This window comes from Clarias gariepinus, chromosome 13, assembly GCF_024256425.1.
Source record: "Clarias gariepinus isolate MV-2021 ecotype Netherlands chromosome 13, CGAR_prim_01v2, whole genome shotgun sequence".
In the NCBI taxonomy this organism is placed as follows: domain Eukaryota; kingdom Metazoa; phylum Chordata; class Actinopteri; order Siluriformes; family Clariidae; genus Clarias; species Clarias gariepinus.
In genome coordinates, this window is record NC_071112.1 from 22,109,790 (window position 1) to 22,225,488 (window position 115,699).

General features: G+C 37.5%; 2 protein-coding genes across 4 annotated transcripts; one reads left to right on the top strand and one right to left on the bottom strand.

Moving 5' to 3' along the window:
* The first annotated feature begins 9,315 nt into the window (after window positions 1-9,315).
* prlh2r (prolactin releasing hormone 2 receptor) lies at window positions 9,316-10,526 on the top strand. The gene has a single exon (XM_053510470.1). It carries the CDS (start codon window positions 9,319-9,321, stop codon window positions 10,435-10,437), a length of 1,119 nt encoding a protein of 372 aa, XP_053366445.1. The 5' UTR covers window positions 9,316-9,318; the 3' UTR covers window positions 10,438-10,526.
* A 36,674-nt stretch (window positions 10,527-47,200) lies between these two features.
* bahd1 (bromo adjacent homology domain containing 1) lies at window positions 47,201-108,321 on the bottom strand. Of its 3 annotated transcripts, none has more exons than XM_053510147.1 (7): window positions 108,071-108,321; window positions 65,327-66,940; window positions 59,900-60,273; window positions 56,484-56,643; window positions 51,004-51,083; window positions 50,628-50,719; window positions 47,201-50,531 (listed from the first exon to the last, which is right to left on the bottom strand). In XM_053510147.1, exons 2-7 carry the CDS (start codon window positions 66,918-66,920, stop codon window positions 50,345-50,347), a joined length of 2,487 nt encoding a protein of 828 aa, XP_053366122.1. In that variant the 5' UTR covers window positions 66,921-66,940; window positions 108,071-108,321; the 3' UTR covers window positions 47,201-50,344. The 3 variants fall into 3 exon arrangements, with proteins under 3 accessions (XP_053366122.1, XP_053366123.1, XP_053366124.1); XM_053510148.1 differs by lacking the exon at window positions 108,071-108,321 and adding an exon at window positions 70,150-70,316; XM_053510149.1 differs by lacking the exon at window positions 108,071-108,321 and adding an exon at window positions 69,839-69,934.
* Between the last annotated feature and the right edge of the window lie 7,378 nt (window positions 108,322-115,699).

Consider the following 115,699-nt stretch of genomic DNA (forward strand, 5'->3'; position numbering starts at 1 on the left):
GCTTAAAAATAAGCTTGGCTTAAAAGAGCTACAAGTTTTTGCTTTTTTTTTGTGTTTGAGCAATATAAACAAAAAAAAACTCAAATTCTGCAGAGGCATGGAAGCATAACACTAAATGCTTCAGAATTTAGGACACGCCTACTGTATATGAGTGTACTGTAAATGGCTGGGCATGTATTCCGTCAAATACAAAGGGGCCCAAAAAAAGGGCATGAAACATGAATAAACATGAAAAATATATGCACAAATAATCCAGGTCATATGATAGCATCAACGATGGTGCGTCTGCTGACATCTTTCGAAGAAACATAATACTACAAATTTCTGCACATAATTTAATTCGAGTTTTAAAAAAGGGCATAGATTACAACTGGTGAAGTGTGTATATATTTTGTGGGCTCCTCTGTATTTGCTTTGGCTCATGCTTAACTGAAATGCCATTCCCACTACTGCCAGTTTTATATTGCTCTTATATAAGTTCTATAAAAAAAAAAACAATGTTAAATACATTTCAGACACAGTACAGCCAAATATTTTATTTATTTTTGCCCCAAAATACTTCAGACACAAGCTTCAGCTGGATAGTGTTGAGTGTTGCCATGCCAACGTTCAGACTGAATGACAATGAAGAAAAGTGTAGCATCGGTTTGAATGTAATGAACTATTACTAGAAATTAACATGTAACGAAGTGATACAAACAATTACGCATTCAAGTAACGGTAGATACTAAATACTGTAGCTGCACTTTTACAAGGTGCACCGTGGACTCAGTGCCTATTCATCGCAGGGCACACACACAAGTATATTGTAGTTTGCCCATAGCACGCTGAATCACACACTACAAGCAATTTGAAACAGTCAGTTACCATGAAGATGGTCCTGGCCTCAGCTGATGCTGACAGCTGTTCTCTGAGGATTGGAATTGCCTACAGTCTTCCTGAACCTCCAATAATTAACTGAACTCCATATTAACTTAATGACATAAACTGTTATATTGAACTTCCAGCTGCCTAACACACGGTATGTCTGCAGATCAATCCCTGCTATCCCCCCAAATGAGGTTTCTTCCTATTGCCTTCCTGTTGGTAGTTTTTCCTTGCCATCGTCACTCTTGGCTTGCTCATCGGGGACAATGTAATCATTTTGATTCATACATATTCACATTTCATAAAAGCTTCCATAGTTTTCTTTTGACTGTGTAAAGCTGCTTTTTGCGACAATGACAATTGTTAAAAGTGCAATACAAATAAAATAAAAATTGAGTTAGCCTAATCTGCATGTCTTTGGACTGTGGAAACCTACGAAGGGGAGAACATGAAAACTTCATGCCACTGGGTCAAACTGTTGTATAAAATACTTTGCTTCATACAAATAGAAAACGTTACAATAAAAAAATGTGTAAACATTATGTATATTTGTGATTTTATGGTAATCATCATGTCCTCTGTCATTTTAGCTCAGCTTTAGCTTAAGACACCTGAAAAGTTTACACCCACACTTACTTATTATTCATTTCTTATTTCTTATTATACATGCCTCAGCGGTTAGTACCATCGCCTTGCACCCCCAGGGTCTGTGTTTATATCCCGCCCGGAGTCTGTGTGCATGGAGTGCCCCTTGCTGGGTGGGTTTCCTTCGGGTACTCCGGTTTCCTCCCACACTCCAATGACATACTGCCCGTAGTGTTTGAATGCATGTGTGACCAGAGGATTTACCGCAGTCGTAAAAGATGAGAATAAATACAATAGTCACCAGTGGCCTCTAAAACGCTTATTTTAAATCAGTGTCGTTAACGAGCATCTCAATTATGTAAGCTAAGGTACAATACAACAGACTACTGTAAAAGCTCTGTTGCTGTTCAAGACCAGAAAGTTTCTGACAGTTAATTGAAAGAAGAGATAAAAAAGAATCTCAGTTTTAATATTTTGCTGCATATGTACTGTATATTATGTTATAATCTATTTGTCTATCCATGTATGTAGGCCTGTGTATATTTGTGTGTATACATAGCGACGCTAAGAACGTTTTTTTTTTTACGACACCTCTAATACGTATAATTAGCGACTAATAGCTATAAATACGGTGGCGATGCCGAAGGCTGGTCCTCTCTCACATCCAGCGCAGTGACGTGGAGAATAGAGAAGGTGTGTGCTCGCGCGTGTGTGTGCTGGCGCGTGTGCGCGCGTGTGTGCTGGCGCGTGTGCGCGCGCTCTGGCCATCCTCCAGTCTGCTGTGGAGCGACGGGAAGGCGAGAGCAAGGTGAACGACAGCTGAGTGAATCTCCACTGACAAAAAACAAGCAATATTCTCTTGTAGAGCTTTAATCGTTTCTTTTTTTTTACTGAAATATAACAATTAACTAAACTAAGTCTTGTTTTATAGTTAACTTATTTTAAATAATTTAATTTTAATTTTATTGTGGATCATCCACTGTCTGCTTGAGATGTGATCAACTCGATAAAGGGAGGTAACTATTGTGTTCCCTAATTACCTATTAATGTAAATTGCAATACTAAGATATTTAAAGTAAAACAATGTTAATGCTCTTGATCTGACATCCCAGGTCTTTTAATGTATGGTAGCACATATTGTTGCATGTAATTAAATGTATTTAAATGATGTAAAAAATATATATTTTTTAAATGCCATATAAAATTCACTTGAGAAATACTGCCTTATCTCTAAATGTAATGACATCTGCATTTGGTCATTACATTTGATTATTTGACTCACCTGGAAAAACAAACAAATATAGTATGTTCATGTATAGTATGCTAATGTTTAATTATAGTCCTAAAAAATTCATGCTTATTAATGCATTATATTATTATTTATGCCCATGATTCCCAAACTGGAGTCCCTGAGGCATTGCAAAGTGTCTGTGATTTATTTCTTTATTTTAATGTTACAGCAGTGAAAATCACAGCTCAACATTATCAAGAATACCATATGTAGAATTGAATTAGTATTTAGTTATTCTATAATTTATGGTGGTTATTTCAATAATTGAAAGGATTTAATTTAAACCCACTCACCCAAATCCCAAATATAAACCCAATCCTCAATAACTGATAATCAGTTGCCGTTTAGACCTATGTTTGCTGTCAACTGAATCTTCAGGACTATGGCCCTTATTAAAACTTATTATATTAATGTACCACTGAGAACCTCGCTCTATGACAATGTGGAAATGTTTTCATTTCTGCAGCTGTAGATAGATATTCAGTGTTCATGCATACAATTCTACACAGTTAGACTGTAACAAATGAAGCATATTCACCAATTTCATGCTTTGAAAAACTCTTGATTATGCATCAACCCAATTTCATGAATGTCAAGTACCTCCTTTTTTATTAAGATGTTTTTCAAAGCCAGGGTACATCATTTGTTTTCATTAAACCTCTAGTTGTTTTCAAATATGACGAGCAATTTATGGGAGTGTTTGTTTATTTATTTATTTATTTATTTATTCATTCATTCATTCATTCATAATGGTGCTTGAGTTGGATTTTTATAAGAATGTCCATGCTTATGCCCAGGTCCTAAACATAAAAATACCTACCTTATGCCACAGTATGCACTTAGTATTAAAACACATCTTGAGTGAAGCAATAGTAATTAGATAGCGCTAAGTAGAGCCTGTCCTATACAGGTGCTTTTGGGGTCAATTGTGTCTTGGGGCCACATTGTGATCTGATTCACTTAATCCACTTTCAGAGGTGACCATGTAATATTTGAAGTGTGTGCTATTGTGTCCTGATCTGTCTCTAACAACACCACAAAAAAATTTCCTAAAGTTGAAATATCACCCAGAGTGTTGAATTAGTGTTTATACAGGTTCAGTCGGACCCGACTCATATGAACTATGAAAGTGTTAAATCAACACTGGGAACTTTACTTTGAAGGTTAGAGAAGGTAAAAGCCTTTCTAAAATATTGCTACTTCAAATATCGCTACTTCAAAAAATACTTGAGTAAATGTTATCATCAAAGTACCAAGTTCACTAAGAGCTGAAATATAAAGGAATTACATTGGCCAGTGGTTTAAAAATGATATTTGACAACCCACCAACTTTACTGGACACTCTTTGAGAAATATTTGCAGGAGGAGTCTGTTTATGCTGATTATCAAAAAAAATAAAAAATCAGCTTCTCTTGAAAAACAATGTACATGGATTATTGTGATAAAAAAAACTTGACACATACTATATAACTAATACAAGGGTGTAACACTGTGTTCAAGATTGGAGGTTCTCCAGCCATGTAAGGGTGTCTAAGTACAATGAGCGCCACCCCATCCAAGAGATTTTTTTTATGTTCATTAGAAATAGCCTGTTTTAAATAGGTTTTAAGAGCAAGAGATATACCAGAACAACCTGCATGGGAATGGTAATATTCCTCATGGCATGACCACTATGACCATTTGAATCAATCACAGGTGATGCTGCTACACTTAAAGCACAGCACATATATACAATTTTATTTGATAACACCATGATTTTCTTTCCTTTTTTATTTTATTATTTTTTTTCATGGCTGGCATTTCTATACAGAAGCAGATCAATAAAGTAATCAACTGGTTTCAGTTCTGGGTGGCTTGGTGGTCAATTCTCAGTCTCAATGAAAGCAGGACAGTGGCAGCTCCATGGTGCTGGAAGACAAATATTGGACTTCTTAATTTTAGCCAGCATGGGAGATAAAACCTCACCTCAGTATCTCTTTGCACTGATTTTAAAACCCTTAAGAAATAAAGATACCTGAAATTTTTCCTGACAAAGATGTGGCAATTGAAACTGTGACCTGTGGTGAAAAGTGCTTCCTATCATACAGAAGTCAAGCTGGTTTCGATGTTCTACTTTTTTCCCACCCTAGTGTGAACTCAATCATTCTAGGTCCTCCTTGGGGTCTTCACTGTAAAAGTCTCAAAAGAACCAGATTACATAGCTTTGTTTCTACATAACCACCGCAAGTTTTGTGCAACATTCGTAACACTTCTTCTTTACTGTCAACATGAGCAAAGGAGACAGAAACCTGACTAAAGACCTTAAATTTTGGGTCATTCTGTCATTCGGTCACATCTCTCACACTTGAGTTTGTTCTGCGATTTCTCTTTTGGCTTAGAATCAATAACATAATGTTTTCTATGTTATTAGCTGTTCTTCGAAAGCTGGATGAAGCTCACAGCTTGCTGTTTCTTTGAGTTTTACCAGGAAGTCTTGAACAATTGATTTCTGCCAGTAAGAAAATTTCTTCAAAATTATGTTCAAGCAAAGTTTTGTTTTTTATATTAAATGCAAATGAAGTATTATTTCTTCCCAAAAAAAGTATTTGGAGATGAGAGAGAGAGAGAGAGAGAGAGATAATGATGATGATGATGATGATGATGATGATAACGACGACGAGATGTCTGGGGAGCGTGGAAAATAAAAAATAGCCAACCATTGAAAATTGCTATGAATCATTCTCATTTGATTTCCTGTTTGGTGTCTCTATCTGATTAGGAGTGAAACATGTCTTTCCGCCCCAGTATCAACACCGTCCAACATTTTTGTGGAGCATGGTTAATTCAAATTGTCATTGTGGCCATGCCAGAGAGAGTATTACCATAATAATAAAGTCTATTTATATACTGAAGAATAAGGTTTGTGGCTTTAACAGTTTTTAAAGTTATGCCTGATAAAAAAAAAAAATTGATGCAGAATTTTTTAGGACAGGTACTGGAACAGTGACACAAGTGTCATAAATTTGCCTTTGTACACCAAGACAATGGACTTATTATTTACTAAATCATAATTTGCTTGAAAACATTCAAAGCTTCAACAGTTCTATAACAAGATTCTTTGGACAGATGAAAGTTATATGAACTACTACAGTACTAATACAATGGAAAGAGAAAGAAGAGGGAAAGAAAGTGTTCATGATTCAAAGCTTACAACTCAATCTGTCAAACATGATGGCGTGGCTGCCAGTGGAAATAGGTCACTGGTCTTTTTTAATGTTTTGATTGCTGACAGAAGTAGCAGGATGGGTTCTGAGGTGTATAGAACGATACTTTCTGCTCTGACTCAGTCAAATGCTGTGAAACTGAAAGGATAGTCCTTCAAAGTACAGACCACAACATACAGTGCAGGCAACTATCAGCTTCTGTGAAAATAAATTAAAGTTTCATAAAGGGCGGAGGTGTTCACTTGACCTCAACCCAACTGAGCATGCTGTTTACCAACTGGAGACTAAATTGAAAGCAGAAAGACCCACAACTGAAGCAGGAATGGCCTGGTAAAAATATCTGAAGGGAAAAACTTAGCATTAGGTGATGTCCTTGAGTTCCAGGTCATCGACTGCCAATGATTTGCATTCACGTGTTAAAATCAATGTCAATTTATGACTATTTTAATCTTTTAAAATAACTTTTAACTTGTGAAAATGAAACAGCCATGTAACAAAATGGCAGTAAAATATTTTTGGATGAAAAGTTAAAAGTCTTTACTTCGATCGCATATTGATTGCTATATACAGTATCAAATCCATTGTAGTGGTATATAAGAGGCAAATATATGATATTTGAAAATGGTAAAATAAATTTTATCTATTTAAATTTATTCTGTCTTTCCAGAATAACAGACAAAGTAATTTGAGACAAATTAATTATCCATCTTTGTACCTTTTATCCAATTACAATATTTTCAATACAGGCAGGGTTCTAATCTGGCCATAGCAGAATCACAGCAGCAACTTAATTGGTTAACGATATTATGTGTTCCCTTTTGTTTCTTCTCAGGGCTTCAATCGATGAGCTTATAATAGGTTCTATATTTACCCCACAGCACAGACTCTGTCTGAAACTGTGTATTAAGGGGGAAAAAAATAAGGTTCAAAAAGTTTACTAGTGGTGTCCCACCAGGGTCAGTGCTGAGTCTAAATTTACATAGACTGTATCTTCACAGCTTGCCATATTATTTACTGCAGTGGTTCTCCATCCTGCACATTTTAGTGTTTTTCTCAGCACCCAACACTGGTTTACCAAATCAGCTAATTAGCTAATTTTCCGAATGGAACTGTGTGTAATAGTGCAATGAAAAGACTAAAATGTGCAGGGCAAGATTTGAGAACCAAGTAATTTATATGTTGATGAAATCATGTTGTACTAGGCTATATCTCTAGGCTATAGAACGATCATGACATTATGACAAAAGGACCTGATTAAACAAACAAACAAATCTGATCCCCCAAACTATTACCTATTAAAGTAACAACTACTAAGGTTAAATAAGATTATTGATCTTGCTACAAACTTTTATTCACAGATGAAATAATCAATAATTAACATGCCATTTAATCTAGTTGAAATATTACTATAAACAAATATTTAAAAAGGTATATGTTTACATATTATTTTTGAAATGACCATGGCTTTAATTCTGAAACCTTTAGATTCAATATTTTACCTTCACCTGCATTTTATTAGACATGACAGAAGAGATGGATATCACTGGAATCTTTACTGGTCATATAAAGGTAATTGCAGGCTGGGAAAACTGCCAATACTTCATATCAGTAAATTACAGAAATAATGAATATGATCCACACATCATATTCATGTAGAACAAACATAGCGAATGCTTGTCCACTTTGAGTCCTCGTCAATGGAACGGATATAGCACAAACTTAAACTAGTCATTTATGACTAGTTTTTAAAAAAAGGGTTCTTATTTCCGGTGTGACTCTATACTGTTCATGGAATACATAGCATGAGGCAGGAATATATCAGTCCATCACAAGGCACCATGCACACACAGTCACAAATTCATCACAGTTCGGTGCATTAGCCAATCCATCTAGCAGCATGTCTTTGGGAGGTGAGAGGAAACTAATTTGGACACAGAAAACATGCACAGAAACAGTTCCAGACAAACAGTTCAAGATTAAACTGTGCACCAGAACTATTTTTTTAAGTTTGTATTAAGTATGAGATTTATTATGAGGAATTAAATCTTAAATCTTAATGGATGCAATGCCTGAGTATAGATTTTTTTCTTTTATATGAGATATCATATGTGCTATATAATCTTAGCTGATTTTGTTATTGATAATTATGCTGTATATCAAACAAATTACAGAAATGAGTTGACGAAAAATGTGGGCAAATATGTACTGTATGAATCATAATTAACAGATTGTACCTGATAAGCAAGCCAAGGGCAGAAAAAAACTCCCTGACAAACAGTTCAGTAGTAATCTCCGGGGAAATTTAAAAAAATAAATGAACCGAAATGTACATTAAAATACTGACCGTGTATTTAAATGTTGATTAAATATATTTAAGCAACCTCTTAAACCTCTGCTAAAAAACAACAAAAAAACCCACCAACAACAAACGACTGCTTTGTCACACAACCCAATTACAAGTGGTCAATAGAGACATGTTCAATACACATGAAATGCCAGCTGTAAACAGATTTCTGTCTCAAATGTCTCCTTGCTGAGAACAGGGCTCGTGTCTCTTGGGCTAGAACACCCCTGATTATTAAACATTAACCACACCTTCCACAAAATCCTTTTTAAATAAGACTTGGGAGTGTTTAAAGAAAAAATCAGAGAAGAAAAAAAAAACTAAAAAATAGTGATTGTGAGCTCTCATTGATTTAAGTTGTTAAATGCTTTAACGCAGCATGAGGTGATAATTGATTTTATAATTATTTATGAGAATTTGCACAAAAGAACAAAGCTAGCACAGCTCACCCGAGCATTTCTCATGTCCTTAGCTCTGACTCACCTAAGAACAGGATTGTGTTCTCTAAATGTACAGCTATTATGTGAACAAAGAAATGCGGGAATTGCCTCGAATCAAAGTTTTGAAGCATTTCAGCCGTTTTTTGTCGGACAAAGTGTGCTCAGTAGGTTCATTATTCTAAAACGTTCAGCGTCTTTAATTTAGGCAACAATTGATTTTTTTTTTATATACAGAAGCCTACAATTTCAGAAAATAGATCAGCATGTCTGTAATTGAGTTCTTTTGGTGTTTTGGGTTTCAGCATAGCACCATAATCTTCCTTATTTGGCTATATTCAATTAAACTTCAAAAAACACCACACAGAGGCAGGGTTTTTTCTTGTAAATAAAACTCTCAGCGTTTAAACACACAAATGCGAGCTCATCCATTTCTAAAGGTAATTAACAAGTAACAAAAATATGCTTGTCAAAACACACATATAGCAGTTGTTCTGTCCATTTCACAATTACTGGAATGATATACTGTACAGGATGTGTAACTTGCATGTGCATCCTATAATGCTTGTACAGGTGAAAGCTGTGGTGAACATGGACGCCCTCGAGAACGGAACCTGGCAGAACACCACTTTCAACGCATCTCCTGCATCTCTTTCATCTTTCAACGGACTGAACCTCCTGATGGAACTAAAGATGCTCTTTGTGCCTCTCTACGCCATGCTAGTCCTAGTAGCCTGCTTTGGAAACCTCTTCCTCCTCTTCCTCATTGGATTCAACAAGAAGCTTCACAGCACAACCAACTTTCTGATTGGAAACTTGGCCCTGGCTGATTTGGTAATGTGTCTTTTCTGTGTGCCCCTAACTGTCTTTTATGCCTTTGATGAACGTGGCTGGGTTTTTGGGCACTTCATGTGCCGCTTTGTCTCGCTTATGCAGACCGCAACTGTCTTTGCAGCAGTCCTGTCCCTGACAGCCATAGCAGTGGACCGCTACATCGTGGTCGCATATCCCATTCGGCGACGTATAGGGCGCCATTTTTGTGTTGCCCTGGTGCTAAGCATTTGGATCTGTGCACTGGTAATGTCCATCCCTGCCACTTTACACACTGTGTATTTGGATCTGAGAGCTGCCGGTCATCACATGGCCGTGTGTGAGGAGTTCTGGCAGGAACAGGAGCTTGGTCGGCTTATCTACTCGTGCTTCTTTCTGCTCCTCTCCTATTTCGTCCCTCTTGCAGCTGTGTCTATATCCTACTGTGCCATTTCATGCCACCTTCAGCACAGGGCCACACAGGGACTTATAGCTGCCATTCCGTCTAATCAGGAGAAATGGGGCCGCAAGAGGCGCAAGACCTTCCGTCTTCTGCTGATATCAGTGTTGTGTTTTGCATTCTCCTGGCTCCCCTTGCAAGTGGTCAATCTCATACGTGACCTGGACACCGACTTTGTTATTCTGAGCAAGAGTCATATCAATGTGATCCAGGTCTCATGCCATTTGTTAGCCATGAGCTCTGCATGCTTTAACCCTTTTATCTATGCTTCTCTGCATGACAAGTTTCTGTCCTATTTGTGCCACCACATGTTTCAGAGGCGTAGACAATCTCAGGCTCAAAACAGCTCCACCTCCAGCCGCCTACCCCAACACCACACCAGCTCCACCCTGGCTAGTATTCCCATGGCTGTAAGCAAGACACTACAAGATGGAATTTAATCCATGGCTTCAATTACTTCAGCCATCAGCATTATGCAGCTTAATAACAAGTCTTGTTTATTCAATTCAGTTTTATTTGCACAACAATTTTATCAATGGACGTTGTCAGAAAGAGGTTAAACATAATTGTTTTATTAAAAAATAAATAAATAAATAAATATATGTATATATATATATATATATATATATATATATGTGTGCTATAGAGTCAAAAGGTGCAATTCTGTAACCAGGAAATTGATTAAAGGATTAACCTTAAATTTTGTTGAAGTTGTGAACAGTTCAGACAACTGCAACAGTTGGAGGTGACTTGTGCAAAAAAAGACAAGCTATAAGCCATAGTAGCAAAGCTGCTTGCATTCATGTCAGTTGCACATCAAATCCATCTTTATGGGTTCTTCAGTAATGTATCTTTAGGCTGTCCGTACAGGCCCATCTGCAGCAAAGTAATGAGAACCAATTTTATGTACTGTAAATGTGTCCAGCATAAGGCACTGTATGTATATTTGGATGTTGTTCAATATTTGCAGAGCGTATTCTTAAAAACATTTGCACTTAACTAACTCTTTCTTTCTTTCTTTCTTTCTTTTTTTCTTTAACTGTTTATTTGTTAGTACATACATGCACTTATAGCCAAAAAGTCACACACTGTAAAATTTTGTTGAACTGCCTTTTGCTTTGATTATGGCATCATTTGGTAAGCTTATGCCATGTCACAACATTTATTTCCATTCAGATGTGTATTAATTTCTCCCCTAAATCTTGTTTTGATGATGGGAGAGTCAGACCACTACCTAAAGTCTTCTCCAGCACATCCCAAGATTCTCAATATCTGGACTCTGTGGTGGCCAATGCATGTGTGACAATGTCTCATGCACCCTGAACCCCTTTTTCACAATTTTAGCACAATGAATTCCGGCATTGTCATCTTGGAATAAGCCCATGTTATCACCAAAGAAAAAAATCATTGATGGGGAAAAAACTGGTCATTTAGTATATTCGGTTACTCAACTGACTTCATGTTTTAGACATATATAGTAACGTTGCTGAATGAAGACCTGACCAACAGAAGCAACCCCAGATCAAAACACTGCCACCAGAGGCTTGTGCGGTAGGCACTAGGGATGAAGGGTGCATCAGTTCATTCAATTCTCTTCTTTGACATCCTTAGTGATGAGTAATGTCCATCACATGACCCTTTTCCAATGCTCAAAATTCTAGTTTGATGCTGACTAGCAAATTAAAGCCTTTTTTTTTAATAGATTGGCCTCACTGGTTTCTAAAAGCTACACAGATGTTTAGTCCCAATCCTTTGAATTCTGCATTCAATCTGCATGCAAAAAATGTGTTATTTTATTAAACATAGAGTTTCGTTTTTTTAATTATTATTATTATTATTTGATTTAACAAAATGTATAAATGATTCCTGATTACAAACATTAAAACAAATTATCATGTTTTAATTATTAAAATGGTTGGAATAATGTGTTGGACAGTTCTTAAGCCAATTTAATAGTTGAAACAGTCTTCGTAGTTGTTATCCTTGTTTGATGTAGGCCAACTATTTGGTTTTTCATAAACAGAGAAACATCTTTGGCAGGAGCTACTCACTGCATCAGTTAGGGTTGAAAAAATTGTTGCCAGCTGAAACTAATTACTCACTGCAGTAAATATTCAATGGAGGGCTCTTACCTATTTGCTTTGTTAAATCCGAGTGGTGACTTTTTTTGGCCAGGCAGTGTATGTATATATTTGTAGTACTTTTGATACAACAATAAATTACAGGTTAAGTACTTTTGTACTTTTTATCAAGTACAAATGTACATGAGGAACTTATTTTACCTGGGAAATACTCAAAATTGTGTACTTTGCCCACCACTGCTCAGAAAACATTAGTTATAGTATGTAGTGTAGTTTAGATATTCTCTATATGTTATTACCGGATAAAGTATTGCAGACTGTTGACTGTACTTATTTGTTTGTGTGTTTTATTTGCTTGGTCAATGTGTATTGTTACAAACTGTAAAGCATGTATAGGTGGTGATTATATGGAGTTGTTTTACTGCATGAATTGTGAATTTATTGCACTTAATTTGTTACTTTCAGACTCAATCAGTTTATACAGTAATATATACAAATGCATAAATATGTATATAATTCTTCATTCAGATTTCTATCTTCCTTAACAGAAAAAAATGTGATAAATAAACACATTTGTTTTACACTGAAAGAAATTTACTCTATGATCTATCACCCAGGTTCACTTTATAACATTGTTGAGTAAAACATAAGAAGTGAAGTTTGGCTAGTCAAGCCATTCAATCCCAATATTGCCAAAGGAGTTTCAATAGCTACAAATGAGGCAAGAACCTTGGGGGTGGAAAGTATTTCTGACAGCAGTGGACAGACAACAAATGATCACAAGGAGAATTGTAAATACTGCATACTTGATGCAACAAAGGTAGTAAATATTGCTACATTATGTTTTGTGCCTGAATGAATAATCTTTGAATTAATTAAGTGTTAAGTTGAGTGAAACTGAAGGAATACACAAGTCACCAGAGCTCTAGCTCAAACCCTAGACCTGAAAAGCACCAGTGTTACCGGTTGGGTCTCACGATTGATTAAATAAGCTACAACATATTTGAAGTATACTAACACCACCGCCAGGTGAACTGAACAACACTGATTATCAGTTATATACCAGTAAACTGGTGACAGGATCATGTGCACCCAACGTTTATCTATGCCTGGGGTGACCAAAGGCCAGCTTGTCCAGGCCGATCCCACAGAAAAAAAAAAGCACAAATTCATTAAAAAAAAGTCAATGATGGAAAGGCACCAGAACACCCAGTGCATCATAGCCTGCCGTGGCAGGACATGCAAAGAGTTGATGTGCCCTTCAAACTCACCAGGTCTCAATCATGATCATCTTTGGATGTACTGGACAAAGCACTCTGATCCATGGAGGCCCAACCCCACAACTTATGCCACCCAAAGGATTCGCCACTAATGTGTGGCTGTTTGGTGCATATTTCACAAATAACAAATTGCCTAAACATAAAATCCTTTTGCAGTACAGCGCAATATGATTTAAAATGTATTTCATCTTATATATATTTTTGGAAAAAAAATTATTGCAAAAAAGATCTTTGTACATTTATCTTCAAGGGATCAGTCCAGATAAACACAAAATGTTAATGGACTAAAAAAATAAAACAACCCTTGGAGGTGTGAATAGAAGAGTGTGGACATGACTCATCTTTTTTGGACATTAACAGAGGTAAGAGGATGAGTAATGTTACAGTTAGTCATGATTCTGTTTATCACAAGTTACCACAATGATACCTTCAAACAAGGCACTTTCAATGGGGATGAAATAGCATGAAATCTGTCAGCTACAAAATTTGTGAATGTACACACTTTTCCTGGTTTATAGGGTCGCTTTAGGGGTATAAATTATACTTTACTAAAACTGAAATTCTGAATTATGTATAAATGAGAACCTTGCAGTTTATATTTGTAAAAAAAAAAAAAAAAGTAAACATAATTACATGTAATTTCATCTTTCAATACTAATCATAGCAAGAGGAAAGTAAGTAAATAATGAAGTGAATAATGATGTGACTACTAACAGGAGCAGGATTATTTGTACAGTACAGTGTACAGTAAGATTTTGACAATGCAAATCCAACCACATGCCACTGAATCTCGTTAATCTTTATATAAATAATCAAATGGACAGCACTTTATCTTACAGTGAGAGAATGATCTAAAGCACAATGCTGAAACTCTAAAGGAAAAAAAAAGTAATGTTATTGACTTGCTGAGTCAATAACTCCATTCGGACATTACCACTAAATTTTATTTAATGGACACAAGGCTAAAGGGCATTAAAATAAGCAGGAATGTTGTGCATTACAGCCAAGGTCCTATTACATTTGACATCCTTAGGTAATATATGCAGAATGCTGTGTAGTTATGGCTCAAGCTAAATAAATGGAAATAACTTTGACTTACAAAGACTTACTACGTTCACCTCATAGCCATACATTTATTACAAAACAATATTGAACAACTGTCAAGATTATTGTCTGATTAATTATAAAACATAACTATTTCTGATATTGAATTTTATACTGGGCCATCTGAGATTCAGACTTGTTTGTCCAGTGCAGTTTGGAGGCCGAAACGACGCTCTTGATCTCTTTGCCTGCCCGGCCCTATATGCAACATGCCCAAGTGGTGCACTGGGTCTTCTGGTGCCTTTCTATGGTATCCAGCCTTGACTTTTTTTTAACAATTTGTACTACATTGCATTTTTTAATCCCCACAGCCATAAATGAGCCTTGGATGCCCATATAGTTGATCATCAATGTACTGTATGTATATATCAATAATATACATGTATAAAATGCACAATATTTACAAACCCCACAGAAAATCAAACCCACATTTGAATTTTCACAGGTGAACGATATTTTTAAAACCACTAAGGGAAATGATGCAATCAGCCAGGGTACTCATACAATATTCATGACATTTAATGATTTATTCCATTAGAGTGTTCTTGATCATGTACATTTTAGTTTTTGCTTTACTATTTTAAGAAGTAAGGCTTTAGCGCTACACATTTCCATTTCTTTACTGTCTGGGAAAGTAATGCACATCTGTTTCCTTGCTTTTATTTTCACTTTAAGTTCGCCCAAGGCAGTATTTGATAGAAAATGCATTAAACCTCAGTTCTGAGTCCCCAGCCATGGTCTAAGAGCCCTCTCGTCTCATTACCTCAGTCCTTGAAGAACATAACCTAGAACAAACAATTTAGGCAAGAGATGGGGCCAATTAGAGGATTCTATACTTTGTGTAGCTAAAATAAAAGAAATAAATGGTCAATGTTTTTGACATATTTTGGAACTGCACAAACTGTTCTTTTCTGAACATAAAAAATTGTCCAGCATGCTATAAAACCTATGTCACTCTTTAAGTTGAACAAAACAAAATAGCAGAGATGTTCAAGTACTGTATATTATTAAATATTATAGTCAAGCTACTAAAATAAAGTGTAGCTTAAAAAAACTTAAAAATTTTAGCAAGAAGATATTACAGGTATTAAGGTTTGGGATTGTAACTGAGATATTCTTGTTCCAAAATTAGGAATTTGTACTTATTGACATTTGATGATTATTAATTTTAAGTAAAAGCTTTTCCTGAGTGTTGGGTGAATGTTTATTTTGAACCCAATTATTACCTAGATTTAAAAGCGTTGCAGAAATTGGAAGCAAACGGGAGGAAAAAAATAATTTCTCGGTAATTAGAAGCAAATGGAGGAGACGGTGTGTTGGCTTTTGCAGTTTCTGCGTACACTGAGATAAAAGGATGAAAAGTAAATTGGGATCAGAAAGTAAAGCTTTGAGCAGAGATAGACACTAGCCAGCTAAAGGGCATTTATTATAGCCCAGAATAAGTGCTGTCTTTCTTTCCACCCTGGCTTCCCGTGTGCTGAGCCACTTCAGAACACGCATGGAGTTCGTGCTTCACATCCTAATATCTCTCCTCTCAGACTGATAACCTTACATGGTGGAGAAGGACTGGACCGATCACCAGGACTGTTGCTGTACCGTGGGATTATTTAAATAGTCAAGTATTTGATTTAAATAACCAGCTTTAGGACTCCCGTGAACATGAATAAATAAAGCAAAAACATAAATACATTCTTTAAGTATTATTCATTGTTGAAGTAACAGTTTATCAAGGATCACCTTTTTCAGTACTGTGTAACTTGCTTAACCTTGTACTTGTCCAGTTATAAAAGTTCCAGTTATTGTGATTCCTGCACTAAACCCTGTGTCCTGTATTTCATGTGGAAATAAGATGACTAATGAAACAAGCAATTGAATGTGTTTTATTCTCTCAATTTTTTCTATTATTCTCTTCTGAAAATAGTTCCAGGCAATCCAATGATTTGATCAGAAATAATTGGGCTTAGTGTAGAAAAGCCAAGAAATTAACCAATAAAACAAAGTAGATCTTTTCTACTAACGTGATACTTTTTGTTAATTACACACGTTTTTTTTAACACACATTTGTCATTTTTCATTTACTCATTAGTTAAAACAACCGTCTACTGCCAAATACAAACGCGGAATGTAAAAGTAAATACAGTAGTGGATTTAGAAGTTACAACTACACTGCACAGTGAAACCTCGGATTGCGAGTAACACATTTTGCGAGTATTCCGCAAGATGAGCAAAGATTTTTTTTTAAATTTACTTGGAAAACAAACAAGTCTTGGTTTACAAGTACAGAGTATCATGTGTCACAGATTCGCCTTTTGTTTTGATGCCGAGCATCACGTGATCTCAACTGAGCCAACGGTTTTTCTCTTTCTTGTGCTGCGGAATTGTGGATAATCGTTGGGTCTTATAGCGCATCTTTTACTGGTATAATCAACATCCATGCATGAGTACTGTTTACTATAACACTGTGACCACGCGTGTGCGCGTAAAACACCTTTTATTTTGTGATTGTAAGTGCGTGTGTACAGCAGGCGTGTACTGTTTCTTATATTTTATTTTTACTTTGCAGCAGTGATTCCATTAGTGTGCGCTCATCACTTAGTGATGTTCTTGCTAATTTTTTCGATAAAACAGTCTTTCCGTTAATGTGTGTGTGAAACTCAAATAAGACAGGAGAAAGTGTTACTGTGTAAGACAAGAAGAGGAGAAGAGGGGAGAGGCTGATTCTTCTAGTTTTTTTTTTTACTTTATATGTTGTATTAATTATATTTATGTATTAATTTTGTCGGGTTGTAAAATATATAATTTAAGTTTCCATTATTTCTTATCGAGAAAATTCACTTTGATTTATGAGTGTTTTGAAAAAGGATCCCGCTTCTGGAATGAATTGTGCTCATAATCCAAAGTTCCACTGTATATGCAAATGTTAAATGTAAATGTAAACTAATGATAAACAAACGGTGTATCTAAAACTTTAATAATTTATGGCATTTTGAAATTACTAGTAAAAATTTGGAAGTTTAAATTCTGGGCACTGGAGGCTCAGTGGTAGGTTTCTGGGCTGCCATGCGGAAGGCCCGGCGTTAATTTCCAAAACCCCAGCCACTGGATGCAGTGCCGAACTTAAGCCTGGATAAAATGGGAGGGTTGCACGCTTAAAACCTGTGCCATGTTGTGTGCATATTGGATAGTCCACTGTCTCGACCCCTCATTGTGAGCAGCTAAAAGATTTACATTCATATTAAAGTTACCATGTACATTTAGATTGTGTGTTCCTTGTATATAAAATGGAATATAAAGAGAAATAAATAAACAACTGAAGTTTAGTTCACAAAATTGCAATTTAAATTACAGTACAACTGGGTGTATGTTAACAGTTTGTTAGCAAAATAAGATTTGTGCAGTGTTTCCCCTCACCCTCTAAAAAAGCAAGAAGTATTGCAAACCAGTTGTATATTTTGTGCATGTTTCCTTTGAGTCACAAATGCTAAAATATTTTTTTACAAATTGTTTGGGTTTTATTTCATGTAATTTTTAGAAAAAAGCTATAACTTTATCTCCTACGGTTTTGTCACAGTGGCTAAATCAGCCTGCAGCTGTTTTTGTAGTCGTTTAAGTGTGCTATTTAGTATAAATAATATGTTGGTTAAACTTATATTATATATATAATATAGCAAACTCGTGCTTTGATTGTGTTCTTTAGTGAGTCACTGAATGCAATTTGGAACAAGGAGAAAGGTGTTATAGAACAACTTGTGTGCCAGAGGAAAATAATATGCCAGAATAAATGAATGTCAGAAAATGGCATTTATAATTCATTCATGTCAAAGTGTTCAAGTGTAAAGGTTGTATTGGTACGGCTGTGTGGATAAAAGTTTAAATGACTTTGACTTACAAACTGTAAGATTACATGTGTAATCAAGGCTCTATGACTGAGTGGAGGACCAATATGTGACCAAGAGTGGAGTTTTTTCCCCCATGTGATTGTTTTCATGCTGTGGACCAATGACTTTACCTTGTGACTGTGATTATGACTAGTGAAAACCTATAAAAGTCTTAAAAAATCATGTCATCCGTTGCACATTCCTGTCAGCCCAAAGGTGTCTTGAAGGTATCCTTCACTTCATCGCAGAACAATGACTACAGTACATCCATCATCCTTTAGGACTTTGGGTAGCTTACCTTTATGTGAACAAGTTAAAGCCTAGTGTTATCTGTTTCTGCCATGCATGCTAAGGTGGGAGGCCTAATTTAAAGCTACAAGGCTGACGGAAAGGTTTGTTTTTTCAGCACAGCTTTAAGACACCTGGGGTGAAGTTGAACTCATGTCTTTTATGTGTGATAATTAGGATTGGGTGATGAGTTTTGGAGTTGCTGAGAAGGCATATTCTCAGACTTGGTGGATTATTGGATTTTTCCCTATGTGTGTATTCTTTTCATTAATTAAGTTTTAAGTTATGGTGCTTATATGGAAATAAATGTTAATTCATTAACATTAATTTAAGTCATTTTTACTGTATCAATAAGCATGAAGTTATTTTTCCACTTGTTACTAGTGATGGACTGTTCATGAACGATTCATTCTTTTTGAACGATTTTTTACTCAGAAGAATGAGTAGTCTCGGACAGTGATTCGTTCATTTTCTACTGGGTGCGCATCCGCAAAGCATAGCAAAACCTCCGTAGGTTATGTACAGGAAACAGAAATGAGTAGTTACCTTTAAGTCTTCTGTTCCAAATCGTTTGTTCTTTTGTCACGAGACTCCCATAGATGCTATGCACCACAGTAGATCCAAAAGAATGAATGACTCGGACTAGAAGATATGAGAGGTGAGCTGCTCATTCTGTTAATCATAATATGTCCTTAGCTGCATTGTAATATTTTCATTACTGGAACTAAAGCCAAAATGTGTGTATGTAGACATGTTGGGGGTCTGTTTATTGAAAATGTAACATTTTATTTTATTTTTGAACAAAAGAGCGTAATGAACTAAATGACTGAAAAAAAGATTTGTTCATTTGGAAGAACGAGATTCAAAAAACCTAGTTACTAAAATGATTCAGATTTCTCATCCCAAACATCAACTACATTTCCTGTCACAGGATGCGGGCTGTGTTTATGCTAATGAATCTAACAGTATGAAAAGATGATGTCAAAGCAGACATGTGTACTTTGTTCTGCCATGTGGAAATATGCATACGTTTTCTCTATGGTCACAAAACCATCATGTTCGTACAATATTTGCATTATATATGGCATGTATAGCATATGGACCTGTGCATTTTTCTTATTACTGGCAGTCCTTTCAAACCACTTAACACACTTTCTTTTATCAGGAAGACCCCTGTGTTTGATGATGTCAAAGAAGGACCCAAATACTGGCTGTTCTCTGCAGTCCCGTCACCACATTCTCCTTTCAGTATTCATTGATTTGGGAGCAGCTGGATACTTCATAGACTCCAATACTGCTCATCAGCTCAACATTCCCATGCAGCCCTTGAAAAATGCATCTGTGTCGTGTGTGCAAGCTCTGGGTGGTCAAACTGCTCAGCGAGGGAATCATCAATTACCAAATAAGATACTCTCTGCATATATAAAAGGACCATGCATAGTGAAGACACCCCCCACCCCTACCCCCACCCCATCACAGAAACTTCCATCATCTTTATTGTACTAGGGTTGCCATGGCTACAAACACACAATTCAAGAATCTTCTGGTCTGCTCATGAAATTACAGCCTGGTCCTGCTATAACACAACACATGCATTTCATCGTGTTATAACAATTTCAACATCTGTTGAAAGCCTTGAAATGGAGGTGTCAGTTAACATCAAAGCCTGTTATGAGGAGTTTTGAGAGGTATTCAGTAAGGCCAATGCATGAGCTCTGCTCTTCATAGATCTTATCACTGTGCCATTAAGTTACTCTCTCCCACCTTCCCTCTGTCAAACGTTTATCCCTTGATAGCAAAACTGTCGAAGAATACATGACCAAAGCACTGTAACAAGGATCAAGCTATAAATTTGGTACTGCCCATATACATGACAGCTTCATATATTCCAACTCTTACACAACTATATACATAATATAAAGTAAGCATTGCAAGGAAGTAACTGTTTATCAAAGGAGAAGGTGAGTCCATCTTAGGATCATATTAGAGAAGGGATTGGCTTGGATGCTGCACAAGTCTGTGCTATAACAAAATAGGCAGGACCGCAGAATATAAAGGATCTGTAATGCTTTTTAGGGTTTAGTGATATTATACAGGTACTGTACTGTATTCAGAAATGTTGGTCCAAAGCTCCACCCATTACATCTCTAATAAAATTGTGTATTTAAGAAAATAAAATTGGAATAAGCTAGCCTTTGCCACTAGGGGAAAAAAAGATCATAATTCTAAAATATCCTAGCCCAAACCCATTCTTTATAGGCAAAGCATGTACCTCATATGGTGTGGGGTCTTTTTGATTGCAACCAGTTTTGAGTTTGAAGATATACTTCCTTTGCTAATTCACATTACAAGCATAGCTATCATTCATGGAGAAGCTGAGAGTCTTAGTCATTTATAGGTCAGGAATCTAGTCAGGAAATTAGATGAAATCAAGAAATGAGAAGAATGTAGAAATGATCTGAGGCATGCTATGAAGCTTATGAACGCACCCTGTATGCCAGGCAGCTCATACCCTTTTAATGCGGACTAGGCTATCAACCAACCTTATTCTCCTGAAATGCCATTCCCACTGTTGCACTCGCAGGAGATGAGTCACTTTCATGTCAGCCTTGAAGGGAGTCTACATAAGCTTAGAACAATCAGTCCAAAGGCACAAGGAATTCACCAGATATTGCTGTGAGGCATACAGGGCATATGAACCAGTGGACCATTAATGCGTTAATGAGGGAACAGGCACATTTATGAAAAAACTTATGCAGATGGTCCATAACATAAGACTGTGGAACCACATGACTGAATGAAACAAAATAACAAAGAAACATAAAAAAAAAAGAATTTGAATAGCTTGCTAATTAGAATTTAATAACAATAATAATAATAATAATAATAATAATAGTTTTAATATATTTTAATTTTAAAATATAATAATAATAATAATAATAATAATAATGATAATAATAAAAAAACCCTTTTTTATTTTTAAATATTTTATAGTATATAATTTTTGAAATTTGAAACCCTGCTGATTAAACATTTAAGAATTTCCTCGAAATGTAAGACCTTGTTAATTAACAATTAATCACTGACACAATTTTTTTTAGAACATCACCCCACAGGATAGTAAAACTGTTTATTCTCACCTTGTAAAGGTTTTCTTCTGTAATTTTTGTGCCTTTGCTAAGGTGTTATCAGATCTCAAATTTTTAATTTCCTGACTGGCACAGATGAAATTGCAAATGCTGAAAAGCATTTCTGACCCATGGTTGTTTTTTTCGTATATAAAAATTTCTCTCTCTCTCTCTCTCTCTCTCTCTCTTTCTCTCTCTATGTCATTTCTCTTTGTAATGTGACACAGATAATTTCATAAAAACCCTTAGCGCAACAAACACATAGGGAAATTGGTATGCCGCTGGCTGTCTGAAGTCTGTAGCTTGAAAAATAAAAGATGTGCAGCATCTTGTCTTTTTCTTTTCTTCCAAAACCTCAAACTGAAGCAACTCATGTATGAAGAACTTGTTTAGATCCTATAGATATTAAGCTACGAACCCATCTGCTTGTTTGTTGATATCTAGTGTATCATTACGGTTTTTTACCAAAGCACATGAAAGAGCCCATTTACAGCTCTGCGTGCACCGAGGCATCTGTTCAGACCCAAGAGTAAGCCGTCAGTAATAACAGCTTACATCTCAACTGTGTCTGTGAGCACAAAATCTCAGCATCAGTCTTTTCCCTTTTGTGAGCACATCTCATTCCAGGCACTGCATAGCAAGGGCGGGTGGTTCAACCTGCTTAAAAATGACATTTCATGGAATTGCAGAAATTTCTTCCATAGCCCACAAACTGATCGATCCATGAGGCTGCTTCGTAGGATGCTCTCTTCAAAATTATGAAAGTTTTTAAAGTTTGAAACTAATTTCGACTGCTTCGCAACCGATTGTCCTTCATCTCACCACTTTCTAATGCCATCATCTCAAAAAGCTCATCATCTATCACTTCACAAAGATTATCACTAAGTACTGCTTGCATTGACCATCTAGTGGTTGAGAGGTTTGAGTCAGACTAATGGCACTGCTTTTGAATATCTTATTCAATTGGTGAGCGATGGACAAAGAGCAAAATGTGTCAAGTGTTTGCGATAAAAGAAAAAAAAAGCTTCCTCTGTACGGATGCTTTCAGTTGCATTTACACTCACCAGATTTAGTAAATGCAGGTGGATGTAGGAGGTAAATAAAAAGATTTTTGGCATTAAGCACTAGCCTAATTAATTAAGCACTCATTTCATGTTTACTACATCTCCATGCATCCAAGTCACAATTAAATTAATGCAGGAGGGAAGTGTTTCTGCCATCTTGCATAATGTGATTAAGATGCAGCTTTTTGTTTTTAGATTAAAAAAATTGCATGATATCATGACATACTGTATACAAACGTAAAGGTTCACAAGCCCTACCAAATAAACTGCTGATTTACTCCTTCATTTACTCATCATTCTTTTTTTTCCAAAATGAAAATTTGCAACGATACAAGTGCTAGATAACTATAGTGAGTAGTCAAAAAAATTTTTTTTTGTTCAATGCAAAAGGACAGACTGGTCTGTAATTTTCTCAAGAAAAGGCAGATAAATGCAGACCTGCCCTATCCAGAAAAAAATAAATGAAAAAAAGAGCATGTCCAAATGATGAAAATACTCCAGGTCCACATGGAAATTTAATCCTGTCTGAACAGAGCTATAGAGTGATCGCAGCCTTTTAATCATGCTTTATATATTTGATGCATTGTCGCAAAACTGTTTATGACAATCATTGATCTCATAGTCAGAAGCACTGAACATTTTCAGTACAGCAGTGCCAGATTCGATCCTATCTGTTTAGTGTATGTAGATTCTCTTTCACAAGTTAGAAAAATGAAGCAACTGATCTGATGCAACATGTCATGGGTAAATAACAGATACTCCGCAAGCTGTAGTTTAGATTACTTTTTAATTCCTGATTCAGTACATCAATTAATTTTTCATAAAGAGTCAAGTCGAACATGAAGCATTTCCATATGCATGCTCATTTGTTTAATAATAATAAAAAAAATATGATTAATTCTTTAATGACTACTCATTATGGATTTATGTGGACACTAAATGTCATTGTCTTTATAGGAAAGGTAAAAACAATAAGCGTCGGTGCTTATTTTCAGCACTGGTGTTTAGACAGCATCTGCCTGATTTGGAATGCATGTAAATGCCTAGCTAATGCTGCAGTGTATTTGTAGTGCTTACAACACTCATGCTTCTCTCAAGGTTCTTTGTATTGATTATGTAGATTTAGTAAGAATTCTAAATCCTTTATTCAAATCCTGTAGAGCTTTGTGCATTAAGTTGATGTTCACTTTAAACATTGGTAAGTTTATAATAAATCAAGCTGAACGTCACTGCGTGTGCAAGTAACAGGTACAGCCACATTGTATTTAGACAAACAAATGGAACCATGCACACAATTCTGAAAACTGTCCCTGTATGTAGGCTTTTTATATTTTATACAGTATCTTAATTATTGGGAGAGGTTCAACCCTCAAAAGACCAGGCGGCAAAGGGAGAACATCACTGGCAACTGTGCTGTTGTCATTGTCCCTTGATAGCATGGTCAGAATGTCACTGTGTGTACTGCTACTGGTCAGCGTGGGGTCATACATCATGTATTATACATGCTACATCTTGGTCCCTATAACACTCTTAGTTTATTAACATTACCTGGACAAACTCGTACAAATATCCTCATCTCCCACAGGAAGAGAACGCAATGCAGCCCACCTACTATGTCATTTGGGATGATGTAAGTTTCCACCACTGCTTTGCCAACAACCCACATTTTGTATTCTTGTACCTTCCAGCATATACTGTACCCATTCCCAAATCCAACAAACTCCTTTCAGCATGGTGGTGGAAGGTTAACGAATGCAGACCTCATGAGCGTGTGGCATTAATCCAGGCAATGCACGCAGATAAATGCCACTTGATGGAGTCGCCATGCCAGGTGTGGTGTTATTTCCCATGCTGCTTGGCCAAGGGGATTAGAGGCGGGATGCAAAGTGATCTTTCGCCCATTCGACTGAACACTTTGTATTGCTGTAATGAATAAATGTTTGTTTTGTACCTTTTTGCATTTATGCATTGATTTTCTTCCACAGTGTTTCTCACTACACTTACACTATCAGTCAAAAGTTTGGAAACACCAGCTAATTCCATAGTCTTTCCTGATTTTTATGTCTTTCTACATTGTAAAGCAATGCTGAAGGCGTCCAAATCATCCAGTAATCTCCTTAGAACAGTTGATGTTGAGATATTTGTGCTACTTATACTCTATAACGCCTTCATAACGGCTCTAATCTGAGGTGCTGTTCGTAACTGATGGTTTTTGAGGCTGGTAACTCTAAATGAACTTTTCCTTTGGAGCAGAGCTTAGTTTTGGGCTTGCTTTTTTGGTGAAGCTCTTCATGAGAGCCAGTTTCATCATGGTGATTGATGGGTTTTACAAATGCACTTGACAATACTGTTATTGCAAGAACTATTCCAGAACAGCTGACTGTTGTGTCCTAAAATAACAACTGACTGTTGTTACTTTATTACCCAATTCCATATTCGTTATTTCAAAGTTAAAATAAAAAAAAATCCAACGTAGAAAATAAATCCATACTTGCATTTGATTGCGTAATATAACTTCATGAAGCCATTGAGGATTTTTGAGTGTTCTGAATTTATCACACCAGTGTTTATTTGATGTTCTGTAATAGATATGCATATGATAGGTGTGTATATAGTTTTGGTGGAAGGATTCAGTTTTGAGAAGAGCGAGTGTGGTTTTAAGTGCTGTGTTTCATTTGTGGTTAGATGTTTGAGGACTTGAGACAATTCCTGAAAATAATGTTAGAATAATTAATGAATGCTTTAACTTTTAGGGAAAACTGTAAGTTAGAAAAGTCGTAAGTAAACCAAGCTAGCTACTGGTTTAGCTAGACTTTTACTAATCATATTTGTTTGACATATTCAATTTATCTGATTGACTTATATTATGCAAGGTAAGGAGCTTGACTAAATTGCAGAAAAGCCAGTTTTGTAGTAAAATATATTGCTAAAAATCAGTGCATTAGGCAACACAATGAAATAAAACAGCAGGAAATCCAGAGTATACTAGATTTGCCATGTTTATACAAGGGCTTTTAACAGAGAAACTCTATCAGAAACTGAAAACTCTGCAGAACCTCCATCTTCTGGTAAAGCCTCGGTGCCACAGCATCCCAACATTTATTTTGGCTTAATTATTCTTATAAGTATACTGTATGCACAAAGAAATACACTCAGCTCCGACTTTATGAGTAACACATGTACACCTGCTCATTCATGCTATTATCCAATCAGCTAATTATGTAGCAGCAGTGCAGTGAATACAATTATGCAGATACAGGTCAAAAGCCCCAGCTAATGTTCACATCTAATATCAGAAATTAGGAAATAATGCAATCTCAGTGACTTTGACTGTGGCACAGTTAGCATATTTCAGAAACTGCTGATCTCATGTATGATCTAGAGTGGAGACAGAATGGTGCATGGAAAAAACATGCAGTGAGCAGCACTTCTAGTTAGAAATTCATTTTTGATGAGAGAGAGAGAGAGAGAGAGAGCAGGGGGAATGGCCAGACTGGTCACGTTGTCTGGTGTAGGATTTTCCAACTCAAGTAACTACTCTTGATGGCACGGTGGCTTAGTGGCCAACACTGGTGCCTTGCAACACCAGGGTCTGGGTTCGATTCCTGCCTCAGGGTCTGTGAGTTTTTATATTTTCTCCATGCTTAATTCAGTAGCTTTCCTACCACAGTTCAAAAACATGAAGATTAGGCTAATTGATGTTGCCAAATTAACCGTAGTGTGTGAATATTGTAAAAAAAAAAAAAATATATATATATATATATATATATATATATATATATATATATATTACAATCGTCATCATTGGCCTCCATGATAGGTATTGGGACTATAGGTTCCTACAGTAGATGGATGGATGGATGGATGGATAGTTAAAATAACCACTCTTAACAAGCATGGTGGACAAAAATACATCTCAAAAAGGTAACGCCATAACTTAGGAGGGTAATCTACAACTGCAGAAAAATCCATCAGGGTCTACTCCTGTCAGGCAAGAACAAAATTATGAGGCTAAAGTGGACAGAGGCTCACCCAACCTACTGTAGGCAGTTCAAGGAAAAAAAGACTGGGCAGCTGTCCAATAAAAATTATAGCCACCGAGAACACATTTTCCCCATTCTAATACCTGATGTGAACATTATTAGAAATTCTCGTGCTGCACTTGTATGATTCCAGGCATTGCAATTAAACATGAACTTTATCATTACAGTCCACCTGGACACACTGAAAAAAAAAAATAGGACAATTCTAAATTCCCCAGAGGAAAAATATACCTGCACTCTCCTCAATCTTACTTTAATCACACGAGCACCTAATTGAGTTTAAATAAGCATGTTGGTTTTATTCGTGCTTGCATGATCTTTTGTTTTGTTGTTTCTTAGCTTTTTTTTCCTGCAATAGCTAAATGAAACAGGAACATAAGTCTGGTAAGCTTTCTAAAAGAAACAACAGTGTACTTTATATTCATATCTGCTAGGAACACATTATCTCCTCATTTTGCATAATGTATTCATATTGAGTCATATACCCCTAGCGTGTGTGTCACCTTCAAAGAAATTGGTTCATAACAATTCTGATTTGTTTTTATCCCCACCAATGGGTGGCTGATCTTCAATTAAGGATTCACTGTCCAAAGTGAGTGAGTCCCTAAAGAGTGGAGGCACCTACTTTGCCACTTTCTACTGTAAAAATGCACAAACTATCTTAGAAGCTAATGCTTGCATTTCAGATTAATGATTTAAAAAATAATAAGCAGGGTCAGTTTTTTACCTCGATGGTCAATAAGTAATGGCTTAGTGATGGCCCACATTTTACATCATCCACATACTGCCATGACAGCAATAGCTAGCGATTAACACATTCAAGTCTTTCTGAAAGAACATAGACATAACTCAACCTTGATAATGTAATATTACAGGGACGATGGGAGGCAAAGTGTACAGTGAACGGCCACTTCTGAGCCAAAAGATTGCACATAAAAGATTGCACTTCTCATCACCTATGGTATCTCATCACCCATATCATTGCAATGTCATTTAAATCAATTTGTATTTATTCTCAGAAACCATTTTTTGTTGTTGTTGTTGTTGTTTTGGTTCTTTAACACATTGATTCACTCGATTCACTCTTTGTCTGGTCTCTATTTGAGCACACAGAGGACTGAATCGATCATGCCATATTGCCACTCTCCCTGGTTGCACACTCATCCTGTAACAGCCCAAGCATTTCACTAACCTAATTCACAGTTATCTGTAATCACACTGAGCATGAACCCTGGCAAAACCAGTGCACGCTTTGATTAATATTTGATTCTGTAACACTGCTGCTTTAATGAGTCACCTGCCAAGCTTAGAACATTTTCTTATATATTAATCCCTCAACACATTTTAGAAAATACCCTCCAATCATTTCTGATTTTACCAGCATTCTGCCAAACTCAAAACTGTGTTATATGTTGATTCTTCTATGTTTAACGTAGGCACGTTTCAATGCGCCAATTACACTACTACAATTCACTGCAAATTAAATTAAGAGTGTTACTTTTCTATGTCTACATAAACGTAATATCTCCATACATTCACCCTCAGTGACCACTTTAGCTTGGTTAGGGTCATATGCAACATGCTAAACTTCATACAAAAAGTAATTAAACATAAATGTTGTGAATGCCGAGAGGTGGCGAAATTAAAAAAAAAAATTTAGACTAAGTAATCTGATTGAATGAGAGACATTGCATGAATGGTGATATTAAAGTATAACAGCACTGGGATGTTTAAATTCTATAGATCACTCCGCGTCGCAGGTGTTTAACAATCATGGTGGTTCCCATTTGTGTAAGTAGGTCAGTATAGTCCACAGTACTAAAGAGAGGGCAGCTACTTAAAAAAAAAAAACACCCAGCTATCTGCCAAAACGTACATTTGCACAAACACTTTCATCAAGACAACACATCTGATAATGTTATGTCATCTTAAACAACACTTTGTCTCTTTTGTAAATGCTTCTATATCATTCTGAACATAATCTGCAGATTTTTCTGTTCATGGTTAACGTGAGCTCCAAAGCTACATACAAAGGCTGAACCCCAAATGTGTGTTTGTGTGCACTAGTATACTTTCCATAAACGGAAATATGAAGTAATTCTTGTAAATTTCTCAGGACCATCCATGGTTCATTGTCCTCAACTTTCCTCTGTTGCAGAGGTAAAAATTTTAAACTACTTTCACCACATCAGTTACACCAACTGTCGCCAGCTGTGCCGGTCGGAGTTCCGTCAGTCGTGGAAGGATAAATGTTAGCGGAGCAATATATAACAAATTATAATCAGATGATAATACTGTAAATGGTGTTTGCGGAACTGTTGTATAAAAACAACATTGCACTCAATGTCATACGCCATCTCGTGTAACAATGCTCAAATAAAATATAAAAATTCTTGACAGCGCCATCTGTTAAATTTTAAGATGAACTAATGATTTTTTCAAGTTCAATTTTTTTATTGATATATGGGCGTTTTCCATTTAAATTTCAAGGTAGCATATATTCTCTTCCCGTGGGACGATTGCGATAAAATAAAGCCTGGCCAATACTGTACACCTGTAAAAAATCCATTAAAATCAATTCAGTAGTATTTATGTGCACAAACAATTAGAGACAAAAATTCCCAAAATCTTGATGCGTTCTATTACCCATCTTACGTCCCCCAAATTCTTTGTTTTTGCAAATAGTTTCAATGTACAGACATGCCAACTTTACAGTTTTATTATATGTATAGAAGATATAAAATTTGAGGTTTATGACAGAAATAAAATAAAATTGTCTGTGATTTCAATTTTGGGTTATATCAAGTTCTGGTCCATAATCATGCTTGTAATTATGGTCTCATAATGGGTTAGGTGTCAGATGAGCTAATCAGTTTTATCTTTCTGTGCTATGTAGGACTTACCAATCACACACATTAGTACAAAATATTGCATAACACATAAATAACTCATAACACAAGCAGTAGAAACACAGATTCAGTAGGGAGGTATGATTAAAGCAATGGCTGTTATAACAGTATAGTGATACTCTTCTGAACATATTGTCCTTTCTGGGGTGAAAGCAGTGTTTGTGTCTCTTTGAAACAGAAAAGCATTATATAGATATGATGACCTTTAGCTGAAGCCCACTTTCAAGGCAGATTGATTCTTGGGTGTGAATTGCTTTCTGATTCCACATGGATAGGCCAAGACCTATTCTTCGGTATTGTGTAATTTTCCATTCTAGCTTTCACAAAACAAGATGAAGTGAAGTTTAAAATCGATTTATTTTACTATATGTCAATATGAATACAATATAAACACTGGCAGTGATGTATTTATACCTAATGGCTTAGCTCAAGAGAGCAATAGCAAATGATACTATAATAAACAGATACTAAATGACTCCTACTGTATCTACAGGAAATATATAATTTTAACACCTGAAAATATTTTACAGCAATGTTTTTTTTTTTTTTTCTTAATCAAATGCCTATAAGAATTTGGGGTAAATACTGAAGATTGTATATATAACAGGGAATAATGCATTTAAAATAATATTTAAAAAAACATTAATAAATAGCTTATATTAATAGCAAATTAATATCAGGCATTAAAAAAGACTTTTTTTTGCATTTTAAAAATAGTAATATTGATGACGCAAAACTACAACAAGCCAAGAATGACATTTAATTGTTTTCACAGTGTATTTGTGATTTGTCCTTTTCATAAAAAAAAAAGGTCATATTCTTGTTATGTCAGAAGCTTGCATGAGATATTTTTAATGCCAAGAACCGTGGGTTTCGTCCCAACCGCCTGAACAATTTGTTCACTCACCACTTCCTCTGTGCCACAAACACTATATCCAATCACTTCAAAGAGTGTGAACTAATTACCATAATTCTTTTTTTTCCCCCCATGAAACAGCCACAAGACAGACTCTGGAGTAAAGAAGTAAGGTTGCTGCATGGAGGTCTTTCAGTCAGTTTTGTACAGTATTGTAGTGTAAATAAGTATGTAACTAATATTTCTAAAGCACATTTATAACAACAACTGTAACTGTCAAGGCACTCCTGGCATCTAGGGAGAGACAGTCGCTCACTATTCCCCTTGTTACTGACTTGTTACCTGTACACGTGATAATTTATACAGTACAAACACCCTTATAATAGCCTCCGACTCCTGATCTTGACTGACAAGACTGGAATCTGATGAGGCCGTGCTGTGGTAGCCGATATACCTCAGGGTTTAATGTTTGCGCATGCTGAGATGCTTTTCTGCCAACCGCAGTTGCAAAAGATCATTACCAGTCAATAATTTGGACCTCCCTCAAATTCAATGTTTTTTCTTTACTGATTTTTTTTACATTGTAGAACAATACTGGAGATTTCAAAACTATGAAATGATGCATATAGAGTTAGGTAATTAAGTAGCAACAACAACAACAACAATGACACTTTGTTATTTTAGTTGTTATTTTAAGACACAGAGGTCAGCCTTTTTGGAATAGTTCTTGCAAGAACAGTATTGTCAAGTGCATTTGCAAAATCCATCAAGCACCATAATGAAACTGGCTCTCATGAAGACCATCACAGGAAAGAAAGAACTTTAACTGTTCAAAGGAGATTATTGCATATTTTGGACGCCTTTAGTATTGTTTAAAAGAAATAATAATCAGGAAAGACCATGAACTTAGAAGGCATGTCCAAACTTTTGACCGGTATTATGTGTTTATATGACCATATATTAATATCATAGAAAAGTCTTTGTAATTTTTTTTCGCAATTTAATTTATGATTTCTGCACATTTCTGCATTGTAAATCCTTTTTTGATTGAGCTGCAATTTTCCTTGAAATATTCTATTTTGCATATTCTTTTGCCAAACCTTTTTCTGTTTAAATTAAATTATACTGTTTAAATACTTTTAATTAAGTTCAGATATCAGGTTCAGGTTCTATAAACAGGAAGATAATACCTTGTCAACTTATAAAAGCTGTACACATTTTTCCTTGAATTTAAAGATATCGATTAAAGCAACCTTGTTAACTTGTGATTTGTTAGCACAACTATCTAGTTATGCCTGTGTTTCTTTTTCCTAATATACAGTACGGCTAAAACACAGTATTGGTGTTGATTTTATTTTTTTTATGTTACAGTATACATATAATCCAGAAAATGTGTGTGCCATAGAAGCTACTTCAGAACTTTATGCAACATGGAGGTGACCAATATTACTTTCCTAAAAATCTCAAGTAACTTTAGCCGTTTTGTAGAGATGATTTTATATGTGCCCCAAAGTGGCCATTTTTTAGCCATGTCTCGCTTCAAACATGCAATCATTCATATTTCTTTGAGTATTTAAAATTGATGTAAGCTTTAAGCCTAGAAGCATATGACCTGTAAAAATTGTTGCTTGAATTAAAGCCTTTCATGCAAAATTAAGAATTTTTCCACCCAAAAATCTGTAGTGTCCGTAACCACTTCAAATTCATGTTGCAATATCTTAACAATTTAGCATTTTAGAACAATACACCTTAGGTTTTCATCTTAGGTGAAATCTAATTTGGCCAAGTGTCATCTTATTGACAATTAAGATCATTAAAGCTTTAAATTTAAAAAAAGTTACGGACACTACACCTACAGTAGGTGAGACTTTTTAGCACCAATACTATGTTTTGGTCGACAGCAAGTGTTCGAGAACAAAAATCTTATTTACTTGTAGAAAAAGCTCTGCTATTGTGTTTAAATTTTAGAAATGTATCCTGCTGGGAACTAGAAACAGTATCCACCAGAAAGCATTACACTCTTCTATTCTGTTCCCTTTAATGTAGCCAATTTGATTCCAACAAGCAACAAGCAACAAGCCAAGAATGGCACATAATTGTTTTCTCAGTGTACTTGTGATTTGTTCATTAGGAAAAAAAAAAAAAGCAACAACATTAGTCAGATTCTTGTTATGTTGCAGGCTAAGATATTTTAATGTTGAGGACAGTGTGATTCGTCCCAAACAGCCAAAGAGATTTATTCCTTCACCACTTTCTCTGTGCCACCAACACCATGCCCAATCACTTCAAAAAGAGTGCGAACTAATTACCATAATTTACAAGAAACAAGCCTTTTGATTGCTCCACTAGGCTTATGTAACAGCCTCCACTCCATAATCTAATATGAACTCATTCATTTTTTCCTGTTAAGAATGGTATCTTTGGTTATTGCAGGATGTATCTTTCATTTATTGTAGCAATATCTTTCATATCTTTCAGGACTGAAGTAGATGCTATTATCTCGTAATGAAAATTATGATGGAAAAGGAATAATTTAAAGCCTTTGAGGCCATGATTAACCGGTCCCATTGACATTTCATTTTGGACTTCATCATCCTGGATATTTTGCTCTACCTGAAATCTCATCCGTTCAAGGAAGCCCGCTGTTCAACAATCTGAAATGCAGTTATGGAGAAGTGGAATTTTAAACGAGACTGATTTTAAACAAGGTCTCTAAAATTCCCCTCTCCGAAATCCACAGGTGTTACGCTAAAACTGCACCCAACCACTGGCTCAGCGTTTCTAACGCACAAAGAGAAACCAGCTAAATGAATTAAGCAATTCTATCATGTTTCTTAAATTATACTGTACAAATAAAGAGTATTTGGTGTGGTGTGGTGATTTAGGAAATAAGGAAATACACTGTGAATGTTAAGCACAAGGACTTTTTCACCAACATGCAACATGAATGTTAGTACAACCTGGTTGATTTTTGTATTTTATTTTTTTACGTGCCCTTTTTATAGAATAAATATACCAGGTAAAATGAAAAGGGCTGTGGAAAGAGCTTAGGCACAAGTAAAGACATGCTGTGAAGCAAAGATAATGGAATGCAACATTTTCTACACACACACAAAAAGACTACAAAGTGCAGTAAAAAGCCATAAAATAAAGTCAATAAATGGTATAAAAACACATGGCTTTAGCATAACTTTTAAGTATACAATTTGCCGCAGTCTTCTAAAACACTCACAGTACTTCTTTTCTTTTTGCAAGTTTCGACACTTCTGGTAAACCACTAAAGGCTAATAGAGATATATGCAACTTAATATTTTTATTATTATTAGATCACATGATGTATTAATACAGCACTGAGCGAAGGTTTTGAGCCACCCGTCATTCCTTCATATTTTGCCTACAAAGAGCCAGACCTTGTTGTTTTTTTAATATACAGCCATGGCCAAAAGGTGTGAGAATTAAACAAATATTTATTTAGATAAAGCATTTTACTAACAATTGCATCAAGTTTATGCAAAGAGTCAATATTTGCAGTGTTCACCCTTCTCTTTCAAGACCCCTGCATTTTGCCTTGGCATGCTGTCAATCACCCTCTGGGCCACATCCTGACTGTTGGCAGCCCATTCTTGCATAATCAATACTTTGTGTTTCTCAAAATTTCTGATTTTTTTGTTTGTTCACCCGCCTCTTGAAAGATGACCACAAGTTCTTGATAGGATTAAGGTCTGGAGAGTTTCCAGCCATAGAGCCAAAATATCGATGTTTTGTTCTCCAAACCACACTCAAAAAAATGAACATGGCTACCTGTTTCATGTACTAAAATGTAATATGTGTTTTGTACATAATAATTTCATGTTTCCAAGATAAACATGAATAAATTATGTTGTATTTACATGAAATTCAACAACTTAACATGTATTAGATTTAATCATGTTGAGATAAACCAAAGAGATCTTGTCACTATGAAAACCGGAAATAGCAAAACCGGAAATATCGCGAGAAGACATCGCGAGAAGAGAACACAGCGTGTTGAGAAGACAAACGTTTGGCGGGCGTGTGGAAAAGGTAAGCAGGAATTAATTCCCATCTTTCTAAATAGAAACGAAATACTGAACATAAATGTCACCTGCTGTTTACCGATGTTTAGTCACGTTATTTTGGTTTAAGCTATTCATTGTATTTTTAATCACACTTAAAATACCGACGGTTATATGCGCGTGCTTAATCTGCGGTTCGGTTCTGGTTTCGGTCTGTTCTCATGAGTTGTGAAGCGAGAGGAAGAAAGTATAAATATTGTTCATTTGATAAATTAAGTATCATGAATTTTAATTGAATCTATCTCTGTATTTTTTCACAGGAGTTTGTGAGTGAAAGTGTCCTGTCTGCATCTGACTTCAGGAGTTTCCTGACCAACCGTCTCTAACGGTCATATTTAAAAGTCATAACGGACAGTTATAAAGTACAAAACTTTCTGTTGGTGTTAATTTTTTTTCTTTGATTAATACTTATTTGTGGTGTTTTATGTTTTTTGTACATCTTTTTAAATTAAGACTTCATTTGTAAGTTGCTGCTGGTGTAAAATAAAAATCTCTGTTTTATCCCGTTTGTCTTATGCTTCCTTCCTTCACAGAATTCTGTTGACCAGGGCTTGAAATTTAAATTTACTTGAGTTAGATCAACTTAATTTACAACTGAGAAATGTGTTGTACCAACGCTATTCATTTATGTTAACAGTATTAAATTATGTTGGACGCAGCTGTAGTAAATAAGTTAAATGAACCTAATAAAATTAATTTGACTGAACCTAAGAACATTAAGTTGGGCCAACAAAATTGCTTAACGCTGAAAGAAAGCCATTAAATCAGGTGGAAATTCTTTCCATAATTTAATTACGTTCATTCAACAAGTTATTTTTTTGAGTGCACTTAGTTATCACTTTTGCCTTATGGCAAGGTGCTCCATCATGCTGCAAAAGGCATTGTTCATCAACAAACTGTTCTTGGATGGTTAAGAGAAGTTGCTCTCTGAGGATGTTTTTGTACTGTTCTTTATTCATGGCTGTGTTCCCACTCCCTTGGCTTAAAAGCAATCCCACACACGACTGGCCCCAGGATGCTTTACTGTTGGCATGGCACAGGACTGATTGTACTGTACTGTAGCACTCATCTTTTCTTCTCCGGACAAGCTTTTTTCCGGATGCCCCAAACAATCAGAAAGGGGATTCATCAGAGAAAATGACTTTACCCCCAGTCCTCAGCAGTCCAATCTCTGTACCTGTTGCAAAATATCAGTCTGTTCCTTATGTTTTTCCTGGCTTCTATGCTGCCCTTCTTGACACTAGGACATCCTCTAAAAGTCTTCAACCCATTGCACATGTTGCCATTCCTGAGCAAGACTCAACTTTTGGAGATGGTCCTGAAGCTGGCTGAACTTTCTTGGGCACCCTGAAGCCTTCTGGACAACAACTGAAACTTTTTCCTGAAGTTCTTGATGATCTGATAAATGGTTAATTTAGGTAAAATCTTACTAGCAGCAATATCTTTGTCCCTTTTTGTACAAAGCAATGCACATTTTTTTCTTTGCAGGTAACCAGAGTGTTCTCCACCCTTGTCCTTGTCAACACTCTCACCTGTATTAATGAGAGAATCACTGACATGATGTCAGCTGGTCCTTTAATGGCAGGGATGAAATGCATATGAAAATTTTTTTTTTTTTTTAGGGTGTTAAGGCCATTTTCATGACAAAGAGGGACTTTGCAATTAATTGCAATTCATCTGATCACTCTTCATAACATTCTGTAGCATATGCAAATTGCCCTCATAAAAACTAAGGCAGCAGCCTTATCCAAAGCCTTATCCAGCCTTAGCCAAATTTATATTTGTGTAATTCCCAGAACTTTTGGCCTTGGCTGTAATTGTGAGCAATAGTTCTCCAGTCTTTTTAAAGGATTTTTTTGTTTCTCATTTTTCACAAATTTTGCTCTCATTTTCAGTTCAGTTCCGTACCTGAACACTTTCAGAGGAATGTTTTTTGTTTGTTAAGCTACACAGTGTCCTATGAATCATTTAAGCATAAAGAAACGTTTAATTTAAGGCATGAGCATTAATGAGTTCATGAAACGAGTTACATTTACTTAAGTAACTTTTTGCAAAAAAATTACTTCTATGAGTAGTTTTACTGCACCATACTTTTTTTACTTTAACTTGAGTAGATTTGTAAAGAAAAAAAATTACTCTTACTCCGCTACATTCAGCTACTCTCAACTCATTACTTTTCTAACTTGTTCTATAGATTAGATATTCTTTGTTTTCGCCAGGGAAATGAAGCCTGTGGATCTACCACATGGCTGTGTTTCGCCCATCAGACGTAGCAACAATATCCACATGTGGTCGAATGACCAAAACAGAAACGCTGCATATAGCAGTCAGGAATAAAATCAGCTATGGAAACATGTTATGGTTACTTTAGCCGTTTTATTTAATGTTGCAATGTTAAAATATATATACTCAGCAAAAAAAGAAACGTCCCTGTGAATATCAACAATAATGTTATACAAATCCAAATAACTTTACAGATCTTCATTGTAAAGGGTTTAGACAATGTTTTCTATGCATGTTCAATTAACCATAATCAATTCATTAACATGCACCTGTGGAATGGTCGTTAAAACCTTAACAGCTTACAGAAAGTAGGCATTTAAGGTCACAGTTCTGAAAACGCAGGACACTAAAGAGACTTGTCTACCGACTGTGAAAAACACCCAAAGAAAGATGCCCAAGGTGCCTGCTCATCTGCGTGAACGTGCATTAGGCATGCTGCAGGGAGGCATGAGGACTGCTGATGTGGCTAGGGCAATAAATCGCCATGTCCGCACTGTGAGACGCCTAAGACAGCGCTACAGGGAGACAGGAAGGACAGCTGATCATCCTCGCAGTGGAAGACCACGTGTAACAACACCTGCACAGGATCGGTACATCCGAATATCACACCTGCGTGACAGGTACAGGATGGCCACAACAACTGCCCGAGTCACACCAGGAACACACAATCCCTCCATCAGTGCTCAGACTGTCCGCAATAGGCAGTCCATGAGGAGGAGATGCACTGCAGTACTTCAAGCAGCTGGTGGTCACACCAGATACTGACTGGTACTTTTGATTTTGAGCCTCCCTTCATTCAGGGACACATTGGGAAACATTTTTAGTTTATGTCTTATGGTGTTGATTTTTTTAGTGCTCATACAAATATTTACACATTAAGTTTACTGAAAGTAAAAACAGTTCAAAGTCAGAGGACGTTTCTTTTTTTGCTGAGTATATAATTAGCAAATAAGCTAGAGGCTAAAAATATATATTTTTTCCACATTATTGTACTTATTCAAATGTTATTTTCTGTCTGCTGAGCCATTTGGAGGGCTACTATATATACATTATAACTTACACTGGAAATCGTTTACACTGTTCAAACATTCATATGTTACCTACAGTGGGTATTTGTTTCAAAACTTTATGTTGTCAAAAAAATGAGATTAGGAAATTTGTGCTTCTTATTCTTTAATTTGCTTTTATGTAAAGATATAAATCTTATTTGTTTATTTTATTGATTTATTTCATTATTTGGAAATGTCAGAATTATTTTAAAATTTCATCTGGCTGCTTACATAATAAAAAAAATTGGACATTATGACTGAAACAGTTACTCAGTACAGTGGAACCTTGGATTACGAGCATAATTCGTTCCTGAAGTGGGCTCGTATTTTAAAACAAGCAAAATTTGGGAGTAATGGCGAGAGTGTGTGTGTAAAGGGTCAAATTACGCATGTGCACAAATAACAGAGAGGAAGAAAATGGATATTTAATCTCTCTAATGAGACATTCTTTTGCTTTACATGCGTACACACGCGAGTTTTATATGAAACAGGAAACGCGCGCTGTACACACGTGTTTACACACACAAAATAAAATGTGTTTTAAATCCACACACGTGGTCACAGTGTTATAGTAAACAGTACACACGTGCACGAATGTTAATTATACCAGTGAGAGACGAGCACTAAGTTAGTCTACATAATTTTATTTTATTTAATATAAAGGAATATGGGTTGGTTTAAGACCTTCGCACAGTACTATACATTAAAATATTATGACCATATTATGACTACTAGATGTGCTCACAACTTTGTTCATGTGGAATTTAATTGCACTCTCATAAGAGAAAGTTTTCATGTGTTGCTGTAAAGTGCGCGGAATGAAGGTGTGAGATTGTGTTTATTAAGTAGATTATAATTATACATTACGAAATGTACAGCGCTATTTTGAGATAAAATAAGAATTTTTTCATGGTCAATTTTTTAATCATATACAGGTAAGGACAATTTCTAATAAAATTTCAAAGTAGCATATCTTCTCTTTGCGTGGGCCAATTACGATGGAAAAAAGCTTATATGTTACTTTAAGCTCAGCCAAATACACCTGTGTGTGGAAAACCCATAAAAATTTGTTCTATACTTTTTACGTGATGCGTGCACAAACAAACAGATAGACAAAAATTTCTAAAACCATCTTGATATGATTTATTACTCATTTTACATCCTCCTAAATTATATATATATATATTTTTTTTACAAATATCCACAATGTACAGACACGCCAGCTTCACAATTTTATAACTGTACATGCCTTAATCCATAATGTTTTTTATGCTATTACATGATTTCAGTTCATTTGCAGAATGCAGAAACTGGAGAATATCCACCAAATCCGGATGTGCCAAATTAGATGGAAAGCTACAACAACGTTTATTTGCCCACATCATATCACAAAATGAAAAATAACCGAGCTTGAGAGATTACTCTCTGAATGTACTGTAGGTTAAAGAAATACAGTATTACAGGAATGTTGATTGAGTTTTATAAGGAGATAAAATCCAGTTGTCTGCAGTGGATTACTGACACGGATGACTCCATGTCCGACTTGCTGAGCAATAATCAAATAAAAGACGATAAACCCTAATGAAGCGAGAAACAAAAACAGAAACACACTGTGTATTTCTTATCATCAACAAGCACACCGTAGTGTACTCAAACTGTTTCCATGGCATTTAAATCCCTTTTAGGTGATTGAGTGGGGAAAAAAAAGCTTCATTAATATTCATAAGTTATCTGATTAATCAGGATGCCTGTTGCGGCCTTGAGAGTAGAGTTTTGGCTCAGCTAAAACCTTGAAATTACACCAATTTATGTGAAAATTAATGAGAAAAAGAAGCGAAATGCGAATTGCACCATCAGTCAGGTCTTGAAATGCATTGAAAGAGCAAAGGAAGTTTATTTTAGAGTAGTTTCTCTCATAATTCATTCTGCCCTCAGACTACTAAATGCAATTCAAACTTATCTCTGGTGTAATGGTGTAACAGTGGGACCTCCAGGTTGCATTTTTTTTCTACATCTTTATATATACAAAAAGCTTTGATGATGTCTCTCAGAAGATCGTGTTAAGAAACATGTCCTAGTGAAAGTTCAGCATCTTAAAAAATATCGAGAAAAGCTTGCAAAGTGTTCCACTGAAATCCATTCACACATTATTACAGTCATGTGTAAGCACCGTATTCACCAAGCTAGGAAATAGATGTTTATACAAGCAATTTGGGGTTTGCTTTGGAGTGTGTGTCTCCCATTTGGGTTTTTTAAAATAATAAGCAAAAAGACAGAAATGTGTCCTTCACCTGGTTGTTTCGTGCATCTTCTGTATCAGGATTAGATCTGAATGCAAGATCATAAACATCAAAGCCGAGCTGCATTTATAACAGATGTAAATCTGACAGCGCAACACACTTAAAGAGGTGGTCTAAGAGACACTTAAGCCAAGCATAAATGCATCTGTTTATTTTTCTCCCAAAGACTAAATGAAATGATCAGATATAAACAACTATTTAGGGCATCTTTGATCTCCATGACCTCTAACTACATTTAATGCATTTCCAGACGTACCTGACTGATGGTGCAATTCACATTTTTCTTCATTTTCTCATTTATTTAAATCCTATAACAGCATGGCAGTATAGCATAATGACATCTAAAATTATTTTATTTTTGATGTTATCATCATCATCATGCATGAGTTATGATGATGCAATTATTGGATGCTTTCCAATAATGCACAGACTGAAATTTTGTCTCGTTTGTGACAACCTAAAAGCCACTGAGTACACGAGGACTAGCTGAGACACATCCGGCACATACCCCGTAAGGGACACTATAAAAGCACAAGGCATTTGTAGAAAAACATTTGTAATGATCAGTTTCCACGAGGCACGTTCAAGTCAAACCGGCACATGTGATAAAATTTCTCGTGACTGAAAGTGTAAAATAAATTGACATTTATAGAAGACCTTAAGCACAGTATGCGAATAAGTCTCTCTACTGTAACCACAGTAAAACATAAATGGTGCAAAAGACGACAATCCTGGTTTAGGTGGCTCGGAGATGTCTGCAGTTGTTCCCGTGAACATTCAGCGAGTAAAACCCCTTGAGCCTTGAAAATCAATGGACAACTTGTTGCAGAAAAGATGTATCTGTCTGTGGGAACTGTACAAACAATCATTCACAAACACCACTTACGCATTATTGGAACTCAGCTGGGAGTTATTGCCACATCCCTCATACAGTCCTGATCCCGCTCCAAGCCATTTCCACATGTTTGGGCCATTAAAGGAGTTCCTGGGAGGCCGGCGTTTCAGAAGTGAAGCAGAGTACTGAGAAAACTTTTTACCTTGATGGTACCCAACACTAGTGAAACACTGCGATAAGTGAATCAGTGTATTAGGAAATTATAAAGAGAAATAAAGGCTGTTTTGCGAAAAGATGGAAACCTAATCACAGCGTCAAAACCCGCGGTGAATCATGATGAACTGTACTTACGGACAGCGCACTAAACCGTGTAGGGGTATTAGTAATTAACAGATTATGGGCCAAACTTCGCTGAACAGAATAATTATAAAAGGTCTTGACTAAAACAACATGCATGAGAAATCACAATGGAGTTTTCATTTTCTGCAATGGATAAGTACTCTAACTAGTTACTTTTATCAGAAAGTAACGCTGTAATGTAACTGATGTACTTTTAAAAAGACAGTAATTTTGCAATATAATTAGTTACTTTAAAACATTACGTCCCTCAACTCTGCTAAGGAAGCTTCTCTACTTATTACTTTGTACTGTCTGTGCTCTGATTATCCTAAAGTATATAAACATACATCGTAAAAGGCATTTTGGCATTCCTGTATGAAAACACTACATGTATGTCTTGCAAAAAACTGCAGATGTTGGTGTTTTGTAAAAGTCATTTATACAGTATATGATAAAAGTCACATAATTAAAAGAAAAAGAAAAAAATTAAATATTCAATGTCAATGCCAGCCATAACAACTTTTCTATCACTATTAGCATGTACCATATCAGGAATAAATAAGGAGCATGTATCAATCATCTTTATTTAATATCTACATGATGGCATGTCCAGAACTCTGCAAGAGTTTTATGCGACCTGTATTTTTTTTTTTAAATAAAACTTTGTTATAGATTCTGTTCTTATTCTATTTTATTTTTTTACTTTATTATTTAATCAGTACACAGACATTTATGATTTGCAAACATCTGTATTTTATCACAAAATAAAAAAGGTCATTATATAAGTAGCCACTTTTAAGACAAAAAAACTAAAAGCAGTAAGAGGCAGAAGAACTATAAGTGGTTTTGTGGAATGCTCAGTTAAACTTAAGAGCTAATTTTTCAGAAAACTGCACAAATTGTACCTGAGACTAAAAGGTTTTTCAAAGCATTTTCACAACAAATACTGACTTTAATACAGGTTCATTAATTACTGTTTACTGAGCTTTGTAGTTTTTTTCTTTGAAGACTTTTGCACAGTACTGTATAATTACTCAAAGGAGGTCCGATGGCAATGCATTTTTTCTGCTTATAGAAATCACCGTTTTGTTAGAAAAAAAAAAACAGCTCTCCACATGGCTGCTGCAATGTCTGGTATTAGAACGTTTGCAACGGATTCTTCAGGTGCTGTGGGTTGTGGGGTATGGCCTCCATGAATCAGACTTGTTTGTCCGGCGCATCCCATCTCTGAAATCTGGATCAACAACATTAAACTTTTTGCTTACTAAGCCCCATTACAACATGTGTGATGTTCTGGGGCCTTTCTATCACGGCCAGCATTGATATTTTTTTCAGCAATTTGTGCTACATTGGATTTTCTGTGGGATTGGACAGGATTGGCTGTCCTTTAGTCCCCACAGGCATAAATGAACCTTGGGTGCCCATGACCCTGTCACCTGTTTATTGGCATATAATTGATAATCAATGTTATGGCGGTGGTGTTTGTGTTCAGGCTGATCCGTGCATGCACTCACGCACACACACACACACACACACACACACACACACACACAGACTGAAAGAGACAATGTTAAAAGCTGCAGGTCATTTTGGCAAATCCACTTAGCAATATGATTAAGGCACTGACATAATGAGTCAATGGCACCAAAGAAATCAGGGGAATGATCCAAGTTCATCAGAATATCATTTGGAAATCTGTGGCAGGATCTTCCACAATCTTTTAAAATCTGGAAAGGGAATGCAATCGAATAAAAGTGTTTCAAGAACCAAACAGTGTGTAATACAACAAAATATAGACTTCGAAGTTACCCCCAGGCTGCGAGGATTTTAAGATAAATAATGTCAAAGGCCAGACTGATATTACAATAGTAGCAGAACACAATCTGCATCTAAACAGATTTATTTATTTATTTATTTGTTTTAGTAGAGCAGTCCTAGTGCTAATATCATTTTATATTGAATAAAATGATTAAAGCAGCTATTTAAGGACAGGGAAGCAGTCAGTTAATTAAAGACTACAGGTAAAAAGGGACTGTAATTATTCAGCAGTTACATCCCCCGGTTGCAGGAAGGGGTTCCATAGCTGAAGTTTTCTATGATCTGGGCAAAATGTCCAACATGAGCGAGACATTTACTGGTTGTAGACGACATGTTATAGAATTAACAACCCATTTTAAAAAGTTAGTTGTAGGTTGTTATGCAGTTTATTTAAATTTCCAAGCACTAAACTGAGACATTCCCACCACCCCATGTCTATGAAGAGATAAAGACACAGATTTAATACTCAACCTGGAATTACTAAAGGACCAGGCTTACATTGACCAATTCAAGTCATCTACAGCTTTTATCACTAGACAAAGCTACTTTAAAATGTAATGTAGAAGTTTGGCATTCACAACAATCAGCCATAAAATGAACACCAGGTGAACTGAATAACATTGATTATCAATTATATACTGTATCCGTGAACTGTTGACCCAAGGCTCATTTATAGTCACATGTACAATTTATTACCCTTTTTTATTCTGTAAAAGCATAATAAAAATCAAGTATAACCTTTTTGTCAAAAATGAATCCAAAAAACAAAAAGTCTAAAATGTAGCTCTTGTTTTTTTGTATTTTTCTAAGCATTGCATGATCTGACGTTGAAGTAAATGTGGTGAAAAGTCCACTCCTGGGAAGACTGACAACTGTCTTGAACGCTTTTCACTTGTGGATAATCATTCTCATTGTAAAATGTTGAACTCCAAACTTGTTTAGAAGTTTTTTTTAAAACCTTTCCAGAATGATGTTCAGCAACAATTGCTTCTCTAAGACCATTGCTAATGTCTTTCCCTCTTGGCATCATGTTAACAAACATGAGTGCTCCAAACCAGGAACATGCCAAAACTTTAGCTTTTATAGATGTGTGCACACCTGCACACCTCATCAATTAATCAAGGGCTGATGATTAGCAGCACCTGGCCGTAAGGGGGTACTTAGCATTGGCTACATGGTTTTCACCCTTTTTGGCTATATTTTGTTAAATAAATAATAGCACAATAAAAACAAGTTCTATGCTGTTGTTTGTCTGATGTTGTATATGCCTAATACTAAGATCCTCTACAATCAGATGAATTTTATTACGTTTTTACCCAAAAAAATATTGAATTAAGAGGAGACAAGGCCAGTGTGTCTGGTCTGATCCCACAGAAAAGCTAATGTAGCACAAATTGCAGAACAAAGTTAAATAGTTAATGCTGACTTTAATAGAAAGGTATCAGAACACCCAGTGCACCACAGGTTGCTGTATATGGGACTTGGCAGGCAAAGATTTCATTTTCTTGATCTGGGGTCCAAATACCTGTAATAATTATCCACAAAATTGTGCTGGACGAACAAGTCTAACCCAAGGAGGCCTCACCTTACAACTTACAGCACTGCTGCTAATGTCCTGGTGGCAGACACCACAGCATATCTTCAGCGCTCTTGTGGAGTCGTGGCTCGAGGGATCAGAGCTGTTTTTTAAGATATTAATGTTAAAGCTTCCAATGCAATGGCTGATTAAACTTTAAACTTTATAAATGCTTTCCTAATGAGCAAGCCAGAGATGGATGTGGCATGGAAAACCTCCCCGAGAAGACATGAGGAAGAAGCACTGAGAAGAACCAAATGCAAAAAAAGGACATTCTCCTCTGAGTAACCCCAGATGGTGCGATTGTACTGTACAGTATGTAACGTCCTTTCTATAACTGTGAGCGTTTTTTTTTTCCTAGAAATGTATTATAGTTTCAACATGAAGCCAAATCTGTTGAAGTTATGGACTGTTCACTGATGGAGACTTGAGAGCAAAAGTGTTTCATGGCAACTGCAGTCCTGAAGCTATTATGGCAATCGTAGTTCTAAACCATCATGGCAAAACCCATTTGTATCAATTTGCGGTGTATCTTTAGGCTCTCTATATTGAGCCATCCGCAACTGCGGCGACAGGTTGCCAAGTGAGTTTAATTTGTACTTTTTTTTTAAGGATGCAGACTATTAGCTTCAAAAAAGGATTAATTATGGGTGTTTGGAATTAGCCTAACAAATTACATAACGCAACCTCAAAAAGCCTATTTTATAAATGGACAGACTATGCCTTTTTTTGCTGCCGACATGGATTGTAAGTTTAACTGGTCCAAATATATTAAATACCTAACACTGATCGCCTTTTAAACTGTCCAGGACAGTTTCAATATTTCATATTCCGATGAATTTGCATAGTAAAGCAGACATTTGTTCAACATGAGTACTTTAGCTCTTGGTCAGTGTGAACGTCAGTAATTAATTTAATTCTGGACCAGTCTAGTTCATTTAAATTATAACATTACCACTAAGACAGTCATTTAATAAATGAAGTATGTGAGCAACAATACAATCTGAAGCAGACGACTTTAAGCTTGGCTCAAACAACTGTGATTGACATTTCAGATCTAGTAGACTGCTAATAAACAAATTGACCTCACGAGTGCAGGGTTAAAACTTCAAGCTACAGCCTCTATAAAAAGCAGCTTGCATATTGGAGCATGCATGAGTATTATAACTACATTCTGGTGAAAGTGATATGAAAGTGTGCATAAAGCTTTTCAGCAAACAGCGCTCTCTTCATTACAGATTAATACACTGTACAGGATGTGAGTCTTGGTCAGTGTGGTGTGGTGTGGTGGTTCAGCATGACACCATGTGGCAACTTCGCACCAGTGCAGCTTTTCGTTAAACTTAATGTTGTTCCAGCGTTGAAGGAAACCATAGCACTAGGATATAAAGAGGTAGTTATAGCCACAATAACAGCACAGATGTACTTATTAATAATGTTAAATATGGGAATTTCTGCAGGCGGAAATGATTCCCAACATACCTGAACACTTAACTATAGAGGTTTTACATCAACTTACCTAACCATTCCTGTAAGATGAGTCAACTCAAATGATTGCTTATTAAATACACTTCTTGCATAAAAGCATTAGTCTACTGTACATTTACTCATTTAGATATTCAGGCACATTTTAATTTGAACATTTACTTGCACACATGGTCTGCAAAAATAGGATTATCTTTTTATTAAGTAAATAATCGTTAAACGTTTTAGCAGAAATGTTGTTTGCTCAATAACAGCATACTAAATCCTGACCCAGTGCTTGAATTAATTCCTCGTTGTGAACACAAGTCGTCTTTGTTGGTTTGGGAAAGTAGTACAAACTGTAAAGGCTTTTTTTTTTTGCTCTCTCTTTTTTTTTTTTTTTAACAAAGAACACAGCGTTAATTCTGTCAAGAAAGACTTTGTTCATTATGTAAACTATCAGTGTGAATCCCGGAGCAACAGACTGGCAATGAGTCGCTCTAAAGACACCACAGAGTGGACAAATGGCTCGCGGCACTAATCATCGCTCTAACTCCGGCCTGAAATCTGTTACTGACTTAATGGAATTTTTATGAAAATAAGGCACAATGGACGACATTAGCATGACATGAGTCAGTAACAGAGTAAGCTCTAAACTCCCTAAAGAGCTCCAATTTGTGCAGAATTTTTACATTTGTTCCAGAGAGCTTACGCATTATCTGTTTTAACAAACAATACAAACATTTAAACACAAGTCACAAGGTTCAACCAAATGAAGTGCTTCTTTTGGAATGAAACGAAAAACACAAGGATGTGAAACTCATATATTATTTATTCCATTTAAATAGTTTCCTCTTATACATTTTTTTTATCTTAAATAATACAAATGCGCTGTGCTAGGACTATTTTCCAAGAATGCCCAGTACTTCCATGCTGCATTGAAATATATACGTATCTGTATACACACACATACACACACATACACCCACACACTCACATCACCAAAGGAGCAAAGCGCTTGGTGAGTTTGTACATCTTAGAATTAACCTCCCACTTCCTCTAGGCCCTTTTTGAAACACGACAGTTTCTACTTTTTTATCCAGAATTTTTTTTTTTTTTTTTTTTAATAAAGCAAGGACAATTCACAATGCTGAAGGAAGAGCAAAGAATACTCAGTACTTGCTATGTAAGACTTTTAAATAATGTTAACAATGCTGCAATATTATAATGAAAAACAATGATCAGTTTCTATTCAAAACTAAACAAAACAATGCTTTCGTGTACCAATATAGAGGGTAAAAAACTGGAATGCTTTAATGACACGACTGCTGTCAAACCATTATCAATATAACAGTGCTTTGATGTACTTTAAGCCAAATGATTCTTGCATTGACATTATGTCATGACTGTATTGATTCATGGTCATTACATGAACGGCGAAAAGCAAAATGTCAAGAGTGTACAACAGCACCATGTGTACATCATTCATCTCTAGTGTTCCCACATTGAGTAATTTTCTGCCATCATTCCAAGCTATTATATTCGCCATATATAGATATGTTAACCTTATTTAACCTTATTAAAGTCATTTGTTCTATTCATAAATGTTTAAAGGAACACCAGCACTTTCTTAGCTAACGGTAAAAGAAGGAAAAAAATTGCATTTAAAAAAAAACACTGTGTATCATGAAAATAGATTTGTAATGCATATGAAAACAAGACACCAGAACCAATATTTTGGGTTGTATCGACTGTGGGGATTGTACACACACACACACACACACACACACACAACAAAGACTTCATTCAATGACCCACTCATCTCTAACTCTTAGCACTATAAACTTACAACCCAAACCGAAAGTATGTGTCGGTTGTGCTACCTACAACAAGACCTTCTGTTGTCCAGTTTCTGTTTCCCACTATAAAGAAAATGGTAGATGAAAAAAAAAAAAACTGAAAGAAAGTGATATGCTGTACATTTTGGCCAATACTGTCAAACATGGGTATCTTATGCACTGCCTGGAGTCATCTGTATACTAAACTAGTACAGAAATCACATTTCTAGCTATCACAACAATACACGTGTGACTGATATACACTCAGGTTTGTTTCTTTTTTAATAGTAAGAGGAATGGAAGAGGAGGTAATGAGAAACCTGGTGAACGTTAGCACTGAAGCGCATTTGTTTTATGAATGAAAGCGTAACGAGTATAAGCATGTTCACTGCATCAAGGCCGAAGGTAAAAGAAAAAAGGATGTCTTTTGGAAAACTGGTAAACTTTCAGTTCCAGCTGCCATGTACTCTGCAACGGTTTGTGTCACCTACAATGAGCAAAGTGAACGGATTACAAAGTCTTAGCAGCCTTTTCCTAACAGCAGGAAATCACGCTTTGTCAAATTTTTGTAACTTACTTGATTCAGTAGAAGAAAATGACAGTCTCACAACATGCTTTCCTCTTCATATAAAAGAGGAAGAAAAAAAAAGAAAAAAGAAAGTAAGGATTCATTCCAGTTCAGTGGTCCAACGCACCCAGGTGATAGTGCTGCCTGGATAATGGTGCAGCTTGTATTTTTCTGGCCTTTCTATTCATCCTGAATTGACCTGAAGGTCATATATTTTTTCCCCCTTTTTATCTTTTCTATCTCAGCAGGCGAGAGTGAGGGTCACTATAGTGCAATGAGACTCGTAAGGAATGGCGGTTTTAGCACAAACTGCTGCATGATACAAACCAAGCCGGGTAAAGGAAGCAAAAGAGCCAGGAATGGGAGGACGCAAACCTCCTGTTGATTCTTTTCAGAGCAGACGATCTATTACTATTAAAAGGCACGAAAAACAGACCATATGAAATAGCTTTTTCATATCGATCTTGTATACGGAACAAGCGTATCTAAAAGTAACGCTGGGGAAAACCGATGGCACGTACTGAAAGCAGAAATGTGTGTGCAAGGCAATAACTTTTTCTATTCACACGCTTGGAAATGGAACAGATTACCTCCCTCGTTTTTTTGTAGAATCGGAGACATTAATTCTCTCTGTCCTGTATTTACACGTACAACAAATACACAGTATTTTTCCTCCATTTAAAGTCAGTAGCAGGTGAAAGTTTCAGACTGAATCAAACTCTGATTCACTAAATGGTAGATTAGTGCAAACGTATTATGGCCGGAGGGAGGGTGGGGGGTGTTGAGGGGGTTTGGGGGGGGCAGTCGTATGTTGCGGCGCCGAGTGAAAGCTTTGGTTTGCTGGGAAGGCAGGATGTGAAAAGGGGAGGCGGAAACACGCTCTTTCTAATGTGTAAGGCAAGTCCTCACGCGCGATAATAGGATGAGAGTTCATTCAAGAAATCTCGGTCTAGATGAGAAGCTCTGGGGGTATTTTGTCCACCAGAATACATCTATGGTCCTGTATGGTATGGCAAATTGGTATATGTTTGGTTAAGATTCGATTTGGGGAAGTACTCTACTCATTTTTTTAATTGCTCTAAAAAATAAATATTTTCCACCATATATCTATAAATAAATAAATCTACAGCCAATATGGGCACATTTACAGTCTAATTTATAATTTGGGGTAGCCCCTAATGTACCCACAAATTGGATAGCTTTTCTTCCGCACACAAATCCAGCAAGTATAAAATAGAACTATTGACAAGCCAAATATATATATATATATATATATATATATATATATATATAAAACCAGTTTCATGGAGTTACAGATCACACATTGGCCATCAGATCCGTCCCAGCTTGTGCTCAAAATAGCATCATGCGAAATCAAACTAAATTCATTTCAACTTGGACAATTATAAAGTCTGGAAAGAGCAGCCTAACTTTCGACAGTCCAGTGGCCGTTTAGGAATTCCTTTGATCAGGATACTGATTGTGTCTTCACTTTATGGACTCTAGTTTTCAGTGTATGGCTCCACGATAGCAAACGTTCCTACTACTAGCGCTACTGCAGATTCTTCAGAAGGCGGCCGTAGCGGAAGTCGTAAACATGGCGGCAGACAAACACCAGGTCGGGGTCGACGTCAGTGGGGATGCTGCGATGAGCTGGAATGGTGCAGTTACGAGCTGGAGGGACCACAGGGGCACTTTTGGGACGGCCCTCCTCGCGACGCTTTACCAAGGCACAGAATCTAAGGCAACACATTAAACAGTGTCAAAAAAAAAAAAAAAAAAACATTGAATCTGCTTTAATGCTGTAAAGCAAAAGTTACAGACACAGGACATACCTGCAATATTGTGCTAATGTCAAGACGTAGCACTTATCCTCGATGCACGCGACACTGTTCTCGTCCTGATGCCGGGATGCAAAGATCTCGTTCTGAAATCACCACAGCACGGACACAAAGCTTTGATACTCAAATATTCACTACATCAACGAGAGCAGACAATCGGCGCAGCGCGCACAGGTGTCCAATTTCAAAAGCACTCAAATAGCAACGCTGCTTCTTTCATTTTTTTCCCCTTAGCCGCTGCCTCCAGGGATTACAGAGTGCAGCGAGCTAGCGCTGCCTACTGCCTCTTTGAAACACATAATCAAGGCAGGTCAAATGTTTACTCTGCTTTCTCATGAAGAACCTCACCGAAGACATAAATTCAGCTCACCTCACAGTGCATGCTGGGATTGCGGCCCCCCTGAGTGTGCTCTGGACGGTAGTACCAAAACAGGCTCATCATCAGCTCCCCTGTGGAGAGTGATATCACTTTTTAGTTTATCAGCCTGGTGCAGCAGTCACTATAAATGACCCAAAACACAGTTAATGTAAGTTTTGTAAAACAGTGCTGCTTCAACGATATATCATTTTATTTATTTATTTTTTGCTGCACTGGCTATCAAAATGGGTTCCACAAATAACATGCACAAAAAAAAAATCTTGTCATTTTGATGTAATTGAAAACGTGTTGAAAATATACATGAATTATTTATACACATTTTTTTCTTATTAGCGATGTGTGGGCAAGAAGAAGCATCATCAGGCAGACTCAACTTTCATTAAACTCTGTCTTTTTGGTTTGCTTTTTTTCCTTCTTTTTCATGTGCATGACCAAGATATATTGGAAAATATATGCAGAAAATAGTTTTTACCATGCATTAAAAACGCTAAAATAGACTAGGGTCTAATAGAGTAACATCAGTCTTAAATTTCTGAAACAATTGAGCATCGTTACAGCTTTCCCATGATCTCATTCTTCTCCTTCTCTAAATCTTACCAACGCAGCATCTTACCACACAATACCTTGTCAGAGCAACGCAGATCATTTCTCTGCTACGCTGTAATTACCAGAAACAGCTCCCCTAATTTTATATCCTTTCACCTGTTAGGCTTCCAGACACAGGGGTGTAATCATCCCATTGAGATGAGGTGAGGCGCTACTCAGCTGCTGTGATGGATTATTGCAGTAGTTTGTAGCATCCGTAGGGGTGCTTGTCTTAAGTTTCTATTACAGCTCAGGCACTTACGATCTGATTATAAATACATTTTCAATGCTTCTCAGTTATCATTTTAAACTGTGGTCCATCAGGTGATTTACAGTAACTTGTATTTTATCTGTAGCATTCATGAATAGCAGGTTACTGCTACTAGACCTGCATTTTTCTTCAACTTTTACTTGATATTTTATCTCCAAAGTGTGTATGTAGGGTGCAGATCCTTAGCCCTTACACTATTCTTTTTACCCCGACAACTTTAAGCGACAACTTTGATACGAGCGCCTGTTCGAGTGGTCTTTGGTTAGACGCGACAGTTTCGTCTGTTAACGTTTCTCCGGGGGGAAACACCTGATTTTATTCCTCACGTGGGGTGTGTTTTTATATTCAGTAACAGATCTTGCCAGAGTCTTGTCAAGGCCTGCTTCACCAAATCCAGTGTGTCCCAAATGTCAGCTTTTAAAAAAAAAAAAGAAGGTGCTGTTCCAGTTGCCTTAAACGTTCCTGACTACTCCCCTCCCCCGTGACATCTCCTCCTCCTCCTGCCTGAATGTAAATATGACTTTGAGTAGCTGTGTAGAACTAGAAATACACTTTGCAGCTACATAGCTTCTAGAACTTTCTAGATTGAAAAAAAGTTTTTAAAAAGACATGTTTTTTAGATTTAGATTAACAATCAATCCTTAAAGGAAATCTGTCAAGAAAGCCCCATCCCCAAGCATTTTTGCATTGAGTTATTTGTGCTACAGTACCTCGTTTAAACCTAATGGAGTTTTCCCCTTTTCCTGGCTATTTCCTTAAAGACTAATAGCAACATTATCACCTCATGACTGTTATATCAAGAGCGCAGTTTGTTCTGCCAGGACCCAATGGAGTTAAATGGCAGACAGGCTCAATGGCCAAATTGTTTGGGACGTGAACATCTGTGACAGGCTCTTACAGAGCCTTGTATAATGCCAGAGACATGACCCTCGCAAGCTTGGAAAATACTGCTGTCTATTCATCACCTTCCTCTGGTGCTGCACAGCTGAGGTGAGGATTGAAGCAAACTGCAGTTATGGCTGCACAGCCTGCTAGCAAGCAAAGTGATAAGCATCGACGGCATGTTTCAGTGGAGGCAGAAAACGGTAAAGGATCTGGGTTACTGATAGGGGTTCAGGCCCCAGCATCGCAAAGGTGTCGCCACTGATGCAACCCTAACTGCTCCAGGGGCAGTATCCTGCACTCTGATTGTGTAAGGTACATGCTTTAATGTTAAAATTGGGATACTGTAAATACCCAAGAAAGAAAAAAAAAGTCTCCTCTTACTGTACTGGAATAAAGATTTAGAAAACTGACCCCAGACATAGGTCAAATCCAAGATATATTGGCCGAGACAATTCCTCTGATTCCACTTAAGCAGAGTGACCCATCAGTTCAGGGTCCTTTCCTTTGGTTAAGCCTTGGCAACCAGGCTGTGAAATGTGAGATTTGCCCTTGAGCCCCTGCAATGTCAGTTTCTCTGAGTGCCCCCTATATGGAAAACTAGCAGCTGCGCAGATAATCCGGAGAACAAGCAACAAATCAGAAAGAGCTCCTGATCTTCGTGTGGATGCTCTGGAATGAAAGTTATTTTCAAAAGCTATTTGACACATACAAACTTTACATTTCCCAGACATGAAGCCTGATTTGCTGGCTACATTATTATTAGATTTTTTAAGAAAGACCATTTTCTTCCTTATTAATGGGATTCGGGAAATTATCAGTGATCGCCCGTTAGTAGTGTGAAAGTCTGGTAGAGATCGCGACAGCAGCAAGCCTTGGGGCAAACCGGGAATACTAAACCACAGACTAATTCCATGTTGGCAACTCTGAACCGTATCGCAGTATTGGTGACAAGAGAAAGTGTCCAGGCCCCGAGGTAATGCCCTGAGCACGGAATCTCCATTGAGGTATTCCCTTTGATGTTCAACCTTGCAAAGAGAAAAATATTAACAGATGCCTCCCAGCAAAGCTGGGGGTGGGGGCATATGGAAAACCTTTAAAGCACAGAGAAGATGGAAAACAAGGCTAGACATCAGCTGGTTGAAAAGCCATGGGAAAAAAAAGCTGTATACCTAGTACTGGAAATAAATTCTAGGAAATCCTGAAAAGCTTACATGTGCTAAAAGTGGCATTCTAGACATTATCCACCAAAATTGATCAACAAAATACGGCATGTTTTTTTTTTTTATAGTGCAAGCTAGTGTGACCCATATCTGGAATTCATCAGATGTAGGCAGGGCATCTCTTGTCTCGGAGAGCTGCACACCTACCGGGATGATACAATTAAACAGAAAGGCAGGGTGCACTGCGGCTAATAGACAGGGCAGAGACATAGGCTTTGTGCCAGAATGCATTAGCACACAATTGACACTGTAAACCACATTGAGAGACTATGATTATAGACTTGATTAGAAGAGTATTTTGCTGGGTCTATTCTAAAACTATACGTGGCAGCAGTGGCAGTGCACAGGAGACAGATTTTTATTGTGGTGATGGGAGCACATTTACCAGTCAAACCATTGATGTGGGAGTTTTCTAACCAGACAAAGTGACCAAATAGGGGTCTGTATTGGAGATCTTATAAAGAAACGGTGTTGAAAAGATGGAACTGGATAGGAAAGGACATTGATGCTACGGTATATCAATAAACACATCAACCAGGCAGAAGACAGGATATTGCTGTCTCACATACTGTGATATAAAATACTGGCAGAGACGGATTTGCTGCTCACCTATATTGTGATAGTTCCATTTTATATTGATTATGAGCTCTACCTCTTCTGACACACTGAGCAGCACTAGAGATAGTAGCATAGAGAGTGATTTGCAAGTGGAAGCCTTATTGTCTCAAAGTATGCTTACTTAATAGTCCATGAAGATACGCTTATCAAAAATGACTTGTAGACACACCTGGCTCACAGACACGTTTCATTTGGTGTATGTGAACTTCGGCGGAAAAAAATACCAGAATATATTTGAAAAAAATAGGAATCCTGAAACTAATGCCCCACTAATGCCCCAATTTCCATTCATATGTGCACTTCGGGTTCTATCAGGGTTGACTTTACGCTACTTGTGGCTCAAATAATTCAAAAGCAAGTTCTGTTTTGTTCTGGCAGTAGAATAACTAGAAACTAATTTCAGAGGGATAAGTAAATACACAAACAAAAAACCACAATATTTATCCTGGTGTGCACATGCTTGACAAAACAACAATCTTTATCTTCTATACCGCTTATTCTGTACAGGGTCGTAGGGGCCTGGAGCCTATCCCAGGAGACTTGGGGCATGAGGCGGAGTACACACTGGACAGGGTGCCAATCCATCGCAGGGCACACAGGGTCAGGGTGCCAATCTATCGCAGGGTATAGAAGGTGAGTGAGTGAGTAGTCAACCTAAACTAAGTCTTTGGACTGTGGACGGAAAACCGGAATAAGGAAACACTCCATGCACACAGACCTGAGATGAGAATCAGACCCTTAAACCTGGAGGTGCAAGGCCACAGAGCTAAGCACTAAGCCACCGTGTCACCCACAAAACAGCTATTCCATATCAATAAACCTGCCATTAAATACGTGGCTTTGGTGTATCGTCCCAGGTCTACTGTAAACCTCTCTGTATCTCTAGACTCCTCATGCCAATTAAGTGCTCTGTTGTAGTGAGTGACAGCTGACAGGTCACTTAATGTTTATGTGCTTCGAGGAGCACCACTCTATAAAAAGACAAGTTTCCTCATTGGAGGCTTCAATAAATGCCACTCCAAACTCTATTGCTTTCACCTGCACAGCATGAAGAGACGTGTCACTTGCAGACGTTTGCACCAAACGGAGTTCATCCTTTTATTGCTGGCAGATTTTACAGCCTGAATGTTGTTCCGCTGCAACCCTGTGCTTTACGGTGAGTTAGAGTGATCTTCAACCTCAGAAGAGTACATTATCAAGACTTATCCACAATATAATAAGCCTGAGTGATTCTCTCTTTTCAGTCTCTGAAGTATGATATTCATATTTCCGCGAATGATGTCGCCTTGCAAGTTTGCGAATCGCAAACTGCTAGTTCTGAAGGAACCTAGAATATGAGAAAACTAAATTGTAGGGTCTTGATTTGTAAACATGGTTCAACAGCCAGTATGGGCCTTTTAAAAGGAGCACCATCCTGTATTTTGTCACTTCCTTTCTTTACATTCCATCTTGTTAGAAAGCTGTGATCAGAGTGCATGGTCAGTTATGATACAGGACCCCTGGAGCAGAGACGGTGGCAGCTTGGTGGTGCTCGGGTTTGAACCCATGACCATCTGATCAGTAAACCAGAGCCTTAACTGTTGAACCACGACTTCCCAGGCTTGCTTGGCAAATAAATGAGCAAAGTTGGACTATAGGACTGAACAAAGAACTGCAATTCTCTAAGCCTTTTACCACGCTGCTTTGATTGAACAAATTCTTGGTTTTTAAAATCAGCCTGAGCAATTATTTCCTACAAATACTCTGGCTTGAAAAGGGCAGGAAATTGACAGAATAGGACGAAATACGATATGCAGCCCCTGTGTTAAGACATATTAAAAGAATATTACATGTGAAAGCAGGACGGTTTTAAACAAATAATTCTTGAATGATGAAATGAATTCTTGGTTTACCTGACTCAGGGTCCTCCCAGAAGGCAGACACTTTAGCCACATAGGGGAGAGACTTCTTCCGTGGGCCAGAACGCAGCAGCACAGTGTCTCGCACCCTGATCACTTCTCCATCTCTCTGCACTCCTTCATAGCACCTGCGTAGTGCTGGCGACTCCTCACCCTGCAGGTCATCATCAGTGATAAATAATAAACACTTCGACACAAATACTGCCAGACTGCTGTGCTTCAAAAAACGTCATGCAATCAGCTGGAAGTGTATGACACAAATCTGTTTTTTTATGTCGCATAGTACTAGATAGGTAGTCAATGACCAGAATAAAAAAAATGAGAAAATTCAATTTAAAATGTTTTTCGCTTTCAGATTATTTTCGGTTAGAACAAACCGATTTTTTTATTTTTATTTTTTTTTACTAAATCCAGTTACCCGAATGAACCAGGACGCCTAATTATATTTCGTCATGGTCCAATTCTGATGCTCGTGTGTATTTTAGGAGTTTTCGGCAGTGGACAGGGGTAAGCATGGGCACTCTGACTGGTCTGTGGCTATACAGCGCCTTAAGAGGAAGGTGTGATGGACTGTGTGTTTGACACCATTCTATTATAGCAAGGATTAACTTTTTCAGCAGTCTGTGCTACAATATCTCTTCAGTGGGATTAGACCTGACTGGCTGGCCTTTGCTCCCCAAGTGCATCAATGAGCCAGACTTTTTATAGGTACAAACCACTACATTCCTGTAAAAATAAAAAAAAATAAAAATAAAAAAAGGCTTTTTCTTTGGAGATGTTTGACCCAGTTTTCTAGCCATCACAAGTTAGGCCTTGTGAAAGTGACATGGATTGTCAATCTTAATGCTTGCGTATTTTTCTTGACTGATCAGGCATGAATCAATCAGTGTATACTAGTGGAGTCGATAACCCCTTCCATAATCAATCATCAGTTAAATTAATTGATCATCATTTTTACCACACAGTACTTGCTTCAGGCACTCGTTATGCATCTTAAAATCAATCCCACCACCATTCATTATTATTACTCCCAGAGTACATTACATACATTAACGAGGATTTTTTTTCCCCCACGTAAGCTTATATTATGGAATATATTAACGTTACAAACATGACACAGCTGTCAAAGCAGAAAGAGTTTGGTCAAATAGTATTTACTATTATTTAGTGCACATATTCGTTGAGAAAGATTTTCCTTCTCATGCTCTTAATGTTTAGCTTTTCCTTTGTTAATGGCTAACTTGTATAATTTTTCCTCAAACCAAAGAACACCCACATCCAGGAGGGGCCTTTTTTCCATGAATTTTGTACAACAAATTATCTTGAGATATATCGTTCATCGTTTTACACAAGCATGAGTAGTTCCTGTTTCCACTACACAGCAGTTGCTTGGGTGCGCAAAAAAAACAACAAAAAAAAAAAAAAACACTCATGCAACACGGCATGTTTTTTCCAACTATTAAAAATCTAATCCCACTTTTTATAAGCGATCACAGAAAAAGACCTTGCCTCATGTCCATGTGTCTGTGTTGCCACCCGTGCAAAAAAAAAAAACGAACCCGTTACATCGAATGTAAAACTATGAATCTCTCCGATGATTGATTAAAGTGCATACACGTTAACTGACATTTAAAAATCAGTGATTTTTAAATGCATTTTGTTTTATTTTTAAACACTACATTTGTACCGCTAGTAACTTACTGTTATTGACAGTGGTAACTGTAATGTATGTGCATGTAAAATGTAATGCGTTATCAGGAAAAGTAATTAGCTTACAGTAACGTGTTACACAGTATATACATTCTCAGTTATTTAAGAACCAGCCAACACATTCTTAGGAGGATGCTAAACTGTCAACTTCAAACAAAAAGATGTGAAATAAAAATCATGAACCACCATGATCAGATATCACTTAAACGCTTACTGAAGTAGCAACGTCAATAAACATGCAGGAGACATCAGAGCTATGTTTTAACATGTTAAAATGACTTTATTAAGAAATGTAAATTGCTCCTGACCATTTGTAAAGAAAGTGCAACAAAATTTTGTAACTCTCTTCATGTTTGTCACGTAGAGTATAAAGCAACTTTTCTTTCATTTTTAAAATTGTGAAAATTTGTGTTCTGCCTTTGTTGTTCTGGTGGAAATTGTGCAGCTGCAAGTATTCTCAAAACATTTCCACTGGACGAAGAACAGTTTAACCTACATACCATAGTGCTCAGTGTATTATTTGTTTAAATTAGGGTTGTTGCAGTTTCATGGTTGGTGTACGGTGTATAATTGGATGGTTATTAAACTGCTGACTTTTTCAAAAACACTGCTCTCTTATTTCCTCACCCTCACTCTTTTCCAGCTTACAACGACAGCATGATTTGCCCTTAAAACATATTTCTAAAGGTTCCCTTTTTTTTTTATTGAAGTAGTTTTATATGGTTATGTAGAATTTATTACTACTGTAACTCTGGGAGTTTAGTCGCAACTGAATCTGTCGTACATGTATAAAACATATAGACGTTTTGCACTATAATGGAACTCCAGGAATCAGTCATTCTCTTTTATAGTCACCCACAGAAACCTAACTAAATTCCAACATGAACCATGTTTAAAATGCAGAACAATAAAATACAATTGACATTTAAAAAGCAGAGTCAAAAAGGCGATGCGTACAGGGTTTTTCATTAAATTACTATATACTATAGTCATTAGATTTTACATGACTAGTAATCAAACACAACCTGCACGGCCTAGCGCAGCAAATGAAGAGGCTATAAAAGCAAACAAAACAAACTGTCTATATATAAAAACGAGATGTGTGCAAACTGCATAGACATTTTATAGTGAAAACCAGGCGTATACTGTATGATATATATATATCTAGGATACAGAATTCACTTCTCCTGTAATTAACCCAGACATCCACACACCATATTTTTCACATATTAACCCTTTTTTATGGAGCAATAACTGGTGTGCATGTGTGTGCATGTGTGTGTACTGTATGTGTGTGAGAGAGAGTTTCAGCGAAATAGAGGGTGATTAGAGTGAAGAGCTAACGCAAGTCTATCGTCAGAATAAGAATGACGACTGAGGATGATTCACTGTGGCTTCTCCTCAGAATCGATCAGTATTGGCCCTTGGGTGACAATTCAATGCACCATCATTGGGTTTTTCCCCCAAAAAATAAAAAATCATTTAGACCTTTTCCATTACATTAGATATTGATAAGGGAAGATCAAACTAAAACTAAAACTAGGATCATGTCATTCACACACACACGCCATCACACAAACACACACACACAAACACACACACGCCTCCACAGTCTCAGTAATGCAAAGCAACACAGGCCTATTCTCGAATCCTCCACAAGCCATTATCTATTCAGAAGAGAATATAACTTGAGTACGCACCACTATGAATACCTCCTTTTCAGCTGCTGTGCCCACAGGCAGCCAGCCGTTGGTGGCCCGCCGCCGACTGATCTTGGGCTGTTTTGTGCCTGGACTGCCATGACTCGCTCCCAGCTGGCCATCCTTCACATGGGGGCAGACAGCTGTGTCCCGTAACGCAGAGCGCGAGCTGCTGGGTGGCTTGGCACTCTGGGGACACTCTCGCCCTAACTGTAACTGGACCTGAGGACGCCCAGTGTCCGGCAGAGGAGTCTGCAGGTGGGGCATAGGCTGGGTGGCAGCAGGCACACTGGGGATGGGGCAGACGGACAAGGGCAAGGTGGGGGGCATGGAAATAGACGGGCTGTGCTTGTCCAGTGGATAGGGGAAGTCCTCTGTAGGAACAAGTGGAAGCTTTAGGTTAGCATAAAAGAACATCATAACAAAAATAAAAACGTAGACACAACATTCTGGTTAAGAAACGTTGGAAAAATTGATTACTAGTAATTCGGCCATCTCAAATCACCAAACAAAAAAACATCTTTGAAAAAATGCTTTGAAATTTAGCAATGATTTAATTGCTGGCCTGCATGAAAGTATAATGCATTCATGTGTTGTTGTATTTCGTACTTAACAGACTGCTGGTATAAAAAGCTACTGTACACTATCTTTTTTTTTTTTTCTTCAAATCCTGGATGCTAGTTTCTATGAGACTGGATGAGATCATCACAGCCACTTTGATCATAGTTATAACTATAGGGCATTATTTTAACCAACAGGTGTGCAAGGGGAAAAATAAATAGCTACGTAAGTACATAACACTTATGGACGGGTTTAATGCTGTAATCGGCGATCATACTTTTAATAGCTCATTAAATCGCTAACAGACCTTTAAATATGCGGCTGTAGAATTAGCAATGACCCATTAACACTTCGCGGGAAACCATATTATCTTAAGTATCTAACCTCTTCTGGCATTTTGACAAGCATCCTTGCAATACGGCGTTCGCGGTCTACCTCGCTCGCTTGCTGATTGAGCATTGCGAAGATATGACAGCTATGGAATCCGAGAACAGCCATCAGACGGTCTAAAAGCAATGATGTGCTACTTTGCTTTATAATCGCGCTTCCTTATGAGGTCACAGGGCCACGGCCCAACACAGATAAAAGGTAACAGAAAATGCGCTGTGGATCAATCCTTTTCCTAACTTAATAGACCCTGCTTGCTTATTCTGGCCTCTCAGGGAGGCGACTGGCCAAGCATGGGAGAGAAAGTGCAGCTCACTGCATGCTCACTCAGCTGTTAAGTCTCTGTATTATCACAAACGGACTTGCATGCCTACAAAACAGGGATCGCATTAGTCATGATATACACATATATCATTTACATTTGGCAAAAGCTCTTATCCAGAGCGACTTACTTTTTTTATTTTTTTATCTCATAACACATCTGAGCAGTTGAGGGTTAAGGGCCTTGGCAACTTGACGGTTGCGGGGTTTGAACCTGGGATCTTTTGAACCGTAGTCCAATGCCTTATCCACTGAGCTACCCCTGGCCACTATATATCACTATATATATATCAGCTACACAGTGTATAATGCGCGATAAGCGAAAGGAGTTCTGCCTAAGCAATTAATTGCCAAACATCTTGTCTGTCTGTTGAACCTATCACAATATAAATTTAACACAATTATAAGATTCTTTCTTTTTTTAAAAAAAAAAAAGGACAAAAAAATGTGAAAAGTAATTTATTTACTAAGGACCTCGGGCTGCAATACAGTGTTCATTAGCTGATTTACTCATTCATTAAAGCAGAGAATAGTTAAAAGGATTTAAACTGTCCTAAGGTGTAACAAATGATCTTTTTATTGCAAAGGCCATATAAAACTACATTTTCTCTTCTCGCTAAAATAAACTGAGCTGCTCTTATATCGCCGCCACGGTTTCTGGTGTGTACAGTAGGTTTTCTCCATGAAGTGCTTCTGTCTAGAAACTGGATTAGTTCTGCCGCTGTGCTGGTGGAAATTGTGCAGCTGTAGGTATTTTCAATACAGTAAAACCTACATACTGTACATACAGTGGTCAGTAGACTATTTGTTCAAATTAGGGTTGTTGTGGTTTTTTTACACGGTTGGTGTAGAGTGCATGAAGGAAGGGCTATCACGCGGCTGACTTTTCCAAAACGCTGCTCTTTTATTTTCTCACCCTGCACTGGAGTAGTTTTACATATGAATGTGGAGAAAAGCAATTATTGCCAGTGTATTTCTGGGATTTTAGTCCCACTAGAATCATGTCCAGTCTAAACTGCGTTGGTGCAACGAGTCGGAGTGGAGCCGCGATGCAGAAGGATCGCTCCCCGCGGTTTGACACGCAGATTTATTGCAAACTGTAACTATCGTTGTGCAAAATAAAGTTTTAGCGCAGCTGTATGGCATTATGTTCTGGCTCATTCCCGAGCAAAAAAAGTGAGAAACAACTTTGAGCAACAAAAATTTTCACTTGTTCAAAGTTTCTCTCATGCACAGTTCTGTGCAAAAATGTGTTTTTTCTTTGTTTTTTAAAAACCACTTTCTTAAAGATGTTAATTTTTTTACAACTTCATTATTAAGTCAGTAAAAAAAAACATTTCTGATTTCCAAACCGTAGTATTCCGGCAAAAAAATTTAATCGTAATTGCAAATATCTGTAGGGCAGAAAAAAAGCATATTATGTAAAAGAGCAGTTTTCAGAGACGGGTCCTCATGAGGACTGTGGTTGGTTCTGCAAGATGTTCAGTAAAACAAATTGTACCCAAGAATACTGTATATTTTAAACAAAGGGTCATCACACAGATTATTGACTTTTGAATGTAAAAACATTTTTTAAAGACATCTTTGCTCTACATTTTGCATGTGTCTCTTGCACAGTACTGTAATTGCCACATAATAACATCTGCACTAGAACTCAAATTGTGGCCCAATTATATATGAACATACCTTGTTTCATTAAAATTAGCCCAATCTTTTATTACCATGAAAATAAAAAGTATTCCTTTTATTATTATTATTATTATTATTATTATTACTACTCCTGTATATTATTAAGGTACTGAGTTCGTTTCTTCTTTGGAACAATACTTAATAAAAAATTAGCCTGTTTCCACAACATCAAGTTGTGAAAAAATTGTCATGCCTCATATTGCACTTTAATTTCCCATTTTCCAACTAAATATTGAATATTTTATTTCATTTGAAGATTTTATTTAAACATTAGACATTTTGAATGTTGTTTTTATTCAAGCCCATGGGCAAGAGCTCCTTTCTTTATATGTTCTTAAATTTCCACCAGTAATAAAAGGGTTTGCAAAATTATATTTGTCTCTCATTTTTTTGTTGTTGTTGTTGGTTAGAAAAATGATCTGATCTGTGACTCAAAACCATGATATGATCCGAACAGTGAGTTTTATGATCCATCGCACCGCTGCCGAATTGACATCTTGGTAAAGTTTTCATTATTTCCTGTGGAGCAAATAGGTTTTGGACTATAATGGAATGGAACTCCAGAAAGCATTCTTTCTCTTCTATCAACTCAAACCAAATCCAAACTAAATCCAAACACTGGCCAAAGTTTAAAACGCGGAAAAATACAATATAGATGACATTTAAAAAGCTGTGTCAAAGAAGTAATACTTCTAGGAGAGGTGTTATTCCAATTCCTATCACAGGTACAGCCTGCATACATGTTACAGTCATATGACCTTTTAATGATTAAGCACAACCTGTACAGCTAAGGACACAACAATAACCGCTATAATGAGGAACAAGCCAAACTGTTTGTAATAAAATCAGATATGCGCAGAATGCATGACTGTGACAACCACGCAGGCATGGAGAACATCTCTGGGATACAGAAATCGCTTATTCTGTAATTAACACAGACCTCCTTCAGAAACAATGCTTAACAGATATACGTCTAGAAATCCTATCCAGCTAAAAAAAAATTGCAATTATAGGATTTGATTATTTTGATTCCTTTTGGACTTGTTCCATACACAAAATGAAGTACAGAAAACAGTGATTAATGCTGCTTGAATTTTTTACCACCAGCTAGTGTTTTTTAAATTGGTCAATTAACCCTGTGACTCCATGATATTTTTAGACCAGCTTATCATCATATTGTGAAATGATCAAATAACACCCCTTGTTCAAGACCCTAAGCAACAGAACATCATCAGATTAACAAGAAATAAAAGGGATTGTGTCAGGACAGATGGGTATAAAGCAACCCGCACTAGTCCTGTGATGCTTTGTGGCTGTTCCAAGGTTGGTTAAAAAGACTACAGCTGCCATCTTACAATGAAAAGCCAGTTCAAGCCTTCTGCCAACAAAAATAACCAGAACCCTGCCCACCTGTGGCAATTATTCACATTCAAACTAGTGTTGAAAAGACAGCAGTGAGAAGACAGACATAGTGGAGTGGCTGCATAAAAGGAAAGAGGGTTTTCATCGCTGAGTCAAATCATTACTTTCTTTCTACAGCATCTCAATGGCTTTTAGTTCCCTATTTTAGCCTTTTGTGCTGCATGTGTTTAAAGATAGGCCTTGTGACCTGACAGTTTGAGGTCTGTGCAAGCTAAAGCTGAATATATCCCTTATCCAGTTGTTAATTAGGAGATAAAATGTTGGTGACTAGACCTCTGACTGGTTACGGTTAACTGAGTAACTGCAGCAACATGCCCCGCTGGCATTAAAATTCAATTAAGTTGAAAAAAAAAAAAAAAAAAAACACTCATGTTAATTTATTCCTTTTTTAAAACACTTGTAAGGTTATCCGCTGCCTACACATAAACTGTTTATTAATATTTCTTTTGTTATGACTAACTGGTTTACATATACAGTAAATCCTGATTATAATATGGAGGAATTAGAAATATTACACAGCAGTGTTTAGCGTGCACAATCTGCCCTTATCTCAGAGACAGCGAATGTCCAAAATAAGCAAGGTCATGTCACATGCCCATTTCCAAGCCATTTTTCAAAATTTATATTAAATTTGTATTTACAGTGTATACAGTCTAGCCACTACGAGGCAGGGAATATTACCTATCTAACTCATTGATAACCTTTTTTGCTCAAGGTGTGTTACGTTTCAGCTCTCTGGATATGCCAGGATAGAATGATTCAACCCGGGGAGTGTGTTGGAAATTGCATCAACTTTACCTTTTTTTTTTTTTTTACATATTTTTTTAACTAAAAATTGTTTAAGCACAGCAGTTATCATGAGATATCCCAAGCATTTCTCCTCTGCATTTGACCTCGTACTGTCTGCCAAACATTATTTTGCAGTTATCTCAGTGTGCATATTCTCTAACCAGCACAGCCCCGGTTACGACACGAGTCTGAGGCTGATTTTATTAAGCAGCTCATGCTACAGGAAAATAGATTTTCATCCCATTTGCCTTTTCTTACCCATCTTGATTTTGTGGCTGCAGCTGGAGCATCCGGCACTGAATGAGCAGCCCCTGTTAGCGAGGGGCTGTGTGTGTCTGTAGGCACAGCCGCTAATCCTGCACGGTTCTCCATAACACGTCCCTACAGAGTTGCAGTACACCGGATGAGGAATTCCTGAAGGGTGAGACACTGGAGAGGGCAGTAGTTTGGGTCTTTGGACCCCAGTGGGACACAGTGTAATAGGAGGTACAGAAGGTGGCGCATGGGGTCCTGGACTTGTACTTACAGGAAGCGAGGATGTCCCATGGTGGGAAATGTGGACATAGTAACCTGGGTAGCATGGGTAAGAATGAGCACCTAGTGTCAGAGCTGGGTGGGTCAGGGTGTGAGGCGAATTAAGGAAACCTTTAACGGATGGCAGGGAATGCTGTTCTGAATCAGGGTATGCCTTCTGCCCAAGGAACAGGGCTAATCGGTGACAGTATTCCACAGACCTCTCCTGGGAACAGCAGTAACATGAATTTACATCAGTCTCAGTTTTCTCCTCTTTCACAGGCTTTAATGAGTAGCTCAGCATGGACCTGCATTGGTATCCAGGTTGGATAAAGTCATGCGCCCCAGAAGTGCCTTCCCACAAGCTGTCAGTCTTGAGAGCCTCCTTCTTACAGAGGTTGCAGCACTGCTGAGGTACCGGTGTCTCGCTCAGGCATGGTGGGCTGTGCTGTTTTTTTATTTTTCCCTGCAGCTGTTTCGTTCGTCCTCCTCCACTGCCTGGCTTGGTGTCCGGTTTAGCTCGCCGCTTAGCTCCAGATGAGGTGCTGGTTAGCTTCAGGAGAGCAGCCGCGTTTAAACCTGCTAGACGTCTTGGGGTTGGACTGTTAAGGTTCAGCTGGTCCAGATGTTCGAATTCTGTCTTTGCTTTCTTGCTTTTCTTAGGATTTGTACTCTCCTCTCGTTCTCCTGTGTGCGCACGTTTTTGGCCTTCTGGTCCTTTTCTTGAACTGTCAGTTTCTCCTTTTGGGAGCTCACCATCACCCTTTTGAGAATTCTGCTGTTTTTTGGACATTTGAGAGTCCTCTCTGAACAACAACAGGCTGTTGACTGCTTCCGCATTGAGAGAGGCTAATCGTCGCTTTCGAGGTTCTTGCAGGTCCATGGATAAGGCAGTTTTGACAGATTTGGGCTTGCTTTTTGGTCCAGGTGTTGACTGGCATGCCTTGCAGCCCTTCTTTTGACACTTGCAAGATTTGGTCCTTCCCTTCTTTTCTTTCATATTTCTTTTCCCTTTGTTCTTAGGCACAGCTTTCATGCTGCCCTTAGAAGTTCCTCCTTCTTCTAAGCGAGTCAGTAGAACACAGCAGTTTAGGGGACCAACGTCACTCATTCCCTGCCGTCCTCTGAGGGGATAAAGCTTTCGGTCACTATCTGCGCTTTGCTGCTTTATTTCCTTATCTCTTCCTCTTTTATGGGAATGCCTTTTAGTCTTCTTTTCTAGCACTGGGCACTCTGGCCAGGTTCTGCCCATTGTTTCAGCATGTATCTGGCAGCTCACCTGCTCCTTGGATTCACTTCGATATCGACATAAAGAGTTCCTCTGCCGTGCATGTGTCATTACAATCTTCCATGCAGATCCTACAAAAGGGAAAAAGGAAATACTTAAACTCAGTTGTGTTGGAGGCATGCAGATCTGTAAATACTGTGGTTGGGTCATTCAAATTATGGTTTCTGTTCTGGCTTCTGCTACTGGCTGCTGAAATCGATATGGCTGACCGAGCAAAGTAAAGATAGATGTATTAACTATATTATGAGCGCTGCACTCTCCTATACTGAATTCTAATATTTCAGCTATTTTCTAAACCTTCAGTTAAAACAAAAATACAAATCCTCTCATTACAAGCTTCAATTGACTGCAGCAGGGGGAAAACACAGCATGTAAATACATCCATGATAAATGAGGTATTTTAATTATGTTGATTTTGTAACTATCACCATAAATATTCTGCATCTATGTTCAGAGATATATATATAGTACATAAATCTACACGATTGTACACCAAGAGTGTATAAACCATGCATATACATACATACTTTTAGCAAGCCACTAACAGGCAAAAACATTACCATAAACAGTTATTAATGTTGAAAAAAGACATGTCCAACCATACTGTACATTCAACCATCACTCAGCATATGCTTCCTAAATATCCGGAAAGGGGATCTTACCATTACTGTATAATTACTACTTTTATCGTACTGCCACAGACCATACTGATGTAAGCCATCTATTAGACAGACAGGTCATATTAATTAGGTATAATATGTCCTGCCTAGTGTGACCTACTGACTAATGTTCTTCACCCTAACCCCAACCCCACTATTTATTTTCTAAAGGGCATAATGATTTGTAACCTTTCTTGTCCTTCAGTAGTTTATTTTTTTCCAATGACAAGAAAAAAAAAACATTAAATCCAGTTTAAGATAAAACCCACATTTTCTAAATCATTATATCATATACACTCTTATTATTATATAAAACAATCCGGCAGTGTCAAAGGTGCAAAAAAGCTTACATTTTTTTTAATGACATATATGATTTAGATATTTATATTTTGTGAAGTTAATGAGTAGACTTTCATACACAAATGAAACAGCTCAGCAAAATGAAAACATGTCAAGCTAAAATTCAACCTTAATGTTGTGTTTTTTTTTATGTATAAGGATGGTGAATAATTTGTTTTAGTTTTTTTGTTTAAGGCAGGTAGATAGTTAGCGAGGTATGGCAGTAGATACATGGATGAATAGATGGAAGGTCTTTATTGATCCCTAAAGGAAAATTCTGGGAATTTTAAATTGATCTGATTGTGGAAGGAAGCCAAAATGGACAGGAAATGCAATGCAATAATTATCCTGCAACAGCATTTCCCTACCCAGATAGCCATTATTGTTTTTTTGTCCTGTTGCATACTTCTATTTTTACTTCCTCAGCCATGATGACAAATAACGAGGCAATCTGTGGTTAGAAAAAACAAACCAAAAAAACAAACAAACATGGCCTGTACTGCATGGAGCTATTAGACCAGTGAGTTCACATTCAGATGACAAACATATCAGAACAAACTTCACAAAAATAGGTTTAAGCCAGTGACGATTAAAACATAAGGATTACACTTCCTCAGCAGCTTGCAAGAAACACACAATTTTATAATTGATTTGAATTCCCTGATTTGTATGCAGCTGTTAAACTCATACTTAAATAGTTAAATAAAAGAATACAACCTCAACAACACTGCATTTATAGAACTTTCAAACAGAACCTATGAACCTCTGTGTGTAATTTATCACCCAACATCCAAATTAACTGGGTTTAAAAAAAGTTTTTACAGCAGGCAACAATAGCTTTCGCCATAGTCTTGTTCGACGGGGTAGAACAAGCAAATGCTGGAAAAAATCAGCAACAATGACTTCTCTATGTGATGAATCCTATTTTAGGTCAAGTTCTGCCTTTATTCATCACAAACATTACTGCACAGTAAAATTCTTTATTCTTCACATATCCCAGCTTTTTGTTAGACTAGGGTCAGAGCACAAGGGTCAGCAATTATACGGCGCCCCTGGAGCAGACAGCATCAAGGACCTTGCGCAACAGCAGCAACCAAACTAACTCAGAGCTTTAACACACTTATCCACCACAAATCCAGCTTTTGCGTACAGTACATGACAATGAGATCTGTTGTTAGTTTCAAAGCTATATAAAGAAAAACATTATAAAAAATGATTACTAAGGGAACCGGTCGCTCAGTGGTGGGTTTCTTATCTGCCTTGCGTAAGGCATGGGTTCGATTCCTACCTAACGCCCAAACCCTAGCCACTGGATGCAATGCCGGTCCCAAACCCGAATAAAATGGGAGGGTTACATCAGAAAGGGCATCCAGCGTAAAAATATCGGATAGTCCGCAGAAACTCCAACAACATCAGGGTTGAAACATATTACAAGAAAATGTCTAGAGAAGCATACTTTTTATCATCATGAAGAACGCCCTGAACCTGCACTAAATCATTTTTAAGGAACTGTATTACCTAATGAAGAATGACCCCAAAAATCAAGCGTAGAAATGGATTTGGTTGAGACAAAGTAGCCTTGTTAGTCCATCCTTCATGTGAATTGATGTTTAACTTTGAACCCAAGTCATCTACAGAGAAGTCAGATCCGATCAGATCAAGATCAGCTCTCGCCCCTTTCTCTAATTGATGAAGCAGGGGGATTGATCAGACTAAAAAGACACACCAAAAATTAAAAACCGATTAGTGATTTGATGCGATGCTGAAAATAATCGCGAAGCCCATGGTTGCTGAGAGAGAAGCGGTACAGGGCGTAACACCGACTCAACCTTCCTGATTTCAAATCGTCGCGCTTGGGGCTTTAACACCCCCCTTTTACTCACACAGACCTTGCAAGCACACATATATCTCTCTATATATGTAAAGCCGAACTAAATCTAAACTCCGAAGAAGAACAAATGAATGTGCCACCTCAGTGTTGAGAAGCAGAAGCACAAACGCCTCGCGCTCCTCGAGCCTCCACAAGCCTCCACGAGCCCAGCGACCATACGTCAGCGCTAACCGAGCTGCTTTTCCGACAAGCCACCGAGCACTTACTGTACTGTAGGCGAACAAAACACCAGAAAGACGCTGATTACCGATTTGCACGATTTGGAAGGGGGTATAAAAAAAATCTTTCATTTCGCTTAACGACACACACACACACACACACACAGAGAGAGAGAGAGAACGACGCGAAGACGCGCAACCGAAATGAAACAGATTAGTAATCCTGCGTTTACCTCCTCCGAGTCTCAGCCGAGCGCGAATACAAACAAAACAAAAAAACAAACAAAAAAAAGCGTCACATTCCGAAATTCGAATTATTTTTGTTTACAAAATAAACCCGAGCTCGAGGTTCAGCCGGGAAGCGGAGACGAGCAGAGCAGCAGCTGACAAGACGCGGCTGAAGCGGTGACCTACTTCCGAAGTAGCACGCTCACGATAATATTCATGCGCTGCTGCTGCTGCTGCTGTCGCGCCGGGACCACACGAGTTCAGAAATCCTTTCTAAACCTCACTAGAGAGGGAAGCGAAATAGCATACGTAACAGCCAAGCTGGTTTAGTTGTTACTTTCGACGTGTTATGCAACGAGACGTCACTTCAAACCTCACACCTCAAGCACTAGATCAGAGTGATCACCATCTAACCATCTAACCATAGTGCTTTCACTCCAATACACCTGCTTCACATGATCACATCGAGAATCAGATTCCTACAGGATCTCCAGGGTCCCGGTTCGACTCGGGTTCTGTGTGCATGTTCTCCTCATGCTTGCCGGGTTTCCCCCTGGTACTCCGGTTTCCTCCCACAGTCCAAAAGACATGCAGATTAGGCTAATTGGTGTTCCCAAATTGCCCATAGTGTGCAAATTAAAATGTGAGTGTGTGTACCCTGTGATGGATTGGCACCTCATCCAGGGTGTACCCCACCGGGGTATCGACGATACATGAGTGGGTGACTGAGTGAGTGAAAGTGAATTTACAATGACCCTTAAAGGTAAGTGTTTCCCAGGAAACACTGTTAATATCGCCCTTGGACACTGTATAATGACCGATACGTGCTCACATCGAGAACTACAACCGAGTGATGACCATCTAACCATCTTCCTAGTGCTTTCACTCTAATACACCTACACTTTACATAATCAAATCAAGAATCAGATTTTTACAGAATCTCCAGGGTCGAAAATCTGAGTGAGTGTATGTGCGTGTACTGTGCAATGAATTGGCACCTCATCCAGGGTGTATCTCACCAGGGTATTGATGAAGCATGTGCCCACCTTCCTATTGCTTTAAATCCACTACACCTGCTTCACATGATTATCAGAAGATCGTTACAGGAATTCTTAGTGGTAGCACTGTCACCTCCAGGGTCGAGGACATTCCCGCCTCAGGTTCTGTGCGCATGGAGTTTGCATGTTTTCCTCTTGTGCTTGATGGGTTTCCACAATCCAAAGACATGCAGATTAGACTGACTGGCGGTTCCAAATTGGCCATAGTGTGTAAATGAGTGTGTGGTGCATGAATGTGTGCCCTACGATGGATTGACACCTAATCCAAGGTGTACCTTTCCTTATGCCTAAGTTTCCAGAGATAGGCTTCAGGCCCCTTTGTGACCCTGTATACAGGATAAAGCGGTATAGACAACGAGTGAGTGAGTGAGTGAGTGAGTGAGTGAGTGAGAGTGAATTTAGGATGAACCATAAAGGAGGAGTAAGTGTTTCTTGAGAAAGAATGTTGATATTGCCCTTGGGCGCCATATCATGGCTGATATGTGCTCTCATTTTGGGAGTTAGTGTGTATGTATGTGTGTGTTAGAGATGAGGAAAAATTGATTCAGTCGATTCAGTATTGCCAAACTGACTTAAAAAAAAAAAAAAAAAAGTATAAGAAAACAGAGAGAAAACGGTCAATCATCTCATGACCAGAATTGGCTGGTTTTCAGTTTGATTGGTCATGATCGGTGATCGACAGATCAGCCCCAGAAATAAATGATTCTGTACCGAGCATAAAAGCTTCCAAGTGGAGCAACAGAAACGCATTTTTCATGGCGTTACATTATCATGCAATCATTTATCATGATAATATTATATGAGGAGATGACTGCCGATTCCCATCCCTAGTGTGTGTGTGCCCTGCTATGGATTAGCACCCTCTCTAGGGTCTACCCCGCCTCGTTTCCTAAGTGTCCTGGGACAAGGTCCAGGCCCCTTGTGACGCTGTATACAGAATAAGGATAAATAAGATATAGATGATGAGAGATGAGAAGTGATGAGATTCTTACAGGAAGGTTGAGGTGCAAGATAAAAAAATCATTTGCGATAGAAATATTTTCCAGGCAGTGAGCGAGGTAGCATGTCCATAGTTCATCAAAAAACAATATGTGAAAAAATAGCTGTTGTTACATAAGGACATTTCTTTAATATGATTGAAATCATTCTTAAAACAGATTCTACACTGACTCTGGTTAGCATTTACTGTACACACTCGACCCATATAATCAGGATATAAAATCTTTTATATACACAACCAGTAAAAGATTTGACACGCCTTCTAATTCCATGGCCTTTTCAGATTTTTATTTCGTTCTACATTGTAAAACAATGAAGACATCTAAAATATGCAATAATCTCAAAAGGCGAATGTCAACTGAGACACGTGATAGTGATCCCTATGTATGGCTTATGTTGCAGCAGGCGATACGATTTTACATCTAATGCACATCTAAAATATTAAACATCGACTATACAGGGCTGTCTTCCACCATACGGTATTCATTAGTTATATACACAACCAATCTATTTATTGTTTAAATCTGATTTAAAATACGAATAAAAACTGTTTGTAGTGGCACTTTTAAAACTACTTAAAATTTTATTTAAAATCTAAATAAAACAGCTGAAAATATATGAGCACAGTGCTCATTTAATAAAGTCACAGCTAAACAGATGAGTTTAAAGTCTAGATTTAAAAGTGACTAATATTTTAGCACATCTGATCTCTTCTGGAAGCTGGTTCCAACTGCCTACAGCATAATGGGTAAAAGCAGACTCCCCTTGTTTTGTGTGAACCCTTGGTATTTCTGTTAGGTTTATATTGTAGACGTAATGTATTTAGGTCCTAGGCCATTGAGTCATTTATAAATGAGTAAGAGTACTTTAAAATCTATCCTAAATGTTACAGGAAGCCAGTGTGAGAACCTGAGGACTGGGGTGATGTGTTCAGATTTTCTGGTTCTAGTCAGAATTCTGGCAGCTGCGTTCTGGACGAGCTGCAGCTGTCTAATGGTCTTCTTGGGAAGGCCGGTAAGGAGAGCATTACAATAATCCACCCTGCTGGTGATAAAGGCATGGACAAGTTTCTCCAAGTCTTAACTGGAAACAAAACATGTAATTCTCTCAATGTTTTTAAGATGATAGTATGCTGATTTAGTTACTGCTTTGACATGACTAAGGTCTGTCAAACTAAGGTCTGTCTTCAGAATCACCCCAAAATCCTTGACCTTTTTTTTTTTTTTTTTTAGATTTTTAGTTGTTTGACCCCTAGAGTGAAGGTATGCATTCACCTTTAAAGCTTCATCTTTGTTTTCAAATGCAATGACCTCAATGTTCTCCTTCCTTAACTGAAGAAAATGTTGGCACATAAAACTGTTAATTTCATCAATGCATTGGCAGAGGGAGTCAACGGGGCTGTAGTCATTTGGGGATAAGGCTAGATAAATTTGGGTATCATCAGCATAGCTGTGATAGGCAAGTTAATTCTTTCTCATCATTTGACTTAGTGGGAGCATATACAGACTTAGACTTATGCTCTCCTATACTCACATAATAACCTATCCCTTCTAAGTATGACCTGAACCATTTTAGTACCATCCCAGAAAGCCCGACCCAGTTTTCCAGTCTTATGGTTCCAGTTTTCCAGTCCAGGAACTCGGAAACCAGATTGAAAAATGTCCAAGTATTTGTTTGAGTTTAGAAACTTACAGCATTGTAAAACAATGCTGAAAGAATCCAAAATATGCAACAATCTCTTCTGAACAGTTGATACTGAGATATGTTTGCTACTTATTCTCTGTAAAACCTTTGCAACAGATCTAATCTGCAGTGCTGTTAATTGGTGATTTTTAAGGCTGGTAACTCTAAATAAACTTAGTTTTGGTCCTGCTGTTAATGGGATGGTCTCTATGGGAGCCAGTTTCATCATGGTGCTTAATGGCTTTAGCAAATGCACTTGACGATACTGTTCTTGCAAGAACTTTTCCAGAGCAGCTGACCTTTGTGACCTTCGCCCCATCGTTGTTACTTAATTTTTGTAGTGCCATATGTTTTATAGTTCAATAGAAAATTCTGTATTGTTTTAGAATATAGAAAATAAATCCAAACTTGCATCCAAACTTTTGACTGGTACTGTATGTGCACAAAGAGATTCAGCCTGCCATGAAGCATTTCAATCTGCCATAACAGAAGATGATGATAAAGAAGAAGAAGAAAAAGAAATTGAAAAAACAATTCCCAGCTCATCTAGAATGCTAAAGTTCTCAGTGCCCTTTCCTCAACCCTCCCAGAAGCTTATCACCGCATTTACTCCTGCAGTATGTAAGCAAACGTGCAGAGAAATATTTATTCCAACAAAAGAAACGATCAGATCAACTGTTTTAATGCTTGCTTTCTATTGAGTGGATTATCAAAGGTTTACACCACTTTACTCTGAAGACTAGGAAAAAATAAAATAAAAAAATCTGTTTTATTAGACTAGATCAGGCCAGACTTTTCCAACTATGAAGGTTATACGAAGCATTTTTTATTCTGATTATTAGTGGATTATTAAACACAGTTATTGAAAGTGGTCTTTTTAGATTACTTGTGACACTCTATGAGATGAATTGAATAGAATTCTAATCTGATGCTTGTTTTCTTGTTTTTCCTCCTTTTTTTACACCTTGCAGAAAGCTTTGAATTTGCATTAGTTAGAGTTAGAGCAAGAAACACTAAAAAAATTGCAGGACAGCGGGGACATCAGGAACCTGTGGATTATACGATGAAGATCTTCTAATGATAGACCTGCAATAAAAAAAAAAACTTTCATGCATGACGCGGGCTCATGAAGAAAACGGTTTCATTTAAACAGGAACATTCTGTGAGTCTGACGTAATAGGGTTATGGGTTATTTTTGTCCATAAGGATTTTTCTTATAGATTTCACCACTGTGACTACAAGATTTGCAGCTGTCCCATTTAGCTTCTTCTTCATATTGGTCACATCATACGAATGTAATCGAAAATTTCTGAAGCTATATTAGTCAGCCAATTTTAGTTAGCCACCGCATTAAAATAACTGCCAGCGAGCATGTTACATCATTTTCGAGAAACTCTATTCAAGCTTCGTAGCTGAATTCTTTTTTAAATCAAGTTTTTTTTTGTGGGCATGACAGCAAAATCCATCCAAAAATCGTCTGGATATCATCAGTTTAATGAAACCAATTCTTCTAATGACAGCACGAATAAAACAACATATCATTTGTCAATGACACAGATTGATCCTGCGAAAGGCTACAAAACGCCAATTATCCGTCTAACAAATAATCATTCGCCGCTGTGATGAGTTCCAGATGAGCGGTCGTGAGGCCGCTTTGATGAGTCACGGCATTCATATGTTTCAATAAATGCAGAGAGCTAATTATACAGCTGTTATTCCAGAGGGTCATTTTTTGCCTATATAATGCACATGAATACTGCTACTGGATTTGTAGCAGTCTGAATTAGTCAAACACAACTCATCCAGTGTAACTCACTTCCTGAATAAACGCTAATAAATGTGGTCAAAACGACCGAAACCAGTTTTAAAGGGGTTCATCAGACTGTTTAAATGCATCACGAGGCGTACTGCAGACACTGTGTCATCGCCATGTAGTATCTCATCCATCACAAAGCTTAATTCAGCCTTCATTTTTAATGGAATTACTTCAAATCCAGGTAGATAGAGTTATTTGGATAAAGGACACATATACACCCAACAAGTCATTTTATCATGATGTAGCCAATGTCCTATTTTTTGTTTATAAATATTTTTTTTTTGCATCCAATTATTTTCTAACTTTTTTAATGCTCAATTCATCTACACTGCCTCGGCTTTCTATATAAAGCCGGAATAGAGTCTTACAAATGCGCCAGGAGAATCTACACTGGTGAATGTGCCATGAGGGTAAGCAATACCTCTAATAAACCAATGCGCCCTCATATACTGGTACTGAAATTAATAAAAAAATGTAAAAGTCGCCATGAATAGCTATTTAATATGAGCACTTTGCTTTTTCAGTGATGCCAATTGGCATTAATGATTCAGAACTGCAATACTTTAGTATAAAATTGACATTTAATATGTTCTCTGAAAACTCATACTATAATTTTACGATATAATTATTTAATTATACTATAATGACTATAATGTAGTGCAGCATTCCATGTCCACCTTAGAGTTTCAGCAGAATCTAGTTTCATAGAAATATTAATGCGCAATCATAGCAAAATGGGTTTCCAGCAATATATACGTAATTTAATTGGCAAAAATAATGGAAGCATTATTTTTATTAATTGAAATCTGATCATTTTGATATATACATCTTCTCTCACACATTTTAAACTAATTTCTCTAATTTTCTTTGGATTCCGTAAAGCTACTTTGTGACAATGACCACTGTTAAAAGGGCTATGTAAATAAACCAGAAGTGAATAGAAACAGTTGAGCCAGTGGAGTGCAGTATATCCGGGTGGGAGAATTAAAAAGACATGCATGGTAAAGTTGTTTTATAACTCGCTCTTCTCTATGCCAGACAATTCAGGCAAGGACATTTAACACACCACTGCTGACTTGTATCTGCCAAAAGCAGTCAAAGTCTATCCAAATTAACTACAAGATGTCCTTTTTTGGAAGTTCTAAAAATCAGAAAACATCATTACTGTACTACTAGAGTCACGACCGACAGAAGTACTTAGGCATGTTTACAACACGTGTCACTGGTTAAATGTTTAATTTATCCATTTTTAAATTCGTACTGAATAGTAACTCCTGCTAGATATACAAACATTTCCCTACAGCTGATTTACTCAAGCTAATTTATGTTTAACCCAAATCTACAGAGTGATTAAAAAAGAGACAAAATTACAAATAAATGATGAAAGCTTGATGTGTGCGTGTGTGTGTGCTGAATCTTCTAATAATGCGGCTTAGCCATGCAGCATGTCGGCTAGAGCAGATACGCATTAACACTTTCTTGTCTAATGGGGTGCCATTAATTTTGTCCTAATGGAATCATGTGTCTTAATTTATGAATTTGTTGATTTCCTTTAAGGTTTAGGGAAAATAATTCTTGCGCATCTCTTATTACAGTATTTAAACTTGGTATCCTTTGGATATTAAATTGTTATGTAATCCAAGAAAACTATGGGCACAAGGTGGCCACCTGGACAGGGTGACAGCCAATCCATCATAGGGCACACATCCACACACTCATTCTGACACTACGAGCAATTTGGGAATGACAGTTAGCCTAATCTGCATGTCTTTGGACTGTAGGAGGAAACCCAAAAAGCTTGAGGAGAACATGCAAACTCCATGCACACAGACCCCAGGCAGGAATCGAACCCTCGACCCTGTATGTGCGAGACCAGGGTGTTCGCCACTGTTCCACCGCTGAACAACTGATAAAATAAAAATTTTTAAATAGCAACACGGACCTGTGCATTTATTTGATCGCATCGTTAAATAATCTATTACAGGTAATATAAGCACAATTATGAATTTATGTTGATTTTGTCAATCATTTATTTTTATCATTTTGAGTTGATAAATAAATATTGGCAGACATGCTCTTAATGAGAGCCTATTAAACAAGGTTTGAATTTGTAAATGGATGCAAGATCTTTCGAATATTAAAGACCACCTTTTTTTGCTAAGGATTTACAAATGAATTCGATGTATCCGGCTTAATGCGTGAAAACATACAACCAGCAACCTGATATGTCTCAGATGAGTGATTAAGGGAGCAACCTAACAAACATCCTGCACCCATGACTGCCTCCTAACAATGCGCCGTGGAAGGAATGCCGATTCCGCGTAGTAACAAAGCAATGGATTCTACAAGATAGGGTCAACGGAATTTTGCGAAAGTTTGCGAAATCACGTTACGAATGAAAGACTTGTTAGACCAAGCCTGAATGGTTCACATCTCTGTAGGCCACTCCCTCCCAGCCTCCACAAGACTGACCCGAGCAGCCAAGCAGAAGGCATTAGTCACCTGATTTACTGTAAAGCGCTCATATCTAGCATCTATCAAAGCCCATTAGCGGAGAGAGGAGGAAAGGACTGCTCTTCTGCTGCATGCCACTTCTCCTTCACGTGGCGTTAAGACGCACGGATAAACACAATTCTTAAGATTATTCGTTCTTAACAAGACAATGACCTCGAACCGATCCTTTAAGCGCACCATGCATCAGCCGAGTGAATTTCACCGACGTGTCAGACAGATATCACGGTGACATGCACTTATTCCAGCCATCACGCTAATAACATCATGTCGTTTTCTGAGCTGTTGGTGCAATTAAGACCCATTAGTGTTGTCACCATGTGGAGCAGCCAGTGTAACATGCCATCCATCTGCATGCTGACATTTGAAGAGTGGAACCGTCACTAGTGCAGCGCTCAAAAGGTGCGAAGGTTAACACGGTGAGTCATCACCCAGAGTGCTACTGCTCTAACCCAACTGACACGGCCTCCGAATAGCCATTACACACACATACCCGAGCCATCGGAATACTTCTGCTGCGATTTCTGCTTCCTTTCATTCCTTGGAAGTGTAGCAGGAGAAAGCAGAGCTTCACGTCCCTGCTCTGTCGTGTCTCCGATATAACCTGAGACACGGTAAACAGTGGAATCACACCGTCAGTAAAATACACAATTTTCCAAAAAAAAAAAAAAAAAAACAGCAAGCCTTCTCAACTTCATCACAGCATTTAAAGGTGTTAACCAACACAACCAATGTGTTATTGAACTTATTTTTCTATTTGCAACTCTTTACCAGCCGAGCATTCTGTATTTCAGCGCAGATTGTGTGTTTCTTTTTGCTGATTACATTTCAACAACTTAAATTATGAGTCTTCTAAGGAAGTCCACTGAACGTGCTACTTCGAAAAAAAAAAAACAATGCACATCTGTGCTTCCTAATAAAGGTTTAATGGAGGTTTGGTCAAATTCCCACTAATGGGTTAGAAGAAGTTGCAGATAGTGAGAAAATCTGACGACATCAGGTGAAAGAAGACGAAGACAGAAGTGAGACATGAGATAGTGATCCCTATGTGTCGCTTATGTTTTGTAGGGAGGTGACAGTTGTATTTAGATTTGACTGGTACAGTACATGAATATGAAATATAGCAATCATACCCTGCACTGCTTGTTACTGAGGAGAATAAGTTCAGCGAGGTAGCTAATCAGAGCGGCATCGTAACAAAACCACTTTCTGTGAACACACATTTAGTCTATCTCAGGAGACTTAGTACATGAGACCGGGAACACCCTTGACAGGGTGCAAATCCATCGCAGGGTACACACACACAATGGGTGCTTTGGGAACGCCAATTAACCTAATCTGCATGTTTTTTAATACTGTGGGAGGAAACCGGAGCACCCGGAGAAAACCCAAGCACGGGAAGAACATGCAAACTCCACGCACACAGACCCGAGGTGGGTCTCAAACCCCTGACCCTGGAGGTGCGAAGCCACAGTGCTAACCACTACGCCACTTCGGAACAAGAAAAAGAAGAGATAAAAAATAAATAAATACATTTATAAGAAAGTAAGAACTGCAGACACATTCCCAGGAATGGTTCAGGAGGAGCTGCAGATGATGATGACGGACGACGGCGTGAGACGACAAATAGTGATTCCTATGCTTTACAGGCAGGCGACACAAAAAGTGTCAATCATTTCAATCACAGCAATAGAATTACAGTACATAATTTAAATGAATTTTTTAAGCTTTTGGCATGTTTACACATTTAATCATAAACATAACAATAAAAAACATCAACCTCAGTGTTTTCTCTAGAAGGATTTTTAACACACGGTGGCAAGATGACGATTGTAGATTTGTGCTCACACACTAAACGTTTTGGTTATTTACCGTATTTCTTGCAAAGGCTTTAATTGTAATTGTAAAGATCATGTAAAGATCGCATAAAACAAGGAGAGTGATAATGAGAGGTATTTATTACAGGCACACAGCTGTCGAAGCTACCAATTACTCCACAACCTCTCACAACATCTCGTAGGATCTCACTGGCCTGGCAGCCCGCCGTGCCTGTACGGGTATACAAGTAACACTAAAGCTATTTACCACCATGTGGTCCAACATGTCTGTTTCACAAGGATGCTGAGGTTGGAACTGCCAGGCAGGAGGTCTAGAGGAAGACCAAAGAGGACATTTATGGATGCAGTGAGAGAGGACATGAAGGTACTTGGTGTGAGAGAAGAGGATGCAGAGGATAGGGTTAGATGGAGGCAGATGATTCGCTGTGGCCACCCCTGAAAGGGAACAGCCGAAAGACAAAGAAGAAAAGCCAGAAACTTTCATATTATCAAACGACTGCTGTACCTCTGAAACCTCTATGATTTCTCCATCTCTGTCTGGCCATACACTCAATCAGTATCTAAAGTTCCATGAGGGTCCCAGTTCAAGTCACTGGCAGCATGCCCAGTACAGTACTGTAGTTAATAAGTTTAGCCTTAGTTTGGCACATATTTATGACTGCTTACTGAAATTCTCTGGGACACAAACCGGCAACCTTCTGATCAGCAGTTTGAGCACCAGCTCCAGCAGGGTGAGCTACCACGCCCCAGTAAAATAACACTGTGGTTGACTTTCTGTTTGCTAATCATTAAATGCTGACCTATCCTCAGTAATAAGGGGAATCCGGTTTCAAAGAAAGTTTTGTGATGTAATGGGAACTTGAATGATGAAAGGAAGATTGCTGTGGTTTGTTCCTCTTGCACTTTCTGTTCTTAAATTTTTCACACACACACACACACTTACACATACTGTATGAGTGTAAGACTTTTTATACTGTATATATATATACGCTTTGAGATCCCATCAGTCTCAATTTGTGCAGTTTTATAGGGAAACTAGCAACCAAGTTTTACTGAGCATCTTGCAGAAGCACCCACAGTTATTCTGAGGACTTTGACTGTTTGCACCTGCTTCTTTTTTGCATGAAAAAACCCACCAGCTTCCTTTTCACTTCATTGTCTAAATAGTGGTCGCTTGTATAACATGCAGATTTCTTTTCTCCTATACAAATATTTTTCTGTAACTTTCAATTTTGTTGTGGAATACTGATCAGAAAAATGTTTTTTGTACCGTCTCAATAATAAAGTCATAAAAATATATATCCTATATATGTACTGTATTGTTTGTACTTACATACAGGGTGACTAAGACTTTTGCCAGTATGGGACCTTTGTGGGGAAAAGGTGGGCTGAGGTTTACTCCTGAAATTGCTACTACTGAAATTTGGTACAGAAGGAAAAGGCATTTTTTTAATGCATGAAAAGGTCTAAACAATTTGTTTGTTGCCGTGAAAGTATCGATGTTCGGTACCTACAGTAGCCCTGATCGTAGTTCTCTTTTTAAGGGTCATTGAACCTTGGTTCCATAAATAAACCTCCAGATCTATTCATTATTAATCTTTTTGTTAAAGAAAAGACTCTAATGGAAAAGCCTTTTTTTCTCCAGCTTTATCAAATCCATACAGTCCAGCTTGTATCTCTGAAACTAAACATTATGTTAAAAATCAATGAATGAATAAACATAATAATAATAATAACACTTACCTAAAATAGAAAAAAAATGTTTCCTGCATAGACGGTTTAGATGTTAAGTCTGGGTTTAAATGCGTTTCTGGACCTGTAATAATTCTATAATTGGAAGGTTACTTTAGAAAAAAAACGCTGATTTGTGAAACCATCATGCAGTGGACGTGTGGATCTGGTTTCCCTTTAGAACATGCTTTTGTTGACATTTTTCCTGGTCTGGACATTAATGCTAGATCTGCAGTTCATGAGAAGTAGCGGCGCTGCTTTTTGTGAATATTTTAATTGCAATTCTAAATTAACTCACAGACTAATTATTAGAAAGTGTTAATGCACAATACTGTATACTACTAATTCCTATGCTATATCTAAAGAGGAATCCAGGAAGTACATGTACTCTGGTAATAATAAAATGAAAGGCTTTCACGTCAAACCAGGACTTGTAAAGAAATTGTTTGTAAATGAAGGCGTAAAACCGATTGACATCTAGAGAAGACTTTAAGCAGAGTACATTGATGAGAAACATTTGTATGGTGCCAAGAAAGCCATACGTTCGTGAATAATGATCCTGGATGAGGTGGCTTAAACGGAACGATCCTTGAAAACTGATTGATCACAGACGAATCTGTCTGTGAACACTGTACACACAATCATTTACAAACACCACTTGCACATTACAGGAACTTGGCTAGACAGTATTGCCACGTCGCTCATACAGTCATGACCTCGTTTGGGCCATTTAAGGAGCTCCTTCGAGGCCAGTGTTTCAGTTGTGAAAAGCAGTCCAATCATGGCGCCGGTGTACTTTCTACCATGACGGTATCCAAGCACTAGTGAAACACTAGGATAACTGTATTAGTGTAGTAGGCAATGATATAGAGAAATAAAGAATTCATAACTGTATTCTCTTATATTGTTATTCTGTTATCAGAAGTCCCAGTTTGACTTGAACACCCCTTGTTCTTAATATTTTCATTTTTTACGTGATATTTGAACATTTAATAATACACTCTCTGGTCACATCAAGGACACCTGTACACCTGCTCATTTATGTAGTTATTCAGTCAAGCTAATCATGTAACAGCAGCATAATGCGTCATGCAAATCATGCAGCTACAGCTCAAGAGCTTTAGTTAATCTTCACATCAAACATCAGAATGGGGGGAAATAAGTTGATCCTGGCGATTTTAACCATAGAACTGGTGCTTGTAACAGATGTGTTGGTGTGAGTATTTCAAAAACCGCTGATCTTCTGAAACTTTCACACAAATACACAATGGTATACAAAACACACACACACACAAACACACACACACACACACACACACACCTTGTGTGCAGAGGGTCTGCAGGTTGAAATCTAGAGAGATCGGGGAAGAACAACCAGACAGACGGGTCAGAGGCTGACGGAAAGTCTACAGTAACTCAAATAAACACTCTTTACCACCACAGTAAGCAGAAATACACAACACATCAAAGCATCAATGTTCCTACATGTGCGGTAGATCACATCAGTTCCACTCGCTTTAACTAAGAACAGAAATCTGAAGTCATCATGCACACAGACTCACACAGAGTGTGCACAGGTATTCCAAATTCGAAAAAAAAAAAAAAGGGAAAGGTAAGTAACTCTGTTGCCATAATTTTGCCGTGTTAGATCATTGTATCTATAAAACCATAAATGCCAGTTTTAATTATTCCGTACAGTAAATGATATCCTGTTTAGAACTGTACATGCCTGTCTGTCTTAATTTTGTGTGTGTGTGTGTGTACACCGTGTGAGTGAGACATTTACCTTATTTTGATGAAAATAAATCTACACTGATGCATGCGATGATAAAATATTTACTAGCTTCTAAACCAAAGAACAGAAGACAACCTAACGGTTTGACGTATGCGGATTGAGGGACACAGAGAGCATCAAAAACAAGTCATCAGAATGCACCCACCTCCAGGTTCTGATTGGCTGGTACGGCCCCTCCTCTAGCCTCTGATCGGTGGGAATTGAGCGAGTGAGCGAGCGCTGTAATGTTGAGCGAACGATCATAATGGAATGGCGTAAATGAGGAAGCGAGATAAGAGAAGCGACTCAGTTGTACTGTATGCCTGAATCATTTGTAACTGGTGAAGTAATAGTGTCTTGCGGTACACTGTGTGAGCACAGCAATCTGGGTTTACTTGTTGGTTAGTAAATAAGCGAACACGTGAATGCATTATGATCTGAATGTGGGGAAATACACGCAGTTTGTTGCTTTTTTTCCTGCTGCAGCCAGATACCTGATGGAGTCTCCATCACATCCCTTGCATTTGTGCCTTCATTGAACCCAACTCTTTGAAAATCCCCTTCGTTGCAGTTGATGGTCTCGCACTGCGTGGTTTGTCTTCAATGCTGGTTTCTCCTTCGTTTTAAACTTCATCCATCTGTGCACATTCCTCTCGTCAATGGTGTCATCTCTGTAAACATTCTGTAGCACAGTAGGAGACCATCAGCTGTGGCAATGGGGATTTTCAAAGAGGATTCGAGAGCTGGGCGCAACTGCATCGCATGTGCTGGAGACCATATTGAGTAGTTTCTCTGTATAGAGGTGGAGCGATTTGAATTTGAGTTATATATTATTTTGAACAAATAACATTTTGTCAGTTAATACAAAAACAGCTATGCATTACTTTTAGTACAGACCTTGTAGATGTAAAGTGCTGTGACAAATAATTCAGGTCAGCAAACAAAATTTTTATAGTACACAAAGATAACTAGAGGAAATACAAAATTGCAGTTTTTAAATGATGATAACATTCATTAAAAGGAAAAAAGCTGTCCAAACATGCCTGGCCCTATGTGAAAAAGTTATTGCCCCCTAAGCCTAATAACTGGTTGTGCCACAATTGGCGACAACATCTGCAACCAAGTAATCAGTCTTTAAAGAATTGTTTTAATTCAGCCACATTGGAGAGTTTAACCTGTTTAAGGTCATGCCACAGCACCTTTATCGGATTTAAGTCCAATTTAAGTTTTAAGCTTTTTTTTTTTAACCCATTCACTGGTGTAGTTTCTGTGTATTCCAGCCCCCTAACACACAGTATGACTGCAGATCAATCCCTGCTATCCGTTATCACCCAAATGAGGATGGGTTCCCTGTTGAGTTTGGTTTCTCTCAAGGTTTCTTCCTATTGCCGTCTCGGTGACCTTTTTTCCTGCCACTGTTGCCCTCGGCTTGCTCATCAGGGACAAACTGATCATTTTGATTCACACACATTTTTCACACTTCATACAAATTTCCATAATTTACTTTTGATTGTGTAAAGCTGCTTTGCAACAATGAAAATTGTTAAAAACTTTATATAAATAAAATGTAATTAAACTGAATATTTTAGATGACTGTCTTGCTGCATAACCCAAATGCGCTTGTGCTTTAGGTCACATACTGATGGCCTGCTATTCTCTTTCAGGATTTTCTGGTAGAGCACAAAATCCATGGTTCCATCACTTATGGCAAGTCATCCATATCCTGAAGGTGCAAAGCAGCCCCAGACCATCACACTAACAAAAATGCTGTATTAGTTTCATGTCAGATGAACTGTAACGGGACGCACACCTTACAAAAAGTTAAACTTTAGTCTCCGTGCTCCACAGAATATTTAATTCATAATTTCATTATAAAAAATATTTTTTATTTGAATATATAATCCAAAATTCTTGGGGATAATCAAGATGTCTTTTGGCAAATCTAAGACGAGACTTTGTGTTCTTTTTAATCAGCAGTGACTATAACCTTGGAACTCTCCCATGGATGCACTTTTTGCCCAGTTTCTTTCTTATTGCTGAATCATAAACACTGACCTTAACTGAGCCAAGTGAAACCTGCAGTTTTTTTTCTGCATAGGGCCAGGTAGGTTTGGTCAGCTTTTTTCCATTAATGAATGAAATCATAATTTAAAAACTGGTTGTGTTACATTAAAATTAGTTCTATGATCTAAATAATTTAAGTGTGAAATATGCAAAAATAATATATAATATTCACATATTTTTTCACAAAGAGATGCAACGTTCGGATTTTTGACTCAAAGTTGTCATAATGAGTGCGTCAAAAAAGTCAAGATTTTACCAAGTCAAAGGTTCTCCCAGAACAACACACATTTTGTGCAAAAAAAATGGATTAAATGTTGCAACTGCACTTGTCTGTGCTTCGTATCCTTTTGTCTTGCACTAGATTCTACCGCTTATAAAAACAAATATATGATTGTTCTCAAAATGACAAATCCTACTGAGAAGACTCGGAGTGCTGTAACGTGTTTGCTTGTGTTGGCGCAGACTCATGGACGATCTGCCACCTCTGATCTGACAGGACATGACACAGGAAGCCATGTAGGATGTCAGGCAGCCTGTCTTCAAAGAGATGCAGCATGCACGGCGCGAAATGACAAAGATCCTGCTTTTAAACGGCGTTACAAAGTGTTGTAGTGAAAAGGCAATTCATATCGGTGTAAAACGGGCGTTTATCTCCAATTACAAGGTAAATGCTGTTCTGCAAAAAAGAAACACACACATACAGACTGAATACTGGGAGTGCCTTTGGATAGAAGTGGTTTTCGGTACATGACTCTTTAAACTGCTCGTGTGCGCGGGGGGTTTGCAGTGGGAGCCCGGATTCTCTCAGTCACTTGGAAAGCGTTTTGTGTGGCTCATAAACAGGATTTACTGTCCTCTCAGTGTAATCACTTGAAGAGCGATAACAGACTGAGGAGCTCCAGGCGATCCTTCGCATCTATCTCAGCTGCACCACGCTTGCAAACAGCTGAGTGTGTATCCAGGAACCCTCCCCCACGCGCCGACGCTTTTTTTTTTTTTCTCTTCTTCTTATCCCAACACGCTAGTAAATTCATGGCCATGGCTTTGGAAAGCGATCAGGATAAATCTGATTTGTTTCAAGATTAGCCATATGAAACAAATTATCCCTCTTTACGCATACGCGAGAGTTGGAACTGTCGAAGCCAAAAGCCTTCGAGGTAATGAAAAACATTCCACAGTGGCACAGAGCTCGCTGAAATATTAGCGCAATGTACTAGAGCTGCTTGCGATGTAGCCTGAGCAGTTTCTCACCTTGGAGGATTCCGTTCGAGATTAAATCAAAGTCGACGCGAGTCGGCGGCCGACTGCGCTGTCGCGGAGAAGACAGATCGCGAGCAAAACAGGTCTTCTACCTGATGTATATTTGCGTTTTACAGTCATACGTTTCATGTTTGGCAGATGCGTCACATCTTGAGTGACTTACAGAAGATATCTTTACAACATTTGTTTTTTTTTTGACAAAGCAGTGTGTTTGGGCAGACACGCACACTCATGCTAAAGATTTATAGAAAACTGTTCTAGGCTGCAGGAGGACCACACACACACATACACGGTTGTGAAGTTTACATACACCAACACCGCAGAAATCACATCCCTTTAACTGCGCTGTAAACTGGAGTCTGTTAAAACATTTACACTAAACTACCCGTCTAATTTAGCTGATTGTTAGGAACAGGAACACAAGAGCATGTGATCTGTGCACATGATTGAAAGTGAAAGGTGTGTTTGTTTGGATAATAAATGAAATACTAGGAATGGAAATCGCCAGTCACCTTCCGATACGATATTATCACGATACCTAAGTGCCGATTTGATTAAAATATAATTCTATAGGATTCACAACTTTATAAACGTCCAGATGCGATATTACATTTCCCCCCAATTTTGTTCAAATTTTAAACCATAAAAAAAGTTCATTTTAATGTAGCCCGTTCCTTATAACATTAGTTTTCTCACTTAAAAATTTTTTCAAATACAAAAGTTAAAAACTGAGCAGCACCTGTTTATAAATAAATAAACTAACTGATATTTGATGATAAACTTAGCAAATAAAAAAAGGCCCCCGGAGTGGCGCAACAGTAAAGTGCTCGCCTTATCATCCAGAGATTAGAGATTATGAGTTCGATTCTCTGGTGATGCTGTTGCCTTCCGCAGCCGGGGTGTAGAGAGACCCGATTGGCTGAGCTCTCTCAGTGAGGTGAGATGAGAGGCACTTAGCGCTCTCACATCTACAGCCAATCATGTGCGTCTGTGAGCTGACGCAAGCGGAAGGAGTGGATAGCGCGGTCCTCCAAGTGTCCTACTTGGAGGTTCAAAAAGATGCGTTGGCTGGCGTCTTAGGAGAAAACACGTGATAGTCCTCAGGCCTCCCTGACTTTTAGTTGTTGCCTTAATGCAGGAGTGGCTTAATGACGGGTTGGAATTGGACATGACTAAATTAGGGAGAAAAATTTTAAAAATCCCTAAAAAATAAAGAAACTTAAAAATAACTCATTTCTACTACACAGGAAGAAAATGTGTAAATATTATGGAGTGTACCATATGCATAATTATAATGAAACTGCGAGGTTTTATTGCTGCAAATGCCTCCAACATCTCAAAATGCTTGTGTAATAAGTAGGTTTAAATTACTCACATAGTTTAGAGAAAAAGGCAGATCTGAGGCTTTTAATGCACATGATTTTTAATGGTGTAATGACATAAAAACGTGTTTCTGTTGCACCACTCAAAAGCCGAGCACAGAAGTTTTTACGTATGCCTGAGGCTGATCTGCCGATCACTGGTCACGGCCAATCAAACTAAAAAACGAGTCAATTCTGGTCATGGCTCAATCAACCGGTTCATCTCTATTATAAATGTAAAAATTGTTCCTTTTTTAAAAATAGATTTTGGAGTCAGTGTGGCGAATCGGCACACAGAAGAAAAGCAAATCGATTTTTTTCCCCTCCATCTCTATTAAAACAGACCTACACAAAATGGCATGGTGACATTAAAAAAGAACCCAATACCAACATCTGTAATGTAACCATATTAAAGTTGGAATGACTTTGAAGAAACAACATCGGAACACTGACTACATGACGATGGGATAACGAATGAATGCCTCTTACACAATGTTGCAAAAACAACTTTAAATCAATATCACTACCAATCTGATGGCCTGGGCAGGACTTGAAGTCTGCTTGCTGAACAGTATGCTTACCACTGGACCACTTGGGAACATGCTTTTGATGCAGGTAAATGTGCGTACATAACAATAAGCACCACAGAAAATAACGGACGACAGCAATTCAGTGAGATATTAAACTGAAAAGCAGCTAAAAGGGTAAAAAAAAAAAAAAAAAAAGCAGCCTACTGTGTGAGATCTGTTCTGTGAAGCCAGATGTGATCCAGTTGGGTGCTGTGCAAACACCATATTACAGTACGATAGTTTGGGAGTGTGAGAAGCTGTTATGTCTTTTCCAATCTCCAATAAAAATTCTAAACCCTTATAGAATCTTAAATGACCATGGATGTGACCGGATATTACGCGAACGGATGTTAACCGGCGTAAATGCTACAGATGAAGTTCGTTTTTTCATTGTTTTAAGATTGTATTTGCAAATTTGCATTTGAACAACGTTTATTCAACACTATCTCAACATCGTTTTATCATTGTACCTTTCAAAAACAACTCTGTCCCAACCGGTAATGTCACTGCAACATCATTGCAACTTATTACAAGGGGTGTTCAAGTCAAACCAGGACTTTCGATCACACAAAATAACAGAACACCGTTATGAGAATAAAAACTCCCATTATTTGTTTATATAATCCCTTGCTACAGTAATTCACTTATCCAAGTGTTACACTATTGCTTGGGTACCATTATGGTAGAAAGGTGCCATTAAAAGAGTTCCTGGGAAGCTAGCGTTTCCGCAGTGGTGGTGACGTCAAGCAGGCAGTCCAATCATGGCTCTGGTGTCCTGAGAAAATGTTTTTCCTCCGTGATGGTTTTCAAGCATTAGTGAAACTCTGGGATAAGTGCATTAATGTATCAGGGGATAATATAGAGAAATACAAGTAGTTTTTAACTCCCGTTACCGTATTTCTTAATCCTGCACAATCAAAAGTCTCGTTTTGACTTGAACGCCCCCTTGTACTGTACAATGATCCTGCTTATTATGATTTTTCATAATTTGCCAATGTACATTCCTGGATGAATTCAAGATCCTTGACCATCTACTTTAAAGTTAATTTCACTCTTGATGAGACTACACATCGATATTGTTCACATATTCATGTGCATATTTCATGCACTGTATATCTTAAGGATTAAAAGCAATATCCATTACGGCTTAGATCTTTGACAAAAATGTGTTTGAAAAAATCCACTGTAGAAGCAACTACAAGATTGATGGCCCTGACAGTTACCTTTTAATGTTTAACCATTAATGCTCATCTTATGGCCATGAATAAGACAATTTAAAGTGTTTATTATAATTTATTTTTCTGTAGGGATGCTTCATGTTACGTTTTTTTTTTTTTTTTTTTAAACAGACTCCGCACTGACATCTGTTTCGAATTTGACATGTGGCGAACAACCGCATACTTCTCTGTCCAATCATCTTTAAACATTGTTTTCATCAGTGACTTTAAACAAACCATGTCATCGGTTTTATAATTAAAAAAGAGACAGAAAATAAAATGTAAAAGAAAAATCTATGAAAATCTCTCGCTTTCTGGGCGCCCTCTTCTAGCCTTGTAGATCGTCTCTGATCCGATGAGCTGCTTTCAGGTAAATACTTTATTTGATTGGTTAAGCCGCAGCAGATGATCTGCTACAGAAGTCATGCTGGTTCATGTTTAAAAATTTTGCATCGCTGAATTACGGCCAATTTCTCCATATGTTCATGAGCTCTGCTACAGTATTTTTTTTGTGCCTTGGCTTAATCTGCTGAAATACTTTGATGGTGACTGCAGTCTGCACGATGATGACCCTACACCTGAGAGCAGGTCAGAGCCAGTACCTCCCTGTCCGATTACGCCATGCAATTTTGTCAGTGTGTAAAAGCATGGAGATGTTAAATACATAAATTTTAGTTTTTCTATAAAAGCTGGGCTTTCTTCAGGAGCTACAGTACATCTTAAATTAAAAACCACAGGTTGTATTCGTTTAAAATAAGTACTATAGTAGAGATATCATTTTGCATTATTGCTCAAAAGAATTATCCAGAAGAATGTAAAAGTGTGCCATTTATGACAGTTTATTCAGTCTGTTGTGAATCATGATCCAGTCATCTTGCTTATGCACGTGTGCAAAAGCCTAGGCTTGCTGCAATATGCAAATGTTAAGATTACATGATGCAAAGGAAAAAAGCGCTCTTATTATGATTCACAACCAATTTCATCCACATAATCTGCTCGTTCTGCGAGATCAATGATCGCTTGCTCTGCCATCACTTGGAAATTCCGACACATTAGAGAGACCTTGTTTTTCTGGAGGCTTCCAATCTATGTTAAACATGACCTGTGTCAAGGCAGCTGCTCTGCGGTTTGTGCTGAAAATCACAGGCTTTTATGGTTTCTTGTATGGAACATAAGAGAATAAATCAGCACGAAACCACAAACTTTTAGCTTAGTATCAATCATGAAGTGCATGGTAGTACACTGCCTGGCCAAATAAAAATCATCATTTTAAAAGGGTCAAAGTAATGGCTTGAATCAAGCAAAGAAAACAGGAGATTTGAAAGTCTTGGAATAGGGTGAAGAACCCAAAACCACACATGCTGAATCAGCAACTTCATTAAAGAAATTTGATTGGGATAAAAAAAATATTAAATAAATAAATTAAAAAATAATTAACATTTGGTCAACAAGTTGCATCCTAAGTCAGCAGCAGAAAACAGAGCACACACACACAAAATGCTGTAAGAGTTCACGGATCTAAATTAAATTCCTGGTTATTAAAACTAATAAAAATAAGACTTTAAGGGAGCATAAAGATTGGCACAATGGAAAAAAGTCATGTGGTCTAAACAATCCAGATTCCAAAGCGATGGGCGCGTCAGGGTAAAAATCAATGTACCCATCATGCATGTACTGTATAAGCCTACGGAGGCAGTGTTATGATCTGGGGTTGCTTCAGTTGGTCAGGTCTAGACGTTATGTGACAATAACATGAAGTCAGCTGATGACCTGAATGTACTGAATGACCAGGTTATCACATCAGTGGGTTTTGTCTTCACTCATGGCACAGGTATATTCCAGGACTCTAATTGTGAACAACTGGTTCTGGGAGCATGAGGGATCATTTCCACACATAAATTGGCCACCACATTGCACACAAAATCAAACCGTAATCAAAGCTAGATGCAGCTGAATGAAATCTAATTGTGTGTGATTTTTTTATTTATTTTTCTGCTCAGGCAGTGAATCACTAGACGGTAAGCTGCTAAAAATTATAGTGAGATAATGTTTGGCTTAAACCATATGCTCAGTATCGTTACTCTCATAATAGGCGGAGCTGATGGCTCTCTTAATCTCCCTCCGAGTCTCTGGACTGTATACTCTAATAAATCTCAGCATGGTCTCTTTGAAAAGCTTTCAAATAAAGTAAGCTAGTCTACTTAAAGGCTTTGTCCAAACATTCTACTGTATTTCCTTCATGTCTTACAGGTCTCACTCATGCAGCAAGTCACCACGGGGCTCTTATACCCAAGAATTTGAAGATTTAAGATTTGTTATGCAGAAGCCGTGTTATTTTTTTGATTTAGGATGTCAAGGTCCATTTAAACCGACCATTTCCAATGAACAAAAAATGCATGGGTTTATTTTATTTTAAGGGCAAGGATAATTGTCGTGTTTCGTCCCCCCCCACAGAAAAAATACTTACAGTAGGTTATATGCTGGTTATGTAGCACAATGTAACATGAAGAACCAAGCCCTGAGAAGGCCAACACATCAAAAACCAAATTACAGATTCACTAAATAGGCTCTTAGTGCTTCAAAGCAGACTTCAAACTGTCTAACTATAATCTGTTTAGCAGCACTATTGGCTTTGGATAAATATAGACACCAACTGATAAGATGAGCCTGACAGCAGCTACCTGACAGACATTATCAGAAGTCATAAATCTCATTTTATTTAATAATAAAAAAAAAAAAATCAAACAGGCTTTTGTATGCTTACCATTTTTCTCATATACAGCGGTACCCCAGCATACGGATTTAATGTGTTCCGGAGGCGAGTTCTTAAGGCGAAATTTTGCATTGTGAAACACATTTTCCAATAGGAAATAATGTAAATGAAGATAATCTGTTCCAGCCACCCAAAAAATGTTACCAATATTGACAATTTCCAACACTATATAGTAAGTCCCCAACTTACAAACATTCAAGTTAGGTATTTCCGCAGATATGAACGGACCGTGGATCTACGAACATTCGTAGATGCGAAAAAATCATGGCAGTAGCTCACATGTACTGTACAAAAAAATAGACACTGCAGTAAACCAGATAGCAATATTTACAACTATATACAATACTTTCAGTGTGTAAGTGAATGAATAAAATGTCCAAAGTCCAGTATATTGCATGTGTGTGCGTGAGGGGGTCCAGGAGAAATGACTCAACCACACCGGTTGCAATGAATAAGTCCGGGAGTACGATGATAGAAAATGGCTGTCCTGTAAAGCTGTCCCGATGGTGAATAATCCTAGTTTCGGAAAATAAATTAATTTAAAAAAATAAATAAATAAAATAGACCTCACTTTCCTCTTGCTCTGGCTGATTCCTCTCGGCACCGACTGCTTTAAAAAACTAAACTGAAAGTGGTGCTCTTTTCTTTTTTGCTACCGTCCTTGCTAACATCCTAGGGTCTATCCAGTCTTTACTAAATCTTGCACAAAATGTTAAAAAAACTTGCTTTGCTTGGCTTTCCACAGACTTAAACAAGTTTTGGACGGCTCCTAGACGTCAGCGAAACCCAGCCGGCTCAGTTCCTTTCAATCACTTATATTCCTGAAATGCTTTGCATACTGGCACAAAATTCCAGCTGTTAGGGCGAAAGTTTGTGAGGCAGGGCGTTCATATGCCGAGGTGCCACTCTACTGTAAATCGAACCTCTGTTAAGAGAGATGAATGGCAAAAGTTAGTGTTATTTTTTTTTTATGACAAAATTGTTAATCCTGCCTACAATTGCATCATCTTTAGAGTTTTTTAATAATCGTCAGAATAATAACCCCGAGCATCTACAGCTCTGACTGGAACTGGCTCACTAATCTTCATTAATGAAGGCATGAACAGGATGAAATCAAATCATGCAAAACTCCCTGGCTGGATCTGGATCATGATCACTCAGGAGAATAATACCCCACAACCCATGGCATGGAGTCATTTAAGCCCTGGAAAGATCAAATCCCTGGCTGGCTGCCCAGCTTAGACGCCGATCGAAATGTTTTAGTGAAGTCGTGAAGTCTGTTTGTCTACCCAAACAAACAAACAAACAAACAAATACGTAAATAAAGAAATCTGAGTGTGTTTGGTGATGAAGCTTATGAATCACTGGCTGTCGAACAGCATGCCATGCAGTGAATATGCTACCACGTTTAATAAATAAATAAATCCCCACATTTATAAAACCATGAATTTGTAGAAAAGCAATGCTTCTTTTTCCTGCTCTTCACACCACTCAATTTCAGCCCCAAGGTGCTCTTACCTTGTTCTTTCAATTGAGCCGCTAAAAATGTGGATCAATTCTTTAATGCAAAGCTGATTTTTTTTTTTTTTTTTTTTTTACAAAGTAGTGTTAAGTAAGTCAAGGACTTTTCAACTAATATGGTTAAGAACAGCTCAGCTGTTCAAGTACAATACCCATAATCCTCCAAAGTGTTGCCATTTCCACTGCTATGCACTATTTAAGTACTGTAAAATTTCAGTTCTCTTTCCTGGCCCTGTACCATGTACTGATCTGATCTCTGATGTACTGATCTGATCTCTGACCTTTAAAAAGGACCTTTATGCAACATATTTGTTGACATTTGTGTGTGTGCATACAAAAAAAATAATAATAATAACTTTTCCAATTTGTATTTCCCAGGGTTTAAAAAGGCCAATTGTATTTCCCAGTTTAAGGTACCAGGTAAGGAAGTTTAAGATATAAAATAGTGCATTATCTGAGTGGTGTTTTATTGTAGCTGGAATATTAACAATTTGGGGGACCTCTGAGACTTATGATCAGTGTTGAGGGACGTTACTTTTTAAAGTAACTAATTACATTACACAATTACTGTTATTAAAATGTAATTAGTTACATTAAATTTCTGATAAAAGTAACTAGTTAGTAGGATGACATTAAATTGTTATCTTTTAGGAAACCCACTAATTATATTAGAAAATCTTGCAAGCAGAGAAAAAACTAAATAGAAATTGCATCGGTGGGCGGAACTTTCTGTGGACGTTTATCTAGGCATAATTTATCTTATCCTGCCGATGACGACAGGAAGCAAATCCCACAACTACAAAAGAGTAACTCATGAAACAGGGAAAGGAACCTGGCTGACACGTATCACAACCTCACCTTAGACCTGACAGGTTAGACAGCATTCAGGCACATGATTAACCGTGTTTCAATGTGTGTCTTGTAACCCATGAAGCTTCCCCGTGATTACCCACACAATTCTCTTTTTTATGTTGCCTAATTTCAAAGAGGTAACAAAAACTAAGATGTTAAACATGCAGAACTGTGTGAATTTTTGCACTAGGTGCTGCATGCACAGTGCAAATGCTGTAAATGTCTCTCTCTGTGCGTTTACTTGCTCTGGACACCTTTATATAGTACAATAGGGGGCAATAACTATAGCAATTTGGTCTTGATCTGAATTATCCTGTAATACTTGAGGCCTAATGAACCAGTTCAGAACAAATTGGGTGAAACCAAGAAGTATTTTTTGACTTATAAAGTACTTTTAATTCATATAAATTCGTAACGCAGTGCTCTTTGCAACACTGCCTGACTTTGTTTAGTCTGCAGCTTGGATGTTTAGTCTGTCTGTGCGCGCGTGTGCGTGTGTATGCGCATGTGTGCTTTATTTATTATCTTGGTGCAAAGTATTTTGAATTGACAGCCAGAATGCTGCGCCTGGTTTTGCCATTTCATGAATCTACTTCTCACTCTTCCCGAAAGCGATTTTCAATGGAAACATCTCAGCAATTGAATATTTCAGATTTATTTTTTATTTAACCACAGCAATGTTTTGGATCTTGCCTATACTTGATCTTCTAAGGCAAATACTAAAAGGCTTCCTAATGGCACTGACAATGAAAGTATTGGCGTACTTGATTGTGTTAGAGTGTATGGTTAGCCACATACTGTATACAATACTAAAAGTTACAAATATTTACACACTTGTGCTTTTTACCTCAAGGTTTACAATGTATTTTTGTACAGTCTGTAATTCCTGCATAATTTATACCCTTCCATTTTATTCTATTTTGGGAACTTTTATAAATATTGTACATTTTCTGCATACACTTGTATATTTCTTTTTTAAATTCTTATTCTTCTATTTCTCATTCACTCATCTTCTATACTGCTTTATCCTGTATAAGGGGTCACAGGAGGCCTGGAGCCTATCCCAGGAGATTAAGGGCACGAGACGGGGTACACCCTGGACAGGGTGCCAACCCATCACAGGGTTTTATTTTCCTTTTATTGAAAAATAATACTTTAAATTAAATTGTAGAGCAAAATCTCCAGTGCAATTTATTTCATCGTACAGAAATCTTACTTTTTAGGTCACAGGCAGTCTTATAACCAAAAATAAAACTTGAATTTGATTTAATTGGCTGTTTTAACAAACGTGCTATGCGTAAAAAAAAGTGTTACTATCAAAGTCAAGCTGACTGATTTGATTTTTTAAAAACTGCTGGTGCCTAGTCATGGTGTTCATGCAGTTAGTTCTACAAGAGATTCACATATGCATAATATGGGAGTGCAAAAAACACATTGGAAAACTTTTCAAATTGCCAATAGTGTAACTACAGCTTTTAATGCAGAAAGAACAGATCTAATAAGTATTAAACATCTCAGTAGAATGTTTTATATCCGGAGGCCCTGCAGAACTTTGACTATGTTTCTAGGCTGATCGGAAAGCATTTTTTTTCCCCAACTTGAAAGTTCATTTTATCATTCAATGTTTGAGTCTCCTTAAAGCAATAGATTTTGGGCTAAAAGATCCTGGCACTTAACAGAAATAACAAGAGCCCCTGAACTCTCTACACAGCAAGTCAACCGGCACACATTACTGTATCTATTAGGTGCATTTCCTAGTATGAAATCCCCTTTTCTCATCAAACATGCTGACGGTGTGCCTGAACATGAAATATGATTTAGGTTTCAACTTGAGTACAACGCACAACTGTAACTGTAGTTCAGATTACACAAGGTGAAGCCCAGGTGCTGCTGTTTGTACGATTCTCTCAGAATAGCCACGAAAGTAAAGTCGAATTTTTTTTTTTTTTTGCCTGTTCACAATCCTTATCACTGTGTGTTTGTGTGTGTGTGTGTGTGTGTGTGTGTGTGTTGAGGTCCAATTCCTGGTAAATTCAGTTTCTGCAGACAAACTGGAGCTTTTTCTTAGAGCCCAGTTATACAGTAATTATTGTTATATTTTTAATCTCTTGTGTATTTTTATACCCATGACGTGATTTAGAATGGGCAGAATCGTGATTCAATATAATTTAATTCGATTTTTGGGCACTGTAATTTTCGCCTAAATTAAATCCAACAATATTTAACCGTCTTATTTGTTCCAAGCAGCTACAGGTCATACAGGTTTTTAAGTAAATAAAAAGTACTAAAAGTACACCCAAATGTTTCCACAGATTGATCATGAATTAAAGTCTTTATGTTTTGAGAACAATAAATGGTATTTTGCCATGTATTTTTGAGAGAACATATTCTGCAAAATCGTAGTTTTGGGGCTCAATGTTTATTTAACCCACTGACTATATAATGTCAAATTTACACCACAAGACATATTTAGACTAAAAGTTAATATTCCTACTCACCCAGGATACTGACAGCTCCTTGTGCTGTAGACTCTGAAGCCAAGTTCTAAAAAAAAAGAAACCTCTTATAATATTCGCTCATGCTTCGCAGCTTGCTTCATTTCCTCTTTGATTCAAACTCAAGGTTTCTCTCATCTACCGAGCCCCGTAATTGCTGTTGCCTCATATTCAGTTATCTGTTAGATGATGGCTCTTGTACTGACGTGGGTGTCATTTTATCCAGATCTATTTCAGTTTGCTTTCACCTACTGTCTTCTGCATTAAAGTGGATACAGAAAGGTATGGAAGCACTGATTCTATAATACACATACAGCCCTTTTGGTCTGATCGCTCAGAAAAGCCAGTGCAGCACAAATTGGGAAAAAGAAGTCGATGCCGGCTACAAAAGAAACACACCAGAACACCCAATGCACCATAGTCTGCCATGCACTGGGCCCGGCAGGCAAACAGCCCAAAGCCATCTACCCGGCACCCATGGTTAAGGCTGCTCAAAAGATCCCAGATTCAAACCCCAGCACCACCAAACTGGGCCCCTTGTATGAGTAATGAGATAAATATACATCGAATATAAAAATGGGATGCGCTTGACAAACAAGTCTGATCCATAGAGGCCTCTCCCTCCTACCCTCCAGCATCCAATGGTGCCAAACAACACAGCACACCACTCCAGAGGCATAGCCTTTTTCATGTTTCTTTGCAAACAAAAATGTTATCTTGATTTAGAGACTCACCAGCGATTTTCTCATGTGTAAAACCAACTGGATTTACTCTAATGAAGTCTTCTCTTGATCGTTGCCTTTGACACAGAAACACTTACAGTACCTACAGTCATGCATGTTTTCTGTGGTCTTGTGTGCCCTTTGGGTTTCTGAGGTTCCTCTAATGTGGTTTTCTTTTCTTTTTATAAAGGTTTCACATAGTTGATTTGGCCATATCAGATGTTACTGCTATTTATCTCAGGGGTTGCTTTTGATATTTCATGGTAATGATGACAGTGCCAGCTTTTTGAGACTTCACGCCAAGCAACACAACACACATGTGGGTCTGAAATCGACTCTGGACCTTTTAACTGCTTATTTGTAATGAGGAAACACACCTGGCAACAGAACAGATGAGCAGCTAATCGTTCAATTACTTCTTGTCCTTAAAAAAGGACAAGACATATAAAAAATGCTGTCATTTCTACATCGATCCTCCCGTTTGGATGTAAACTTTAAGTTCATATTTAATTGGTTTAGGCGCGAAAAAAATGACAGATAAAATAAGAATGTTGCATAGAATTCTCTAGAGTTTACATAAAATAATACAAATAAAACTATAGAGAGTTCTATAGGCAGAAACAGAATAGTTATAGGAGAGAGGCCATGGTTGACCATGGTGACCATAAAAGCCTCTCAGATAGACACTGAACAAGAAAGATTTCCCAAAACAAGAACCACAAAATAACCCTAGGATTCAAAAAGCACCCCTATGACCCAGTTAAAAAAAGAAAAAGAAAAAAAATAATGGTGTATTGCAAACTTTGCAAAAATGGAATTTCTTTCAGGGCGGCCATCCAGAAACCTTTTGTATTACAAACCAAAGTTGCATAACTTGGTGTACAAAGCATAAAACTTGGACCCCCAAGCAATGGAAAAAGTAATATGCTCCCAAGAGTCAACTTTGATCATATTTCCATATTCTGGATGAGGCCAAAGGATGCCTTCAACACAAGTCTACTGCCAGTTCTTAGGTATGATGAGAGATCCATAATAGTACGGAGAAGCCGTGTTGTGCACATCATTAGTCTCAGTGATTGCTTTGCATGGTGATAGAACAGCCAGCAAATATGAAGCAATTTTTCCAGGACCAGGTGCATGTACGGTGCAAACACTCTTTCCTGATGATGTTTCCATATAATTTGCTATAATTATTCGAGAGTGTTTTGCCGAACCCCAGGATGCAGTAAAGCACCTTCCATGGCCTACTTAATCACCAGATTGAAACATTATTGAACCTTTATGGGTTCCTTCTTGGATCAAGGCCTTGAAGTGATTTAATGTGAAGAATGATGTGAAGAATTAATTAACTGATTTAACTAATCATAATCATATACTCTATGATTAATGGCTGTTACTCACACCTTTACAATTTTAATGTCAGTATTTTCTAGAGCATAAACTGGAGACAAGACCGGCCATGCATTATAACAGCAACCCACACACACACACACACACACATACACACACTCTCTCTCTCTCTCTCTCTCTTATAAACAAAATTAGGTGTTTATAGAAATTTAGGTCTTCCTTATAGGAACTTCATCCCCACATGCTCAAAATCGTCCCTACTTCTAAACTTGTGGGAACATTTTGGAATACTGTGAATGTGTAGTGGAAACCAATTTATAGCATTAATTACATAATAGCTATTTTAGAAATGTCTATTCACACTTTAAGCCAAAGAACTTAAATCTGATTGACCTTTCTAAATTCAGTTACACATAACGATTAGAAACTGAATCCAGAACGGATTAAATTCTTATGCCAAGGTACCACTGTATTAGCTAAGTTCATTTTGAATTGCAACAAAATCTAAAAACATATAATAGCAAATCAGGTTACTTGTGAAACTGTAATACTTATAGAATCACAATACAAATTGAATCTGCATCTAGGTATACATCATGTCAGGTAATGTCGTATCTTTGATGATCCTCATCCCTAATAAACACTGCTGGCCCGCAGAATATTTAAGCCAAATTATACAAAAAGGAGTGCAGTTGTGCTGGAATATCAGCACGGCTATGATGTGGTCATAGGCACGAGGCAAAAGATGAGGAGAATAAACCATAGAGGTGTTGGGCAGGCCTGTCAATCCTGTGAGTTCCCCTTTGCATTTCCACTTATTCTGCTTTAGAATATCAGCTTTGTTAATCTTTTGGGTTAAATCCCAAATAGCAGTAAAATGGAAAGCTAGTGCTAGGGTGTATAATCACTTGTTCCAAACATTTAGTAGTGCCTTTGATTAGAGTAGAGAGGGATTTGGGATACAACATTGATTTAGAAGCTTAATTGTTTAGTGTTTTTTAATGTTATCAGATGTGTTTCTTGCTGAAAGTGCTTCCATGACTGGTTTTAAGAGTGTGTTTTGACAGGTAGCTGCCCTCACCTCAGTACTGCGGAGCGTACTGACCTACTTTTACTGACCTACTTTTACCCATGCAGTGACCAAGAGTTAGTGTACTGTAATTAACGGTCTCTAAAACACCTGGGACACGAAGTAATACATAGTAACCGTCCCAGTGCTGTTACCATCTGTTATCACTAGTTTGAGGAATATATCTAGTCTAATCAAAATTCTCGGTTGGAACTAAAATTTGCGTTTACCAGCAATTATTTTCAACAGGTGATCACATTAGTCTAAGAAATAAGTGACAATGAGAATAGTTCCAGATTATGGATAGGTTTTTATTACTGGTAAAACTAAACACTACTGTTCAAAAGTTTGGGGTCACTTTCTAACTCCATAATCGTTCACGATTTTTATTTCTTTCCACATTGTAAAGGAATGCTAAAGGCGTCCAAAAAATGCATGAATCTCCTTTGAACACTTGATGGTGAGATGTTTCTGCTACTTCTGCTCTGTAAAGACTCCATAACGCCTCTAATGGCCTTCATGAGAGCCAGTTTCATTATGGTGCTTGACGGATTTTGCAAATGCACTTGACAATACTGTTCTAATAGTCAAGAACTATTACAGAAAGGCTGACCTCTGTGTCTTAAAATAACAACTAACTGTTGTTTTTGTTGTTGTTACAACAAACAACGTAAATTACCTAAATTCCATATGTGTTATTTCATAGTGAAATCCCCAGGTTTGGTATAGAATGTAGAAAATAAATCACTAAACAAAAACAAGGAAATTTGCAAGTGACCCCAAACTTTTGAACGGTAGTGTATACTGTATGAAAAAAAAAAAACAGTTTGTTGTCATGAAAAGCAATCACACGACTGGGGAAAAAAACATCTTATAAAAAAAAAAACATCCCTTGAATCTGTGGTAGTGCTGCATGATTTGATTGAAAATTCTCAACGTGATTATTTTGACAAAGTTTGTGACTTAAACAACAATATTTTAACTATCAAATGTAGCATTTAGTATTTAAACTTTTTAAGATAGACGAGGAAGGCAACTTGTGTTTCCGGTCTCATGTGTTTTCTGAAATCCCCCTTTCACAACATCTGTGACTTTCTTGCCCATTTGACGTTTTTCTCATTTGTCACGAAGTGATTCATGTTAATTATTTAAATCAATACAGGGCTCGAAACAAACAAATCTTTAGGAGCCTTTCGCTCTTAAACCCAACATATTTAGGAGCTGAATTAAATTTTAAAGGAACCAAAATTTAACTCCTCTTTATAACGTTACAGTGACTTAAACTATATAAATGAGAAAAAAATTCTTAAATGAGAAAAATAAACTGCAGTTGTGGGTACAAGAAACTGTGTTTAACTAGCATTATCTTATAATGATAATTAAATGCTGACCAAGTCTGGCTGAGACGACTGTACCTGAGAACTTAACATGGTTTGCTGAGTCTTTGTATCGATGGAGTTTGGTGTAGTGGATGAGCAGCGAGGAAGGAAAAGTCATTTGCTGTGTCCTGATCAGCTAGTTCTCTGCGAAGTGGACTGCACAGGGTATTCAGACATCTTAAGTAAGATTCCAGGAGTGACATTACTCAGTTCAAAGGGAACTGTAAGCAGTAAAGGGAACAAGTGAACAATGGTTCTTCACTTTTCCAGAAGTGGAGAAGCTAAATTACTCATCAGTCACTGCACCTTGCTGGAGCACAGAATAAAGTAGAGTTGGCATTAATTTCACTGTTGCCTTAATGTTACATATTAATAATAATAATAATAATAATAATAATAATAATAAGTAAAAAAAATCTACATACATTGTAACCAATAATGTATTAATATTGCCTAGGCTATTATCTGTATTAATCTCTATAGTAATGACAGGATCCATATTAGAAATTAATCACATTTATTCACAAGTTATTTACATTTTAATAATATATGTTTAATAATGTATTGGTTATATTTCAATAAATACTTAATATTTCATTTTTGATATGAAATTTTTTTAATGTAAAAAAATCAATACTGTTTTTAATTGTTTTATTCTCTCAACTGTGATTAATAAACTTCATGAACTTCAGCTATGTTTATTCCTTTTTATACTGTTTTATTTATTTAATAGTTGCGGTTTGCTTTACCCTGACTTCATATTTAATAGCTTACTCACCTCCTTTTTACCACTACAGCACTGACGTAAATGATTGTGGTGTAACAAACAAAAAACGCTCCTCAGTACAGTAACTAGTCAGGTACAGCGACTAGAAGGAAATTGAGAGCAAAAAAAAAAAACTGCCAAAAATAAGAGAAAGGTTTCTTTTTTTTTATTAATTAAAAAAAAAAAAAATGCAAATGGCAAATAGTTAGGTCAAACATGCTAATTGATCATAAGCACTTAACTTGCTGTTCATTAAGAACTAATAAGGTTGTACTGTATAAGACCCAGTCATTTTTACTTAAATAATGGCTGCCTAAAGATAAAAAAAAGATCACTGAGGGCAGAAAACATCTTTTAAGACGGCAGAGATTTCCTTGTTCACAATGATGAATGAATCGAGAGCAGATAACGTCTTCCTAAACTCCTTTTAGTAAAGCCTGTGCAACCTGTTAGCAGCAAGTCTGGAGAGGAGACTACGCTGAAAGTGTGCTATAGACAGTCCTTGGAGGGCACTTTTTAAAAGTTTAAAGGATTTAAAAAGAACTGAGCAAATATTTGTTTTAAAGATTATTTAGCCGGGTATTTTTTTATATGTAATTCATCCTGAGAACTTTTCATAAGAGAAACTGTACAATGATATTCATGTATGTTTAATTAGGTCCTTGGTGTGTTAAACAAGACAGAATACTACATTCCTGTAGACTTGTTAAATCAACAGACAAATTGACTGTGTGTCTGTCAAAATCATACAAATTCGCACAACAACTTGAACCAGGAAAGAAACTGAGGAGTTTGCTTAACTCCCAGAAAAGAAAGTGCATTCACGTTTATTGAAGTGGTAGGTGTTTTAGTCAACCCACGCACAGAGAGCTGAGCAGTATAGGGTATGTTCTCTCGCCTTACCCAACATGATACAAAACAAATGATGAAAGCCAGCTTAATTTAGAAGTGTACACAGAACAGCATTTACAGTATTTTATTTCAATCCTGTTCACTCGAAGGAATTCTGACCAACCCACCAGCTACTGCAGTTCTTAAGTGTTGTTTGTACCTGCTTTTAATATATTTGAATGGACTTAGCTGCTTCTGTCTCAAACAAATGAGTCATTTCTAGCACACTGGCCCTAACCATGAGTAAGCAGTTGCAGATGAATCAATGCTGTAAATGTGTTGGGAAGCCCAGCGCGCACACACACACACACACACATCATCTTGCTAATGAACACTGGCCTTGTGAGGTTCAGATCTGACCACTCGTTCCCATCCACACAAAAGATAAAATCTCCTGCTCCCGCAACACTTATTTTAAGTTAGATCCCGTGGGATCCCTCAATCTAACGCACGTTTGCTGAATCTCTCCCAGGACTCTCTGTTGAACTTAATGAAGTCTAAACTGGCAAACAGCACGACACAGGTGCCTTTAAAAAGCAATTGAAAGCATAGGGACAAACCAAATATATTTTTTTTTCCTTTGGGTAATTTTACATTTATTTGCTCAGTAGATTTGATCCACTTGTCAAAAATAGACTGTAGACCATTTTTTTAAGTTACAGCCTTATTAATACTTATTTACGTCATTAAACTGTATTTTTGAGACTTCACCATATAGACAGATCACCTATAACATTAAGACCACTGACAGGCGAACTAAACAAAACTGATCACCACCTACACAACAGGCAAACTGGTGATAGAATCATGGGCACCCAAGCCCCCCCTATGTCAGCAGGGACCAGAGACCTGCCCGCCCGGTGTGATAAAAGCCAATGCAGCACAAACTGGCATAAAAAAAGGCAATGCTGGCTAAAGAAAAGAGACTAAGTCTGCTGTCCCGGCCTCCAAACTCCCCAGATCTCAATCTTATCGAGCACCCATGAAATGCGCTGATGAACAAGACCAATCCATGGAGCCCCCACCCCACAACCCAGTGCACCCAAAATAAATCCACTGCCAATGTCCTGGTGCCAGACACCACAGCATACCCCCACTGGCCCCTCGGTGCAACGCCCTAAGGGCCAGAGCCACCCCAGTTGCAAAGAGCCCAAAGCCTAAGTTGTTGAAATGGTAATGGTTTTAATGTATGGATGGAAGCCAGTGATCAATGTATGGATGGAAGCCAGATCTTGGGGTAACATATTAAACTTCTCACATGTCTCCTTAGCGATTAAACTTTTCACCTGGAAACTACAAATTAACAAAGCCGACATTTCTATCCTGCACTTTTTCATGTATTCCCTTCTATCAACACTTCTAATTCCATCTAATCGGCTAATTAGCTGCCCTTCCTGAAATGAAGTGGGTGCATTAGACCAGGGAAAAATCTAAGAAGTGCAGAACAGGACATACAGCACCACGGCTTTGAGCCTGTTCCTTAAACCGGTTATACTACATTGAATGTTAAAGAGTGACACTGCAGCCAAAGACTGATAAAGTTCTGGCAATGACCAAAATATTGAATGAAATCTCAGCATGTGACTGCTACCATAACAGTACTTGTATTGTGAAAATGCAAACCACAGATGTTAATGAACAAAAAATAAATTCATATTGTTCAAGATCATAGCTAGGAAAGGTTCTGTTTATGCTACCGCGTTTTTCTTCACAAGCCTGGATCAAGCACATGCATGAGCACAACGTAGTCATTTTCTTTACCCACAGAGCTATCATTAGACCATCGGCATCGTGTTTTCATAGTGACAAATGATAATCTTAAAAGCCTCTTGAAATCACTCGATGTAAGACTGCCTTTACTTTATAGCCAGGAGGGAGAAGCTGAATTTCAAATGCTAGGTTCATTTTTCAGGCAACAATGTTTCGTTATCTGATTTACTTCTTTTTTTTTTGCCCATTCATTCTACACCTGTCTAAGTCAATACAGAGCAGCTCATGAACTGACCTGCACATGCAAAAAACAATGTGTCACTACTGTATATGTGTTTGAGTGTCTAGTTTATTTCAGTTTCCCTTTGGCACTGCAGCCAGGGTTCTCTTCTAAGCGTGATCAGACATTTCATTGGAAATCTTTTCTAATACGGAGTAGTACGCACCTTTTAATTTGGCTTGACATCACGCCAGATGTTTATGTTAGGTCTGTTATCTCAGTATCTCAGAGTTCACATTGCAAAAAAGAAAAAAAAAGAATCTAATAGAAATCAGTTTTGTTTTTTGGGGGTTTTTTTTGCAATGGAAACTGAATGAACCATCATGTGACTTTTATGTCAGCTTCTCATTATGTGTAAGGCCCAAGTTCGATTCCCAACCAGTGCCCAAACCCCAGCCACTGGATGCAGTGCCAATCCCAAGCCAGATAAAATGGGAGGGTTGCATCAGGAAAGGCATCTGGCGTAAAAAAAAAAAAACTTTGCCAAGCTTGTACAGTATGTGCGGACCGGATGATCCACTGTGGCGACCCCTGGCCGGAGCAGCCAAAAGACAGACAACAACTTTTCGCCAAGTGGCCAGCATCAGAATTGAGAAGATCAGATTTCATGTGGCTTGTCCTGTTTATATGGTGATTAAATAAAACAGATCTAAGATTTTTGAACAATCTAAAAATTTTGAAACTAGATCCTCCTGCTAGGGATGGGAATACCAATGTACAACATCACAATACTTAGGTGTCTATTTGTATCTTGACTCTGTAAGTATGCCATTGACAGATCTCATTACAATTTAAAACAAACTTATCAAATAATTTGCTTCTACCACTCAGGGTGCTATGTCAATGTGTGAATAGTTAAGAGCGCAACACCTGCAGGATTACAGAGGAATAGTGACATTTTACCACCACAAAGGCAAACATATATAAATTTTAAAGTACAGTGGTACCTTGGTATGTCAGTGGAAATCCAAGCGAGATTACTTTTTTTGTCAGTTTGCGCAAGACTTTGTTAGACAAGAATGTTAGTAAGGAACAGTAGCAAGAAGAAAATTAAGCCACTTTCAGTTTCATTTACAGTATAAAGCAGCCAGTGTCATAAATTAAGGTTAAGTAGGGTTTAATGTCTATTCATTAATATATTTTGCTTCATTTACAGTACATGTCTTTTCTAAATGTTTTGATTGTTTTTATATGCAAAAATATGAATATAGTGTTGGAAATCTGTAATATTGGTAATATTTTGGGCGCCTGAAACGGCTTATCTCCATTTCGCGATACGAAAGTTCGCCTTAAGAACTTGCATCCAGAAGAGATTAAATTCACTGTCACTGTCTGTATGCTGAGAGGTACCACTGTTTTTTTTGGGTTTTTTTTTTTCAATTTTGGAGTCAGTGCAGTGATACATGAATTGCCAGACAAAAGATGTGCGATACTTCAGCGGTAGTAATCGGTTGAAGATGGATGGATGGAAGATTTGTGATACATTACAGAATCGATTTTTCCACCCATCTACAGTACACTACTGTACCTCCAGTGTGAACGTAACCGAAGAAACCTCCAAAGTATCCACTAGTTTTTCTGAGATGTTTAAAAACTTCTTAAGACGAGAGCGCAAACGACAACCGAGGTCAGAATGTATTTCGAACTAAGGAGCAAACTGGATTTATCATGACTACGAGGATGATGATGAGTGGCTTTGTGAAGAAAAGCCGGAACATTCTGAAAGCACATGGAGACTTAAAACAACAACAACAACAAAAGTTACACCAACAGAACATTTTAATCAGTGGTAAATGTTTATTTACTACATAACTTAGGATGCAGTCTGAACAGGACATGGGGACTGAGGTCGCAGTTTTCAGTTCAGCTTTTGGCAGGGTTACTAAACTTAACACTCGGACATGGAAGTTGAACTTTAGATGGAGTTCTGAGGGTTTCGACATAAACAGAACAAAACAACAACAACAACAAGGGAGCGTCGCGTATCTTCTATCAACCCGAACACGAAGAGTTCAGGCTATTTAATGTTACACCAACTCGACGTGTCTATTACACGATATATATATATATATATATATATATATACTTCCAGGAAAAAGATAAAACGATACCAATCTAAATTAACCATTGCTCTGGTGCTCAGATTAAGCCATAAAAAAAAAAACATGCATAACACAACTGATGATATAAAAATGGTTTATTATCCGATAAAACTTGCGGTAATGCCCGGTCCTTACCTGCACCTATCAGTGAGGCTGCTGCTGCTTCAGTGTGTCCGCGAGCGCATGGATTACTGACAGCCTTTCGTTTTATCCACTACGTTTCTCCGGCTGTAGTGTGTCCCCGGCGCGTTGTGTTTCCCGCCCCCCCATGCACTGCCAGCCGGATACACAACCACACGCCTTCAACAGATCTCACCGATACCTGAGCACAACTAACGAAGACTTTTTGAAAAGCTGCGCTAATTGATTCATTTATTTATTTATCATTTACGCTTTACGTAACAACCCCAGCCGTTCCCTCGGTGTTGACGCATCACATGTTAGGACAATATGGAGTTTCTTAAAGGGCCATGGCAGCTAATACACCCGATGCGCATCTTCTCGAAGTGCCTGTCACAGCAACGTCTGACATACAGTGCGACGGGAGAAGTTTTATATATTTAAACTGACTTGTTTTTTTTGTCAACGTTTTACACCTAACAAACAAGCACATTTAGGATGAATCATGTCATTACAATATATGGACAAAATATTGTGGCCAAACCTGCAATGACATACTGTATATATATATATATATATATATATATATATACACTCTGTATGAGTACTGATACTGAACTAAACTGGTTTAAGCTTCTAAAAGCTTATGACCTGTGAAATTGTTGCTTAAATAGTATTTTGGTGGAAGCTAAAAATCTGTTGTGTCCGTAACCATGTCAAATTCAGGGCCCTGGAGCCTATTCCAGGAGATTTAGTACATGAGATGGGGTACACCCTGGACAATCCATTGCAGGGCACATACACCCACCCTCACACTCCAGGAAATTTGGGAACGCCAATTAGCCTAATCCTCATGTTTTTGGACTTGCAGAGAGAACGGAGAGAACACGCAAACTCCAGGCACACAGAGGCGGCAATAGAACCTGGCCGGGAATCAAACCCAGACCCAGAAGATGCATGGCGACAGTGCTAACCTCTTAGCCACTGTTTGCCTCAATATCTTAACAATTTAGCATTTTAGAATAATACACTTTTTACATGTTTATGTTTTTTGTGTGAAATTTAAATTGGCCAAGTTTTATCTGAGTGACTATTAAGATCATTGAAAGATTTTAATTTTAAAAAGCTACAGACACTTTTTAAGGGGACATTAAACTGTACATATTTAGCAAATGTATTTTATACATATAAATTGTAAATAAAAATGTAAATATGCATATTTACAGAAAAACAAGGTTTATTTAGACTGACTCGATTTTTGCAAACGTTTTACACCCAAATAAACATATTCCTGCCACATGTACTGTAGATATTATCTGATATATTTGGACAAGATATGGCATGAAGACCAAGGGGCTCGGTTACTCAGTTTCTCGCCTGCCAACCGGAAGGCCCAGATTCAATTTTACCCACCCAATGCCCAAACCACTGGATTCAGTGCCGGTCCCAAGCCTGGATAAAATGAGAGAGTTATGTCAGGAAACACATCCAGCATCAAATCTGTGCCAAGCTGTGTGCAGATCAGATGGCCCACTGTGGCAACCCCTCAATGGGAGCAGCTAAACCATGGCTGAATGTGCACCAGGGACAGGTCAGACCAAGTAACCTTTATAAATCACTTTTAACACAGCACAAGACAGTAATTGTTACATACGGTACTGTGCAAAGGCCTTGTTAAGCCTTTATTTGTCACATATACATTGAGCCAGCCCTAATTTCTATATATTTTGCTTCTAAAAAGCCAGAAGTTCTTCCATTGTTTAATGTAGTTTTAAAGAATAGAGTTTTTTTGGCTCTTGTTTTTGGCTCTCATTTTTAGTTCAGGCAGCACAGTGGCACCTCCAGGCTCAAGGGTTCATTTCCTGCCTCGGCGGTGTTTGCATTGTTATCCACATGCTTGGTGGGTTTCCTCTGGGTGCTCTGGTTTCCTCTCACAGTCCAAAGACTTGCAGATTAGGCTAAATGGCATTCCAAATCACCCATAGTGTGTGTATGTGTGTGTGCGCCAAGTCTCCTGGGATAGGCTTCCATTCATAAGCAGTATAGAAGTTGAATTAATTAATTCAAGTAAGTTTTAGAGGAAAGTTTTTGTTTGTTAAGCCACACAGTGACCTATGAATCATTTAACTCAAGGCATGAACCAGTAAGAAACAGGTGCAGATGATGATAGTACAGTAGATCAGACCAATGATTAGTATACTGCTGATGCTGAATGCTGAGTGGTTGGAACAGATGAGAGGGGAAATGAGGTTGCTAAAAATTTAGCAGTTTTTCAATTGTATATTTAGGCACTTTGCAGTCTGTCACAGTAAAACAGTAAAAGTTTTAATTTAATTACATTAGTACAGAAATTAGACTTTGCACAGTAGTGGATAGTGGACTTCCAACAGTCTATGAAGTAGCACTTTAAAAGCTGTAACCTAATAACAGACATTAATGAGAAGCTGCTGGTTTTGCTCTAAACATTGTTTTGTTGGAGCAAAAGCATACATAAACTTTCTGGAAATTGGGCTGATGCAGAAATCCGGGAGTTGCTCCTTATTTGCGCTAAGATCTTGAGCCACATAATGGAACATAATGGAGATGTTGTTGCCTATGAGATCACTTGCATTGAGGTACATGGCAGAAGTAGGCATACACAGGTTTGAAAAGTTGAACAGCGGTGTCTTAGCGTTTAAGGCTTTTGTGATGTAAATCCAATCCCAGCACCACCAAGCTGCCACTTCTTGACCCTTGAGCAAGACCCTTAACCCTTATTTGCTCTCCTTTTCTTACTCTACCTTAATACATGCACTAGCTAAATGAGCAAAAACAACTGTAATATACAGTACTATAGCCTAGCATACCACAGCAATGGTACGTCCAACTGGGGTACCAAGAAAGACATTCAAACAATCACATTTTTGTAATTGCTTCTGATGATGGGTATTAAATTTTAGTTATAGTAAAAATTCAACCAGTGACTGGACACATTACATCCACTGCACTGAAGCAACAGCACCACATCTTTTAGCTGCCACATCAGACAAAGCTGCACTCCATTTTAACCTTATTGTAATTAGATCTGCTTGCAAGTAGAGCCAATATCAATGTCTATTCATTGCCACCAGGAGCCAGAAATTCAAACCAGATAACAGCTAACCTGACATCACAGCATAATGTGCAGTGTTCGAAGCATGACAGCAGTCCACATGGCTTAACTGTATTATTGAAATTAGCATTTATTATCTTATTATACAGTATACATTCGATAAATAAAATGAGAAATAATAACATGTAATATTGAAGTAGAACTACATAGATGTAGTCATATGTCTGAAATAAATGTCATATAGCTGAAATAAAATATTATATTAGCGTATATTTACAAAGTCAGAATTTTTTTTTTTACATGTTTCAGGAAAATAAAAACTTGTACTGTATAAATGTTTTTAACCTAAATTGGACTGGTTTTAGTTGTGGTGGGCTATATTGATTTTTCTCATATGGTTCATGTCTGGTAAAAGCTGAGTTGTTGCACTGCATTGGCTGTTCAGAAGTACTGAAAGTCATATGACATTTTCTGATTTGACTGGTAGAAATATGGGTCAATATATTTTTTCTTAATTATGTGTTTATATATGTTTAATAATTGTATTTATATTATTTATATTACCATAATATTATCAATCCTTAACAATAAATTTAGTTTTTAAATATACAAGTTTTTATTTTCCTGAAATGATATATATATATATATATATATATATATATATATATATATATATATATATATATACATTTCAGGAAAATAAAAACTTGTATATTTAAAAACTAAATTTATTGTTAAGGATTGACTAAATTTATATATATATATGTACTTTTATATATGTACTTTTATAACTGACTACATGTTTTTCTGGGTAGTTTCGCCATTTCTACCCATTTCTTAGAAGTAACACGTCATGATACTGAAACACTTGATGATTAAAGGGTCAACATTCAAGTCAGATTGTTGAATAGAGAACCAATGGTCAAAACTGTAGTGCTTTGTATGGACTTCAACACTTCTTGGAAATTGACTTCTCTGTTTACAACCACACCTTCAAGTAAAGCACTGTTGGGACTGTGATTGCTTTTCAGTGCGACACCAATGAAAGCAAAATCCAGTGCAATGGGGAATTACATGCATACACAAGAAACAATACCCTGAGATGTTCTTTATAACCTTTTTTATTCCAGTGAAATTTTTAAATGTATGGTTGTGATTGAGAACATAAAATGAAATGTAAGATGTTCCTTTGGACAAGCCTCCACTGGTTTCAGTTGTTGTGGGCTACAGTATATTGTCTTTTCTCATATGGTTCATTTGAGAAAAGACAATATAGCGAAAAAGCTACAGTAAGTTGTGCCACTGCATTGGCTCTTCAGAAGTACTGAAAGTCATATGACATTTTCTGATTTGGCTGGTAGAAATGTGGGTCAAATATTCAAATATGGGTCAATATATTTTTTCTTAATTATGTGATTTTTTTATAGATAGGAATTTTTATGTCATGAAAATCCTTTTTTAATGAAAAAGGAGGTGTCATGTAAATCCTTTTCTAACGACAAAGTTATTGACACACATTCAGCATTAACGATTAATAAAAGCATGTTGTCCCTAAAGATGTAATGTATTTTTAATTGCTTCAAGTCCTCCTGTTGTCTTTTGTAGCTTGATGTACTTCCCTGGGGTATTAATCAGACATGAAACACCCATATCATCCACTATTCTAAGGGGAAAAAACTAAGTACTTTTCAACACATAAACACAAATGGCTGTTAAGTACATCCAAATTACTAATGAGCACAATCAGGGAAATAATAGAACATTACAGAAATCTGGAACAATTAGAAATGTGTCAGAGGTCCCAGGGGAATACTGCTCCTCCTACCAGTACATAGTGAGGAGGAAGCAGAGAAAGAGACTACAAAGAAGACAAAGATCACAATTCAGGATTGCAGTTTTGTTGACTCAAGGTTTTTTTTTTTTTAATCCTCTGCCTCCTTAACAACTAGTCATTTGAAATGGTTGCTTGAAACAGGGTTCTTCTTAAAAGCAATGCACAAAAAGCAGGACAAAAAAATCTAACTTTTTACTACTACAAACTGTGGATGCCTGGAGATTACATAAATTGGGATGACATAAATAAAAGCACATACAGCACAGTAACATTGTAAGACATGATTGTTGTAGGCTGTTTTGCAGCAAGTATCCCAGGGGCTTTCATGAGGACGGCACCATGAATGTTTTATGCCATTCATGACTCCACCAGAAGGTAAAAATTTGGCTACAGATGGGTCCTTATAAAAGGTTATATTTTATAAATGACAATCATCTCAAACCTACACACGCAAATCAACTGAGAAATTAAACAGGAAGAGATGTCTTGTGTAGGATTTCAGGAAGAGGCTTATCCACCATGATCAGATATAAATCGCAGGGAGGTACAGCAAGTTTGAAAGCATTGTTCGATGACAGAAAGTTCTAGAAAGCATAATTCCATATTTGAAATAATGTCATCATAGTATGCACAGGGGAAAACTGGATTTGTCATGAGAAGGTCCTCAATGGTTCAATCATATGTCTACACCACTTATGTTGTGTGTCTTGGGTCGCACGGTAGGCTAAAGCCTGGATATTGTGCCAACATGCACACTCATTCATACCCAGTCATACACTCTGGGCAATTTGGATCTACAATCTAGTGTAAAATGCACATCTTTGGACTTTGGGAGGAAACTGGAGTTCTTAAGGAAAACCAGGGAGAACGTGCAAACCCTATGCACACAGACTGGAGGAAAGATTCAAACACACAACAGCCCTGGAGGTACGAGGTTTCAGTGCTAACCACTAATCCACTGTGCTGCTGTTTTCCAGAACAGTTAAACTTGGTCCTTTATTGTACATCACAGGCATAAAACTATAAACACAAACAACATATAATTGAGAACACATGACTTTTATAGACATTTTTTAGCACTTTGAACCCTTTTTTTTTTCTCTTTTCTGACTTCAGGAAGAGAAGCCTGGACTGACCTTTTTAGCCCATTGCCACTATTCCCACAACCCCACCAGGAATAGTGGAGGAAAGGAATGAATAATAAATGAATGAAAAGAATGAAAGAAATTGTCATTGACCCTTAAATGTAAAGTCAGCAAGAGAAGAAAAGGGAGAAAAAGATGTAATGTCATGAGTTGTAGAAAACACATCCAGAGAAAGTTATTTTAATATCTACTAAATAAAGATCCCAGTTGTACTGAAGCACTAGAACCTCATTTTCCAACTGTAAAAGCAGGCTGGGGTCTATTTCTGAAAGCACCGTTTGTAAGAAAGCTCAATAGCACAAGCTGAGATTCACTAAAAAAAAAAAAAAAAAACAGAAGCAAAAAGGGAATGATGGCTGTTTGTCAGCAGTATTTATTGCCCGTACATGTGGTTCTGTTTAAAGGTCTCAGCATGTATGTACACAAGAAGGTATCTAGGTAATTTTCACCAGCCTTGGCAGTTAGGGAAAGCGTAAGATAGAACCGCAAAACTTAAGACAGTGTAAGTCAGTATTGTTTTTGTTGGAGTACCTTAAATCTTTAAACAATAGCCATACTTAAAGGAACTACTATAGATAGAAAACAGTTTTCCAATTTGTGAACGCCAATTAACCTAACCTACATATCTTTGGACTGTGGGAGGAAACCCACCAAGCACAGGCAGAACATTCAAACTCCATGCACACAAAGACGGAATTCGAACCCAGACCCTGGATGCGCAAGGCATCTTATAAATTTGATAATTCAAAATTTACAGTGGGTTCAGATAATATTAAAATCTTTAAATCTTTCTTTAAAAATGGATGAATTAAATTAAAAATTTTGGCCATTATTTAAAATATCTTTATTGCCAAAGCAAAAACATGTTTTTAAAAAGATATGATTTTACTAAAAACACACAAAACATAGTGACAAAGCAGTTCTTTTTATTATGTATTACTTGACACACGTACTGTAACGTAAAAATAGCTGTGATGCTCAGTAGAGAATTATTGTGAGTAACCCAACTTACATCTTCTTAAGGGGTGCCGTGCACATGAATGTGATTATGTCTAGCTGCTTGTCTTTGTATCAAACATAAGAAAAATATTCGGCTTATGCACCATATCTTTACATCATTGCTACCAGAGAGAGAGGACCATGTCGAAATGCTTTAACATGATGCAACCCAACCAGACGTTGCCATGAGGTGTGGAGTTGCCAGGAATACCATTTTAGGCTACGGAACAGATTTACAAACAACTGGTTTCGCTGCTGATCACCCTACGTCTGGAAGGCCAAGAGTGATGATGCCAAGACAAGACAGAATAATTTGAAAATACTGCTGCTGGTATTACAGGGTTACACATAATTAATTATCCAATGATGTTTTAGCTGCAGCTGGACTTGCTGGATGTGGAAGGAGGCTGTATCAAAAAAATTATGTCTGAATTTAATGATTATAATTGAATGATAATGAACATGGATTTATAAATATATATATATATAAATAAAACGGAACTTTATTTTATAAGGCACAGGTTAACCGAAACCACATAGCCGAAGATCAGAAAAATATTACCCGGTTCTAATGA

Excerpts from the sequence above, each read along its gene's own strand:
- bahd1 (XM_053510147.1), bottom strand. The coding sequence starts at position 66,920 with ATGACACATGCACGGCAGAGGAACTCTTTATGTCGATATCGAAGTGAA. Across the intron at positions 56,644-59,899 it reads AAAAGGAGGTATTCATAGTG|GGTGAGGAGTCGCCAGCACT; the intron begins GTGCGTACTCAA and ends GATGACCTGCAG. Across the intron at positions 50,720-51,003 it reads ATCCCAGCATGCACTGTGAG|AACGAGATCTTTGCATCCCG; the intron begins GTGAGCTGAATT and ends TGGTGATTTCAG.
- prlh2r (XM_053510470.1), top strand. The coding sequence starts at position 9,319 with ATGGACGCCCTCGAGAACGGAACCTGGCAGAACACCACTTTCAACGCA.